The sequence below is a fragment of the Nicotiana tabacum genome, chromosome 11 (assembly GCF_000715075.1).
Source record: "Nicotiana tabacum cultivar K326 chromosome 11, ASM71507v2, whole genome shotgun sequence".
Classification (NCBI taxonomy): Eukaryota; Viridiplantae; Streptophyta; class Magnoliopsida; order Solanales; family Solanaceae; genus Nicotiana; species Nicotiana tabacum.
This window is the reverse complement of record NC_134090.1, coordinates 169,138,404-169,282,582: the sequence shown is the minus strand read 5'-3', so window position 1 is coordinate 169,282,582 and position 144,179 is coordinate 169,138,404. Positions and strand designations below refer to the sequence as shown.

Genomic DNA, 144,179 nt, shown 5'->3' with positions numbered 1-144,179 from the left:
CAGTACAACAACAACTTAGTTTCAACAGGTATGTTTTCCAGATTTATTTTCATTCTTTTTCTTTTTCTTTTTCTTTTTAAACGACCAAAAAGCGCTGAAATGTTGGCGAATTTTTTTCAGAAAAATTCTGCCCAGTTTCTGCCCAATTATTTATTTATTTATTTATTTTTTAAAATTCCGCTTCACTTAAAAAATGCGGGCGCTTCGCTTCTCACTTTTCGTGAAATGGGGGTTGTCGCTTTTCCTCGCTTCACGCTATTTTTAACACTGGGACGATCATATGCAGACCCCAGCTAGGTTGGGATTGAGGCATAGTTGTTTGGTTTTGTCCTTGTATTGGAATTATTTGCCTAAATATAGATGTTTCTTTGTTCAATCGACCAGGTAAAGTGTTTTGGATTGAAATAAATTTGTCTAAATAGAGCGGCCTAAAAGTAAAGGATTCATATAACTGATATGAGGACCCCAACTAGTTCAGGATTGAGATAGTTGATTCGTTTTTGTTTTTATTGGAGTTATTTGCCTAAAATTAGATGTTACTTTGTTCGATCAACTAGGCAAAGTGTTTAGTATTGGAATGAAATGTGTCTAAATAGAGCGGCCTAGAAAGAGGATTCATATGAGGATCCAAACTAGTTTGGGAATGAGGCATAGTTGACTAGTTTATTCTCTCACTGTAGTTGTTTTTTCCTAATTTAGATGTTTCTTTGTTCGATCGACTAGGCAATTTATTTAGTATTGGATGAAATGTTTTTAAATAGAGTGGCCTTAAGGTAGATGATTCATGTGAGGACCCAACTAGTTTAGCATTGAGGCATTGTTGATTGATTTTGTTTTCGGTTGGAGTTATTTCCCTAAATTTAGTTGGTTCTTTGTTCAATCTGACATGTCTTCTTACTGGGACTTTTCTTATTTCATAAGGTTTTAGTTCTAACCTGGAATTATTTTGCATGCTAGCTATCAATGGCATCTCAGGTGATAAAAGAATGGGTCGGAATTCAACAGTTTCCTTCTGCCACTGAATTGAAGTTACTTGAATTGCTAGGAAAAACGAAGCAGGAAGTTCATGTCTCTCTTATTACCTAATATGCTACTTTCAATTTGTTTTTCTGGAGTTACAGTCGAAACGTTTGTTTTATTTTTTTTATGTCTACCCCAAATAAGACTTGTGTGCAATTATTTGGCTGATGTATTGATTATGGTCAACTGCTGTAGAGTGTAAGTACATTGACAGTCCTAGTAATGGGGAAAGGAGGTGTTGGAAAATCTTCAACAGTTAACTCAATTTTAGGGGAAAGAGCAGTTGCTGTCAGTGCATTTCAGGTACATATTGCTCAGAATTTAGTTTTAGAAAAAAAACTTAGATGTTTTTTCTTGTGGTCTAGGACATTGAAATAATGTGTCTTTATTTTCAGTCAGAAACTCCAAGACCAGTGATGGTTTCGTGATCATTGGCAGGATCTACATTTAACATTATCGACACCCCAGGGCTGGTTGAAGGAGGATATGTTAATGACCAGGTTCTTGATCTCATAAAGAGGTAAGTATTTAGTAGTTACATGCTGAAATAAATCGGTACTTCACTTGCTCGGGTAGGGATGCGTAGTCCTTTGTCTGACTAACCAACTTCTCTCACTAATTATCTTTTTTATTTTATTTTTGGGTTAATTGGATCAAACAGGTTCCTCTTGAACAAGACAATTGATGTTTTGCTCTATGTGGATCGTCTGGATACATATAGAGTGGACAATTTGGACAGGCAAATTGTGAAGGCCATAACAGATAGTTTCGGCAAGGAAATATGGAGTAGAGCACTTGTTGTCCTCACACATGCTCAGGTCTCCCCTCCTGATGGATTGAGTTATGATGAGTTTACTTCAAGAAGATCAGAGGCGCTTTTGAAAATTGTTCGCCTGGGAGCTCGAATTAGGAAACAAGAGATTAAGGTGGGGTCACAATCACTACTTTCTTCTATGCTTGAAGTAGATTTTAAGGATTCTTACAATTTTGTTACACTTCCCAGAGCAAATTTTCTTTGGCACAATTTGAATTTTGTAGCTACCTTTCATTTTGTGCTCTATTGAGTAGAGGGAGAGAATGTGGAGTTGCCTATTGATTTCTTAATCTGAACTATCATAAATCAGTTGTGGACTTATTAAGCTGATTAAGGTGTACCTATGAGTAAATGGTTCTGCCGGTTAAGCAACTATGCAGATCATCTAACTCTTACACCATTTTTTCTTCGTGTTTCATCCAATTTTTCTACATGAGATCTTCTGATCTTATTCGCGTCTCCACCTTCGCACACTGTGTTCCTAAGATATGTGTGACATCCTCCTTCCTTTGATCCTAAAAGTAGTTTAAGCACCTACGGTGCACCCCTTTTTTTGTACGTGTCTGCGAGTTTTTTCTTGGGGGGGATACTATTAAGTTTCTTTTTTTTCCGCCAACAATGCACTTTGGTCTCTATTCTGGGATTGTTAGAAACTGCATGGAGGGAGGGCTATAAGTATTGTTTGCCCTCAGCAGTAGCTCATGAGATCTTCTGATCTTATTCGCGTCTCCACCTTCGCACACTGTGTTCCTAAGATATGTGTGACATCCTCCTTCCTTTGATCCTAAAAGTAGTTTAAGCACCTACGGTGCACCCCTTTTTTTGTACGTGTCTGCGAGTTTTTTCTTGGGGGGGATACTATTAAGTTTCTTTTTTTTCCGCCAACAATGCACTTTGGTCTCTATACTGGGATTGTTAGAAACTGCGGAAAGGTGTACTGCATGGAAGGGGGGGGGGGGGATACTATTATTGTTTTCCCCTTAGCAGTAGCTCTGTCATCTCTATACTGGGATTGTTAGACACTCTTGACAAGTGTACCATGCAGATCCTAGTTTAAATCTTGCTGTCGGTGTTGTTAGATATATATTGTGCATTTGCGAAGATAACTTGAACTTCAGTTTCAGAAGCCATGAGAGGAAACATGGTATTGGTGAAAAGCTATCTTTCCCCTTATTTAGTTGCATCTGTATGAGTGAGCGAGATGATGTAGTAAAGCAGTCAGCTGGCAAACATGCCATCTTGTTTAGCACGCTACTTGGAACAGGGATTATAAGTTTGTTTGCTTTTATGGCGCTTTTTATAGAAGTATAATCCTTTCATAGAAGTTCGTTTTTACTTATCTTACTGTCCTTGGTGTTAGGCTTCTTCAATTCCTGTTGTTTTGGTTGAGAACAGTGGGAGATGTAACAAGAACGAAATTGACGAAAAGGTTAGACATACGTGGCATTGTCTTGTTAAGTATTGTAATATATTACGTTTGTTAACGTCTGTATGTTTCAACAGATTCTTCCAAATGGAACTGCTTGGATACCCAATTTAGTCCAAACTATGATCGACGTTGTCTCAACTGATAGCAAGGGTATCTTGGTTGACCAAAAATTGATCGAAGGACCAAATCCTAACAATAAGGGCAAAGTTCTTATACCTTTTATCTTAGCATTCCAGGTGAGCTTTCAGTCTGAAGTCGTCTCTGTTGCACTGTTAAATGTGGGATACGTGTATTGACCATAGCTAACATTCCTCCCCTCCCCCGACTTTGTCTCTCTGGCAGTATTTCTTTGTTGTGAAAAGGATCCAGAAGTGGATCAAGAATGATATTGCCACAGAGAGCAGACCTTCATGGGCATAAACAACCATCGGCATAGGCCTCGTTTATCCAATTAACTTAATTTCCCCTCCGGTTCTTCTTAGTGCTTTGAGTTTTCCCATAGCAGTTCTAGTCAGCTATACCAGTTGTATGCGGAAAATGAATTTCAATTTCTTTTGCTGAGTCTGGCTTTATCTCTTTCAATTCACGTTCGTTTAAAAGTTACTGCATAGCCGAGGGTCTCGTGAAAACAGTATCTTTGCCCTTTCAGGGTAGGGGTAAGGCTGCGTACATCCTACCTTCCTTAGATCCCACTTGTGGGATTACATTGGATTACATTGGATGGTGGTTGTTAAAAGTTACTGCAATTTCCAGCTTTGTCTTTGTCGTTCGTTTGGCATTGACTGTTGCATTTTACCATTTTCCAGTGAAATGCCAGAAGATCACAAGAACAGGGTTGTCCTTTATTGTCCAAGATAACTCAATACATAAAATCTACAAAGATTATTTAATACGTATTAGTGTTGTTTTATATAAGTGCACTAATAAAAGTAAATGTGTATTCTAGTGCAACATTGAAATGATAGCACACCAATATCTCTTTAATAAGAAATGTTGATGACTTTCAATTAAATTGGAGGTCATTGAAATTGTAATAATTAAATTTGGCAAAATGAAAAAAATATTCCTTAAGAATTAAATAGGGTTCTTCGTTTGTTAGGTAAGATTAAGCCTATATCGAGCTTCATTACAGAACCATGAAACATCAAACTAAGAACTAAAAGTAGCAAAAAAGAAAAAGAGGACATAAATAATTATAAATGGAAACGGATCGTGTATTCACTATCAAGCTCATCGAAGAGGACATATTTAAAAAATTCTAAGAGATTTATTTAGCCTTTTCTTATGTACTAAAAAATAGGTTCTTTGTAAAATAAGTTTCTTAAATCACAAAAGAAAAACAAATTTATATTGAGGTTGTTATGAATAGTTTGTAGATATGGATGCCCATGTATGTGAATAGCTTATGGATGGATTCTCCTACTTTATGTCATCCCACGTAGTAAGTTTTCACATTTTATGCCTATAAAAGGTTGTGTAAATTGCAATGGAAAACACACAGAAGAAGAAAAAAGCTTCTTCTTTCTATTTCTCTTTCTTATTTCTATTTTACTAAATTACTTTTATTTTATAATACGTTATCAGCACGACGCTCTACCTTCATTTTTATAATTACCTCCTAGTTATGTTTGATTCTCCTCTTCAGGTACATCACTATGTCCATTTGGTTTATGGTAATAATATGCACAAATATGCTTGTTATTAACATATCCATATACGGTTAAGTATTCTTTTTAATTGACCATAGTACTAAAGTTCTCATGTCATGCTTACTGTTATATAACATATATAGCAGGAGAACAATTATGATAATTCATGCATCTATTATTGAGCAATTTCTCATGTTAAACATTTTGCTTGAAGCCATATTTCATACCATAAAGAAGTAGGAAAACTGGACAACAATCACTAAGATTAACAACTACATGATTCATCTCATAAGATAAATTATTAATTCAAGTTAGGTGCATGAATTGTATATAGTCAATTGTCTAGTATATATTTATTTGTTTGTCATTTTCTCTTTCTGCTTGGCCCGTTATCCATTGTTGATTTATTTTAAAAGTATTTGCAGTTGTTAAGTTTTCTGGACAATATAAAAAGTTGCAGTAGACATGATAATCAACTGCTTTACTAATTAAGCTAATTGATTACACAAAAATACACAATTGGATTTAATATATTTTAAGTAAAGAAGATCATGCACTAGTACATTGTGATACATAATGAAATATAGTACATGTAAAGTTTTTATTTTGACATAAGATATTAGCTTACGAGTATGTACTGCATCATAACTATAAAGTCTTTTGTTAATAATAGTTTCTATAATTTCTAACTTTAGTTATTTTCTTTGATAGATTTTACTATGACGAATTTATCAAAGCTTGAATTTATGGCACTTGATATTTCTGGAAAGAACTATTTATCATGGGTTCTCGACGCTGAATTCACTTAGACGCTAAAGGTCTTCGTGACACCATTACTCATAGTAATGAGGCATCGAGTCAGGACAAAGCGAAGGCTATGGTTTTTCTTCGTCATCATCTGGATGAAGGATTGAAAGCTGAATATCTGACAATGAAAGATCCACTTGAATTGTGGACGGGTTTGAAGGAAAGGTATGACCTCCTTAAGGCAACGGTATTGCCAAGGGCTCGCTATGAGTGGATACACTTACGGTTGCAATATTTTAAGACCGTGCGAGTATAACTCTGTTGTATTTAGAATAACTTCCCAATTAATATTACAGTTGCAATATGTGGAGAAGTTATAAATGATGAGAACTTGTTGGAAAAGATTCTTACGACTTTTCATGCCTCAAATATGACGTTACAACAACAATACCGTGAAAGGGGTTTTAGAAAATATTCTGAGTTGATTTCATGCCTTCTAGTGGTTGAGCAACATAAAACCATTCTGATGAAAAATCATGAGGCCCACCCTGCTGGATCCGCTCCATTTGCGGAAGGAATGTGCTAGCAGCATGTGATAAGTTTGAAAGAAAACAAAACAATTATCGGGGTCATATGAATGTACATGGGCGTGACAAGGGACGATATAATAATCGTCATCGTGGTGGTCATTATAAACGGGAGAACAATATGGGTTCTCAAAATAATTCTTCAAGAGGCAAAGGCAATAATTGTAATCGATGTGGTATGAAAGGCCACTGGAAACTTGAATATCGTGCGCCTGAATATTTTGTTAGGCTTTATCAAAACTCCACCAAAAGAAAGACTAATAATGTTAGAGCCTCTTCTGCTAGTGTCTCGGTAGAGTCGCACTTGACCTTTAGAAATGATTCCAAGGCAGGGCCTTCAAAGAAATATGATGATAATGCCGAGGCAAATTATGATTTTAAAGGTGATGATTTTAAAGACCTCGATGATATTACTTACTTGAAAGTTGGAGACTTATTTGAGGATCAAAACTGAAGTTTGTTCATTTAATGGGGAATACAATTATGTTGTTGCTTTTATTTCTGTATTTTAAATTATCTTGTTCTTTCTTAAGTTATTTTAATTTTCAAGTACCTTATGTTATCTTACAGTGTTGTTTGTTTTTTGTATTTTTTATGATTTACTTTTGTTTTATGAAAAATAAATTCCCCAGTCTTCAGTTGAATTCAAGATGAGTAATGAAGATATATGCCTTGTGGATAGTACTACAACTCACATTATACCGAGAGAAGAATAATTTCTCTTATTTGGTTATGAAAAAGGCCTATGTGTATACAATATCAGGTAGGGATGTACATATGCCGGGTTGGTTCGGATTTTACAATTACCAAATCAAACTAATTGTGTCGGATCATTAAATCTAAAGACCAAACCAATAAAACTTGGGTTGTTCACTCTCGGGTTTTCTCGGGTTTTCGTGTTATTCGGGTTTTTTTCCGGTAAAATCTTCATAGAATAAAACATATAAATTGTGCTCAAAATATTTCTTTAATCCTAGTAAGATATAACTATATAAAGTATTTTTCAAGAAAATAATACAAAATATGAGATGTGTCATGACATTATCCTAAAATATTCAACAATAACGACAATAAAATTATGTAATATAAATATTGCTAATTAAAAAGCCATAATAAAAATAAACATAATCTAAAAGTACTAGATCATGCTAAAATAAGTAGACTAGTAAGAGAGTATTAATTACATGACTAAACGCTAAAGAAAAAATAAAAATAGGTTATGCATTTTTATCTAAATTATTGCAAAACAAAAATAGATATTCAATACATTCCCGTTCGTAGTATTGAATTGAATGTCTTTTGTTAGCATTATTATTGATTTGATTTTTATTTGGGCTTTTGTTAGCATTATTTAATTTACTAATGTTAATGGCTATAAAGCTTATTGGAACATTCAAAAGTTATAAGTCCAACCTTGAAATAATACCTTAAAAGACAAACTTATGAAATTTTTTAAGAAATACTTATAAATTACATCACAATAGGTATATTTATATATTAAATATATCTAAAATTTCTGTATATTTAATGTCGGGTTAGTTTGGTTTCGGTTTGACTTTCTTTAGTTAAAACCAAACCAAATCAATTATGGTCGGGTTTTTTTTTCCAACACCAAACCAAATCAAACCAAACCATAGTCGGATTTTTTTCTCGGTTTGACTCGGATTATCGGGTTGGTGCGGTTTGTCGGTTTTCTTTGTACACCCCTAATATCAGGTAGTAAAAAATTAATTGAGGGCTCTGAAAGTGCGGCTTTATTACTACTTGGTGGAACAATATTGGCTATAAATAATACGTTGTATTGTAGTAAATCTCAAAGAAACTTGTTGAGTTTCAAAGCTATTCGCCAAAATAGCTACCATGTAGAGACTACCAATGAAGAAAATGTTGAATACCTTTATATTACTATATTAAAAGCGAAAAAAAGATGTGCACATGAAAAGTTACCTTCATTTTCCTGTGGTTTGTACCACACAAGTATTAGTGTGGTTGAATCACATGCTATAGTAAATAAGAAGTTTAACGGTTCTTATAATTTTATTATTTGGCATGACCGGTTGGGCCATCCCGGTTCTAATACGATGCGCAAAATAATTGAGAATTCACATAGGCACACATTGAAGAATCAGAAGATTCTTCAATCTAAAGAATTCTCTTGTGCTGCTTGTTCTCAAGGAAAATTGGTTATTAGACCATCAACAACTAAGGTTGGGATTGAATCCTCTACATTTCTGAAACGTATACAAGGTGATATATGTGGGCCCATACACCCTCCATGTGGACCACTCAAGTATTATATGATTTTGATAGATGTATCTACAAGATGGTCACATGTGTATTTGTTATCAACTTACAATATGACATTTGCAAGATTGTTGGCTCAAATAATAAGTTTAAGATCACAATTTTCAGATTATGCAATTAAGACAATTCGTCTTGATAATGCTAGTGAGTTTACATCCCAGGACTTTAATGACTATTGTATATCAACTGGGATAATAATTGAGCATCTAGTTGCTCATGTTCATACTCAAAATAGTCTAGCAGAATCATTAATTAAACGTTTCCAATTGATTGCTAGACCAATGCTTATGAGAACGAAATTTTCCGTTTCAGTATGTGGTCATGCTATTTTACATGTAGCAGCACTTGTGCGAATAAGGTCCACAAGTTATCATAAAGTCTCCTCATTACAATTGGTTTTTGGTTAGGAGCCAAATATTTCCCATCTTAGAATTTTTGGTTATGCGGTTTATGTTCCAATTAATCCACTACAACGCACAAAGATGGGCCCAAAGAAGGTTGGAGATATATGATGAGTATGAATCTCCTTCTATTATAAAATATGTGGAACCTATGACTGAAGATTTATTTACGGTAAGATTTGTTGATTGCCATTTTGATGAATCAGTATATCCAACATCAGGGGGAGAAAATAAGCAACTAAAAAAGTAGATAGACTGGAATGTATTATCACTATCTCATTTGGATCCTCGAACAAATCAATGTGAACAAGAGGTTCAAAAAATAATTTATTTACAAAATATTGCAAATCAACTGCCAGATGCATTCACTAATCTACCAAGGATGACTAAGTCACATATCCCAGCTGCTAATACTCCAATTCGAGTTGATGTCCCGATAGGACAATCAATTAATGCAAATAAGTCTAAGCCACACTTTAAACGTGGTAGACCAATCAGTTCTAAATATAAAAATCCTCGAAGGAGGAAAAGAGTAAATGATCAAGGTGATCATAATATAAAGGTAGTAGCTCAAGAGGAGCCCCGAGACATAACAAATGATAAGACCTCAGGGAAGGTCCAGGTACCTGAAAATAATAAGAATGAAAAGATCTCAATAAGTTATATCTCTACGGGAAAAAGGTGCAACCGAAATGATATTGTTGTTGATAATGTTTTTGCATAGAATGTTGCTATTGAAATAATGCAACAAGATGAGGATCTTGAACCAAAATATGTCGATGAATGTAGACAAAGAAATGATTGGCCAAAATAGAAAGAAGGTATCCAAGCAGAATTAATTTCACTTGAAAAACGTGAAGTCTTCAGACCCATAGTTCGAACACCTGAAGGTATAAAGCAGTAGGGTACAAATGGGTTTTTGTACAAAAACAAAATGATAAAAATGAAGTCGTTAGATATAAAGTGCGACTTGTGGCACAAGGATTTTCGCAAAGGCCTAGCACTGATTATATGGATATATATTCTCCTGTAGTGGATGCTATCACCTTCAGGTATCTCATAAATATGGTAGTGCATGAAAAACTTGATATGAATCTAATGGATATTGTCACAACCTATTTGTATGGATCATTAGACAATGAAATTTTTATGAAAATACCTGAGGGATTTAAAGTGCCTGAAGCATATAAAAGTTTTCGTGAAACTTGTTCAGTAAAGCTTCAGAAATCCTTATACGGATTGAAACAATCAGGTCGTATGTGGTACAATCGCCTGAGTGAATATCTGTTGAAAGAAGGGTACAAGAATGATCCAATTTGTCCTCGTGTCTTTATAAAAAGGTCTAGATCTGAATTTGTTATAATCGTTGTTTATGTTGATGATTTAAATATCATTGGAACTCCTGTGGAGCTTCCAAAAGCAGTAGACTGTTCGAAGAAAGAATTTGAAATGAACGATCTTGGAACGACAAGATTTTGTCTTGGTCTACAAATTGAGTATATGAAAGATGAAATACTTGTCCATCAATCAACATACACCGAAAAGATTTTAAAGCGATTCTATATGGATAAAGCACATCCATTGAGTACCCCAATGGTTGTGAGATCACTTGATATAAAGAAAGATCCATTCCAACCTCATGAAAATGATGAAAAGTTTCTTGATGTCGAAGTACCATGTCTTAGTGCAATTGGGGCATTAATGAATCTTGCCAATAATTCCCGACCAGATATAGCTTTCTCTGTAAGCTTATTGGCAAGATTTAGTTCTTCCTCAACACAAAGATATTGGAATGGTATTAAGCATATATTCAGATACTTCCAAGGGATCATTGATATGAGTTTATTTTATTCAAATGGATCCAAGTAATCATTGATTGGTTATGCAGATGCATGATATTTTTCTGATCCACATAAAAGTCGATCTCATATAGGCTATTTATTTACAAGTGGAGGTACAACCATATCATGGTGTTCAACCAAACAAACTATGGTTGCTACTTCTTCAAATATGCAGAGATAATAGCCATTCACGAAGCAAGCCGAGAATGCGTTTGGTTGAGATCGATAACTCAACACATTCAGAAAACATTTGGTCTCTCTTCGAAAGGCAATATTCCAACAATATTATATGAAGACAATGCTGCATGCATAACTCAACTAAAAGGAAGATACATCAAAGGAGATAGAACAATACGCATTTCACCGAAATTCTTTTTCACTCATGATCTTCAAAAGAATGGTGAAATAGACGTTCAGCAAGTTCGTTCAAGTGATAATTTGGCGGATCTGTTCACTAAGGCGTTACTAACCTCAACATTGGAGAAGCTGATGTACAAGATTGGAATGCGTCGTCTTCGAGACATTAAGTGACGTTTTCATCAAGGGGAGTAATTACGCGTTTTACTCTTTTTTTCTTAACCAAGGTTTTGTCCCATTGGATTTTCCTAGTAAGGTTTTTAACGAGGCAACAAGCAATGCATATTATAAATAACTATGTACGTCCTAATGGGTGTTTCCTAGTAAGTTCTTAATGAGGCATATTATTTTACATGACATCAAGGGGGAGTATTATGGATAGTTTGTAGATATGGATGCCCATGTATGTGAATAGTTTATGGATGAATTCTCCTACTTTATGTCTATCTCATGCACTATTTTACAATTTACGTCTTCACATTTTATGCCTATAAAAAGCCGTGTAAATTGCAAGGGGAAACACACCAGAATAAGGAAAAAGCTTCTTCTTTTTATATTTTTTGCTTATTTCTATTTTACTAAATTACTTTTATTTTATGACGGAGGTCATATAAACAACTAACAATATTATTCTTTCTCTTTTGATTTATATGACAGTTTCTCTCATTTTGTAATATTAACTCAATTATAGTTTTATACCACTTTATAACTTTCAAGAAATTAAATTCATTAATCTATTCAACTTTTAAATTTTGACATAATATTTTCTCTATTAAGTGAAAGTTTCACTACATTACTCTAATTTTTTTTCATTATTACTAAACATTTATATTTAAGTGCAATTAACATTTTAAACACCATATCAATTTTTTATTTTACTAGAAAATTCCTTTACATTTGGGCCTTGGATAGGATCCAGCAAGTCAGTCATTCCACCAAACCCTCGTTGCATTTCCAAAGCTCCGATCACATTCTGCAAAATCGCCGCCGATCTCCGCCCCGTTATCGCCGTAACAATGTTCCGACACGGTTCTCGATTCCTGACCAGAGTCACCACCACGATGAAGTGGCGCCGCCCATTTTCAACCGATCTACCGGCGGAGTCTGTTGCAGATTCCAACTTCATTGAAGCTTGGAGGAAAGTAGTTCCAAATGTGGAACCACCGAAAACTCCATCCGCATTCATGGCTGCTAGGCCCGCTACACCGTCGTCAATTCCGTCTAAGCTCACTGTCAACTTTGTCCTTCCTTACTCTTCTGAACTCTCTGGTAAAGAGGTAATAATATGGATACTTAGATCTTCCTTTTTGAATTTCCTCATTTATGATATGTTGAATTTCGATTTTTTTCGGGGTTGTACGATACTAGTAATCCCTAACGATTGATGATACAGCATCTAATTTTCGATTGGAATTCAGATTTTGATTGATAGAATTTACTGATTTGAAAGTTATTTCATGGTGATATTTCTGATTGCGTAGTGGTAAATGAAGTAGGAGGAGAACGATGAGGTTTCAGGTTCAAATCTCAATGGAGGCAAAAGAATACTAGGTGATTTCTTTCCCATTTGCCTAAGACATGGTGGGCAGAGTTACCTAATACCTGTGCGTAGCTGGTGGAAGGTAGCAGGTAGTCAAAGAACAAAAAATGTTCGGCTTTCCAACAGTGATAGTGTAGTATAAAATAGAAGAGAGGGAGTATTAGACACCTTATCAAAAAAAAAAAAGAAGAAGAAGAAGAAGATAGGGAGTATTAGACTCCATCTGAATTCAAATGATTTGATGTTCATGAAGTTACACACGAGAGTGTTATTTTGCATGCTTAAATTTACATGAGTTTCAACTTCCATTGTTGATGTTAAAGCAAGAGAGGTTCCGAAAGAGGTTCAGTGCCACCTTCATAGCCTTAATCAAGGGCAGATGCATTGTTAATGTTATAGTTTCATCCTAACGCAGTAGCTGTGGCTCTGACGATGTATATGTGTAAATAAATTGGCTAAATAAGTACAAATAATAGATTCCCGAACCCAGTGAATCTAATGGGCAGGGGTAGAATTCCGAATTCGAACCCATAAAGTTTAAATCTTGGATCCGTTTCTGGTCTTAATTCCCAAAAAGATTGAAGCTGTGGAGTTTAAAGATATTTTAGGCGTTAAATTTGATTGGAAGCATCTACAAGATTATCTCAAAGATACTGTCAGAGACTCAAAAAGGTGGTGCATAAGCTGGTTGATGATGCACATATGGCTTTTATATGGGAAAGGAACATCCTGGATGTTGCACTAATAACCAATGAGTGCCTAAACACAAGGCAAGAAGGGAACTTATTGGGAGTCCAGTGTAAGTTAGACATTGAGAAGGTCTCAGATCACATTAATTCGAGTTTCCTCACCAATATGCTTAAGGAGGGATTTGATAGCAAATAGATTAGCTGGATAAATTTTTTTGTGATCACTGTTAAGTGCTCTGTGATCCTAAATGGAGTTCTCTTACCAATATGCTAAAGGAAATGGGATTTGATGGTAAATAGATTAGCTGGATAAATTTTGTGTGAGCACTGTTAAGTGCTCCGTAATGATAAATGGAGTTCCTGAAGGATTCTTTTCGATTTTAAGATGCTTGAGACAGGAAGATCCCACCTCCTCCTCCCTTTTCGTTTTAGTAATTGAAATTTCAGCAGTATGTTGAAAGTGGCCAACATAAATGGATGGTTACAGGGATTTAGTGTAACTAAACAGCAATCAATGTAATATGGAAGTCTCTCACTTGTTGTATGAAATGATATCCTCATCCTTTGTTATGATCTAGAAGTCAATTAAGACATTTGAAGTTCATTCTAGTGGTATTTGAAGCAAACTCTGGTCTTCATATTAATTGGAGGGAAAACTTGTTCCCTTCCAATGAGGTGGCAAACAGTGTTAGTGCTAGTTTGGGTAGAATTCTGGGCTGTCCGACAGGGACTTTGCCTACTATTGCGTTTTCCTTTTGGTGCTAGACACAAAGCTGAAGAGATATTGCAGGGAGTGTTAGAAAGGTGTGAAAAGAGGGTTGCAAGCTGTAACAGTCTGTGCAATTCCTTTGGGGCAGATTTGTGATTAAGCGTGTGCTGGATTCTCTACCAATTTATGTGAATTCTTGTTTCCTTTGTCAGCCTAGATTGAGAAAATAATTGATGAAGTGAGAAGAGATTTTTTGTGGCAAGGTAATAACGGAAGGAAGTCCTTTCACCTGTTCAAATGGAGCAAACTATCCAAGAGTAAGAAAGATGGAGGATTGGAAATCAAAGATCTAAGGGTTTATTAATGAAGTGGTATTGAGATTGAGTTGTGAAAAAGAGGCCTGAAAGAGAAATGTCATCAAGAACAAATATGGATACATAGTTAAGTTTTTAGGTGAGGTGGTCACATATCAAACTCATGAAATGACGTAGATCTCTAATAAGTGTGAATTTTTAAATGAGGTGGTCACATACCTCAATATCACGTTAGAGGTTCTGGGTTCAAGTGTCGTTGCCGTAAAAGAATATGATCATGTGCTTGGTTCATGAAAAAGAATCAGACCTGCACGTGAAAGTGTGTTGAAGATAAAATTAAGTAAATAAAAGTGCTCCAACAGTTTAAGCTTTTAAGTGTGACAGTCACACACGTAGACATTCTACAATGTAAAGCAGGTCACGTGGGGACAACAGGTGTAGCTAGTGGATAAATTGTTCTTTAAGGGATCAATTGGATCAGAGGAAGTCTTTTATGGTAGTAAAGTGGATCCAATTTTAGCTTCATGAATGTTACTAAAGTGAACCTTTTTATCTTATTCTTGCTTAATAGTAATTTCATCCGAAAAATCCTTGTGAAATCTCCGTTTGAGGAATGAATTAGTTAGCATTTTTTGGAAAAAGCAACTAATAGTTTGTTCGTCATTTTGTATAATTTAAATTTTGTTTTACTAAGAAGTTAATACTTTTCTCGCAAGGGTGGCCTTCCTAAGGAACATTTATTTGTCTGTTTTAATTGATTAGTTTATGCTACAAGGGAATAATGCAACAAAATAATTAATCTACTGGTGGTACAATTATTTGAAACTTGAAGTGAAGAGATATCAGTGAATCTTCTGGATGACAACACACAACAGCAATATAACTGTTCAGTTGTATTAAATTCCACAAGAATCTGATCAGCATGGAGTCTCGCTGCCTTTGCCAGACGTCATCCTTGTTAAAATTTGGGCTAACTTTCAAGGGTGCTCCACAAATTGTTGATATATTCCAGGTTCTGACTGTAGTTGCATTAAGTTTAGCATTGTATACTGAACATTAATAAAACAGAGAAACATTTTGTTTCTCATTCAATGTTTCAACAGTTGTCAAATGATGCACAAAGACTTGTGTGAGGTGTAATAGTATGCTCTCGAGGAATATGCATGATTGGCTCTGGAAAATCTGATGCAAACTTTGATCATCCTCCCTTTTGCATTATATGCAGGTTGACATGGTTATAATCCCTGCAACTACAGGACAGATGGGTGTTTTACCTGGACATGTAGCGACTATTGCTGAGCTGAAGCCTGGTGTCTTATCAGTTCATGAAGGCAACGATGTGACCAAGTACTTTGTCAGCGGTGGGTTTGCATTTGTTCATGCAAATTCTTTTGCAGATATAATTGCTGTTGAAGCTGTGCCACTTGACCGCATAGATGCCAATTTGGTTCAAAAAGGCCTCACTGAGTTTACACAGAAACTAGGCACTGCCTCAACTGACGTAGAAAAAGCTGAAGCCCAGATTGGAGTTGATGTACACAGTGCCCTTAATGCTGCTCTCACTGGTTAAACAAGCAGTGATTCAATCTTTGTCCTAGTTCAACTTTCTTTTTTCCTTTGTGTCTGCTTAACTGACTTCTTCAGCCTTTTGCATGAGCTGATTTCCGACATATATTATCTTGTTCAAGTATCCTATTTTAAGTCGTTACTTTGAATAAATGTTGCGTTAAGCTTTCTTTACATATCTTGTTTGCTGCAATGTCAGCTGTATGCTAAACTGCAGTAATGAGAAATAGATTGTTCAAAAGGAATTGTGCTGTAGTATCGTGCTACCTCATTTTCAGCTTGGGGTGTATTCTTTGTGTTGGTCATTTCTCACTGTCTGTTGCTGTTACAGGGCTTTACGTAACCCTTTGCTATCTGTTTTAGATCCTATCATTACTTGAATCATTGTCTTGAACAAACTTCTTTAACAGTATACCGTTGATGCGGCTTGGAAAATGAAACACATTTTAGCTTGGCTTGATGTAATGTCAAGCAAATTTTGTTTGAAAAACAAGACACATGGATTACATCGAAAAGTAGTAGTACGATGCCGATGTCCAATGTGAACTTGAAGGTAAAGAGGCTGTTATTTACCAATTTTCCTTTTCTTGCTCTATTATATCTATCACCAAATTTAGTCAGTCTCCTGTTGCTGAGAAGTAAAGCATCAAAATTATGCAGTTCATAAACGTCAACTTGATTTTGCTATTACATTATCTCTGCGATTTCCAGCTGCTAAAGAAACAGAAACAGTGTTGTCCTCTAACTTTACAGAATCATTTTCCTTTTACGAAAGAAAAAGGAAGGTAAGAAGGTAAGGAAATTTAGCAATACAGAGGTTAAAAAAACTGAAAAAGCAAAGAGATGGAGTACTAATTTATACTCCAGTCAGAATCTGTGCACCCAAAGTACATGAAAACCAGAGGTGCGAATGTTACGTGAGCTGTTATAACAAGAAAGGCTTGGTGTACACGTCAAATGGCTCAGTAGCAGTCAACTGAGGCTCCTGCAACCAACAGGTAAAAGTATTTATTTTCGGGAGAAATTCAAAAATAACCAGATTTACAAGTGCTCATTCAAAAATAGACACAATTTCAAAAGTAATCGAAATTTAGTCATTTTTCATTTAAAGATAAATCTGAACGAAAATATTGTTCAAAATCCGGAAAATACTCCAGCATAATATACTGGAACTCCAGTTCCAGCATAATATATCGGTCTAGCATAATATGCTGGAAGTTCATACACATGTGCTCCAATCTCCAATATATTATGCTGGAACTTTTCGCGTGTTGGAGATCTAACATAATATGCTGAAAATTCATACACAGGTGCACCAATCTCCAGTATATTATGCTGGAACTTTGTGTTGCAGCAAAATAGTGACTATTTTCCAATGACTTTGCAAACGCTGACTATTTTTCAATGACCAGTCCGAAAACTGGCTAGGCCGTGCTATTTTTACTTTATTTTCTGGTAATTGATCAATTTAATCTTCATCCCTTTACATTTGAAGGACAATTCAGTTCCAACAAAATGCATTACAATAAGCTAAATTAAAGTTACCTGTCTCATCCCAATGCCGACGCTTCCTCCATTAATTAGCATTGTGAGAAGAGATGAGACAATTTTGCCTCCTAAATCACTAGTAGAATTGTGAATGGAAGATCTAATTGCATTCAGAATACTCCCATATGTTGTTCCTTGTCCACTTTCAATTGCTTGAATGAAAGAAAAAGTCATTGCACCAGTTGAAGTAACCTTGGACAAACTCTGTCATCAATTAATAAGTCATTCTATTAGCTTGCTTAGGTTGATTCAAACTATTGAATTCAAACAAAATCAAAAGTTAAGGATGTTAAAAAGATTTTACATCTGTATCTGAAGAATTTTGATGATCATCGCAACCACTGAAAGATATGACTTCTCCTCCATTTGTTCCTTTCCATACTCCTGAAGGAGGACGATGATCTTCCCACACATATCGTCCAGTACTGTATCCATAAAACTATCTTATTTCAGTTAACTGAAGGGAGAGTGAAATATGTTGGGACTGAAATAATCAGGTGTCATGCGGAAGGTAACAAAGCATATCTTGAACGACAATAAATCAAACAACAAAAGAGAAATATACCAAAAGAGATACAACCATTTAACTAGGAGAGTGAAATCCTTTACATTGTAGCCTTAGCAGGCGTAGTTCGCGTATGGTCATCTAATTTTCAATTTATTGTACTAACGTCATAGAACTAACTTTTGAACTAGAAATCACAGAAAATAAAAAAAATCTCAAAAATGCTAAATCCGGTCTAGGAAAAAGCAAGTAGGCTGTCACATATATAAAATTGTCATGTTAGTATAACTACGTAGGTAACTTACCTTACATAGTATTCACGTGACACCACTTAAAAAATAGAAAGTCTCATTTTCTAGCCTAAACCTAATACATGATCTCTTTCACATGTGGCCCTTCATGTTTTGTTTCTTAAGTGGGTCGAAAATGAATTTTGTAATATTTTAAGCGGTGTCACGTGGATATTGTAACATGAATTACTGAAGTGGTAACCTACTTGTGTTTATGCGACTGAATTTAACATTTTCTAGCATTATCTATTTATGTGATTTATAGGCATATTTAAGTTGCTTTTTGTTACTACAAAAATTAGTTTTATGACATCGGTACAACAAATTAAAAGTTGAAAGATCGTCCGTGTATTTGATGGGATAAAATCAGAAATAGCCATGACTCGTAATTGAAAAATAGTCAGAATTTCAAAAATAATCATAATTTAATCATTTTTCATGTAAAGATAAAATCTGAATAAAAACACTCCTAAAAATCCGGAATTACATATGAGCTTCCAATATAATATGCTAAAATTTTATAATGTGTTGGAATTTTATCATAATATGATGGAAGTTTATATGGAGGAGCTCTATAATCCCACATATTATGCTGTAACTTTTCGTGTGCTGGAGTTCCTACATAATATGCTGAAAGTTTATATGTAGGAGCTCCATAATCTAGCATATTATGCAGGAACTTTCCGAGTTTCAGCTAAACAGTGGCTATTTTTCAATGACTTCGTAAACGTGGGCTATTTTTCAATTACTAATCCGAAAGCTGGCTAGCCCGTGCTATTTTAACGTGAATTTAACTCTTCTCTATTCTATTATTAGCTACTATCCTACTAAACAAAAGTAAAACGGTAGCCCGGTGCACTAAGCTCCCGCTATGCGCGGTGTCCGACTAAGGGCCGGACTACTAGGGTCTACTGTACGCAGTCTTACCCTGCGTTTTTGCAAGAGGCTATTTCTACTGCTTGAACCCGTGACCTCCTAGTCACATGACAACCATTTTAACAGTTACACCAAGGCTCCCCTACTAAACAAAAGTATTAGGAGTAGCAAGAAACAAAAATGTAGTGTTGCAGACCTGTCCATCCTACAAAGGAACGGCAAATCAAGCATAGTACCACTGTGGCAAGCATCTATTATGGCATGAAGCTTTGCTCCAGGAGGAAGAGGCTTGACGAGTGTTGCATTTAGTTCGTCATCAATAATAGTTCCCTGTGTTTTAAAATCCAAAGGGCAAAGTGTTTCGTCATAACCATCAACTTCGTCGCCATTGTAATTCCTTTGCTGTAAACCATGACCAGAAAAATGGAACACCAGAGAATCTCCTGCTTGAACTCCTTGCATAAGCCAGTACATTGCTGTTCTTATATTATGTTTAGTTGGAATCTTGTAGGGATCTCTTTCTTCTTCTGTAAAATGGAAATTTGAAATTAGACCTCCATATAGGGCAAAAAGGGCAGCATGGTGCACTAAGCTTCCGCTATGCGCGGGGTCCGAGTAAGTGCCAGACCACAATAATCTATTGTATGCAATCTTACCCTGTATTTCTGCAAGAGGTTGTTTTCACGGCTCGAACCCGTGACTTACTGGTCACATGACAGCAACTTTACTAGTTACACTAAGGCTCCCCTTCTAGACCTCCAAATAGAAAATGTAATAAAATTCGACGAACTAACAATGAAAAAAATGGTTTGCACTAACAAGAGTTTAAACTCTATGCACTAATAGTATAAATTTTTTATACATAATCAGGTCACTTAAAACGTAATTATAAGTAATTTTATTTTATAAATATTTCTCTATATTAAATGATAAATAATCTGCAATAACAGTATTAAATTACATTAAGGATATAAAAGTTCTTTATACTGTCGTGCATATTACTTAATCCTACTAATTCACATAAAGGCTTTGATGAAGAACAAAGTAATGAAATTCTAAAGTAGCTTTGCACATTTTGAAGTGGTTTACTTTCTTTATGAAAGTTGTGATTGAAGAAAGCTACAAAGGCATCTTAAATTGACTTTTAGGGAAAAGTATTTTGGAGAGTGGTAATGGTACAAATGTAATGAAATTAAATAGAATACACAGATCATACACTCTTTGAATCAGATGCCTAGTTCAAGTGGAATTGTGCACTGTTCCTTCGGGACATTCGATAAAATTGGAACGATACAGAGAAGATTAGTATGTTCACTGCGTAAGGATGACACGCACAAATCTAGAAATGGTCCAAATTTTTAAAAAAAATTAAAAAAAAAGTCAATTGTGCGCCAAAGAATCCATTAAGTGTAAGTAAAGCTAAAGCGCTAAAAGACATTTAGAATACAACAATAAAAATAAATTCTGTATAATCCTACAAATGGGATTTGGGAAAGGTAAGTTATATATACTCACCGCTTAAAACTTGATTGTGCAAATATTTTTATGTAGTCTAACACATAGAACTTAAAACTCTTTATTTGCTATCAGCAAGCATGAAATAAGATATGATATTAATCACTTCAAAACATCATATCTCAGACTAATAATACTAACTTCCGTTGAATTTGCTCTTAATTTTTCTCAAGATCAAACTTCTCATTCAAGGAGATAGATCTCTTTGTTTTGAAACTAGGTGAGGAAAGATTTTAACTTATACTCAGGAACATATTCCAGCAGAAAACAACCCGACCATACAGAAAAAGTAAGGATTTAACTTATATATACTGACCAGTACAAATAATTTTAATACTATCAATGTATATTTTAATCTGTGTTATACTCCGGTAACTTGTCTTATTCTTGAGGTTAGTAATCCTACTTAGTATGGACGTCATATAAAAATTCTTTTATATTGTTCGAGAAGTAACACTAGTTTGGAGACTTAAGGTATTTCTCCTTTGCGAAAGCTGATATAACCACAACTCGAGTCACTGGTCGTTGAAAATAAACCCTAGTCGTTCTCTCTCAGAAACTTTTTTTCCCCAAAACCCATAGTGGTGTTTATACAGACTACGATAGGTTTTAGAGTTATACCTAACGCACCAGCTAGGCCTGAAAGACTACTTTTTTCTAACAGTTTATGCATAAAAGTTAAACTCGATAACGACAAAGTAATAAGGAGAGAAAGAATGTTTGACCAGTGAGCATGAGAACAGAATCTTGAGGAAACTTGAACCGATTGACAAGCAAATACTTCATACATTTAGCATCATTGAGACAGCCCTTGAGCTCATTCTTGGTTTTCTTATACGTAATACCAATAATCAAAGCTCTCTTTCGACCAAAAGGCGAAGGTAGTTGATTACTAGAAGGTGTACGGCGGCCATAGGAAGAAAAGGTCTGAGCAATGTGGTGATTTTTGTAGGCAAGTAGCTGTAGCCGGCCGCCGATGCGAGTGACTGCACGGCGGGCGGCACAGCGCATGCATTGAGCACCATGTGGGAGTTGTAATAACGATGTATGGCAGTTCGGACAGTCCATTTTTTAACGAAGAAAACAAAACGAAATGAAGTCTGATAGTTTAATGGAGTAGTATAGTCCTATTGTTTGCAGACTATTGTAAGAAGTAAAATGGAATTGTTTCTGGTAAAGCTGACGTTGGGATGTAGGAATGATTGTGCATAATTAAACTATTTATATAGGAGTGAGTATTAGTAGGAAAGAGAGGAGGGGATGAGCCAAAGTGTTTGACAGAGCACGAAACATAAGAAAGAAAAAAAGAAAAACTTTTAAAACTTGGAATTTAAAATATACATAATATTTTGTGGTTATAAAATTATGCATTACAGATAAATTGAAAAGTTTAAAATTGAATTTACCACATAAAACGGAACCAAGGGATTATATTCTAAAACAAATGCAATAAAGATAAAGTGCATGCAACTCCTACATTATGTTTGAGTTGACAACTGCGTTCAAAAGCGATGATTCACTTGTCCCCTCGAAAGTTACATAATATAACAAGACAGTGTTGAAAGCTCGCAAAGTAGACAACAAGTGGCATACAACAATTAATTTCTCATTAGTAAATCGGAGTTGACAAAAGTACAGTTAATAGGCACATTTTACGTACGCTATAAACTTGAACAGCAATCTGGAAAAAAGAAGAAAATCTAGACATGTTTTTTCGAGCGCTTCTCTAATTTCAAGAATAAAAGCCTTTTCATCCCAATTATAAAATTGTCATAGTTTAATTTTATCAGTAAAACCACATGATCTATTTTATTAATGAGATATAGTCAAAATATAATGTAATTATGGTCAATATTTTGGCTAATGGATTCCATCTTACATAAGCATGCTTGCAAAGTAGACTTTGTTGGCAATATTCTTTGGGACCCAAAAATATTGCATTATGTGGTGGACATCATTTGTACAAATTGTATCTCTTCTTTTACACCTAAGAGGCCAAGACTTTTTCCCTATAAAAGGGAAGACTATTCGTTCATTTCAGACACACCAACAAGACTTGAGTATTCATTTCTTGTTTCTTCCTTTTTTCCTTTTATTAAGAGTGTTTTGTATGAGAGTTAAGTGTTGGGAAGCACTTGTGTGAACCCTTTCTTTGGAGTGATCTTGTGAGGTTATTCTTGGGGTATTTGAAATTAATTAGAGGGTTTACTCTAATTTTGTACTCTCTTTTGTACTCTTGTTGGTATAGTGAAATTACTCCTCTCCGCTTGTGGCCGTAGGTCACTTTGACTGAATCATGTTAAATTTGTGTCTTTTTTATATGCTTTAATTGCCGCTGTTATCAATTTCCATTGTCTTTGTTATTGTCACTACACCATTGTTTGGCTAAATTCCGCACTACCCGAGTTCCCGATCCTAACAAATTGGTATCAGAGCCGGATCTAACCGGGTTAGTATAAATAGCCAAAATGACTCTAACAAAGACTTATGTTGAGAAATTTGACCGAAGTGCAAACTTCGAAATGTGGCAATTAAAGATGGAAGCTATCCTAATTCAGGATGGCTTAAATTTGGCACTACAAGGAAATGAGAAGAAGCCGGAAAAAATGACGGACGAGGAGTTTGCCGTCATAGACAAAAAGACAAAAACAGGTATTATTTTAAATCTCTCAAATGAGGTTTTGCGTGAAGTTGCAGCAGAAAGCTCAGCCAAAGGCATATGGGAAAAACAAAAAACCCTGTATATGAAAATGACGGTAGAAAACAGGCTTTACCTAAAGCAAAAACTCTACACTTTTCGTATGGCTGAAGGTACCTCTATACTTACACATCTTGATACTTTTGATTCTCTTCTTATGGATTTAAGTAAAATAGATGCTGAAATTAAAGATGAGGATCAAGCCGTATTATTGCTTGTTTCCTTACCCCAGTCATTTAAGCATATAAGAGATACTATGCTTTATGGAAAGGATAATATCTCTTATAAAGATATCAAATCTATTTTGACATCAAAAGAACAAATAGATAGAGATATTACTGGGGAAACTAGTGGGAACCAAGGGGAAAACTTGTTTGTAAGAGGTAGATCCAATAAAAAAGATTCAAGTAGTGAAAGACCTAAATCAAGGTCAAAATTCAGATACAGAAATGTCATATGCAAATACTGCCATAAGAAAGGTCACATTATTTCCAAATACTTTAAATTTAAAAACAAAGAAAAACATATAGAAAAGAAAAATGAGCATAAGAATACTGACACTGCCGAAGCAAGTGTAGTTGCTCATGAGACTGATGGAACTATTTTTTTAGCAACTAATAATAGTTTTAAATCTAACAATGAGTGGATTTTAGATTTGAGTTGTTCTTATCATATGTGTCCCAATCGGGTTTTGTTTACCACATATGAATCTATTAAAGGTGAAGTTGTCTTGATGGGCAACTATGCTGCCGGCAATGTTATTGGTAAAGGTACAGTCCGAATCAAAATGCATGATGGTGTGGTGAGAACTCTGACCGACGTTAGACATGTTCCCGACTTGAAGAAAAATCTTATCTCTTTGGGCACTCTAGAATCTCTTGGGTGCTAGTACACAGGTGAAAGTGGAGTTTTAAAAGTTTGTCATAGTGCTCTTGTGAACATAAAAGCACGCAGATCTGGTACGTTGTATACTCTATTGGGATCTACTGTTACAGGTGCTGCTGCAGTTTCAACATCAGATAAATCAGATTCTGACATCACCAAATTGTGGCATATGCTAGTAGGGCATATGAGTGAAAATGGTCTTTCCATCCTCAGCAAAAGAGGTCTATTGTGTGGCCAAAGTACCGGAAATATGGAGTTCTGTAAACATTGTGTGTTCGGGAAGCAGAAAAGAGTCACCTTCACTTCTCCAGCAATTCATAAAACAAAAGGTACTTTAGATTACATTCATTCAGATCTTTGGGGTCCTTCACGTACCCCGTCAAAAGGTGGTGCAGGTATATGTTAACTTTCATTGATGATTATTCAAGGAAAGTTTGGGTTTATTTCCTGAAAAATAAAAGTGATGTTTTCTTAACTTTCAAACAATGGAAAGTTTTGATTGAGAAGCAAATAGGAAAATAGGTTAAGCGGCTTAGAATAGATAATGGATTGGAATTTTGTAATGATGAATTCAACGAATTCTACAAGAATGAAGGAATTGCTCGACACCGTACTGTGAGAATGACACCTCAGCAAAATGGTGTGGCAGAAAGGATGAATAGAACTCTTTTGGAAAGGGCTCGTTGCATGATTTCAAATGCTGGGTTGACAAATGCCTTTTGGGTAGAAGCTATCTCTACAGCTTGTTATATTGTCAACCGTGCTCCTTCTACACCCTTGAACTTTAAGACTCCAGAGGAAATGTGGTTAGGTACTCCTGTTAATTATTCTGATTTAAAGATATTTGGTTGCCCTGCATACATGCATGTAAATGATGAAAAATTAGAGCCAAGGGCTAAAAAGTGCATTTTCTTTGGGTATGCATCTGGGGTGAAAGGATACCGACTATGGTATCCTGATCCCATAGCACTAAAATTCATAATTAGCAGAGATGTAACCTTTGATGAATCCTTTATGTTACATTCTAGAAAAGAGTCTTCTAGTTCTTGTAATACAGATAAAGGGAAGAGTACAGAAAAGCAGGTGGAAGTTGAGATTGGCAATCCTTCTGAGCCAAGTTCATCAACTTTGGAACAAAATACAGTTGAAACTCCTGAAGTTGAGCCAGAAGCTGAAATTTCTGAAGTTGAACCGGAAGAAGAGGAGTATTCTATAGCCAAACATAAACCAAGATGAGAAAATAAACAACCATTAAGGTTTGGAGATTATGGTGCATTTGCTTTTTCAGTTGCACAGGAAACTGAAGAAATTGGAGGACCATCAAAATATTCAGAAGCAGTTTCTGGTGCTGATTCAACCAAGTGGCTGATAGCAATAAATGAAGAAATTGAGTCTCTCCACAAGAATGATACTTGGTCTCTTGTGAAGCCGCCATCAGAAAAAGAATTGTTGGTTGCAAATGGGTTTTCAAGAAAAAAGAAGGCATTCCAGGGGTTGAAAATGCGAGGTATAAGGCACGATTAGTTGCAAAGGGCTATAGTTAGGTACAAAGAGTTGATTTTAATAATATTTTCTCACATGTTAAACATAGCTCTATTCGTGTTTTGCTTGCCTTAGTTGCCATGCATGATTTGGAATTAGAACAGCTTGATATTAACACAGCTTTCTTACATGGCGAACTTGAGGAACAAATATACATGCATCAACCCGAAGGATTTGAAACTGAAGGAAAAGAAGATCACATTTGCTTGTTAAAGAAATCCTTGTACGGATTAAAGCAGTCTCCAAGACAATGGTATAAAAGGTTTGATTCCTTTATCTTGGGTCATGGTTATTCAAGCAGCATGTATGATAGCTGTGTTTACTTTCGGAAGTTAAATGATGGTTCATCTGTGTACCTATTATTATATGTTGATGATATGCTCATTGCTGCTAAGGATTTGACAGAAATTCACAATTTGAAAAGACAGTTGAAAAGTGAATTTGAGATGAAAGATTTGGGAGCAGCTAAGAAAATCCTTGGCATGGAGATCAAAAAAGATCGAGGAGCCAACAGGCTATTCCTGACTTAGAAGAAGTACTTGGAGAAAGTCTTGGAGAGGTTTGGCATGAAAGATATTAAACCAGTAAGTACCCCTCTTGCTGCTTATTTTAAGTTATCAGTTGCTCAGTTACCGCAGTCAGATGAAGAATAGAGGTATATGGAACAAGTACTTTATTCTAGTACAGTCGACAATATTATGTATGCAATGGTTTATACACGTCCGGAAATTTCACAAGCAGTGAGCGTGGTAAGCCGATATATGGCTTGCCCTGGTAAGCACATTGACAAGCTGTGAAATGGATTCTCAGATACTTGCGAGATACTTCAAACACATGTTTGGAGTTTGGGAGAAGTACTAATACTTTGGTTGGCTTTGTAGACTCAGATTATGCAGGTGATCTTGACAAAAAAAGATCACTAACAGGCTACGTATTTTGCATTAGTGGTTGCTCTATCAGTTAGAAAGCTACATTACAACATGTAGTAGCTTTATCTACTACCGAAGCAGAACATATGGTAGTGACTGAGGCTATCAAATAAGCCTTATGGTTCTTTGCTGAACTCAGTTTATACCAAGGTGGTATTATCATTTTTTGTGATAGTCAAAGTGCCATTCACTTGACTAAAGACCAAATATATAATGAGAGGACGAAGCATATTGATATCAAGTACCATTTTATCTGGGAAACTATTGCTGATGGAAAAATCTCTGTTCAGAAGATCAACACTAGAGACAATCCTGCTGACAATGTTCACGAAACCTCTTCCAGTGTCCAAGTTCAAGCTTTGCGTGAACTTGATTGACATTTATGAAGAACGATTTTGCCCATTGGGACTTTTGCGGAGAAGGTGGAGCAAATTTACTATATTAGCCAAAACTAGGCCAAGGTGGAGATTTGTAATTATGGCCAATATTTTGGCTAATGGATTCCATCTCACATAAGCATGCTTACAAAGTAGACTTTGTTGGCAATATTCTTTGGGACCCAAAAATATTGCATTATGTGGTGGACATCATTTGTGCAAGTTCTATCTCTTCTTTTACACCTAAGAGGCCAAAACTTTTTTGCCTATAAAAGGGAAGACTATTAGTTCATTTCAAACACACCAACAAGACTTGAGTATTCATTTCTTGCTTCTTCCTTTCTTCCTTTTATTAAAAGTGTTTTGTATGAGAGTTAAGTGTTGGGAAACACTTGTATGAACCCTTTCTTTGGAGTGATCTTGTGAGGTTATTCTCTTGGGGTATTTGGAATTAATTAGAGGGTTTACTCTCTAATATAATATGAAGAATCAATATTGATACTAGCTATGAAGAATCTTAGCTAGTATCAATATGAAAAATATAATATGTAAATGATTAGAGATGGCACAAGGTAAAAGGAAGTGTCTTTGGACCTTTTTTGATTTGTTGAAATCTGGAAAAGGGATACCATAAAGCTCACAGATAAAGGGCAGCCGGTGCACTAAGCTCGTGTTATGCGCGGGGTCCGGGAAAGGGCCGGACCACAAAAGGTTTATTGTACGCAATCTTATCCTACATTTCTGTAAGGGGCTATTTCTACGGCTCAAACACGTGACATGGTCACATGACAACAACTTTATCAGTTACGCAAAGGCTCCTCTTCATAAAACTCATAGATAACCCTCACTATAATTAAAAAAAAGAAAGAATGGTGACGGAATATTTATTATGGGCAGATCTGTCACAAATTTGTAATAAATTTGCCATTAAATTCATCGATTTATAACAATTTTATTCTTGTATCGCCAATTTTTAATGACACTCAAATTCATGAAATTATGAGGAATTATCCCTCACAAATTTTTTCTTGTTCTGTCTCAAATTTCAATGATTTATCCCCTAAGCGCTTGGCGTCTTTATATTAAGAAGATAAAAGAACATAGAAAGATAGGAAAAATAAACATGTGTATGATAAAAGTTTCAAAGACTTGACAACTATAATGCTAAAGTTTTCAACAATGTTTTCATACAGTCTAAAATAAAAATATTCTTGAAAATACCGAAAATCATCTATATACTATATTCCCTTAGCGAAATATCGTTCGTCTTTTTTACCCTTTCAAAATATATTATATATTGGATAAAATAATAATTTAAGTTATTTGCCTTCAGTTTAGGGCTTCAAATTAATTATATTTTGTATATTAAATACTTCCTTGTTTAAAATAGGTATGAATCCTAATTTATAGGACTTACTTTTATCACGTTTGGTTTTCCATTTCTTTTATTAATAAGAGATAATGTGCTTATTATATTTTCAATTCTAGATTATTTAATAAAATACCTACAATAAAAAAATTAAAACTAACGTTTTTTTTTTCATTTTAAACTTGATTTTTATAAGCAAAAAAGAAAATCCGAAGTCCCTCCAAATTAATGTTAACTATTATATAAAAAATACTTTATTTAGTTATATTTATAATTTTTAGATGTTTAAAATTAATAAAACTTTTTTTTTATTATGGACTAAAATTTCTAATACTTAGAACTTTAAAATATTAAAATTTTATTTATATAAATCATTCACTTAAATTATGCGAGATGCCTTATGCACCGGACTACCTTTTTTTTTACTTCTAATCTAAGTTATTCTCTAGAGTTAATATGTCATGGAAAAGTCTTCTTTCAATTATAAATTCTCTCACAAGCTTGCTTTAGTATCCCTTTAAATGTATTTTTTTCATTGCTATTTAATTTGATTTTGTGATTATATGAAAGTTGTAGATTATTAGTTGCCTGATTATATATATTGGTACTAACTGATTATATATTTTAAGTTATTATTCAATACTATTTAGGCTTTTAAGGATTTGTTCTAGCTGAAACTGAAAAAGGAAGCATGATAAATTGTGAAATTAAAGTTATAAGGTTTTTAAGGACTTGTTCTTACTGAAACTGAAAAAGGAAGCATGATAACTTGTGAAATTAAAGTTATAATATTATTAAACTGAAATAAATTTTAAATTGAATAATTGACTTATGATTGAGGATTTTTACGAGAGCTTCTTTATTTATTTAGTTATTATGCACATTTAACATATATAATTATCTTTAGGAACTTATACTTTTATTTTATTGTTTAAATACAAATTTTAAATAAATTAGCACTCATTGAGATAGAATACACGCGCGTACCTTGAGACTAGTATAGCTAAAAATCAGCTAATTATCTGATTGTTTAGATAATAATTTGTCATTGATTAATGAAGAAACATGTGGTAGAAAAGATATTATGCTCATGTTAAAAAAGGTCTATTCCTTGCAATTTTTATATGAATCAGCAGGAAGAATAAGAATTGTCTTTTCTCTTCTTGCTTTGTTAAAGCAAGACTATCCTATTCAATAGCTATAATTCTGGAACTTTATTCTCTAAGTCCCTGAACATTACACCTGCCATCTCATGGGTGGAGCTAGAGTTTCGGACGCGGGTTCGGTCAAATCTAATGCTTTGGTCAAAACTCTATATTTGTCTTTAAAAATTCATTGAATATGAATAAATTATTAATTTAGAACCTAATAATTTAGAAGGAATAGAATTTCGAACCCATTAAATTCAAATCCTGACTCTGCCTCTAATCTCACTACCAGTTTTCTTTTGATTATTATATAATGAATATTTAGCCATTTAACACGAGACAAACATTAAAATGCAACTTGGTAGAAGCTTCTATCTCAGAGCTGTGACTTTGTATGATGGTAAATCAATAAACAAATTGCCATTGCTACAACTTTTTGCAAACAATGGGTGGTTTGGTTTTGATGAAAGTTATGCGAGGATTAATAATGTAGGGATTGTAATACATAGATTAGATTAGTAATGCTGGGATTGTAATGTGAGTATTTGCAATATATAAATTTGTATAGAAAAATAAAACTGCAATCACAAACAATTATAGAGAAAAAAGGATTTTATCGATAAACAATTGTGGATATAATTCTATTTGGTCCCTTTATCTTCTATCTGAATTGTTCTTCGTTATTTGAGGGGTTAAGCAGTTTATTTCTCAAACATAGGATGATACGGACTTCCTTGAGATGTACTTGATCTCCATGAAAAGGAAGAACATCTTTTGATCACTTCGGCGACTTTGAGAAAAATAATAATTGAGGTCTTTGATCTCTTTATGAATATTCCATGAATTTATGGAATATAGAGATGATCTCAGTTTTCGAGATATTTTTTTAAGGGAATATGTATTTATAGGAGTGACCTAGGGTTTGGGTATAGTAGCCTCCAAGTTATTTTAGTAGAGTAGCCTCCAAACAGCCCTAATAGACTCCTAGAATTTCAAGAGTCGTCTTGTACTATCTTGAATTTAGGATTTAGCTTGATCCGCTAAAATTTTGAATTATACAGTAAGATTAGGAAATAATCATTATAATATAATGGGGTGAAATAAGATCATTCCATTAATAATTAGAGCTCTTGAGTTCGAGTCCGGGAATAGAGGAATTCTTGATAGGGAGTTTTTCTCCCTTAAATAGGCCCTATCTGAATTAGTTGAGAAAGTGGGTACTAGATATTAGATGTTTAAACCAAAAAAAGAAAAAGAAACATTTATGTCCCTCTTCCGTAATTAAAAATTACTCCTTTATTTTTATAAAATAGACAACACCTTATGCCCACAAGTTGACGGAGTAGGCAAATCTCACCCTTAAGTATTGCTGACGTTACTCTTAAGCCACTATACTTATTACTTACTGTTAAAAAAGAGTCTTCTATTAATAGTAATATTTGTAGTTACTCTTATGCCTATACATTGTCACCCGCAAAGTGTACGTATGCAATTGAAAATTCGAGATAAACTAAACTGAAATTTATGCATTAACCCATTAGTAATGTGCCAATTCAGAATGTAGACTATTCGTTTGTAATTAACTCAGTCTCCCCAAAATTTAATTTAACAATAAGTCATATGTAATGGAGTAGATGTTAGAGGGGCATTTGCATCTATACATGTTTTTTGTGTCATGTTTTAACTTGTGCCCGCTTTGCTAAAAAAATTGCAAGCGTACCCGTTTTTTCGCATAACTTCTGCATACGGGGCTGAAGTAGCAAAGACAATCACGCAAAACATCAGTATACTAGTAGCCGAGCCAGAAGTTCAGCTCTAGAGCTGAAATTTTTGTTTTGTAACTGTCAAACTTCAGCTCTAGAGCTGAAGTTTTTGTTTGTAAGCTTCAACTCTAGAGCTGAAGTTTTTGTTTTGTAACTGTTGAACTTCAGCTCTAGAGCTGAAGTTTTTGTTTTTGTAACTGGCGAACTTCAGCTCTAGAGCTGAAGTTTTTGTTTTGTAACTGTCGAACTTCAGCTCTAGAGCTGAAGTTATTTGGAAGCTAGCTTTAGAATAGGATCTGCTCAAATAAGCTGGGGATCCATCCATCAAACAACTTGCTAGTTTGTTAAAATCTTTGGGGTAAAATCTCAACACTAGGCTCAAGAATTTTTATGTGCTAACATACTCAATTTAGCTTTACAAGAAACAACTTTTACCTTAATAATATTTATCAAAACAACCCAAAAAAAAGAAGTAAATAAATGCAAATTAATCATCCCTGATTGCGAGAACAAATAATGAGCTCCGTAATACGATTAAAATGCAAAGACGTCGTCACTTAACAATGGTATCTTGATAGTTTCCACTCACAAAAGGAACTATGGAAAACAATTTCTTTTTTAATCATATAAAGGTACAAAAGCAAGTTTTAACTTCTATGCACCAACAGTTTAAAAGAAATTTTACCTAAAAAATAATCTGCACCAACAGCAGAAGAATAAAGAAGAAGAAAACGAAGGAGGAGAAGGAGGAGGTGAAAGGGGCTGAAGTTATTTAAAAAGTGGGTACAAGTTAAAAGTTCTAAAAAAAATGGGTATAGGTTAAATGAGGGCGACCAAATAGAGCGCCCCGTGCAATTTTTACGATGTAAGACGCTTAGGGTCATTTGTATGCGGATTATATTACCTCAGGATTATATTCCGTGGATAATTTTATTCACCTGGGAGGTGAGATAAAATAATCTCAAGTTTGATAGGATAAATGAGATATCCAAGATTAAATCTGGGATTAAATTTATACATTGTTTGGTTGGCAGCCAATCAAAACGGTATAAATTTAAGAAGAATTAACCCTAATAGCCATCCACCCAATCACTATCTCTATAATTAATATATAATCCATATTTATGGCTTAAAAAATAAACAAATAAATATGGCCGGCTACTTGTGTAAAGATCCCTAAATTTAATCCCACTTTTTATCCTACCTTATCCCGCGTACTAAACGATCCCTTATAATTTTATATGATTGAATTAACAGAATTATTATTGGCCTAAATCAAAGTTATGAATCAATAGAGTTGGCTTAATAATCCTCAAGTCAAATTACGTGGATTTAAATGAAAATTGACTTTTCTTTAGTTAAAATATCTAATTGGCAAATGACTCAACTTCATATTCAATCCTGAAAGATGGTCTTGTTTGACCAAAAAGTGTTAAACTAACTGTTAAACTAATTAATGATGAGATATAGAGTGAATTTTAGTTAAATATAATAAAATCTAGATAAAGAACTTGGACAGATCGTGGAGCGCGGCCACGTTTAAGAGTAACGAAGATTAGGCACGTGTGCAATAATTATCAATGAATATTGTAATAAGAGCATGCAATAAATGTGACAATGACAGTCAATATAATAAAGATGAATTTATCACCTAAAAGTTAGATGGTTTGGGTTATTCTCCTTCCTGACCGCAACGTGAGACAAAAGTAAATGAAGATGGATAAGGAATCTTTGGATCTTGTTCCCAAAGAATGAGTAACGTGTGTGGAACTGTAAAATCAATGAACAAGACAATATTTGTATATTCTTCTCGGTCAACTCTTTACAAAGTGCTTTTATCAAGAAGTGAAGATCCCTCTTTTTCTCTATCTCTTCATATTTATAAGGGATATCCCCAAGAAACATTAAAAAGTACAAAATACGGAATATCCAAAGGAATATTCCTTGTGTCCATTTCTAAACCTATCCTACCATTATTTCTTTCCTCTAGCTACTCGTCCTTGACAATAGTCTTTCTGAGGACAACGTCCTGCTATTGCGCCATGGTCAACCCTGTCCTCGAACCTGGTTATCTACCGTTATCAAGTTGCCAAATTTAAACCAATACAGTTAGTTCCTCCGCTTGTTGAGGTCGTGGTCTTGCACGACCTCAATAAGCGGACCCGGTCTACGTTCGTTTAGAAGAAATTTGGTCGTGTTGATTAAGTCGAATCAATCGAGTTCGAGAAAACGGCGTAGCCAACGAGGCTGCGGTTGATGTGGTTATCGTGAGGTGATATCATAGCCACGCGCGTCATCATTACACGTCTTCCCGATACAATGCCTGTGCGTCTGTCGCTTCGATTTTGGTGCCATTAATGGTCCTTTGCTCCGATTCTTGTGCCACCCAACCCTATAAATAGGTGGGGGGTTTCGTTTTTCGGAAGTTTTCTCCATTTCTCACTTTGCGTGAGTACTAATCTTCGCTGATCTTCTTCTACAATTTCTGTTTTCGATTTCTCGCAGCCTCTTCAGATCCAGTCCCTTCTTTCTTACCCAGTTGTTATTTCCTTCTGCAGTCATTGTTGTATACGTTTCACTACTGAGATATGTCAAACTCCCCCCATATTCACTACTGAGACTTTGGGTGGCTCACATGTTACCCTACATCGTGGGAATTCATGATTGGGCGTCCTTTCAAAAGTGTTTTGGGCCCAAGATCCCATCTAGTAAGTGTCGTTTCTACTTTAGCTTATTGTGGTTTACCATTGTTCTTTGATGCGACCTTCCTTTGGTGCTAGGTCGGCCAGTTTCCAAGAAAAAAGCTCCAGTGCCCGCATTTTGCCAAGCTATCGCGTCGGCTGGAATGGAATTTGCCTTGGCTGAGTTCGCTCGAGGAAGTCGAACTCAAGTTCTGCCGACGAGGGACTCCGCCCCTCAAACTGTTGCTGTGTGGGATGAGATCTCATCCTAGACCGTCTATCATCTTATAGATGAGCCATCTGACGGCGTGGAGTCACCATCGAGGGACTCCGCCCCTTAAACTATTGCCGTGTGGGATGAGATCTCATCCTAGATCGTCTATCATCTTGTAGATGAGCTATCTGACGGCGTGGAGTCTCCATCAAGGAAAATGCGAAGAGTGGAAATCGAGAAGGCCGTTTATGCTGACGTCGAATCAGAAAAATTCATCTCTTTGGAAGTGGAATCTACACTTACACCGAAGGTAGAAACCGTTTTCGTGGCAGGTGCCATGATGGAGAGGAGGCCCTCTGGGGTTGAGGGGGTTTGTGGTGGCGGGGAGCTTACACGGGCTGCAGAAGGTGGCACATCATCGGCGGCCGGGGGAAGCAGGGCGGTTCTTACGAGAGATGACGACTCTGGCTCGGATATCGACCCCTGAGGAGGTACGGGCCTTCCTGGAGAGGGACACTCGTATGGATATTAGGACGGAGGGTCCTAACTGGCACATAGTCATTCCTGTTAACTACGACCTTTTGCCAACTCAGAACGGGAGGTGCCTGCCTTTACTCCCCTATGCGCAGCTTCTGAGAACACGACGCTACAGGAGACGAACGATGCAGATCTGTCGTTGGGCATATCCGGCATGGCTCTGCGAGAAAGTGATCTCCTTTCTTATGTTAGGATTTGTTTTGGATGTGTAATTCGTTCACATTGACTCCTCTTTTTTTCTTGTCAAGACTCTTATCATAGGGATCGAACGCGACCGATGGGAGGAGCGGAGGACGACCATTTTCAAGAAGATGACCTCCAAGTACAAGGAGTACTGTACTAAGCACCGAACGATGGCCGACTTCCTTAACCAGGATGGCGAATTCAGTCGCTTCGTGATGGGCTTAAACAGAAAGATGATGAACTGACGAAGAAAGATGAAGAGCTAAAGGAGAGGGACGGTGAGCTTATAGGGTCCATAGGTAGGTGCAACGAGCTTGAATCAACTCTAAAGGCCAAAGAGGACGAACTCGAGGTGAGAAAAGGGGTGATGGCTAAGAATGCTTACCTTCAAATGCAGTTGGCATACTTAAGGGCTGAACTCGAGCAAAATGAGGCAAGTGCCGTCGATCTAAAGGGTGAGCTGAGTGCCAAGGCCGAAGAATTGAGTTGTGCCGAGAAAGGCAGAATGTCCGCTGTGGCTAAAGCGACAACCTTGGAAGATGCCCTCCGCGTTTGCAGGTCCGAGCAGGCTAATGAGGTGGAGACATCGACGCTTAAAGTGGCAATGTTATAAGAACAGATCCAGGGTTTGGAGGCAGAGTTGTCTGGGTTAAACGAGTATATCGTTATCTTGAGGGCCGAGGAGGAACAATGGCAGTCACAACTGTCCACTTCTCATACTTCTGCTGATCCCGGTGTGCCACGGGAGTTGTATGAGATGTGGGTTCATGCCGAGGCTCAACTTGAAGTGTATAAATCTTTGAAGGTTGTCGGGAAAGTTTCCAAAGTAGAGCTTGAGGGCGTTCGTGTTAAGGCACGTGCAACCCGTGAAGCTTGTGGTTACGACCCTGGTACGCCTGGCGGAGATGAGGATGATGATGCTACGGATAAGCTTGCCTATGATCCTTGGTACGATGATAAGTATGTCCATGGGCATGATATGGCGTGAAGCTGCTGCACTTAGTTTTTGTCTTGCTTTGCTATTTTTGTGAGGGCGTTCTCGAAACCCTTTGTAAAAAGTTCTAATTTGACAGTCGGAATGGAATGATTTCCTTTTTGCTATGTATATTTTTTTGCTATGCGGTGAAGTCCCTAACTTTTTGGCTGCTTGCGTGTAGTGTTTTGGCATAGTCATACTTAGGATAATTCGAGCGGAGTCGAATGTAAAGGAATTCGAGCAAGGTCGAATGTAAAATGTAAAGCGATTCGAGCGATGTCAAATGCAAAGTAATTCAAGTGAAGTCAAATTTAAAGTAATTCGAGCAAGGTCGAATGTAAAATGTAAAGTGATTCGAGCGAGGTCAAATGCAAAGTAATTCGAGCGAGGTCAAATGTAAAGTAACTCGAGCGAGGTCTAATGTAAAGTAATCGAGTGAGGTCGAATGTAAAGTAATTCGAGCGAGGTCGAATGTAAAGTAATTCAAGCGAGGTCGAATGTAAAATAGTTCGAGCGAGGTTAAATGTAAAGTAATTCGAGCGAGGTCGAACGTAGAATGTAAAGTGACTTGGTGGAGTGCAAAGATGCTGCTTTATTTAATTCATTGGAGAGTATTACATGTTTCTATTTGTTCCATACACATATTGAAGTTCCAGTGTACCTAGTCCATTCATCATTCGGCCTGGAGAAGAAGTCGGCAGACAGGGCGATGAATCATACTTGAACTTCGAGACGTCTCATTCGTCGCCTCATTAAAAACCTCCCCAAGAAAATCCAATTGGGACAAAACCCAGGCGAGGGAAAAAGGGTACGACTTGGAGGGCGTCAGTTTTCAGAAGTTGAAGTATTTGAGATGGTTGACGTCTTTCATGGGCCTTTCCCCAAGGTCTTTTTCTCCTAAGGGTTGAGAATGATCAGAGAAATTCGCTTGAGAGGAGGCAAACCTCTCAGAATGATCGGACCCTAGGTCTATTTGTTCAGGGGGCTGAGAAGGGGTTTTGCCCTGGAGCGGGTGCTCTTTCTAGTGGAGGCAGAGGGATTTTTGGATTGTTTAGCCATTGAAGAAGGTTGGTGGTTGAGCAGGTTTTCAGAGAAGGGTTTTTAGGATATAGAGATGATGGAGACTGAAAAGAGAGTTCAGCATAAAAAGAGGCTTTCTGACGGCTGAGTACAGAAAAGGAAAAGGCGTCAGTTGATCAGACGCGATGATTGATTTTTCTTCCTTGAACTTTGCAACTGATGTGAAAAGAGAGGAAAAAGGAGGGAAAACGGAGGCATAATTAATGAGTAAAAAAAAAGATATGGAATATTTTACATACAAAATTAAATAATGGCACATAGGTCCTAATTTTAACTATTAAAGCAAATAATGCCAAGTAATTTTCTTAGTGAACAAAATCTCTCTTCTAACAAAGACTTGGTAAAAATATCTGTTAATTGATTAGTTGTTCCAACAAAAGATATTTCTATATTTCCCTTAAGAACATGATCTCTAATGAAGTGATGCTTGATGTCTATATGCTTTGCCCTAGAGTGATGAATATGATTTTTAGAGAGACATATAGCACTAGATTTATCACAGAAAATTGGTATAAGTTTAAAAGAAAGTTCATAGTCACCAAGTTGATGGGACATCCACAATAATTATGCACAACATTGTCCAATAGCGATGTATTCAACTTCAGTAGTAGATAATGCAACTGATGTTTGTTTTTTACTATTCTAGGATATCAATGCTTTACCAAGTAATTGACATGTTCTGCTTGTGCTTTTTCTATCTTCCTTATCACCTGCAAGGTCAGCATCTGAAAAACCTTCTAATTTAAATGAGTTAGAGCGAGGATACCATAGTCAATGAGAGACAGTTCTAATAAGATATCTAATAATTTTTTTTACTGCAGTCAGATGTGATTCCTTAGGAGCTGACTGAAACCTGGCACATTTATAGACACTAAACATAATATCCGGTCGATTGGCAGTCAGACAAAGAAGTGATCCAATAATTCCACGATACTTAGTTTTATCAACATGGATTCCCTATTCGTCTTTGTCGAGACTCGTTGAAGGACTCATTGGTGTGCCAATGGCTTTAGCATTGTTCATGCCAAATTTTTGAATCAATTCTTTTGTGTATTTGGTCTGACATATAAACATTCCTTCTTCAGATTGTTGGATTTGAAGTCTAAGAAAGAATATTAGCTCTCCCATCATGCTCATTTCGAATTCACTTTGCATAAGATTTGAAAATTCCTTGCACATAAGAGGTTAGCGCAACCAAATATAATATCATCAACATAAATCTGAATAATGAGATTACATTCTGATGATCTTTTAATAAATAGAGTAGTGTCTACTTTATCTCTTGTAAAACCATGATCAATAAGAAATGAACTGAGTCTATCATACCATGCTTGTGGAGCTTGCTTTAGTCCATACAATGCTTTGGTTAGCTTATATACATGGTAGGAAAATTTTGAATCTACAAACCCAGGAGGTTGCTTCTCGTACACTTCTTCTTCTTCAGTAAATCCATTCAAGAAGGTACTTTTGACGTCCATTTGAAATAGCATGAATCCCTTAAACGATGCATATGCCAGAAGGATTCATATAGACTCCAGTCGAGCTACTGGAGTGAAAGTTTCGTCATAGTCGACTCCTTCCTGTTGTGAATATCCTTGAGAAACTAATCTGGCTTTGTTCCTTACAACCTTTCTATCCTCATTCAATTTATTTCTGAAAATCCACTTTGTTCCAATTACATAAACATTTTCAGGTTTGGGTATTAATTTCCATACTTGATTTTTGCCAAATTGATCTAACTCTTCCTGCATCGCTTGTATCCAACTTGAGTCTTTTAGAGCTTCCTTTATCTTCTTTGGCTCAACCTGAGAGATTAATGTTATGTTTGCTTTCTTTTTGAGAGCTCCCCTGATTTTCATTCCTTCATTTGGGTCCCCTATGATGAATTTTTGAGGATATTCAGGTTCACTTCTCCATTCATTTGGATGAACTGTATGAGTAGTTGACTCATTCGGATGTTCTGGTATGCTGTTGCTAATTTCATTAGTTGACTCTATCGCAACATCAGATTCATCAGTCGATTTTTGAGATTTGCTTGTCTCTTGAATTTCTTGAGCTCGATCTTCATCACCTGCAGTAAATCCTTTCTCGGCCGATTGGTTATTTTTATCAAATATAACATGTATAGATTCTTCCACACATAATGTGTGTTTATTATAGACTCTAAAGGAGATACTATTTAATGAGTAGCCCAGAAAAATACCTTCATCACTTCTTGGATCGAATTTTCCAAGATTGTCCTTACCATTATTGTGAATAAAATACTTACTTCCAAAGGGATAAAAGTAACTGATATTAGGACGTTTACCTTTCCATAGTTCATAAGGAGTCTTCTTCAGAATGGGCCTTATGAGACATCAGTTGAGAATATGACATGTTATATGTAGACATGTGATTTTTGACCCTCCCCAAGATTTTTTATATTTTAGCACGTAAATATTTAATTTAGGCCTAATATAGCTATTTAAACTCATTTTTACTCTTTTACTTTATTTTATTACAAGAAAACGAAAATTACAAAAAATAGGTTCATTAATATTTTGCAGTCATTTTTTTAGTCTTGAAAAATACCAAAAATAGTTTTGTTTTAATGGCCAGTCTTATTTTAATGGTTATTTTACTTAAGTATGATTAATTAATAAATGAGATCGTATTTTTAGGCTCTCTCACGGAGAAAGAATAAAATTTGGGCTCAAACGACCATTTTTAAGCCTAATTATCGGACCTAGCCCATAATTCCCAAAGCCCATAACTCCTAGGCCCATACCCCTTAACCTAAAAAACCCTATAAAACTAATCTAAACCTATACACAAGAGGGGGGATCAGCTAAAAATACAAAGAAAAGACCTAGGGATCTAAATGAGACCTAGAGAAAAGAAGATCGATCAGCATCCTAACACGCCTAAATCTCCAGCCATTTCCATCGCTTTTGAACAAAAAAGAACACCCCTTGAGCAAGAAGTAGAAGGGCCATCTCCTCCATCCCAAGAACCTTCAGCCATTAGAGTCCAAAAAGCTGTCCAAAATTATCCCAAGTATCATCTTCTTCCCTCTGGCTTTCAGCCATATAAGAGCTCCAAAACACCACCTCAAATCACCCCTAAATCAGCTCTGTTTTCTGCTCAAAATAACTCCATCAAACCAACAAAAAAGAGCTCCAATACCTAGATAAAACTTCCCTTAAAACAATCCACTCTTTCATATAACACAACAACAGTTTCGAGCTTGAGTTCCGTCGAAGTCGCCAGTATAATTTCGCGGTCGATAGGTGGTCCGTTCATTGGTTCTGTTCCTAGTTTAAAGTTGCTGTTCATTAGAGCAGCTGAGCAAGAGCTTTTGAGCTCAAAGAACGGACTAACACATTTACTCCACTGAAATCTATGTTAAGCTTCAAGTGATCAGTGACAATCTCCAAACTGTATGGGGTAAACTAATGAGAGTATTATTTTTTTCATAATTTCAGCTTTAACATCGTCAGTTCTTGCTTATACTTACTCAGATTTATGAATGACTGATTTTACTTTGTCAAATTTCATGTTTTTCTTTAGTCATTTGTTTAAGTGGTAGTTTAATATATTGCCCCATTTTAATTTACATATTTCGTTCTTGTTGTGTTTGAGACTTTAGATATACAAAAATGTATCTTATCAATTGGATCAAATCTCGTATCGAGATATCACTTTTCTGATATTTCAGTATGGGATTAATATAAAAGTTTCCTTGATATTACCACCAGGATGGTTAATATGGGAGTAATCTAACTGTAGTTAGACATGAATATATAAGATACATTTTTGTATAAGTGCTGATTATAAATAATTTTAATCGTACATCTAAATGATATCAACTTTGTATAATGAAAAACATTTAAGGTAAAATTGTGATCCAATTGGCTAACTGCCAAAATTTATACCGAAAAATGACATGTATCTAATTGTACCTGAAAGTTTGCTATATTTAATTGGAATTACCTAAACTAATAAGTGTTATAGTGAGCTCATAAAAGTGAGAAAAAATGATGGGTTGGTTGTCTAATTTGCTCTGTATTTCGTTTTTTGATTAGTAGTTTTAATTAGTTTTTATTGTGATGTATGCAGTCTTGGTTCTTGAATAAATGCTTTTAATTGGGTAGATGAAAACTGGAGTTGTTTCTTTCTTGGCAAGGAATGAGAATGAGCTATAGTGTGGGTCTTGAACTATAAGGAATTTAGGCCAAGTAATAGATCATGTTAGCTAGCCTATTTGCTCCCCAGTAATATCTTGTCCATAAATTTGGCATCACAACAATCTCAAAAGATCAGAAAAATAATCCAAATGTGCTAGTTTGCTTTAGGCGCATTAATTAATTTGTCATAGCTACGGGTACGATTTCCGTGACGTAGTTGTGACGCTTAATTTCCAAAACTCGGGTGCGCATTTATATGACCCAAATCCAAATCTCAACAATGTTGGATAAAATGTGTCGGGAACCGCGAGTGCATTTATGTGACGTAGTTCAAGACGTATTTTAAATGACGTTGCAATCTTCCTTAAAAATGATTAAAAATGGTTAATTAGTTAAAATTGTATCATAGGCTAAACATGTACTAAAATCAGATAATAGGCCAATTAGAACAATGGAGCGACCGTGCTAGAACCACAAAATTTGAGAATGCCTAACACCTTCTCCCCGGTTAATAGAATTCCTTACCCGGATTTCTGTGTTCGCGGACTGTAATACAGAGTCAATCTTTTCCTCGATTCGGGATTTAAAACCGGTGACTTGGGTCACCATAAATTATCCCAAGTGGCGACTCTGAATTTAATAAATAAATAATCTCGTTTTGACTGTCACTTTAATTGAAAAAAACTCCCTTATATGCCCCTTTTGGGGTGTAGGAAAAAGGAGGTGTGACACAGTACTTACACATCTGCCCAAAAATGATTTGGTAGTAAATGATCTAGTAACATGGTTCTTGCCATATCTTGGAGGGTTCTATTTTTCCTTTCTACAACTCCATTTTGTTGGGGTGATCGTGGTGCAGAGAAGTTATGAGTATATCCCTGATTATTACAGAAGTCTTCAAATGCTCTGCTTTCAAATTCTCCTCCATGATCACTTTGGATTGTTGCAATAAGATACCCCTTTTCTCTTTCAACCTTCTTACAGAAGATCTCAAAATTTTTCAGTGCTTCATCTTTATGAGATAAGAAAATCACCCAAGTGAAACGTGAGTAATCATCAAAAATAACAAAAACATATCTTTTTCCTCCTATACTGGCAGTTTTAGTAGGCCCAAATAAGTCCATGTGAAGCAATTGCAAAGGTTTAGAAGTAGATACAATATCTTTGTTTTTGAAAGAGTTTCTAGTTTATTTTCCTATTTGATAGACATCACAAATATGAGTTCTAGAAAAATTCAGTTTGGGTAGACCAATAACCAACTCATGCTTGGATAATTTTTCTATCAAATGCATGCTTGCATGACCAAGTTTCCTATGCCATAACCAAGGATCATCAGATATAGATGTTAAACAGATATGACCATCTATATTTTCAAAACCGTCAAGAATATAAACATTTCCATATCTTTTACCTGGGGGGATTATTTTACCTGTCTCATCTTCAATACCACAACTTGTTTTCTTAAAATTTACCTGATACTTTGAGTCGCATAGCTGACTTATACTCAGGAGATTGTAGTTAAGTCCATCGACAAGATAAACTTTAGTAATATCGCAGTTGTTATTGAAAGGAATTGTTCCAGTACCGATTATCTTTCCTTTTGAGTCATCTCCAAACTTAACGCTTCCTCCATATGTTTTTGTAACTTCCTTGAACAGGTTTTTATCATCTGTCATGTGACTGGAATACGCACTATCTAAATACCATTTTCCTTTGCGGCTTCTCCTGTGGTGTTCCTGCAAAATATAGTGATTACTTTCTTATAGGTACCCAAGTTTGCTTGGGTCCTGGTGGGTTAGTGTTACTAGGTTTAGAATTATTTTTGGATTTCCAAATCCATCCTGAAATATTTGACTTACGAAAACAACAAAAAGAATATTTATGTCCACTTTTATCGCAGTAGTGACACGTAACTCCTGACCCATTTTTAGGTCTTTCATTAGTGTTAGTACTAGTGGACTCTGTTCTGACTGGTCCTTCTCCAGTTGACTTGTAAGTCGCATGGTTTGACCTGATAGAACTATGAATTGTGGATTTGTATGCCATTGAGTTGCAATTGCAATTCCTCAAACTCTTCTTGAAGTACTTCCTTTTCAATTTCACATACTTTATGTTTGAGCGTCCAGTCTTTTACTTCTTTATTGAGTCTCTTAAGCTCATTCATCATTTTTAAGACTCTTTCAAATTTAGATCAAGAATATCCTACAATTCATTATATCTTTCACAGTTATAAGATCTTACCTCGCTTGTTTCACCTTGTGCCATGAAACAGTTCTCATTGTTAGCTTTGCATTCATCATCTGAAGTCTCCTCGTCTGTCCAGCATCCTGAAGATTTGTTCATCTCATTTTCCAGAATCGTCATGAAGCAAAGATTTGCTATCTCTTCGTGTTCTGAACTATCTTCATCACTCCAACTTCCAAATGATTTGTTCTTGTTAAAGCCTCTGGAAATTTTCCTTTTTAGATCTGGGCATTCAGCTTGAATGTGTCCAAATCTTCCGCACTCATAGCATTTTCCATCATTCTTATCCTGTTCGTTATATTACTTGGATCGCCTAGGTGGAATCCTTCCTCTCCTCATATTCCTAAATCTTCTCATTAAACCATCCATGTTTCTTGACATCATAGCAATTTCTTCTTGAAGGGCTTCAGGATCATCATCGATATCATTTTTAGCTATTTCAGTTGTGGCCTTGAATGCAACTGTTTTTTTCTTCTTGATTGGTTTTCTTAAGATGTGTCTTTTCAAAGGCTATGAGTTCTCCCCGTAGTTCATCATAAGTTAAATTATTTAGATCCTGAGATTCAAGTGTGACTACTTTGGTCTGCCAAGTAGTTGGTAGGCTTCTGAGAATCTTTCTAACAACCACTTGAATATGGTTTGCCGAAGGCTTTTAGATCACTAATTATTTTGCTAAATCTGACAAACATCTCTTCAATAGACTCTCCTTCTTTCATCTGGAAGAGTTCGTAATCATGAAACAACATGTTGATATGTGTTTCCTTTACCTTGCTAGTTCTTTCGTATGTAACCTCAAGCTTGTCCTACATCTCTTTAGCTGTGTCACAGTTGGAGATTTTCTCATACTCTTCACCACTTATAGCATTATAAAGCAAGTTTCTCGCCTTATTGTTGACTTGTACCACTGCCATTTGCTCGTTTGTATATGAATCTATATCTTCAGGATCAACAAGTGGTTAAGTGGCAACTGGCATAGGATAATTCCCCTTTTTGATGACTCTCCAAACTTTAACGTCATATGCCTTTGCATATATCTCCATACGCACTTTCCAGTGGGAGAAATGTTGTCCATTGAAGTATGGTGACCTTACTTGCGAAGTTCCTTCCTGAAAGAGTGCTCCTAGGATAACTTGATTTGCCATGATCTTTTCTTACGAGTTGTTAAGCAAAAGAAAAATATGAGCCTCACTCTAATACCAATTGAAAGTACAAGAGGGGGGAGGGGGTGAATTGTATATTTTTAAACTTAATTGCTATTAGTTGACTAGTTTTTCAATTAGTCGACTAGATGTAATAAGTTGACAACAGTAACAACAGAATTTAAGATGTTGAAATTAAATGCAGAAATTAAAGACACCAAATTTTTATACTGGTTCGGATTTAATGCAAATCCTAGTCTAGTCTCCTTGGGTTGCAAGGGAGTTCTTTTCTGTGAATGAGTTTCTTCGAGTACAAAGAGAATGGTGTGATCAACATTGATAGCTCAGTTCCTATATCTCTCGTCTCTTTTGATACAACGCCTCACCAGTATTGTTCTCTCTTCCTTCTCTAACTTGTTACACAGTAGGTCTTAGTAGAGCTACAATGTTTGTTTGCAATAGAACAAAGAGAGGGTGTTTGGTTCGATCAAAGTATGTGTGCTAAGGTGTGATTACAAGTTTAAATACTTTGAGAGAGGCTTGAATTCTGGAAAGATTTGCCAACCCAAGAGATTTGATCCTTGGAAAGAGATTGATTCTTTCCAAGAATAAGGCTATTACACAACGGCTCTTTCGGATGAGAGGCTGTAAAGATTTTCCCTTGTGTGTGAGCCCAAAATCTTGATCCTCCCATATTTAGATGCTTGATTGAATATTCGGCAGAATCTTCAATATACTTGGTTTATTTGATTCCGTTAGTTTAGCCTTGATTGATTCCGTCAGTATTAATTTCTTACTTTAATCCCGTCTCTGTTTCTTGATATCCTATGATTGATTCCATCAATCTTGTATACCAATCCATACGTTCCTTGATTATTGCTGATTGATTTCTTTAATCTTGAATGTTATCCAAGAGTTCCTAGATAAAAAGCAAATATATTATTTTCATCATTAAAATTAGATCTAACACATAGTCTCTGACTTTTAATGGTCGTACTTTGGCTTTTTTTGTAGTACCATTCTGCTTGTTGCTTTTGGGATATCATTCTTATGTAAGCCATGTCTCTTTACTCCTCTGCTTCGTCAAAGTCTTGCTTCCTGTTCTCGTCGTTGCTTGGTCCTCTTAGTCCCGTAGACTTGTGAATATGGCGTTTCTCCTGTGCTTGTTTTTGGCATGGTGCGATATGCCCACGGTACTTCTGGTAAAAATTTCGGCTATAGTCCCTTGGCGTCCTCAAGCTTTTTCTTCAAGATATTTAGTATTGTTTTGTTAGAGGATTCGGCGTAGCCGTTGCCGGCAGAGTGATATGGCGTGGAGAGTATTTTCTTGATGTGCCCTTTCTCGAAGAATTCAGCGATCCTTTTCCGGTGAATTGGGGTCCGTTATCACAGTTGACTTCTTTGGAGATGCCGAAGCGGCATATGATGTTTCTCCATATGAATGTGATAACTTCCTGTTCGCGTATTTGGGTGAACACACCTGTTTCTACCTACTTGGAAAAATAGTCAGTTAAAACCAAAAGAAATCGTATATTACCTTGCCCTGCTGGAAGGGGCCCGACAATGTTCATTCCTCATTTGATGAACAACCATGGCGATGTAACCAAGTGGAGGTGCTCGCCTGCTTGGTTTATCATAAGAGCATATTTATGGCACTGCTCGCACTTTTTGACGTAGTCAGCGGCTTCCTTCTTCATTGTGGGCCAATAATAACCCGCTCGAATGAGGCATCTAACTAGGGCTCGATTGCCGATATGGGCACCGCAGTGGCCTTCGTGTACCTCCTCAAGGACGCGTCTTGTTTGGTTCGGCCCCAGATATTTTTCCAAGGGACCTCCAAACGTTCTTTTGTATAGGTCGTGGTTTATGATGCTGTACCTAGCTGCCTACATTCGAAGTTTTTTGCTTCCTTTTTATCTGATGAGAGTAATCCCTCCTACAAATATGTTATAATACGGTTGCGCCAATCCTAAGTCAAATTTACAGAGTGTACCTTAAGTTGGTCTATTTATGAGTGGAGGAGGGTGACCACATTTTCTTTTGTAATGTTTTTGGTGGCCGCTGCTAACTTGGCGAGTCCATCTTCCTCGATGTTTTGTGCTCGAGGTATCTGGTCGAGTTGACAGTCGTCGAATTTTGGTAGCAGTTTATGAATTTCTGCCTGGTAATTTTGTAGCCGTTGTTCTTTGATTTGGAAAGTTCCTGTGACTTTGTTGACGACGAGTTGTGAGTCGCATCTTAGGATGACTCGTCATGTTTCGTATTTGAGAGCTAGCTTTAGTCCTGCAATTACGGCCTCATACTCGGCCTCATTGTTAGTCATATCGGGGCACCATATGGATTGATGGATGACTTCGCTTGTTGGGACCTCGAGTATGAGTCCCAGTCCAAACAATGACACGTTGGATATGCCAGCGGTGTATAAGACCCATAGGTTGGATAGCCCGGGAGATGTACGAGTAGTTTCTTGTTCGACCTCGTGCATTATTTGGCACTGAAGTCAGCGACAAAGTGGGCGAGTACTTGCGATTTTATCGCTATTCGCGACTGATATGTTATATTATGATCGCTCAATTGTATGGCCCACTTGGCCAATATCCCTATCAGTTCGAGCTTATGTAGGATGCTCCTAGGGGGAAAGTCATTTCCACCAATATGTGGTGGCATTAAAAGTAGGGTCTAAGCTTTCGTGAAGCTACGACCAATGCCAAGGCTAATATTTTGAGGTGGGGGTACCTTATTTAGGCGTCGACCAGAGTTTTGCTGACGTAATAGATTGGAGATTGCGTACCTTTGTTTCACGGACCAGTACTGCACTTACTGCAACCTCCGACACAGCCAAGTATATCAGGAGATGCTCGCCCGTTTCTGCTTTGGCTAGTAGCGAGGGAGAAGACAAGTATGCCTTTAGTTCTTTTAAGGCCTCGATACATTCTGAATTCCATTGGAGCCCGTTGTCCTTCTTCAGCACGTTGAAGAATTTGTGGCACCTATCGGAGGATCATGAGATGAACCTCGATAGGGCGTCTATATGGCCTATCAGATTTTGCACCTGTTTCTTGCTGGTTAATACTTCAGGTATTCCCTCAATGGCTTTTATTTGGTCGGGGTTGACCTCGATGCCCCTTTATGATACCAGGAAGCCGAGGAACTTTCCCGAAGTTACGCCGAAGGCACAATTTTTGGGGTTCAGCTTCATGCCATATTGTCTTAGTATACCGAAGGCCTCTTTCAGGTGGTCGATATGGTCCTCCTTCCTTTTCGATTTTACCAACATATTGTCTACATAAACTTCTATTGTTTTGCCGAGTTGGTCCTTGAACATCTTGGTGACTAACCTTTAATAGGTCGCCCCTGCGTTTTTCAACTCGAATGGCATGACTCTGTAACAGTATGTTCCCTGATAGGTGATGAAAGTAGTCTTTTCCCGGTCTTCCTATTCCATGAGGATTTGGTTGTAGCCTAAGTAGGCTTCCAAGAAGCTTAGCAACTCGTGCCCTGCTGTTGCATCGATGAGCTGGTCGACATGAGCCAACGGAAAGAAGTCTTTCGGGCAGGCCGTGTTTAGGTCCGTGAAATACACGCACATCCGCCACTTCCTGTTTTTCTTTTTCACCATGACTATATTGGCGATCCATTGAGGGTATTTTGATTCTCACATGGAGCCGTTAGCGAGTAGCTTATACACCTCATCACTGACGACCTCGTTGATTGTGGAATTGAATTTTCTTCTTACTTGCCACACTGGGGGTAGAGTGGATCGACGTTCAACTTGTGTGTGGCAACGTTCTTCGGGATACCTAGCATATATGCATGGGAGAAAACGAACAAATCGGTGTTGCCAATTAAAATTTTATGAAATTTACCTGGTTTTGAGAGTTTATGGCTGATGTAAGCCTTTTGGCTGTCATCGCTGTTGTCAAGTTGGACGAGATTAAGGTCTTCTACAGGTTGACCCTGCGGCTTCCATGATGTCGGGGTCCCTGATGACGTTTTTTTGTGCGTCGAGTTCAGGCCCCAACTTTGGTAATTACTATGCTTCTTAGTATGTTCCCTATAACTGTTGAGTGTATGTACAATCTTGAGCGATGCGATAACATTCTTGGGCTGTGTGTTATTTGCCTCGGATGCTGAATATCCCCCATGAAGTAGGGAACTTGATTATTTGATACAGGCTGGACGGGATGGCCCTCATGGCATGTATCCATGGTTTCCCTATGATGGCGTTGTAAGCTATATCTTGGTTCATGAAGTGGAACGTCGTTTCTAGGGTGACGCCCCCAGCCAAAACAGGTAGCGTTATCTCCGCTGAAGTTCGCTCAACTGCATTGTTAAAACCTGTTAGTATTATGCAACGTGGTACGATCTTGTCCTCGAGTCTCATTTGCATGAGAACTTGAGAGTGGATAATACACGCGCTGTTTCCATCGTCTACCATTATTATTTTTATATCAGTATCTGAAATACGTAAATTAATGACAAGAGCATCAAAGTGAGGGAAAGTCAAACCGTGGGTATCTGACTTATCGAAGATAATACTGTCATTGAGGTCATCATACTGTTCGTGGGTGATCGACCATTTTAGTTTATGTGTGGTGGTAAATTTCACGGGGTTGATTGCTACTTCATCGCCGCCGTTGATGATCATTTGGAAGGTGTGGGCGAGGAAGGGTGGCTTTGGAGGGCCTTGGTGTTGTTCTCGTCCGCGGCTTTGGCTCGTCCCCGATCGCTCATTAGCTCCCTCAGGTGCCCTTGGTTCAGCATGTTCACTACTTCTTGCTATAGGGCTATGCAATCCTTGGTTTTGTGACCCCGCTCCTGGTGAAATTCACAGAGGACAATCAACTTTCGGGTACTTGGATCGGACTTCATTTTTTGTAACCACTTCACCTTTGTGCCAAGCGTCTCTAGTGCGTACACTATTTCTGAAGGGGAAACACAAAAAATGTGAGCAGATAAGAGTTGAGGCATACCTCTTTCGTTCGTTGAGTCCCTATATGCGTCCTGGACGACCCTTCCACATGTCGAGGAGATGATGGGATGGCCATTTTGACATAGGGTTGATGCCTGTCTCGGTTGAGGCATGGTCCTGACTGATCTCTCCAACCATCATTACAACGGTCTTTCCTCGACTCCGTTTGGACTGACGTTAACCGTTGAGTTGGACCGTTATGGTCATCCTTGTCTGCTCTCACCTCGGTGCAGTAGGCATTGTGAATTTCTTCCCAAGTGGTGGGAGGGTATTTCATGAGCCTGCTTAATAACTTTTTGGTCACTCTCGACCCATTCCTGTTCAACCCTTTTTGGAAAGCTACCACCGCTATCCCTTCTGATACGTTTGGTAAGATCAGCCTTACCTATTAAACCGAGCGAGGAAGTCCCTGAGTCCCTCGCCAAGCAATTGCCTAAAGGCGAATATATCATTAACCCTGGACTCTGCCTTCTTAGCCCCAGCGTGGGCGGTGACTAACTTGTCGGCCATTTATTCGAACATTGTTATTGAACGTGCCAGTAATTGTGAGTACCAAGTTAAGGCTCCCCCGTTAGGGTCTCGCCAAACTGCTTCAGTAACACTAATGGTACCTGCTCCTTCGAAAGGTCGTTGCCTTTTACCGTTGTGATGTAATGGATGATATGATCTTCGAGGTTTGTGGTGCCGTCATATATCTTCAAATACAGTGGCATTTTGAAGATATTGGGTATGTCATGTGGGGCCACCTCCTCGCTATACGGTTATTCGACGAATCGACCGACATCCCATTTTGGTAGCAGTTTTGGGGCGCCCAGTATCTTGTCAACCCTTTCTTGATGTTCCCTCATCTGACAGCGGAGTGCTTTGTTCTTGTTTTCCATTTCTTCTATTTTCTTTAGAATGGCTGCAAGTGCGTTATTACCTGCATCAACAGAAACGTGAGTGTTACCTGTTGGGGGAGCGGGTTGTTCGCCGGTGGTCGCTGTGGTATCTTCTTGTGCGACATTTCTGTTCGCCCTTTGAATGGGTTTGTCCAGTATGTTATTTAGGATACTTGTCAGCCACTCCTCAAGTAATATTTTCACCACTGGTGGTGCTTCCTCAGTTGTGGACGTGGAAGCTCCCTTTTCGCGTGAAATGGTTACACTTCCGTGAGAGGGAGGTGAATCACTCCGTCTGGGTGTAGCACTTGGTTTCATATTCTTATCATCTTCTCTGCCATCCTCGTTGATAGTGTTTAAGATGTTGGTAGTGACACTCATTACTGCTTTCTGTCTTTCATCTCCTTTTCCTGCCATTGTTAGTTTGTGCAAACGAGAAAAAGATGGATGTCCTTCTTTATGATCTAGAAGAAACTAAAATTTTAACTAGAACCTCCCCACAGAAGGCGCTAAATTGTTTGACCAAAAAGTATTAAACTAATTGTTAAACTATATAGGGTGAATCTTAGTTAAATATAATAAAATCTAGATAAAGAACTTGGACAGATCCGTGGAATGCGGTCACGTTTAAGAGTAACGAATATTAGACATGTGTATAATAATTATCAATGAATGTTGTAATAAGAGCATGCAATAAATGTAGACAATGATAATAAATGTAATAAAGAGGAATTTATCACCTAAATGTTAGATGGTTTGGATTCTCCTTCCTGACAGCAACATGAGACAAAAATAAATGAAGATGGATAAGGAATCTTTGGATCTTATTCCCAAAGAATGAGTAATGTGTGTGGAGCTGTAGAATCAATGAACAAGACAATATTTGTATATTCTTCTCGGTTAACTCTTTACAAAGTGCTCTTATCAAGAAGTGAAGATCCCCCTTTTTCTCTATCTCTTCCTATTTATAAGGAATATCCCCAAGAAACCCTAAAAAGTACAAAATAAGGAATATCCAAAGGAATTTTCCTTGTGTCTATTTCTAAATCTATCCTACCGTTATTTCTTTCTTGAAGCTGCTCGTCCTTGACAATAGTCTTTCTAAGGACAATGTCCCGCTATTGATCCATAATCAACCCCGTCCTCGAACATGTTTTTCTACCGTGATCAAGTTGCCAAATTTAGACCAATACAGGTCTGATTTTGGCAGCAAAAATAATGACAGATGATTAATGGTTAGTGTATTACACTTTCTCTCTCTAAAACATTTCCTCTCGCTTCTCACTAAAACAAACAAAATCTTCATTATCCTTACTATAGCAAAAGCCAACTGAAATGGAAACAGTCAACTAAACTTTTTATATCCCCCCAAACCACTAGATATAGAAACTAAAATCCTGAGTAAAAACAGCAATAAATAAGTTCTGAGCTTTAAAGACAAATTAATTGAAGGAATACAATACTCCTTAATAATTGCTGACACCCCTTCATACGTTGGTATTGCTACAAAGCCCCAAGAACCAAATCTGTTATCCATTGACTTAAATTCGATTAAAGATCATAGAATTCACTTGATGGAGGAATATCAAGAACGTATATACCAACCATGGAAATATTCACTTATCATCAACTCCATGGCAAAAAAATCCAACATCATATTCTCAAAAGAAAAATTCAAAAAGTTTGAAAATTCATGGAATTTTTTTCTCTAATCGACCTAGGAGCAGACTATTACATAACAAAATTCAAATGCGAGGAACATATGGCCAGGGTTCTAAACAATGGCCCATGGTTCATATTTGGTCATTTTCTCTCAATCTAAAGATGGAAGCCAAACTTTGTGGCAATAGAAGTAAAAAAACTCTCTTACAGCCATATGGGTTCGTCTACCCCAGTTATCAACCGAGTTTTATGATGGTATTATTCTAGCAAGAATTGGAAATACCATTAGTAAATTATTAAAAGTGGATGCTTGCACATCCTCTACGCTAAGGGGTCGTTATGCCAGATTATGTATTGAGCTTCCACTTGAGGTTCCTGTCATCTCCTTCATCCACATTGGTCATCACGAGCAATTCATCTAATATGAAGGAGAGAACACCCTATGCAAACAATGGTGGAAGTGCTGTGCTGAATACCCTTCCAAGCAAATCAAATCCTCGCCTAAATGGAGCAACTAATATCCATGAAACATATGGTGAAGTGTGGCAGACGGTTAAGTTCCCCAGGAAAAAAAGAACCAATGGAAGGGGTATTGAAACTACTTAAAAACCAGGTATTTACTCAAATCCTCCACATCCAATACCAGGTAAGTCTCCTACTCAATTCCCTAATACTAGATTTAACCTTTCTGATACTCAAAGCACGAGTAATACTAAAGGAATTAGTAATCATTCCACTTTTTCTCTAAGAAATCACGTTAGCTGTAGCAATAAATTTTTCACCTTGGAGAATCCGCTGATAAAAACTGTGGCTAATGATTTTCATAATACAAAAAATAATTTGCTTTTAGGAAATAAGGACGTGTCATTAATCAATTCTCCTAATAGCAACGTGTCTTGTATGGAGGAGAGTGAATTAACCAACATGCAGATGTTAAATTCCCTCACTTATGATAATAAATATGATAACCATTCAAAAACCTCCATTATTAATTATGAGAAAGAAACTAACTTAACTGAAAATCATCTCCCTAATTCCTCTAAACAAATTGATAATGAACCAAATTACTGCATGGAAAAAGACCATGCCCCACAACACCTGTTCCACATGCCCTCCCTAATGAACAATTGGCCAATAAGAGCCAACACGTGCCTACCCTACTACTATACCAAATCCGCTTAAAATCTCATCTCAAACAAGCAACCAAGGCATGCAAATAGACAAAATCATTAGCAACCTAAAAAATCCCTCTACCCAAACCCTTTCCCCTTCCACCGATCAAAACAACACTGATATTATAGACCACCTCTTTGATAACCAAAATGCCAAGAATACCTATCTTCCAAAGGAGGAGATACAGACTTGTACAAATCCTAAGGCATCAAAAAGCTCACACAATGGCCAACCCTCCACCAAACTTGAACAACCAACAAGGAAACCAAACAATCTTTTTCATTCAACCACCTCTTCCCCAAGACCATCAACCGCTTTCATAGATAGAACAAGCATTGATGGGTCATGCAATCTCCTTCAACATGATCCTGGATGGTCAGGAGACAGTGATCATTCTCCAAAACTCTCACTTCCTAGCTCAACTTGTTTCCGAAGGAATGCACATGTCCATGAGCAACTATCTCAACCATGTTTGGCTAAACAACATACTCCACCCACTAGCTCCTACAATGAATGCACACCAAACCCATACAATAAGAAATCAGTGGAACCTCCCACCTTACTTCAATCCCCTCCAGCCACAGAATATGTCACCAGATCCCCCTTTCTTCCCTCCGGGGGAGATCCAAAACCTAAATCCAATTTTCATGTCTTGGGCATCAGCCCCACACTTCTTTCAGAACCAACCTCAAGCAGATCCTCTAGTAAGCAATCCACCACCACAACCAGTCAATCCCAATGTGCAAGAACAAGAAGAGCCTCAAGTAGGGAATGTAGAAGAAATGAATTTTCTAGGATCAGAAGAGATAATAGAATTCTCATTTCTAAATGAAGTAAAAGTCTATCTCTTCAGGGAGATGCAAGAGAAGAGGTATGTTCTAAGCTACCCCCAACCTTGTACAAGTGCTCAATGGACATCACGCCACCACAAGACCCAATGGTGGGGAGCCATGCAATGATACTTGTTCTATCATGACCCAAAATCTAATCATGGTCGTGATGGAACCTATCGTATTACAAGGCAAGCCTACTTCCCAAATTATTATTGCTAAACTGATTATAAGAAATTAATAAAATATTTTAATATTTAAATTTTTCATAAACTAAATTAACTCTAAATATAATATAAAAAAATATGGAAACATGCCCCAAACTTCGGGGTGTTACTCACTCATGAGCGTCTAAATCTACGAACTAAGATATATGAACTGTATAACTATCAATACAATCCAAAAGAATAAACAGAGGATAAAATGAGTAACAAGGTCCTACGGATGCTAGCAGCTATCTTGCAGTCTCCAAAGACAGCCGGCCTGAACTCAACGATCGCCGCGCTCTAACTCACCTGAATCTGCATATAAAGTGCAGGGTGTAGTATGAGTACAACCGACTTAGTAGTAACATAAATAACTAAGGAACTGAGCAGTAGTGAAGAGCTAAGTAAAACAGTCCAATTATTTTTTTCACAATTTATAAAAATAAACAGAAATAAACAGGTAAATTCCATAACTCAGAAAATGCCACAAAGAAATTTAACAGATAAATGCTGCAACAACAAAAGTAAATGCAACCTCACAACAATGTCACTCCATCACTCATCACTATCTCTCAGCACTCAACACTCAACACTCAATACACTCAACACTCTGCGCTCACTGGAGGTGTCTACAGACTCCGGAGGGGCTCCCAAAGCCCAAGCGCTAAGCACGGAACACTCATGTGCTACCATATCAATACCTGGATCCATACGGTCAACTCACGCGCTATGACATCAATACTTAGACCCGCATGGTCAATGCACGTGCTACGCGAACAATTCACGCGCTATGATATTAATATCCTCACCACCAGGCCCTCGGCCTTACTCAATCATTTACCTCACTAGCCTCACCATCATCAACAAATAAGGGAACACAACCTACATCAAGTATCACAACATATTAGCAAATAATAGAGACTGAGGCAAACATGTACAATAATTTCTATGATTGAGTACAAATAATATGAGCATGAATAAAGCCTAAGCATGATCCCTAACATGAAGACAGACAAGTTCGACAACAAGTAACTACGTAAATACAGATGATGGCCATGAGGCCTCACGGGACGGACTAAGTCTCAGTCCCTCGAGGTATACACCCACACGCCCATTACCTTTCATGGGTATCACCTCCAAAGTCATACGATATCAAATTCTCCTGGTTTATACCCTCAAAGCCAGAGTTAAAATTGCTACTTACCTTAACAACGTAAAATCCTACTCTGGGATGCCCTCGTCTCTGGACTCGGTCTCCAAAAGCTCCTAATCTAACCAAAATTATAATACTACTATCAACATAGTTTAAAGATACGCATTCCACAATAAAACTACATAAATATGCCAAAAATCCGAAATCGACCAAAACCCGGCCCCCGGGCCCACGTCTCGAAACCAGTCAAAAATGGTAGAATAATAATCCACGTCCTCTCCCGAGTCTAACCACATAAAATTTATCAAAATCGAACTCCATTTGGTCCCTCAAACTCAAGCCCTAACTCTCTCAATTCCCACTTTGAAATCATCAATCAAATCCCAAAAACAAAGATGGATTCATAAAATATAACCAAAACCGAGTAGAGAACCTTACCTCAATCCATATGGTGAAAAGATCCTTCAAAATCACCCAAATCCGAGCTCCCCAACTCAAAATATGACCGAATGAACAAACCCTTATTTTATATATTTTTCTGTCAGTTAGTCTGCCTTGTTTCTCGTGCCAAACAATCCCGAACCTAACTTTTATGCCTCCAATGGATTCCTTGTGAAATTCTAGTCAAGTTAGGCTTTTGAATCACTCAATTTGACCTTATAATGAATGAAAATATGTTGGTTTCAATATTTGCAAATAGTGCAGATTTTAATTACGCTGTCAATGACAATTCCGTAATTAATCTGAAAAATCTGGCAACCTAATTCTTAGTAAAATGACCATAGAATCCTCATACGATGTCCAAATTCGATGATTATTTTTGCTACCGGTCCATAATTACGATAAAGATCTAATATTTCAATCAAAAAAGAAATCGAAGCTCATTTGTTCAATATGATATCATTTATGCTTGAAGAAACGACAACGAAACATAAGAAAAACGGGCGCAACACAACCTAAACCTCTCCGAAACTCACCCGAGGACCTCGGGACCTCAACCAATAATTCCAACAAGTCATATATCACTACCCGAACTTAGTCGAATTTCGGAACACCCAAAATAATACCAAAACACCAAATCAACCTCAAATTCAAGCCTAAGAACTTCTAAACTTCCAAAACTCGCCAACGATGTCGAAACCTATTAAACCACATCCGAATGACCTCAAATTTTGCACACACGTCAAAAATGACACTATGAACCTACTCCAACTTTCAGAATTCCATTCTGACCCCGATACCTAATATTTTCACTGTCGACCAAAATTGCCAAATTTCTAACTTTCGCCAATTCAAGCCTAATTCTACCACAGACCTCTAAGTTACATTCCGGACACACTCCTAAGTCTAAAATCACTCAACGAAGTTAACCGAATCATAAAAATTCAAATCCAAATTCATTTACTCATAAGTCATGTTCCGGTTGACTTTCCTAACTTAGCTATCTAACTAAGAGACTAAGTGATCATTTCACTCCAAAACTACTCCGAACCCAAACCTACCAACTCGATACAACTCAACGCAACTGAACAACATATAAATAAGTATAGATGGGGAAAATTAGGCTATAACTCTCAGAACGACAGGCCGGATCACTATATGTTCCCTCTCTGAGGAGGAACCCAACGCTCCATGCAAGAATAGGAATGGCTCAAACAACAACCATGCACCAACGATGTATAGACCAACTAACATAATCATTTGGAACATTCTAAAAGTACAAGGGGGGAGGAGGTGAATTGTTTATTTTTAAATTTAATCTCTGTTAGTTGACTGGTTTTTCAATTAGTTGACTAGATGTACTTAACTAACAGTTGTAATAACAGAATATAAGATGCTGAAATTAAATGCAGGAATTAAAGACACCAAAATTTTTATACTGGTTCAAATTCAATGTGAATCCTAGTCCAGTCCCCTTGGGTTGCAAGGGAGTTCTCTTTAGTGAATGAGTTTCTTCGAGTACAATGGAAATGACGTGATAGCTCAGTTCCTATATCACTCGTCTCTTTTGATACAATGCCTCACCAGTGTTGTTTCTCTTTCTTCTCTAACTTGTTACACAATAGGTTTTAGAGAGCTACAATGTTTGCTTGCAGTAGAACAAAGAAAGGGTGTTTGGTTCGATCAAAGTATATCTAGCTAAGGTGTGATTACAGGTTTAAATACTTTGAGAGAGGCTTGAATTATAGAAAGATTTGCTAACCCAAGAGATTTGATCCTTGGAAAAAGATTGATTCTTTCCAAGAATAAAGTTGTTCTGCCACGACTCTTTTGAACCCGAAATCTTGATCCTCCATATTTAGATACTTGATTGAATATTCAGTGAGATCTTGATTTATTTGATTCTTTGAGTTTAGCTATGATTGTTCCCATCAGTATCTTCTGATTGATTTCTTCTTCCTTTAACCGCGCCTATATTCTATCAATCAATCCATACGTTCCTTAATCATTGCTAATTGATTTCGCCAAGCCAATAGTTCCTATACAAAGAGCAAATATATTATTTTTATCATTAAAGTTAGATCTAACAATCTTTCTCTTTTTGATGATGACAAAATAATATATGTATAAACACTAGTTGACTTCCCAGTAGTTTGCTCCCCCTCAATAGGATATAAGTAATTTGAGGTGCATGTAGTCGACTTCAGCAAGTGACTTCCCTGTAGTTTGCTCCCCCTCAATAGGAGCAGTGAGTAGCTTGAGGCGCATGTAGTCGACTTCCTCAGGATCTATGACTCCCCCTCAAGGAGTGCCATAGTTGACTTGTTATGTACCTGCACAAAAGAGGGAATAACACGACGACATGCATAAACAGAATCCATAGCAGAATGTACTGGTAGAGTTAGAACATAGAAAAAGAAGAAGGAAAAATATCCACTGACTAATATCTCAGTCCAAAAACAACACATCAAAAAAAATATTGTCTTAAACTTCCACACTAACGATGCAGAAAATAGGTAAGAGTGTTGCAGATGGCCTCTTTTAGTCGATCAAAGTTGGCGTTGGCTGAGAAACTCATTCCATCAAGCCTGTCATGAACCTCCTTGAAAGCCTTGACAGCGCTTTCCCTTACTCTGAGAACTGCAACCCGTATTTTGGAGACATCAGACCCTGTTTCCTTGGAGATAGCATGAATGGTACCAACAATGGACTGGGTGGCAAGGAGAAGATCCTTGATTCTAGAGAGCTCATTCCCAATGGTGCTAATTTTCTCAGACAGGTCAGATCCACTAAGGCTAGGATGGGATGTAGAAGGTTTGGGATTGGAGTCTGTATGGGCAGTCTTGACATCACTCTCTTGTTTCTTGACCCATGAACCCTTCACGCACACATACCCCATACTTGCAAAGGCTCTGGAGTTGTATGATTTTGAAACAGTGGTAAAAGAGTATGTAGAGAGGGAAATATTGTGGGCTTCTAGAATGTGGGTGATGGCTATTCCATAGGATTGACTAGTGGGATCTTCGACACTTTCAATCATGAAATTGATAACCTAGGAGGACAACTTGATTTTGAGTTTGGTCACAAGACAGTAGACCAGAAAAATGTCTCGTAGAGAGAAGGTTGAGAAAGAGTCGGTACGGGGAAGCAGAGTAGTTGCCACAATGTGGGCTAGAACACGAGTTTCAAAACTAACATCACTAGAACCTAGTTGTTTGGGAAGGGATTCAGATAGACACTTAGCAATACATCTTTTGGATTTATCAAAAGAAATTTCAAAATCATCGGTCTAGGAATTTTTAAATTGCATAAGGAAACTAGAACACTTGCACTGAAAGATCGAATCAATCATGGAATAGTCAAGAACAATATACTTTCCTAGTACTAAAGATTCCAACTTATCAGACCTACTGGAACGAAGATTCGCATAGAACATTCTCACTAGAGGTTCATAGACTTTAGGAGGAGGAACAGAAAAGAACTTTGACCACCCTTGATAAACAAAAAGGTCTTTTACCTTACAATTTAGGGCTTCTATGTCATCAAGGTTGACCACCCTCCCATGAGCAATAGGCTTGTCTATTAGGGCAAGAAAGAGGTCCATGTTAGGAGAATCCTAGAAATTTAGTTCTGACTCAAGAGAACTGGAAATGTCAACTTTTGATTTCTTTTGAGTGGAGGAGACAGAGGGTTCTTTTATGGGTCTTTTACCCAGGTCTTTTTCTTCTAAGGGTTGAGAATGATCAGAGAAATCTTCCTGAGAAGAGGCAAACCCCTCAGAGTGATCATACCCTACGTCGACCTGTTCAGGGGGTTGAGAAGGGGGTTTTCCCTTGGAGCGGGTGCTCTTTCTAGTGGAGGCAGAATGAGTATTGGATTGTTTGGACATTGTAGGAGGTTGGTAGTGGAGCAAGATTTTGGAGAAGGGGCATAAGGCGATAGAGACAATGGAGATTGATATGAGAAGACAATATAAAAAGGGGTTTTCTGACGGTTGAGTACAGAAAAGGAAAAGGTGTCAGTCGATCAGACGCGATGATTGGTTTTCCTTTTTTAAGTTCTGTGACTGATGTGAAAAGACAATAAAAAGGAGGGAAAACGAAGGCATAATTAATGATTAAAAAAATGTGAACTATTCGATATATAAGATTAAATAATGACACATAGGTCCTACTATTGGCTATTAATGCAAATAATGCCAAGAAGTTTTCTAAGTGAACAAAATCTTTCTTCTAACAAAGGTTTAATAAAGATATCCGCTAGTTGATCAGCTGTTCCTACAAAGTATATTTCTATATTTCCCTTAAAAACATGATCTCTAATGAAGTGATGCTTGATATCTATGTGATTTGCCCTAGAATGATAAACAGAATTTTTAGAAAGACAATAACACTTGAATTATCATTGAAAATTTGTATAGCTTTAAAGGAAAGTTCATAGTCACCCAATTGATGGGACATCCATAGTAATTGTGCACATCATTGTCCAATAGCAATGTATTCAGCTTCAGTGGTAGATAATGCAACTGATGCTTGTTTTTTTACTGTTCCAAGATATCAATGCCTTCCCAAGTAATTGACATGTACCACTTGTGCTTTTTCTATCTTCCTTATCACCTGCAAGGTCAGCATATGAAAAACCTTCTAATTTAAAAGAGTTAGAGCGAGGATACCATAGTCCATGGGAGATAGTTCCAATGAGATATCAAATGATTCTCTTTACTGCAGTCAGATGAGATTCCTTAGGAGCTGACTGAAACCTGACATATTTACACACACTAAACATAATATCCACTCGACTTGCAGTCAGATAAAGCAATGAGCCAATCATTCTATGATACTTAGTTTCCTCAACAGGGATTCCCTATTCATCTTTGTCTAGACTTGTTGAAGGACTCATTGGTGTGCCTATGGATTTAGCATTGCTCATGCCAAATTTTTAAATCAGTTCCTTTGTGTATTTGGTCTGACATATAAAGGTTCCTTCTTCAGATTGTTGAATTTGAAGTCCAATAAAGAATGTTAGCTCTCCCATCATGCTCATTTCGAATTCACTTTGCATAAAATTTGAAAATTCCTTGCACATAAGAGGGTTAGCACTACCAAATATAATATCATCAACATAAATCTAAATAGAGATTACCTTTTGATGATCTTTTAATAAACAAGGCAGTGACTACTTTACCTCTTGTAAAGCTATGATCAATAAGAAATGAACTAAGTCTGTCATACCATGCTCGTGGAGCTTGCTTTAGTCCATATAGTGCTTTGGTGAGCTTATATACTTCCTCAATAAATCCATTCAAGAAAGAACTTTTGACGTCCATTTGCAACCTGAATCCCTTAAACGATGCATATGCCAGAAGGATTTGTATAGACTCCAAACGAGCTACTGGAGCAAAAATTTCATCCTAGTCGACTCCTTCCTATTGTTAATATCCCTGAGCAACTAATCTGGCTTTGTTCCTTACGACCTTTTCATCCTCATTTAATTTATTTCTGAAGACCCACTTTGTTCTAATTGCAGAAACATTTTCAGGTTTGGGTATCAGTTTCCACACTTGATTTTTGCCAAACTGATCTAACTCTTCCTGCATTACTTGTACCCAACTTGAGTCTTTTAGAGCTTACTCTATCTTCTTTGGTTCAACCTGAGAGATTAAAGCTATGTTTGCTTTCTTTTTGAGAGCTCCCCTGGTTATCATTCCTTCATTTGGATCCCCTATGATGAATTGTTGAGGATATTCATATTCGCTTCTCCATTCATTTGGACGCACTACATTAGTAGTCGACTCGTTCGGATGATCTGGTACACTGCTGATGATTTCATTAGTTGACTCTATCGTATTATCCGATTTATCAGTTGACTCTTGAGATTTGCTTGTCTCTTGAATTTCTGAGCTTGATCTTCATCACTTACAATAATTCCTTTCTTGACCAAGGAGTTATTTTCATCGAATATAACATGTACAGATTCTTCCCCACATAATGTGGGTTTATTATAGACTTTAAAAGATCTACTATTTAATGAGTAGCCTAGAAAATACCTTCATCACTTCTTGGATCGAATTTTTCAAGGTTGTCCTTACCGTTATTGTGAATAAAATACTTACTTCTGAAGGGATGAAAGTAACTGATATTAGGACGTTTACCTTTCCATAGTTCATAAGGAGTCTTCTTCAGAATGGGCCTTATGAGACATCGGTTGAGAATGTGACAAGCTGTACTTACACCTTCTGCCCAGAAGTGATTTGGCAGTAAATGATCTAGTAACATGGTTCTTGCCATGCCTTGGAGGGTTATATTTTTCCTCTCAACAACCCCATTTTGTTGTGGTGATCGTGATGCAGAGAAATTATGAGTGTATTCCTGATCATTACATAAGTCTTCAAATGCTCTACTTTCAAATTCTCCTCCATGATCACTCTGGATTGTTGAAATCAGATATCCTTTTTCTCTATCAACCTTTTTGCAGAAAATCTCAAAATTTCTCAATGCTTCATCTTTATGAGATAAGAAAATTACCCAAGTGAAACGTGAGTAATCATCAACAATAACAAAAGCATATCTTTTTCCTCCTATACTAGCAGTTCTAGTAGGCCCAAATAAGTCCATATGAAGTAATTGCAAAAGTTTAGAAGTAGATACAATATCTTTATTTTTGAAAGAGTTTCTGGTTTGCTTACCTATTTTACATGCATCACAAATATGAGTTCTAGAAAACTTAGTTTGGGTAGACCAATAACTAACTCATGCTTGGATAATTTTTCTATCAAATGCATGCTTGCATGACCAAGTTTCTTATGCCATAACCATGGATCATCAGACATGGATGTTAAGCAAATATGACCATCTATCTTTTCAAAACAATAAAGAATATAGATATTTCCATACCTTTTACCCTGGAGGACTATTTTACCTGTCTCATCTTCAATAACACAACCTGTTTTCTTAAAATTTACCTCATATCATGAGTCACATAGTTGATTTATGCTCAGGAGATTGTAGTTGAGTCCATCAACGAGATAAACTTCAGTGATATCACAATTGTTATTGAAGGAAATTGTACCAGTACCAATTATCTTTCCTTTTGAGTCATCTCCAAACTTAACGCTTCCTCCATCAATTTTTGTAACTTATTTGAATAGGTTTTTATCACCTGTCATATGACTGGAACATGCACTGTCTAAGTACCATTTTCCTTTGCGGCTTATTCCGTGGTGTTCCTGCAAAACATAGTGATTACTTTATTTTAGGTACCCAAGCTTGCTTGGGTCCTGGAGGGTTAGTATTACTAGATTCAGATTTTTTTTGGTTTCCAAACCCATCCTAAAATATTTGGTTTACGAAAACGACAAAAGAGTATTTATGTTCACTTTTGTTACAGTAGTGACACGTAAATCCTGACCAGTTTTAGGTCTTTCATTAGTGTTAGTACTAATGGACTTTGTTCTAGCTGGTCCTTTTCCAGTTGACTTGTAAGTCGCTTGGTTTGACCTGACAGAACTATGACTGGTGGATTTACGCATGCCATTGAGTTGCATTTGCAATTCCTCAAACTCTTCTTGAAGTACTTCTTTTTCAATTTCACATACTTCATGTTTGAGCTTCTAGTCTTTAACTTCTTTATTAAGTCTCTTAAGCCCATTCATCATTTTTTGAGGCTCTTTCAAAAGTAAGTCAAGAATATCCTGCAATTCATTGCATCTTTCATAGTTATAAGATCTTACCTCACTTGTTTCACCTCGTGCCATGAAACAGTTCTCATTGTCATCTTTGCATTCGTCATCTGAAGTGTCCTCATCTGTCCAGCATCCTAAGGATTTGTTCATCTCATTTTCCAGAATCATCATGAATCAAAGATTTGCTATCTCTTCGTGTTTTGAACTGTCTTCATCGCTCCAACTTCCAAAAGATTTTGTTCTTGTTAAAGCCTATGGAAATTTTTCTTTTTAGATCTGGGCACTTAGCTTGAATGTGTCCAAATCTTCCACAATCATAGCACTTTCCATCATTCTTGTCCTGTTCGTTATATTGCCTGGATCGCCTAGGTAGAATTCTTCCTTTCCTCGTATTCCTGAATCTTCTCATTAAACCATCCATATTTCTTTACAGCATAGCAATCTCTTCTTGGAGAGCTTTAGGATCATCATCGATTTCATTTTCAGCTATTTCAGTTGAGGCCTTGAAGTCGACTGTTTTCCTTTTTTCTTCTTGACTAGTTTTCTTGAGATGTGTCTTTTCAAAGGCTATGAGTTCTCCTTGTAGTTCATCATAGGATAACTTATTTAGATCCTGAGATTCAAGTGTGACCACTTTGGTCTGCCAAGTAGTTGGTAGGTTTCTAAGAATTTTTCTGACTTGATCACCACTCGTACATGGTTTGCTGAAGGCTTTTAGATCGCTAATTATTTTGCTGAATCTGGAAAATATCTCTTCAATAGACTCTCCTTATTTTATTGAAAAGAGTTCGTAATCATGAACCAACATGTTGATGTGTTTCCTTTACCTTGCTGGTTCCTTCGTATGTAACCTCAAGCTTGTCCCACATCTCTTTGGCTATGTCACAACTAGAGATTTTCTCATACTCTTCACCACTTATGACATTATAAAGCAGGTTTCTCGCTTTATTGTTAACTTGTACCACTATCATTTGCTCATTTGTATATGAATTTATATCTTCAGGATTAGCCAGTGGTTGAGCGGCAACTGGTAGGGGTTAATCCCCCTTTTTGATGACTCTCCAAACTTTAACATCATATGCCTTGGCATAGATCTCCATACGCACTTTCCAGTGAAAGAAATGTTGTCCATTGAAGTATGGTGACCTAACTTGTGAAGTTTCTTCCTGGAAGAAAGATCCTATGATAACTTGATTTGCCATGATCTTTTCTCACGAGCTGTTAAGCAAAAGAAAAATGTGAGCCTTGCTATGATACCAATTGAAAGTACAAGGGGGGGGGGAGGTGAATTGTTTATTTTTAAACTTAATCTCTGTTAGTTGACTGGTTTTTCAATTAGTCGACAAGATGTACTGAACTAACAATTGTAATAATAGAATATAAGATGCTAAAATTAAATGCAAGAATTAAAGACACCATAATTTTTATACTGGTTCGGATTCAATATGAATCCTAGTCCAGTCCCCTTGGGTTGCAAGGAAGTTCTCTTTAGTGAATGAGTTTCTTCGAGTACAATGGAAATGACGTGATAGCTCAGTTCCTATATCACTCGTCTCTTTTGATACAATGCCTCAACAGTGTTGTTCTCTCTTTCTTCTCTAACTTGTTACACAGCAGGTCTTAGAGAGCTACAATGTTTGTTTGCAGTAGAACAAAGAGAGGGTGTTTGATTCGCGCAAAATATATCTAGCTAAGCTGTGATTACAGGTTTAAATACTTTGAGAAAGTCTTGAATTCTAGAAAGATTTGCCAACCCAAGAGATTTGATCCTTGGAAAGAGATTGATACTTTCCAAAAATAAAGTTGTTCTGCAACGGCTCTTTTGGACCCGGAATCTTGATCCTTCATATTTAGATACTTATTGAATATTCAGTGAGATCTTGATTTATTTGATTCCTTGAGTTTAGCTATGATTGATCCCATCAATATCTTTTGATTGATTTCTTCTTCCTTTAACCGCGCCTATATTCCGTCAATCAATCCATACATTCCTTGACCATTGCTAATTGATTTTGCCAATCCAAGAGTTCTTATAAAAGAGCAAATATATTATTTTTATCATTAAAATTAGATGTAACACATTCGTAGTGGTAACAACGATAACTTTCGTATCAACTTTAGGGAAATGGTCGATACTCATAAACCTTGCATGGTTACTCTGTTAGAAACTCGTATGGAAAATTATATCACCCTTTTGAATGACTTCCCATTTACGGAAATGATTGAGGTTCCATCGGAGGGTCAAGCTGGGGAAATGGTGATTATGTGGGATGCTAGCATTGTGAAAGTTCATGACTTTGTCAGAAGAAACCAAGAGATCCATGCCACTGTTGGTAACCCCTTTTCAAACTTGTTGGTTATTTTCCACAATATATGCTAGCACCAACTTAGATAAAAGACGTACCCTATGTGACAATATTGAAAATATCCATAATAATAATACGAGGTCTTGGCTTCTAGGAGGGGACTTTAACGATATCTTAAGTGCAAATGAAAAATTTGATGGTAACTTTATCAACCGTAGGCAGAGTAACACCTTATGGGATAGCATTAACAAGTGTAATCTAATGGACCTTGGATATAAAAGGTGTAAATATACTAGGTCCAACAATAGGAAAAAATCTAGAGGGTTAATTATGGAAAGATTAGATAGAATTTTTGTCAATAATAGTTGGCTATCCCTTTTTCCCAAGGCTATGGTCATTCACCTACCCAGAACTCACTCTGACCATAACCCCCTTTTAGTTCAACTAACTTCTAAAAATGTCAATTTTATTAATAAACCTTCTAGATTAGAAACTATTTGGTACAGACATCCAGACTTCATTAATATTGTTAAACAATGTTGGTCTAACGATGACTTAACTGATGCTCAAATTACTCTCAAGGACACTGTAATTAATTGAAAAAAATGATACCTTTTGGGACATTTTCAAAAAGAAAAAAAGACTCCTAGCTAGGTTTAATGGGATTCAATCTTCTCCCTCATACCAAAGAAGCTATTTCTTACGAGATTTAGAATCTCAACTTTAGCTAGAGTAAAGCAATATTCTTAAAATGGAACAAGACTTTTGAAAATTACGCTCTATAATTTCTTGGCCAAATGATGGGGATGCCAATACTAGATTCTATCACTTAATGGTCTCAAATCGTAAGCGTCGTAATGCTATTATGTACTTCACTAACAACAATGGTGAATGGATCACTGACCCTAAATTAATATTAGATCACACCCTTAAATTCTTTGAAAACAATTCACCACCTCTAAATCCATCACTCATAGAAAGGCTATCCTCAATGATCCTACTTGTTACAATAATATTGATTTAAGCAGTCTTGATACTCCCTTATCAAATGTGGAAATTACCAAGATAATTTTTTCTTTTAATCATTTCAAAGTTCCTGGGCCGGATGGAATTCACCATTTTTTCTATCAAAAATACTGGCACATCATCAAAAATTCAGTTAATAACTACTGCCATAAGGTCTTTGAAACACAAACACTGCCTATTGGTATAAATGAAACCTTTATATGCCTTATCCCAAAATTTGCTAATGCAAACAATCTCAAAATTTTTAGATCTATTGGTCTCTGTAATACCTCTTAAAAAATAATCACTAAAATAATTGCCAATAGGATCAAACCTATCCTATCCTACCTTATTAGTCCTCTTCAATCCAGCTTCATTAAAAATAGAAGAGCTAGTGACAACGCTATTATCATCCAAGAATTAATGAATAACCGTCGTAAAACTAGAAATTCAAACCTTGACATGCTGATTAAAATTGACCTAGAAAAAGCGTTTGATAGACTTGAATGGTCCTTTGTCTATAGAACTCTTAAATTTTTCAAATTCCCCCCAAAAATCTCTAATTTAATTATGCATTGTATTAGTACCAGCTCAGTGGGAGTTCTTGTTAATGGTTTACTGATTTTTTTAGTCCTAGTAGGGATATCCGCCAAGGGGACCCCCTATCCCCTTATATCTTAATTATTTGCCTAGAATTACTCTAAAGACTTGTTAATTACCAAATAGATATTTTAAATTAGGACCCGATTAAAATCTCTCATAAAGGTCCTCCTTCTCCCATATTCTATTTGCGGATGATATCATTCTAATGGGCAAGGCCAACAAAAAAACTAGCCAATGCATCAAATCATGCATGGATTTTTTCTGCCTAGAATCGGGCCTATCCATCAATTTTCTCAAATAAAAAATCATCCTATCAAAAAAATGTCCAGTGGACATCTCCAACTACTTCTCAAACCTTTTTGGCATGAAAGTTAGTCATGAATTTGAGAAATACTTGGGTTTTCCTATCTTAAATCACAGTCCTAAGCCTAGAGACTTTCAATTTTTAGTGGACAAATTGCATAACAAAATGTCTCATTGAAAATGTTCCTTCATTAATATGGCTGGTAGAACAACCCTTGACACCATCACCCTTAATGCTATTCCCATACATTCCATGCAATATACTTATCTCCCAGTAAAATCCTCAACCAAATTGATAAAATTCAAAGGAATTTCATTTGGGGTAGCACCAAGACTTCTATGAAACTTCACTTAGTCAATTGAAAAATCGTTACTAGTAGTAAAACTTAGGGTGGACTTGGGATACGCAAGGCAGCATCCAAGAACAGTAGGACTAACATGGAGCTTCTGCAAAACCCTAGTATCCCGTGGGCACAACTCATCTCACACAAATATGTCAAACAACACTTCTTTCATTTGAAAATCTATTCTAAAAGGTTGGAAAATTTGCAATGAGGGCATCTTATGGCACCCCTACCTTTATTCAAAAAACAACATATGGACCTTCAAATGGATCCACAACTCCAACACTTTAAGAAATTCCATATACAGACCCCTTAGTAAAGAAGATCTTAATATTACAATAAAAGATATTATTAAGGAAGACAAATGAGACCATTCAAGTATTTCATTTGATTTACCTTGCCACAACACCTATTCCTAATAAGGTCTTCAAAAAAAATATTATGAGCTGGGGTGCCAATTCTAATGGACTCTTTTCCACTAAATCTTGTCATAATCTTAAAAATACAACTAACACTTCAAACTTCACCTTTGACTGGATTTGGGACTTACACTGTCCAAACAAAATTAAAATTTTCCTTTGGCAATGCATGCATAACCACATACCTTACAGAGCTTTTTTATTCCACATTAGCATCAATATAGATAACATGTGCACAGTATATAGAGAAAACTGAGAAGATGCACAACATATTTTTCTCCACTGCCCCGACACTAGGCCTTTTTGGAAGAATATGGGCATCCCCATTCATCCTTTAGATGGCGCCCCTCATTGGATGATTCCCCTAAAAGAAAAATTTGTTCACAATAAAAAGCATGCTACTAGCTGGAAAACAACTTTCATTTCTCTATTTGGAATATCTGGAAAAACAGAAACAACAACAACATTAACAATCTAAACTATGATGTTCAACCCACTAATGTCTTACAACAAGCTTGGGAGTACAATTTCTTCACCGAAAAAAACCATTCAAGGAAAACATGTCTTTAATTGAGATCAAATGGAATAAACTCCCAAGGGGTACTATTAAGCTAAATATTGATAGTGCCTTTTCCAAATCCACGCTAGAAGCTAGTCTAGGTGGTGTCTTTAAAAACAACAATAGAGATTGGATCGTTGGCTTCTGCAGATCAACATATGCAACATCAGTCATGCAAAGTGAACTAATGGCTTTTCATGAAGGCTTTAAAATTGCTCGGAAAATGAAGTTCCCCAAGATAGAGATAGAGACAGACTCAACGGAAATCATAAACATCCTCTATGAGAACAACCAAAACCTTTCTAACCTAATTTTTGAATGCAGGTGGTTAATGCACCAGTTGAAACTCCCAACCCTGATGCATAACTTCAGCGAAGGAAATGAAGTGACCCATCTCTTGACGAAGGGAGCAGTGAAAAATTTCAAATCTTTTAGATGTTTTTACTATGCCCATCCACCTTGTTTTGTTGAATCTCAATTGTTAAAGAACAAGCATAGATCTAGTAATAGCTTTAAGTATGTTGTCTCTAGTGTTTGTAACAAGCTTGCCAAGTTTGGCAATGCTAATGTCCTCAGGGACTATGTAATGACGATGTAATTTTATTTTATCAATATCATTCTTTATTTAAAAAAAAAATGGTTAGTGTATTACCCCTCTATCCCAATTTAAGTGTTGTATGGACACGAAGTTTAGTTAAGAAGATAGGTAAATTACTGAAACTTATGGTTTAAACAAGCTATCGAAATTTGTGTGACTAAAAATGAGCTTATAAAGAATAAAATTGGGTTAAAATGTTTCAGTTAACCAAATATATATAGTGCACAAGTATTGATGTCGATTAGTTTCTTTTCTCTTCCATTAGTTTTCTCCTCTACGATTTTTTGGTGTCTTTAGGTTTATTTTTTGGTGTTTTAGAGTTATGCAATACGAATTTGTAATTGTATTCACTTTTTCGTGTGTATTAATATATGTTGATTTTTTAGATTTTTTTTTTGTTGAGGAAATCAAATTGGCCTGAATTTTTGTAGGTCCATCAGAAGCGACCTATAACCAATATGCAGTGCTCCGTCATGACTTTTTGGATCATTTTATGGCATTTCATGTTCATGCAACATGATTTGTGATTATATTCACTCTTTTTTTTTTTTTGTGTTTATCTGTTTTGTAGAATTTTTTTGACGGACTTTGATTGATTTAAAAGTTCGTAGGTCTATAGGAAACGACCTAGTGACAAATACTCATTGCTTCACCATGACTTTCTAGTCACTTTTTAGTGTTTTAGGGTTATGCAATACGAATTTGTAATTATATCCATTTTTAGTGTATATTAGTACATGTTGATTTTGTAGAACTTTTTTGATGGATTCCAATAATTTAAAATTTCGTTGGTTATAGAAAACGACCTAGTGAGCAATACTTATTGATTCACCATCACTTTCGGGTTCATTTTACTTTCAATATACACTGTATTCCTGCAGTTGATACTTCTGTTTGATTCAAGAGTCCATTAAATTGAGAAGAGTCAATACTGTAGCTTTGTCTTCACACAAATATTTCTTGTATTAAAATTTTCCACTTACAGGAAACAAAGACTATTCTTCAGATGTTAAAGCTGAAAATACAGAGAGATACTCTTTATTTATACTCCAATCAATATCTATGCACCCAAACTATATGAAAATCAGAGTTGCTCAAGATATTATTACAACGAAAACGGCTTGGTGTACACATCAAATGGCTCATTAGCAGTCAACTGGGGATCCTGCAACCAAAAGGTAAAAATATTTATTCATCCCTTTACACTTGTAGAACAATACAATTTCTATAAAATATTACTCCATCTGTCCCAATTAATGTGGCATGGTTCGGATTTCGAGAATCAATTAAAATTTTACCGTGAATTCGAACATAAGATTGTTAATGATTTTGAAATAAAATGTGTACATATTTGGAAACTACGTCCTAAAAAGTAATACAAGTCACAATAATTACAACAACAATAACATATCCAGTATAATCCCACAACTGGGGTCTGGGAAGGGTAATGTGTACGCAAATCTTACCCCTAACTTGTGAAGGTAGAGAATCCAGGGGCGGATGTAGAGTATGGCCTCCAGGTTCATCTTAACCCAGTACTTTTGCCGCGAAGCATAAATTTATGTGTAAAAATTTATTAAAATTTCAACAAATGGTAGGTCTGAATTCATAACTCTAAAAATACAATTAGTTCAATACTAAAAACCTTAGAAGTTGATCCCACAGAATCTAAATGCTGAATCCGCCTCTTAGAGAGGCTGTTTCCGAAGACCCTCGGCAAATCATAGTAATTAACAATCCAAAATTTCTAAAAGGCATATGAAAAAATCTGGCCAAAGAAAAATTTGTTTGACTCTCGAAATTCGAACACCGCCATATAAATTGTCTAGGAAGGAATACTTTTAAGCTAAAGCTACCTGTCTTTTCCCACTGCCAAGGCTTCCTCCATTTATTAACATTGTGAGAAGAGTTGAGACTTTGCCTCCTAAATCACTATTAGATCTGCGGATTGAAGTTCTCATTGCATTTAGAATACTCCCATATGTTGTTCCTTGTCCACTTTCAATTGCTTGTATGAAAGAAAAAGTCATTGCACCAGTTGAAGTGACCTTGGATAAATTCTGTTTATCAATTTTAAGTCATTCAATTAGCTTTGCTTAGGTTGATTAACTCTATTTATTTGAAAGAAAGATCAAAATATAAGATGGAAAAAAAAAGAATTTTACTTCTGTTTCTTGAGAGTTTTGATGATCGTCGCAACCACTGAAGGATATAACCTCTCCTCCATTTGTTCCTTTCCATACACCTGAAGGAGGACGATGATCTTCCCATACATATCGTCCATTTCTGTATCCATAAAACTCTATTATATCAACTAACCGAAGGGAGAGTGAAATATATTAGGATCAAAATAATCAGGTGTCATGCGGAAGGTAGCAAAGCATACCTTGAACGACGATAAATTAGATAAAAAAAGAGAAATATATCAAAAGAGACACAAACAGGTCGCTTGGCGTAACTGATAAAGTTGCTGTCATGTGATCAGGAGGTCACGGCTTCGAGCCGTGGAAACAGTCTCAAGCAGAAATGTAGAGTAAGGTTGCGTACGATAGACCTTTGTGGTCCAGCCCTTCCTGGAGCCCGCACATAACGGGAGCTTAGTGCACTGGGCTGCCCTTTAGACATAAACATGTCAATTGACCTACGTCTACAGGCGGAGATGAGCTATCTACTGTATAAAAGAGAGTACAAAATATCGAGAGAATATCTCAGAAAAAGGTAAACACAAGTGACAGCATAACACCTATCTCAGAATATCTCCTCCGAAACAAGACTCTTAAAACCTTAAAGACTACATTATGGATGATATTAAATGAAAAGGAATAATCCTTAATTTATAGAAGTCTAAACCTTTTCCTCCAAGAAAAAGGACTAGCCAAATATGAGAAATTTATAATTTACTTCTGGGAAAAGAAAAACTCAATTATACTAAACATGTTGCTCTTTCCTTCAAGTGATAGGAAAATCAAATATGATAAAAAAATCAGGACAGATAAACATTTGAGCATTAAGTGGAATAAAAATTCGTAGTTTTACAAACCTGCCCGTCCTACAAAGGAACGGCAAATCAAGCATAGTGCCACTGTGACAAGCATCTATTATGGCATGAAGCTTCACACCAGGAGGAAGAGGGTTGACGAGTATTGCATTTAGTTCATCATCAACAATCTCTCCTTGTGTTTCATAATCCAAAGGGCAAAGTGTTTCGTCGTAACCATCAATCTCATCTCCAGTGTCATTCTCTTGCTGTGAACCATGACCAGAAAAATGAAATACCAGAGAATCTCCAGCTCTAACACCTTGCATAAGCCAGGATATTGCCTTCGTTATATTATGTTTTGTTGGTATCCTCTTTTTATCTCTTTCTTCTTCTGTAAGTATATTCCAAGAAATGAAGATTTGAAGTTAGGATAGAAAATTATGTTACAAAAATTATTTGACTCTCGAAATCTGAACTGCATCTAACAGATTGGGACGAAGAGAGTACTTAATAAGGAGAGAGAAAGAATATTTTACCGGTGAGCATAAGGATGGAGTCTTGAGGGAACTTGAATCGATTGACAAGCAAGTATTTCATACATTTTGCATCATTGATACATCCCTCGAGCTCATCGTCAGTATTTTTATAAGCAATCCAATAACCACAGCTCTCTTTCGGCCAAAAGGCGAAGGGAGCTGAGGATAATGGTACTTGTTGGCTAGTAGCTGTAGCCGACTGCCAATGCGACAGACTGCATGGCAGACGGCACAGCGAATGGACTGAGCACCATTTGGGATTTGTAAGGATGTATGGCAGTTAGTACAGTCCATTTTTAAGGAAAAGAAGAATGAAATTTGATAAATATAGCTTAAAATATAGTCCTATAAGAAGGACTAAGGAGAGCAGAGGATGATTGACTACTCTGTTCTCTGGTTTAGCCTATTGGGAAATAGCTTCTATTTATAGTAATTTCTAAAACAAGCACCTCAAAGACAAGTGAATGCAACATTGCAACTTTTACATTACTTTTTTTAATTCAAGCCGAACACTCGGCTATACTGACCTGTGGTAATGTGGGGTTTGACGAGACCTTATATGATTATAAAAAAACCTAAAAGAATATACAGAGGAGGACATAAACCTTAGCCTCGAGAATTACACGTAAAATGAATGAATTCACTCTAGTATAAGCTTGAAGAAAAGTAAAGTCTAAAGTAGGAGAGGACTCCTCTCTTACATTATATATTGATGGGAAGATAAGAAGATGTAAAAAAGATCTGAAACAAATCTTAACCACTATCATGGACACCGTTTGTCCATATAAAATTTTTCAATTTTTTAAATTTTTCTTGAAGGTGATTTACCAAGTTTTTTTCATGTAAAATTTTATTTCCTCTCACAAAATTATAATATGTTTCAAGTAAAATACACGTCCAAACATAATTTCAAACGCCTACTATAAATGAAATTACCCTTTTTATAGCCCGTAATCACTTTTTTTTCCAAAAAGAAAGTGCTTTTTATTTAAAGTTCAAGTGTTTGACCAATCTTTTAGAAGAAAAAAGATACTTTTGAGTAGAAACAGAAAAAAAATAATTTATCTCAAAAAATACTTTTGAGAAATACTTTGTAAAAGCTTGACCAAACACTAATTGCTACTTAGAAGTGATTTTCAAATTAATTAGTCAAACACAAACTGCTTCTCACAAAAAGTACTTTTAAAAAAAAATACTTCTAAAAATAAGCTGATTTTTAAAGTCTGGCCAAACACGCTATTAGTCTTGATTCTGGACAGAACATTTCCCCCTCGGTCATTCTTTGGTAAAGCTATAGTTTGTGTGAAAAATCTCTCTAGTTTAATTTAGTCACAATTCCAATGTTAGCAAGTGTGTCAGCAGTAAAGGGGACTTCCCTGTAACAGTTAAAAAATTAAAGACAACAAATTAAATGGAAAAGATTCTCCACAACGTTTTATTAGGATAAGTGATAAAATATAAATCCAAGGGAAAGCTTAATTATACAATGAGTATAAGTCATTGTCCAACCAGAATCAAGTAAAGTTTCCTTGCTTTTCCTAATAAGCACACATAATATATTTTAAAGTTACTCTTTGTAACAAAATTCTTGATTAGAAAAGAATAGAAGAAACTTGTTCTATAGTGAGTTTTTTTTTAGTTTCTTTTTTATGATGGTAACTATTATAGTTTTTGCCGTAAATGCCCCCTAGAACCCACTATAATATATAAGCTTTTAATAACTATCAAGAACAGGATTCTATTTTAGGCACGACCACAAATATGCCCCCTAGCTAAGGCTAATTAATTATAAATGATTAGAGTTGGGGCACAAAGTAAAAGGAAGTATCTTGGACCTTTCTTTTAGTAAAAAATTATTCGCACCGGCATAAATGTATCCCACAAATTAATAGTTGCATGACATACGATATAAACTTTTTCACCAAACCATAATTATATATTATGTATTTTTATCTCAATATGTCATTTAATCATGATAAGTTAGCATGGTTTAGTCCTAATGGGGATAATTTTTTACCCTTTTTGATATGAACATCGGTGGTAGATGCGTTTAAATTTCTTCTGTCACCCAATATTTATGTGAGTTAAAAGAATGTGATATTTGTTCTACGGTCTAAATATCATTGAAATTAAATCTGAAAAGAGAGACTATAGAGCACAAAGACAATCCTCGCTATAGTAAAAAATACCTCTATTTGTGACAGAATATTAATGATAGACATGTCTGTCACAATATTTTGATAGATTTGTGACGATTTTATGATGTTGTTCGTCAATTTGTTGCGATTTTATGATGGTGACAATCCTCGCTGTAGTAAAATAAAGTTCATATTTGTGACAACTATTTATGATAGACATGTATGCCACAAAATTCTGATAGATTTGTGACGTTTTTATGATTGTATTCGTCAATCTGTGACGATTATATGATAGTTTTAATTTTCTGTTATAAAATTTTCGCGACCCTCAAATTTGAGATGAAATTAGAACGAATTATCCATCACAAATATTGTTTGTTAATTTTTCTTGCTCAAATTTAAATAATCATTGATTCCCCTAAGCGCTTGCTTTAGAAGTACAAAGCAACAAAGAAAGATAGGAATAATATACATGTGTATATACATGCAATCATATTCTTGAGAATTCCGAGAATATATTGCATATCTAAAAATAGCCAATTATTTGATTGTTAGATAATAAATATATTAAACATGTGGTCAAAAAAATATTATGCTCATGTTAAAAAAGGTTTATTCCTTGCAATTTTTATATGAATCAGCATTAAGAATAAGAATTTTCTTTTCTCTTCTTGTTTCGTTGAGGGTAAGACTGTCCTATTCAAAAGCCAAAATTCTGGAAACTTTATTCTATAAATCCCTGAAATGACACTTGCCTTCCCACTACAAGCTTTCATTTGATTCTTGATATATTGAATTAGCTATTTTAACACGAGAGAAGCATTATAATGCAACTTGGAATATGCTTCTATTTGAGAGGTTTGACTTTGTTCGGTGGGATTTTTTTTTAAAATAAAAAAATAAATAGACAGATTGCTATTACTATAACTTTGCACCCAAATATTATCTAAATATCTAGGATAAGTTATTAAAAAATTACTCCTCCTTTTATCAATAATATCACACAATGATACCAGACTAATACAACATGTATCGTTTCGTAATGTATCGTATAGTATAACATTCGTTTTGATGCATACAATGTTTGTATAGATTGTATTGTTTGCCGTTGTTTCATACTGTCATGCACCAGCAATATGAAGAATAAACTTCCAATAGATAAAGTTCTAAAATTTAAATTTAAATTAAATCTATATATATATATATATATTAAAGCAAGAAAGTTACCATATATAATTGACATTATGGTTAAGCCAAGTGGCAAACTAATAAATATCAATAGTATATGATAACTTTATTATATATTTGACTATTTTAGTTAAATACAAATATATATATATATATATATATATATATATTTTAGTTAAATACAAATATTATATATATATATATACAAAATTTGAATTAAAAGATAATTTTGAATTTATAGATAAAGTTCTAAAATTCGAATTTAAATTAAAAATAAAATTTATCTTTTTTTATCATGTTATCATACTTAATTCGGTTAATGATCATATGCAATCATGTTAGGAACTTTTGTTATTTTTTATAATTATTTAAATACTACTTTGCCTCTAGCAAAAAAAAAAACTACTCCATATAACTATAAAACTCTTTCACATTTAAAATTTTATAAGTGTAATTCTTTGAAATACTATAGCTAGATTTGAATAAAACGAAATTCTTTTAAAATAAATATAATATATAAGGTACACGTCTATGTTTATCTAAATAACAAAAAAGAGTTTACAAAACCAAATAAAAGTTTACTTACATGTATAATAAAGTAAACATACATGCTGGAGAAAGAAACATCACAAAATCAATCAATATTAAAAAAATAAAGTTGTTTCTTTTTTCTTCTTGAAGAATATTTGTTTGAAGAGTCAATTTGCATAAATGGACATCAAACAAATAACAAAACTTTGGCTATACAATTGCTATCATTAATTTTAATTTAGCACATTCAAGGAATTGAAGGGTATAAGCTGAAACCCCTTCATTTAGCTGTAGTCAAGCCAATATTGCAAGGGTATACTATTTTTTTCATTGAAGAATATTAGTTTTGAATCATTAGATTATGTGAAAGGTTTTTTTTTTTCAAACTCAACAAGAGATAAATTGGTTTCTAATTGATAGTTGCTATAGCGACTTTTAAGTGTAACAAAGAGTATATATAAAGAAAAAATTGGTATAACGTGATATATATTTTTTTTAAATGTAAATAAATTATTTCAATTTCTTTTTGCTTTTTTTTTTAATTTAAATATAATAAAAATACAAGATATTTTTGAACATTAGTAGGGAGTTTTAAAATTATTATAATAGAAGTTATATCATGGATAAACTCAAAAAACCGAAATCTTATGGAATATTTACATAATATCCGGTCATATTTATTGTTTACTTTTATAACTAATATAAATAGATGATATACCGACAACACACGGTTATACACATATTATATATGGATTATATATAAATAACACATCATTCAATTTTTTTAATTTAAGTGGTCGGGGTATGTACCTATTTAGCTGATTAGATAAAGCCAAAAGAAAAATATGAAATCATTTCAACCAAAGACTAAAAATATAATTAAAGTTCATATGTAGACAATTTTTTATTAAAACTCATCCTTTTATAGTGAGATAAATTAACTTTTTGTAACAATAGAAATAATGACATAAAAAATAAGATAATACAAAATAAATATTGAAAAAGTTATTAGAAAAATCTAAAAACGAGAAATAAAAGATGACAACAAATTTCTTCTTATGTTTCATCTTTGTTGAGTATAAAAAATTTGAAAGTTAATCTCAGTGATTTCAAATATTTTTTTTTCAACTCAAATACATAGATTATAAGATAAGGATATCTTTGAATTTTTTTTTTAATTTACATTATGTGTCGTTTTTAAGAAATCACTATTACTAACAAATATGAGTTATTATTTTGCTTCCTGACTATTTTTAGGACCCAATGACACCGGCAAGAATGGTAAATTTTTTCATGTAGTTAATATCCAATAATTATCTATATTTACTGAGAAAGTGTAACTTTTAAGATTATTTATATACAATCAAAATAACTTAAATATTTGACATGATTAGTGTCCGCGCATCCGTGCGGGTACTAATACTAGTTATAAAGAAAGAGTAAAGTACGAAGTAAAATTATTATATAAAGCAGTAGGGTAAAAGATAAAATAAAATTATTTAATAATAAGGATGGACAAGATGAGAGAAAAAATAAATAACAACGCGACCACACCAAATCGGTCGTTATATAAAGTGGCACATTTCGTCGTTATGTAACGACGTATTTAACGATACGATACAATAAAATTTAAGTAACAATCAAAACAAACATTATATTTAAAATAACAATATTACAAACATATAACAACTATCCAAACAAAGCTAATCGTGAAACATCTACACTCATCTTTATTTCTAAACCCAGACTGTCCAAGTGGGTAACACCAACTAAATTTCAATCTCAAATTAGTTGAAATCGACTATACAAAATTGAAAACAGCAACAGGGTCAAAATTCCTACTTGCTAGGACCATTATCTGTCCCTTTTTTCCTATTATCTACAGTGTCACAGGAGGAAGTAGCCATTTGGACCCTTCAATATAGCCAAGTGTGATAAGAGGCTTTGCCTCTGCATCAGTTAATTTCTTCGCATATCCAACCCTACCATCCATGGTTGCACCTGCTCCTTTGCAGTTGTATTCTCCATAAAAGACTGACCTGAAAAAACGAGAAGCGAGATGAGCGTGCTATTTTCAAATCGATTGATAGATAGCCTGATATGTTATAATAGATCAAAAGAGATAAAGAGGGAATGGTAAATCTCATAGTGTTAATACATAATAATGAAAATGCAAGAAACAAAGAAATAGTAGAGTAAGATGGAAAATGAAAACATATGGATTCACCTGAACTAATAACTTTTGCTCAAATCAAGTATATATATATTAAGAAAACCCGTTAGATATTTATATATATTTGACTTAAAGTCGTTATAGAACTCAATTATTATTGTATATAACTTAAGGTCTGATATATGAACCTATAAACTTCAAATCTTGAATACGCCAATTATTTTATATTGCCAATCAGAAGGCAAAAATCTTGCCTTGTATATATATATATATATATATATATATATATATATATATATATATATATAAATATTAGACATCCTATTGTTTCGTATATTAAATTAAAATCATTGTAGGAACCTATAAACTTTAAATCCTGTATCCGCATCCGCTGATCATTCATGGGCCATAAAGTTCTTGTATGGAACCGATCACATGATAAAAAAGAGTGATATTTATACTCTTTTCTTGTATGAGACCAATCACATGATAAAAGAGCAACTTATATTTATGATCATTTTTTAAAATTTTCTTATTTATGACCATTGAACTTACTATATATATTTAGTAACATTGTTTTTTGTTCATGATATTTTAAGGAATGCAAGCAAAATCAACGATCGAAAAGAGTTTGACTGACGACTAACCTGTCGTAATCGCTTTTGCATTATCAGACCAACCTTCAGGGTGAACAACGTCACTCATATCAGTGTAAGAGTAAACAACCTTAGCAAAAGGTTTCCATGCCCTTCCTAGAAGTGCAGTTTTTCCTGTTCCAGTAATCATACAATGAACAAATGAATATCCACTGTCAACATTGCCTGCACCCCTTGCATGTGCTGTGATCATTGCCATTGGATCCCCTGGAATTACATGCATCTCTGTGTTCTATTTTCCAAAAAAAAAAAAGAAGAAAAAAAAAAATCATTAGCATCCTGAGTGAGCAGAGGCAGAGCAAGATTTGAAGTTCATTGGATTCTGAACTTATCATCGAACTCATATCTCGTTTTAGTTACTGCATTCACAATTAAATATTTATATTTTAAATAGTCCAGGGGCGGATTTAGGTTGTTTTTATGTTGTACGTGAACCCATGGTCTTTTCGCCAAATTAGGTATTTTATGTATAAACAACAATAACAACGACGACTCAGTAAAATCTCACAAGTGAGGTCTGAGGAGGGTAGTGTGTACGCAGACCTTACCTCTACCCTAAGGGGATATAGAGGTTGTTTCCGATAGACTAGGCTCAAGAAGACAAAGGTATTTTTTATGTATATATATTGAAAAATTAATCTAATATGATATGCTGGCCCATAAGCTGAATGGTGCACTAGGTTGAATGTCTAATTATTATCCAAAGGAACATGAATCGATTCTTACTTAGTGCTTCTTTTTTCTTGCTTTTCAGTAGTCCACTTATATTCTAGAAATCCTAGATCCGCTTCTGATAGAGTCTAAGCAAATACTAACGACTTTATCCGAACCCCGTAGCTAATATTGTGACTTCACCCTAAGAGTGAGACGAGAAGAATATGAATAAAATTTTTGAAAGAAATGAAATGATTTACCAGATATAAGGATTTTCCATTGCCAAAGATGAAATCAACAGTGCCTTCAATGTAGCAATCTTTAAAGAAATGCTTGCCACTGTCATCACAAAAGGTGTCTTGAAATCCATACATTTTACAGTTATATAATGAAGCTTTATCTCCTCCTGTCCTTAATGCTGCTGCTTGAGCTAATTCTCTTTTCCCATCTGGTCTTGGTGCAGAATTCTAATCACCATTGTCAAAACAACAAAATATATTACACATTAATATTATATGAAAAGAAAGAAAGAAAAAAAAGAAAGAAAGAAACAACAATAACGATAACAAACTCAGTGAAATTTTACAAGTGGGTCTGAGGAGAGTACTATGTATGCAAACCTCACCCCCAGCTCGTGAAGGTCTGAGGAGGGTCTGGGGAGGGTAGTGTGTATGCAAACCTCACTCCCAGCTCGTGAAGATAGAGAAGTTGTTTCTGATAGACCATCGGCTCAAAAGAAAGAAAGAACAATAACAATAACAAACCTAGTAACATCCCACAAGTGGGGTCTGATGAGGGTAGTGTGTACGTAAACCTCAACCCTAGTTCGTGAAGGTAGAGATACTGTTTCTGATAGATCATCGAAAGAAAGAAAAAAAGAAAGAAAAAAAGAAAGAACGAACAATAACAATAACAAACCCAATGAAATCCGACAAGTGGGGACTAATGAGGGTAGTGTGGATGCAAACCTCACCCCAGCTCGTAAAAGTAGAGATGCTATTTCTGATAGACCATTAGCTAAAAAAAAAAAAAGAAAGAGAGAAAGAAAGAACCACACACGTAACTTTGCGGTAATTATAGTCAATGGCGAATATAGGACAAGTTTGATGGGTTCAACCGAACTATTATTTTTTGTTCGAATTATACATACATACAAAAATAAAGTTAAAATGTATAAGATCATACACATTCTGAATTATAATACGTACCACAAAGTTGATATTAACAGCGCTGAAGTATTCAGATTCGACGACAACGGTTGCACTATCAACTGTACCATAATCTTTTGCTGTTCCATTAAAGATTATATTTGGTACATTCTTAGGGTCTCCATATAATGTAATGAAAGGTTTATACCTATCAATCTTAACTTTCTCTGTGTAATTTCCACCTCCAATTGAAATAATAACTCGTCTTTTATTCCCTTGAGGAATGCTGTTTATGGCATCCGTCAAAGTCTTGAATTCACCACTTCCATCTGCCCTTACCTTCAGTTACATATCCAGAATTTAGAGTCAGTGAATTCTGAAATTCAGCTAAACTCGAAAATAATGTATATATAATATCAAACCAAAAAAAACATTACAAACGTAGATTTTCATCAGATATAAAGATGCACGAATAAAGTACTACCTCTGTATGTAGTGGTGTTCGGATTTCGAGAGTTAACTGAACTTTTCTTTGCCTATGATTTTTCATACAACTTTTAAATATTTAAAAATATTTAAAATGCATTGTGACTTATAGTACTTTTACGTTGTTTTCCAAATATGTAAATTTTATTTTAGAAAACTTAAAGATTTTTTGTCAGAGTTCATAGTCAAAATTAAGAAGTTTGACTCTCAGATGTCACATAAATTGGGACCGAGGCAGTATCAAATATGTTCATGAATTTAAGAGGAAAATTAAAGAAATAATCATATGTAAAGAGTCACCTTAATGATAGTTTTATTAGCCTCAGCAGCTACAAGGGCAGGGTCCAAAGTGTCTTTTCTTGCATCTAAAGGCTTAACATTGGTTTCAAACCAACTTTTTATTTGTGATTTATCAGCTGGTATTGGAACAGAATCATCTGAAAAAACTCTAGGAATGAAAAGAAGAATGGTTATAACAATAGCTTCCACAGCAAATATGGTGTTTTTTCCGGCCATTTTTTTGTTTTTGTTTTTGTTTTTGTTTTTTGTTTTTTGTTTTTAATTTCTTGAATGGAAATGGATTTTTGGTTTTGGTTTTCTATACAAACTTAGTAAGTGTAGGTATTTATAGAAAGAATAGAAAGAGCAGAGTTTAACAAGACAAACTAGAGGTAGAGATTTTTTGCATGGTTTGTTATGTTAGTAGGTAAGCATTGTAGGGCAGTACGAGTACTCCGTTTAACAAATGGTTTTTATTGAGGTTGTTAATTAATAATAATTTGGTAACTCATATAATTTTGAGTAAGCTAGTGTTTCTACGGTTAGTGAATTTCTCTATAGCTAATAGCCAGGAATTAGAAAGAAAATGGGAGAAATTAAAAAATAGCCTGATTTACAATTCAGAAATAGCCACAGTTTTAAAAGTAATCGAAATTTAGCCACTTTTTATGTAAAGATAAATCTGAATGAAAACACTGTTCAAAATTCAGAAAAATACTCCAGTATATACCGGTCCAGCATAAAATATACCGGTCCAGCATAAAATATACCGGTCCAATCTCCAGTATATTATACTGGAACTTTCCGCGTGTTGGAGTTCCAGCATAATATACTGGAAGTTCATACACATGTGCACCCATCTCCAGTATATTATGCTGGAATTTTCTGTGTTGCAGCAAAATAGTGGCTGTTTTTGAATGACCTTGCAAACGCTGACTATTTTTGAATGACTAGTCCGAAAACTGGCTACCCCGTGCTATTTTTACAAAAAAATTGTACGTAAAATTTGGATTATATTCTAAATCCAAAAAACACATCGACTTGAATCAAGATTCTTTAAGTCCAATTAAATGGATGTACGTGAAATATATACTTGTTACGTCATTTCAAAGCCTTAACACATGCAATTTGAAAATTGATTTGTCGTATGCATCATTATCAATGTGAATTAATTTCTCTATTTCATGTCTAATAAGGTTTTAGTGTCAAAATCGGATGAAAATAGGTCTAGTGATTTCTGATCCAGGTGAGCTGATTATCTCTTTTAAGTCATGTTTAATTAAGTCTTAGCTTTTAAAATCCAATGAAAATAGGTATTTGAATCAAAGTGAAGTAATTTCTTTAATTCATGTCCAGCTTCTTAAAATTGACTGCCATGACTCATGAGGAGATATCCCATAATTATTATAAGTAACTGATACAGAATATCTATATATATATATATATATATTAAAGCAAGAAAGTTATCATATATAATTGACATTATGGTTAAGCCAAGTGACAAGCTAATAAATGTCAATAGTATATGGTAACTTTATTCTATATTTGACTATTTTAGTTAAATACAAATATATATATATATATATACGAAATTTGAACTAAAAGATATTATATATATATATATGGAATTTGAATTAAAAGATAATTTTGAATTTATAGATAAAGTTCTAAAATTCAAATTTAAATTAAAAATAAAATTTATCTTTTTTTAATCATGTTATCATACTTAATTCGGTTAATGATCATATGCATTATGTTAGAAACTTTTGTTATTTTTTATAATTATTTAAATACTACTTCGCCTCTAGCAAAAAAAAAAAATACTCCATATAATTATAAAACTCTTTTACATTTAAAATCCTATAAGTATAATTCTTTGAAACACTGTAGCTAGATTTGAATAAAATGAAATTCTTTTGAAATAAATGTAATATATATGGTACACGTCTATGTTTATCTAAATAACAAAAAAGAGTTTACAAAACCAAATAAAAGTTTACTTACATATATAATATAGTAAACATACATGCTGGAGAAAGAAACATCACAAAATCAGTCAATATTAAAAAAAAATTGTTTCTTTTTTCTTCTTGAAGAATATTTGTTTGAAGAGTCAATTTGCATAAATGGACATCAAATAAATAACAAAACTTTAGCTATATAATTGCTATCATTAATTTCAATTTAGCACATTCAAGGAATTGAAGGGTATAAGCTGAAACCCCTTTATTTAGCTGTAGTCAAGCCAAGGGTATAATATTTTTTTCGTTGAAGAATATTAGTTTTGAATCATTAGATTATGTGAAAGGTTTTTTTTTTTCAAACTCAACAAGAGATAAATTGATTTCTAGTTGATAGTTTCTATAGCGACTTTTAAGTGTAACAAAGAGTATATATATAGAAAAAAATGGTATGGCGTGAAATATTTTTTTTAAAATGTAAACAAATTGTTTCGAAAAAACTCTTTACTTTTTTTAATTCAAAGATAATAAAAAGATAAGATATTTTTGAACATTAGTAGAGAGTTTTAAAATTATTATAATAGAAGTTATATTATGGATAAACTCAAAAAATCGAAATCTTATGGAATATTTACATAATATCCGGCCATATTTATTGTTTACTTTTTATAGCTAATATAGATAGATAATATACCGACAACACACGATTATACACATATTATATATGAATTATATATAAATTTCACATCATTCAATTTTTTAATTTAAGTGGTCGAGTGAGTACCTATTTAGGCTGATTAGATAAAGCCAAAAGAAAAATATGAAATAATTTCAACCAAAGGCTAAAAATATAATTAAAGTTCATATGTAGACAATTTTTATTAAAACTCATCCTTTTATAGTGAAATAAATTAATTTTTTTGTAACAAAAGAAATAATGACATAAAAAATAAGATAAAAGATAATAAATATTGAAAAAAATGTTAGAAAAATCTAAAAACGAGAAATAAAAGATGACAACAAATTTCTTCTTATGTTTCGTCTTTGTTGAGTATTAAAAATTTGAAAGTTAATCTCATCGATTTCAAATATATTTTTTTCTACTCAAATACATAGATTATAAGATAAGGATATCTTAGAATATTTTTTTTAATTTACATTATGTGTCATTTTTAAAAAATCACTATTACTAACAAACTGATATGATATTTGAATTTGAATCGGAATGCAATTTGAGCAGTTTGCATTGAGGTTAAACCAAGTATGGTGTCAAAAATAAACTACTTGACAATTTTAAGACAATATATGCAATGTTTTATAATAATAATAATCAACTAATTTAACATTTAATGATTCAAAGAATAATTTTTTTTGTATATAGAGTATTAAAAATTTAAATTACGGGGCTAGAGATATTGATAAACTTAAAGTGGAGTCATACTGAAATAAATCCGGCCAAAAAATTATTTAAATTTTTAGATAGCCGATCAAAGTGAATTGTAAATTAAGGATAATATCTTCACTTGCATCATTATAAAGATAATCATTATTATAGTATATATAAAGTTTTAGAAATTGAAATTTCAAAATAGAAATATTTTTTGAAAGATAAAATCATACCAAATAAGAGTTCAAGTCGTAGTATAAGAGTCACGTCGTAACCAAAGAATCGTTTATATCGTGTCAACCTTTGTGCTTTGCCATAAATATGAGTTATTATTTCACTTTGTAGTTATTTTTAGGTTCCAATGACACCTATGAGAATAGTGCAAAAATAAAATTATCACTATGAGAATTGAGAAAATATTAGTCTTTTTTCATGTAGTATTTTTTAATTAATATCTGACGATTATCTATATTTATTTAGAAGGTTTAAATGTTAAGGTTATTTACATATAATTCAAATAACTCAGATATTTAACATGGTTAATATCAAATATCAAAATGGAGTAAAAACAATTCACTAGCTAAAGAGTTTTTTATATTTTTAGATAGCCAACTAAAATGAGTTTTGAATTAAGAATAATATTTTTAATTACATTATTATAAAAATAATTATTATTAAAAATAATATTTTAGAAACTGAAATTTTAAGAAAGAAATATTTTTTAAGGGATATCCACACACCAAATAAGAGTTCAAGTAGTAGTAAAAGAGTTAAGTCTTATCCAAAGAGTCTTTCATTGTCTCAACATTTGATTGTTTTGCCATAAATATGAGTTATTATTTTGCTTCCTGACTATTTTTAGGATCCAATGATACCGGCAAGAATGATATCAAAAAAGAAAAATAGAAGAAATGGTTAATTTTTTTCATGTAGTTAATATTCAATGATTATCTATATTTATTGAGAAAGTGTAAATGTTAAAAATATTTACATACAATCCAAATAACTTAAATATTTGACATGACTAGTGTCCGCGCATCCGCGCGAGTACTAATACTAGTAAACATGAATGCTACTACTCTATCCTTCATAAAACTATAAGATTATGAGATATGAGAGAATGACAGCAAACCTCGTACATTCTTTCTTTCTTTTTTTTTTTTGTTTTTTGTTTTTTTTTTGTTTTGTAATTTGCGCCTTAAGGAGACGCTGCCTTTTATTTCATAACAAAACAGAGGCTACAACAAAACAGATGTTACCACTAACCCCTGCGATTTTTCAAAGCTAGCATATACAGGGAGAAAAAAATTTATAGTTCAAAAACTCTCAAAAGATTATTAGACAAGCATATTCCTTCTTTGTTTGTGCCTTATGGAGGTTGTATCTTGTATCTCTAGAAAATATGCACCAACAGCCTGCTTAGGAAGATCCTTAACATCATAAAATTGCCTATCATGTTCTTCCATGCTCCATTTTGCCAACGCTTCAGCAACCTCATGATTCGCCTCCCTGTAACAATGTTGAACTATAACCTTGTACCTCATTCTCTGTATAGTATGCTATATTTGTTACATATAACCATTGACTAATCTCACTTAAAAATAATTTTTCTTCCGTAGTATTATTTTCTTCTACTCAAATTATAACGAGTTATATAATATCATTTTATCTTGACATTTGTATGTCTATAAACATTTAATGTTGGAGTTATTACGATTAATTTTTTATATTATTTATAAAAGGCTTTCTCGTTTAATATAAAAGATAATAACTCTCAATGTTTGTTGAGCACTCAAAAAAGGGAAAAGAAAAGAAGAGGCCATGCAACCCAGTCAAGGTTGGATTTAGTACCTTAGGCGTGGGTTCACTAAAATTATCGAAAATATTGAATTATGAACCATAACTCACAGATTTTTTTTTTTTTTTTTGGTTATATTAGCTTCGGCTCCTTTTCTTTTTGAGATATATTATCCTTAGCTATAACAAGAATATTAAACACAGTTATGAGTTGTCAATGAATTAGGAGTAATCTTGATTTGATTTCTAATTTAGATAGGCTACTAGATGGGGCTTAGCTCTGAAGTGAACATTGTAAATATATCGGGCTACAGTTTACATTCATGGGAAATATACTGAAAAATAATATTGTATAGCCGCTGTAAAAATAATAGTCGAAAATATGAATAACATTTGTATATTTTTTGTATATATATATATTGTGTATATATATATATACAAAAATTATATAAATTTTATGCACTTTTTCGGCTACTAGATGTAAATAGTTTCTGGCACGTGCTAAAAGTAATAGTACCCCGAAATTTGGGGCATTTGCATCTATACCCGCTTTTCAGGTCACGTTTTAACTTGTGCTCGCTTTGCAAAAAAAATTGCAAGCGTACCCACTTTTTCGCGTAACTTCAGCATACGGGGCTGAAGTAACAAAGGCAATCACACAAAACTTCAGCATTCTAGTAGACGGGACTGAAGTAGCAAGTGTGCTGAACCAAGCGTGCTGAAGTTTTTTTTTTTTTGTAATTGCTGAACTTAAGCATAGTAGCTGAAGTTTTGTTCTCTATTTGCTGAAGTTTTTGTTTGTAATTACTGAAGTTTTTGTTTTTGTAACTGGCGAAGAGCTGAAGTTTTTGTTTTGTAACTGGTAACTGACGAACTTCAGCTCTAGAGTTGAAGTTTTTGTTTTTGTAACTGACGAACTTAAACTCTAGAGCTGAAGTTTTTGTTTTGTAACTGGCGAACTTCAACTCTAGAGCTGAAGTTTTTGTTTGTAATTGGCGAACTGTAGCTCTAGAGTTGAACTAAAAGGTTTCCAAAATTTGGTATTTTGTCAAATTTCCAAGAAATCTGCCTTATTTTTGGTTCTTTGATCCTGCTCAGCATCGGCAAACAAATCTCTCACATTCTTTTCAGTTTCACCAATAAATTTACTCATGTTAGTTGACGATCTAGAATTTGAATATCAGACATTGTTTGAAATTAAATATCGTCTATGACTCAACATGTCGTTTCTTCTCTTTCTGATAAAAGCTAGTGTGACTCCGAGGAAATACCAAATTGATGAACTAAAAGGTTTCTATCTCCACAGCCCATGCCAATTACTGGAACATTTTCACAACCAGCGACTTTAAAAAGGAGTGGCCTATCGGATTGAGGGCGGATATAACTTTGAGGAGGAGAAGGGAGGAGGAGAAAGGGGGCTAAAGTTGTTTAAAAAGTGGACACAAGTTAAAACTTTTTTAAAAAATGGGTATACATTAAATGGGGCGACCAAATAGGGTGCCTCGTACAATTTTTACCCGAAATTTACATAACTATACTGTCCAGTACAATCTATTGCACCCACATAACCATATTTTTCAGTTTACGCCCGTATAGTTAATGTTTTCTTTACTACAACATTTATACACTCTTATTCATTATTATACAGTTTAGCACACAATTAAAAAAAAATATTTATGCTATTAGATTTTTATAAGATAATATAATCCCTACGATAAGTATTCATTCTTTAATTCATCATGTATATATAAATGACTACTAACTTGCTTAGAGGCGGATGTATTACCCAACTTACAGGTTCATCCAAATCAAGCAATTGATTTTGGCTGTATTTTGTACATGTGTTAAAAATTTGCTAAATATGTAGAGATTTCGAACTCAGTAAATCAAATAAGTTGTAGTAGAATTTTGAACTTGCAACCTTTTTATCTCAGGGTTGCAGTTTGGTTTCTATTATAAAACTAAGTTTGTTATTTAGATTAAAATAAAATAGACAAAAGGAAATTAGCTAGTTAAATAGTAAAAAAGTAGAATGGGGAAAAGGTATCCACTTTCTTTTGGCAAGGGATTTTCTCTTGTTGAACCAATAATAATCGAATTCTGACTCTACTTTGGACTTGCTAACCCAAGTTAAACTACACCATTAATGAAAAATGCATCTGCATATAACAAGAATGTTAACAAATTAATATTGACTTATAGACACTTTTTTTTTTTTTTGTATTTCAGTTAAACACTTCAATTTTGTAGGTAGTAATTGTATATGGGTTAAAAATTATCCTAATTATGTGTGGGCCAAGTCAACATTAAGAGAACCTTTGAAGGCTGCATGCGTCATCGACGTATTTCAACAAAGGACGAAGGTGGGGTCGAAGTGATCTGATGAAGGACGAAAATGAGGTCGAGCTGACTTAGCAGAGGAATGAGGACGAGCACTCCCTTTAGTAGGACAGTAACGACTAGTTTTAGGAATAAGACATTATATTTAGTGAACGTTGGGAGTTGCTTGTGTTGCGGAAGCCAAATGTATATAGTGTGAATAAGTCACAACTACTATACCAAAAATTATGACAGCCACCAAATAATAAATAAGACAATAAAACAACAATAAAGGGAACACCAGAATTTACGAGGTTCGGCTAATTTTGCCTACTCCTCGGACACAACCAATATTTTATTTCACTCCAAAAATACAAGTGAAATAATACTAAAAAGAGAAGATACAAATGCCTTAAACAGATGAGAAGGCAAATGAGAGGTGTGTTTCAATCCTAAACATTAGGCCTTCTTTTATAGGGGAAAAATCCCCCCAAACTTAACTCCCAACCAATGTGGGACTTTGGCATTTTGCCAAACTTCAACAAATCTCCACCTTGGCAAAATTCCACATTTTCAATTCTCTCTCAATAACAAATTTTGGTTGTGTCTTCATCTTCAATCTTCAGTGTTCAACAATGTTGATCAAATCCAAACAATGTTGAAACTTGACCGCAGTCACCACCTTTGTCAGCATATCAGCAGGATTCTCTGTAGTATGAATTTTCTTCACCGTGACTCCACCTTCTTCTATGATTTCTCGTACGAAATGATACCGAACATCAATGTGCTTCGTCCTTGCATGATAAACTTGGTTATTCGCTAATTGAATAGCACTTTGACTATCACAAAAAATTGTGATACCTTTTTGTTCAACACCAAGCTCCTTTAGCAATCCTTGAAGCCAAATTGCCTCTTTCACAGCATCTGTAATAGCCATGTACTCTGCCTCTGTTGTAGACAAAGCAACTGTTGACTGCAAAGTAGACTTCCAACTAACTGGTGCCTTTGCAAAAGTAAACACATAACCAGTAGTTGATCTTCGTTTGTCCATATCACCCGCAAAATCTGAGTCACAATATCCAACTACAAACTGATTGTCTTCCTGCTCAAAAACTAACCCGACATCTACAGTATTATGAATATACCGTAGAATCCACTTCACAGCTTGCCAATGCTCCTTCCCTGGATTGTGCATATATCTGCTAATAACTCCAACAGCTTGTGAAATGTCAGGCCTTGTGCAAACCATTGCATACATCAAGCTACCAACAGCATTTGCGTATGGTACCTTTGACATATACTCTCGTTCAGCTTCATCCATTGGCGACATAGTAGTACTTAGCTTAAAATGGGAAGCAAGTGGAGTACTAACTGGCTTAGTCTTGTCATCTATGCCAAAACGTTGAAGTACTCTCTTCAAATATTCCTTTTGAGATAAACAGAGTTTCTTTGAACGTCTATCTCTAATTATCTCCATGCCAAGAATTTTCTTTGCCTCACCCAAATCCTTCATCTCGAACTCTTTCTTCAGTTGAATCTTCAACTTATCAATTTCTTCCGAATTCTTGGAAGCTATCAACATATCATCAACATATAGGAGAAGATATACAAAGGAACCATCTTTAAGCTTGTGCAAATACACACAATGATCGTATTTGCTTCTCTTGTACCCTTGCCGCAACATAAACTCGTCAAATCGCTTGTACCATTGTCTAGAAGATTGTTTCAATCCGTACAACGATTTTTCAAGTTTGCACACCATATTTTCTTTTCCAGCAACTTTGAATCCTTCTGGCTGAGTCATGTAGATTTCCTCCTCCAAGTTTCCATGTAAAAACGCAGTTTTTACATCCATCTGAACTAGTTCCAAATCCAATTGTGCTACCAAAGCCAACATAATTCTAATGGAGGAATGTTTTACAACTGGAGAAAACACTTCATTGTAATCAATTCCCTCCTTTTGAGCATATCCTTTGGCCACCAATCTTGCTTTGTAGCGAACATCTACTTGGTTAGGAAATCCTTCCTTCTTTGCAAATACCCATTTGCACCCAATTGCTTTCTTTCCCTTCGGGAGATTGGCCAATCTCCATGTATGATTCTGATGAAGGGACTGTATTTCATCATTCATGGCAATCCTCCACTTATCTTCTTCTGAACTTTGGACAGCGTCTTTATAAGTAGTAGGAACATCATCAGCTACAATTGAGGTTGCACAAGCAACCGTCTCTATGAGACGAACAGGTTTCGTTATTGTTCTTTTTGGCCTGCTGGTTGCTATTGATTCAAGTTGTTGTTGAGATTCCTGAGTTGGAATCTCCTCTACTGGCTCTCCTTCCAGAGGGTAATCTTCATTTGTTTCCTCCTCTGCTTCTTGTGTAGGAAAAATAAATTTTCCCTCAAACTCCACCTGCTTAGAAGCACCTTCATTTTGTTTGGTATCTTCTGTTACCTTATTTACCATAGCAAATTCATCAAAGGTAACATCTCTGCTGAATATTACTTTCTTTGTCATAGGGCACCATAAGCGATATCCTTTGACTCCAGAAGTAATTCCCATAAAAATAGCCTTCTTTGCCCTTGGATCCAATTTTGACTCCGTCACATGATAATATGCAGTTGAGCCAAACACGTGCAAAGAGTTATAATCTACAGCAGGTTTTCCGTACCATTTTTCAAATGGTGTTTTGCCATCAATAGCAGCAGATGGTAGACGATTAATGAGGTGACATGCATATGTAATTGCCTCAGCCCAAAATTTTTTGCCCAAGCCAGCATTGGACAACATACACCGTACCTTCTCCAGCAAGGTCCGGTTCATACGTTCTGCCACTCCATTCTGTTGTGGTGTATGTCTAACAGTGAAGTGTCGGACGATGCCATCATTTTCACAGACCTTATTGAAATGATCATTTTTGTATTCACCTCCATTGTCTGTGCGAATACACTTGATCCTCCTGCCTGTTTGATTCTCCACCATCGTCTTCCATTTGAGAAAAATTCTCAGCACTTCATCTTTGTTTTTCATTGTATACACCCACACTCTTCGAGAAAAATCATCAACAAAGGTTACAAAATAGTGCTTCCCACCCAATAAAGGTGTTTTGGAAGGACCCCAAACATCAGAGTGTACATAATCCAAAATGCCTTTAGTATTATGGATCGCTGTACCAAATTTAACCCTTGTCTGTTTCCCTTTGACACAATGCTCACAAAACTCCAAGTTGCAAGCCTTTACTCCTTTTAACAATCCTTGATCTGATAGAGTTTTCAAGGATTTTCCTCCAGCATGTCCCAAGCGCATGTGCCATAGCTTGGTTGCTTCTGCCTCTTTGTCGTCACTGGATGTTACTGTCGCTGTCCCAATAACTGTACTGCCACGATAGCGGTACATATTATTATTCTTCCGATTAGCCTTCATTACCACTAGTGCACCGGAGCATACTCTCATCACTCCATTTTCTGCAATGATTTTGAACCCTTTTGATTCTAGGGCTCCCACAGAGATGAGATTCTTCTTCAAATCCGGTACATATCGAACATCTATCAATGTTCTGATCATTCCATCATGGTTCCTTAATCGTATTGAACCAATGCCATATGAGGTAAGAGGGCTGTTATCCGCTGTGTGGATGACTCCATATTCTCCTTCTTGAAATTCCATGAACCAGTCCCTGTTGGGACACATATGATAGCTACAAGCCGAGTCCATCAACCATATGTCTGATGATGTTGATGACTCTGTTGTAACTAATGAGAAGTCTGAATCATCACAATCAGCTACATTTGAATCCATAATGGCCTTTCCATTGTTATGTTTGGCCTTATTCTTCAACTTCGGACAGTCTTTCTTCCAGTGCCCTTTTTCTCGACAAAAGGCACATTCATCTTTGCTGGGTCTGGATCTTGACTTGGATCTTCCCTTCTTTGTCCTCGTTTGATTTTGAGGACGACCCCTCACAAATAGTGCTTCTCCTTCTCCGCCCTTCTGTTTTTCTCGCTTTCTTTGTTCATAGCTGTACAAAGCCGAGCAAACTTCTCTGAGAGAAACTTCGTCATTTCCATGGAGTAGAGTAGTTTCAAGGTGCTCGTACTCATCAGGAAGTGACGCCAACAACATCAAGGCCAAGTCACCATCATCATAAGTTGTATCCATATTTTGCAAATCTGTAACCAACTTATTGAAACTGGTGATATGTTCATTCATCGTGGTACCAGGAACATAGGTGAAGTGAAACAGTCTCTTCTTCATGTACAATTTATTTTGACTGTTTTTCTTCAAAAATTTATCCTCCAGTGCTTTCCATAATTTACTTGCAGAAGTTTCCTTTGTGTATGGATATTTCTGCTCTCTAGCAAGGTAGGATCGAATGGTACCGCAAGCAACACGGTTGATAATTCTCCAATCTTCTTCTCCAATAACATCTGGTTTCTTTTCTTCAATGGCCAGATCTAGCCCTTGTTGAAAAAGGACATCTAGAACCTCGCCTTGCCACATCCCAAAATGTCCGGACCCGTCAAATATTTCGACCGCAAATTTCGCATTTGACACAATTCTTGTCATAAGCGAAGATGCCAATGATGACGTATTGTTGACACTTGATGTAGATTCTTCTTGTTTATTGTCTCCCATCTTTGACACAAATATTATTTAATAGCTGACGACACAAATCAAGATTATTTCCTTTCTGGTGTGGAAGATCAGACTAAGCTGCAACCACAGAGCATACTCAGACAGAACCTTGACTCAGTTACCAAGATAAATCTTTTCTGATGTGGAAGATCAGACTATGCTGCAACCACAGAGCATACTTAGACAGTACCTTGGCTCTGATACCAATTGTTGCGGAAGCCAAATGTATATAGTGTGAATAAGTCACAACTACTATACCAAAAATTATGACAGCCACCAAATAATAAATAAGACAATAAAACAACAATAAAGGGAACACCAGAATTTACGAGGTTCGGCTAATTTTGCCTACTCCTCGGACACAACCAATATTTTATTTCACTCCAAAAATACAAGTGAAATAATACTAAAAAGAGAAGATACAAATGCCTTAAACAGATGAGAAGGCAAATGAGAGGTGTGTTTCAATCCTAAACATTAGGCCTTCTTTTATAGGGGAAAAATCCCCCCCAAACTTAACTCCCAACCAATGTGGGACTTTGGCATTTTGCCAAACTTCAACAACTTGTTCATCCTGTACATTCGAGTTTTTTCCTCTAATATTTGTCAGTAAATAAGAAAATGACAACAAGGTGGAACAAGTCTTGGATATGTGTTTTCCATCTCTCACCAGTTGATTTGCTTTCTCTGGTTCAGTTCATACATTTTTAAAGTCACTATTGCTATTTTCAGTTTATGAATGTTGTGAAGGATGAATGGAAGACTTTGATTTCTTCTGCCAACCTACTCACCCGAATTTTATTGCCTATACCCTGATGTTAATTTCATATCTTTGAGAACATTTAAGATTTCATAGTTGCAATTAATGTTGTATTAGGGTACTGTAGCAAGATAAATTCTTCTATGGGGTTAAGATTTGTTCTATTTTGATTATTCACGTGAAGGTTGATGAAAGATTTGTCCTGAAAATACAAATAGAAGGGTGGAAAAACACAGAGTAAGAGACATATCTTTGTCTCTTAATTTGCCAAGTACGTGCAGTGTGTCGTTTTGGTATGAGGTATAAAAAGGTATAGTGCTGGTATAAAGATTTTGTTGGAATATACTATTAATCATGCGGTTTAGATATAGTATTTTGTTTTATTTTTTATGAAATAATTATTTATTTAATTTATTCAATTTAATAAAGTACTATTTTAAATAGATCATTTGTTACATGTTTGTCCTTTTAGTTATGTAGTAAACAATTTAGTGTATGGAGTCTTAACTCATGCACAAAAGATTAAATTGTTGGTTCTTATAATTAATAAACTATGTTCACAATCAAAGATATTATTGGACAAAATATCTTGATGATTGTAGCACAAGATTATAGTATAAATAAGTGTTATTGAATTTTCGAAATTCATATTGAGGAGTTTAATTGCAATTTTTTAGTGGAATAAATTGCAATTAATTATAGTAAGAATTAATTCATGCTAATTTCGAATTAATACTATAATTGGTAGTCTCTTATTATTTTTGTGGTCCCTGCTATACCTATTAAAAATATGGATAAGACTTGGGTAAAAAGTGACTTGGGAGAAAAGTCATCGGTAGAGCTGGAGTAGGATTCTACTTTTAAAAGCAGAATCCTACACGTTCTTGGAGCAAAATTTCGTCCAAAAATAAGTCTATTAAAGGAAGACTAGTTTCACCCAATAACTCACCTTTTAGAGTTGTATTGTTCTTGCCCACCCAAAAGAAAAATCGTCCAAGGTTTTACTAGGCATTTAGTAGAAAACTGCAGCCCTGGATTCTTGCTGTTTGGAAGATTTGTGCAATGATTTCAAGAGGTTAGTGCTTCTAATCTTGTGATTATAGCATTGTCTAGTTTACATGTATTTGATGCCTGATTGTATGCTTGCTTCCACTGCGCATGTTCTAACAATTGGTATCAGACAGCGTCTTACATCTAACTAGATAATGTAATACAACATGAATAGAGTAATACTAAAACGTGTTGTTTAATTATACATGTTTGGTATGATTATTCTATGTCAAAAACATGATTGTATTTATTAGTATCTTAATTCTGAAATTATGAATTAATATACACATGCATAAACAGTGGTGTTATATTTAATGACAGTATGTTTAATTACGTTTTTTGATGAATAATAATTTTTTTAAATAAAAACGTGACTGTTTTTTGAATGCTATTAATTCTGTAATTATGGGTTAATATACATATGCATAAACGTTGAATTAATATTATTAATCTATTTTAGTTGCATTTTGTCCATAATCACACTTTTATATTAATAAAAACTTGACTGTTTTGTATGATATTAGTTCTGTAATTTTGGATTAATATACAGAATTATGAATAGTGGCATTTTTTGAACAGTTAAAAACATACTATTTTTTTACAATTCTGTCGGAACACATTTTTATTAAATAATAATAAAAATATTATTTTGGGTTCTGAAATCATTTTTTAACATAAATCAGTATATTATGTGATTTGAACTAAGTCAAAATAATAAAAATCCTTAAAAACGCCAAAAACAGAATTCTACAAATAGGTCATGATTTTAGAATTCTGAAATTCTGTCGAACTCCTATTGACCTCAAATTTGGTAGGTTCATCGGAAACGGCCAGTGAGCAATACTCATCAGCTTTGCTCATGATGTATGTCGTTTTTTGGGCATTCAGGGTTGCTTAAATGGGTTTTTGGCCATTTTTCTATTTTCTGAAAAAATATTTTAATAAAAGAATTTGTTTAAAAGAAATCTGTGATGGTAGGGTTCAATTCCCATTGTTTCCAATCATGTTTTACAGTAATATAATGAATTTATATGTTGACATAGGTCTTCTTCCACATCGGATAAATTCATTATAGATGATTACTGTAGTTTCGCCTCTAGTCATTTGATTACTTGTATTAATTCTCCAACTGAGTTACATGTTGATTTAATGAAAATAGAGTTTATAAAAGTGATATTTACCTATCTTAAATTAACAGTTTACTCTCCATATGAGTTGGTTCTGTTTGAATTTATAGGGTTAATATCTTACATCACTCATATATTTTGCATGAATAGTTAAGTTTCCCTAATGAATCTAACTGTTCAATGAGCATGGTTATATGTGTAATGTGTTGTTTTGAATTTAATTATTCTAAATACATAACTAATGATCTATTTAACGTGAATATCTCTCAGATAAACCATGTCTTCATTCAACCCACTTACCTCAATTTTGAACCAAAACAAGTTAGAAGGACCGAATTATGTTGATTGGAAAAGGAACCTTGATATTTTCCTAACTGCTGAAGGTTACAAATTTGTAATCACTGAGGAGTGCCCAGAAAACTTGAAAATGCTACTGATGATCAGTTTAAGGCCTATGACAAATGAGTTAAGGCTGATGAGATGGCGCGATATTACATTCTTGCCTCTATGGCGAATGTTTTGCAACATCAGCATCAGTCTATGTGGTCTGCTTATGATATGCTCGAAAGTCTCAAAGAGATGTTCGGTGGGCAAAATTGTGCAACTAAGCAGACAGCCATGAAAGTTCTTTTGAACACCAAGATGGCTGAAGGATCATCAGTCAAGGACCATGTTCTGAAGATGATGAATTTTCTGAATGAACTGGAGGTCCTTGGAGCTGTGATTGATAAGGAGTCTCAAGTTGAAATGGTCCTACAAACTCTGCCTGGCAGTTTTCAACAATTTAGCTTGAACTATAATATGAACAAAATGGATTTGTCACTAGCGAAATTGTTGAATGAGTTGCAAGCGGCAGAATCTATTATCAAACAACAAGCTCCAGTTGAGGCACTCAATGTTGAGAAAGCTTCGGTTTCTAAGTCGAAAGGCAGTAAGAAAAAGAAGAAGGCTCAAAAGATTTTGGCACCTGGTGGTGCGGCTGGTGTGAAAAAGCCCAAAGGCAAGTGCTATCATTGCAAGCAACCTGTGCATCACAAGAAGCAATGCCCTGCCTATTTGGCAAAGTTGAATAAGCAAGGTAATTCAAATTTAAATGTCGTGGAAACTTATTTAGCAGCTGTTTTTACCATGTTTTGATGTGTAGATTCGGGAGCCACAAATCATATATGCACTACTTTGCAGGGGTTTCAGGAAACGCGGCGGCTAAGTGAGAATGAAGTTTGCGTTTTTCAAGCCAATGGCGAGCCAGCACCAGCTTTAGCTTTAGGAGATATTAGAGTTTCGTTTAGTAGTGATAGAGTTTTAGTTTTAAAAGATGTTCTCTATGTACCTTCTATTATAAGGAATTTGATTTCGGTTTCGAAAATAATGGATGCTGGTTATAATGTTTATTTTGCTAATAACTCTGCTGTTATTAAGTTTAATAAATATTTTATCTACACTGCTGCTAGAGTACATGACCTTTTTATTCTTGATATATCTCCTCATATGCTACAACAACCAAAAGAATTAAATAACATTAATCTGCCACATAAAAGGAAACGTATTTCTGAATTGAGTCAAACTTATTTGTGGCAATGACGTCTAAGTCATATGAATCTAAATAGGATTTCGAGATTGGTCTCTGATGGACCTTTGAATTCATTGAAAGTGGAGTCACTACCAACATGCGAATCATGTTTAAAAAGTAAAATGACCAAGACACATTTTCCCTCAAAAGGAAATAGAGCCAGCCATAAGCTAGAATTAATTCACTCTAATTTGTGTGGCCCTATGAATATACAAGCAAGAGGGGTTTTTGAGTATTTTGTGAATTTCACAGATGATTACTCAAAATATCAAAATGTTGTGATCTGATCGTGGTGATGAATACCTTTCTGCGGAATTAATAAAATAATTATCAGATAGTGGAATTACATCACAATTATATGCCCCAGGAATACCACAACAAAATGGTGTGGCAGAAATGTCACACCCCGAACCTGGGCCTGGACGTAACACGGCACTCGGTGCCTGACTACATGTGACCGAGCGAACCAACTGGCTGGCTAAATCAACATGTGATATCATAACATACTAAATGCAGAAGATAAACTAACATATGCTGATATATTGAAAGTCTGGATGATATAAATCAAAGTACGGAAATACTAATACAATTCTGAAATATATTTGTAGCCAACATAGCTTAATATGAAAAGTCTGAGACTCTGTCTAACTGTTACTCTAGTCTATGAAGCCTCTATTGAAGTACTGAAAACACTGACTATTTGTAAATACTAAAAGGCTGTAAAGTAATGATAATGCCCCAAAAGAACTGGGGATCACCAAATAGCTGGTACGAGAATCCTAGCGCTCTGCGTCGTCGACCTATAAATCATTACCTGCATTGTGAGATGCAGGCCTCGGGCAAAAAGGGACGTCAGTACATTTGAATTGTACTGGTATGTAAGGCAACTGAAAGAAAGAATTATAAATGCTGAAACTGAAACTGAAATGATAACTGAGAACTGATAACTGATAAATGAAATGATAACTAATAAATGATAACTGGTAACTGATATGATAACTGATAACTGAATGGTAACTAATAATTGAACTGAAAGGAAGTAAGGATATGAATACTCTCTCTTCTGAATGATGAACAACCTGTTTATCTGAATATTAAACTGTGGCCTCAGGCCCAATATATATATGTGCACAAACTGCGGCCTCGGGCCCAAGTATACGTATACATAACTGCGACCTTAGGTCCAAAATGCATAAATCATAAATTGCGGCCTCAGGCCAAAAAATGCATAAAGCATAAACTGCGGCCTCAGGCCAAATACAAGTGTTCAACATTCAGGGATTTAAAATCAGGAACTGAGAATCATACTGCAATATATGATAGTGAAATACTGAATCACATTGAGTTACATAATACTGGAATACTGGATCACACTGAGTTACATAATACTGGAATACTGAATAGGACTAGACTGAGACATGTATTCTTGAACTGATTATGAACACTGAAACTTCAACTGTTTATGGCATACTGAGTAATCTATACTAAGACTCGGGGGCATCAAACCCAAGTCTATATTGAATACGCACTGAGCTCACAACGTTCAGAATGAAAGTCATGAACGAGTTATGAAGCTAGAGAATAGAAGCTCTACAACTATTCAAGGAACTAGGCTTAACTATATTTTTTTGAGGCAATTAAGAGCAGGTGGTTCAGGGACTGCAGATATCGGAGGCACCACTAGCCCAACCGGTTGCAACTGCTCAGGATTATGTAGTTCCAATTATGCCTGATGATGAGCAGCGTTAATTAGAGAGGTTTGGTAGGCTTCAGCCTCTGACTTTTGGTGGTGCAGAGGGAGAGGATGACTAAGGTTTCTTGGACAAATGTCAGAGGATGTTATGTACATCGGGTATTTTGGAGACCAGTAGGGTCTCATTTACTACTTTTCAGTTTTCTGGAGCTGCCTTCACTTGGTGGGAGGCTTATGAGAGGCATAGGCCTATTTGTGCAGCGCCCCTTACTTGGCAGTAGTTCTCCATTCTCTTCTTGGAGAATTATGTGTCGCAGTCCCGCGGAGAGGAGCTGCGCAGGCAGTTTGAGCAGTTGCGACAGGATGATATGACTGTGATGCAGTACAAGATGAGGTTCTTTTAGTTAGCCTGTCATGTTATTTGGTTGGTTCCTACAGATAGGGAGAGGATTAGGAGATTCATGGATGGCCTCGCTTCTCAGTTACGGTTTCTTATGACTAAAGAGAGGGTAAATGGTGCTTCTTTTGAGGAGGTGATTGAAATTGCTCGAGAGATAGAGTCGGTTCACCGCTAGGAGAGAGTTGATAGGGAGGCCAAAAGGCCTCGGGGATCTGGTAGTTTTGGTGGTGTTCCTTCGGGAGGTCAGTTTCAGCACGATAGAGGTCGTCCATTCAATCATGCTCAGCCAGCCCGTTTGGGCCACCGTGGTGGATCATATGGCTATGGTTCTCATAGTTCATATCAGGGTCACTCGTCTCTCAGTGACCTTCCAGCTCAGAGTTCGACTTAGGCACCATCAGTTCAAGGCTCATCTATGCCTGGTTCTTCTAGTGGTCATCCCGGTGCGCGGGGCTCCCTTCAATCCCCACCGCCATTTGCTGGGAGAGGTTGCTTCGAGTGTGGAGATTTGGGTCATATTAAGAGGTTTTGTCCCCGTCTTACGGGTGGTTCGTCTCAGCAGAGGAGTTAGCTTTCGACTTTAGCACCAGTTACTTACACACCCGCTCAGTCAGCTCGGGGTGGAGGTCAATCAGCTAGGGGTCGCCCTAGAGGGGGAGGTCGATAAGGTGGTGGTCAGGCCTGTTTCTATGCCCTCCCAGCTATCACACCTCCTTTTTTTTACTTTACACCCCAGAAAAGGGTATAAGGGGAGTTTTTCCAATTAAAGGACAATCGAAATGTGATTTATTTATCAAAAGATTCAGAGTCGCCACTTGGGATATTTATGGTGTTCCAAGTCACCGGTTCAAATCCCGAATCGAGGAAAAGGTTGACTCTGTTTAACAGTCTGTGAGCCAGAAATCCGGGTAAGGAATTCTGTTAACCCGGGAGAAGGTGTTAGGCATTCTCGAGTTCCGTGGTTCTAGCACGGTCGCTTAACTGTTATAATTGGCCTATTTACTTGATTTTAATACATCTTTTAAACCTAAGTGCTTTTTTCTAACTTTTGGAAAACCACTTTTACTTATTTAAAGAAGTAATTCAAGGTCATTTAAAACATATCGCAAGCCACACCACATGAAATGTACCCGTGGTTCACGACACGCTCTATTTAACCTTGTTGGAAATTAGAACCGGATCACATGAAATGCACCCCCGGGTTTTAACATGTTTACTTCTACTATCATTATTCAAAATTATGGTAGGGTCACATGAAATGCACACCCGAGCCCTTTTATCTAATTTAACGTAGTTCAGTTGATGAATAGCAACCCAATTTCTATACTGTGACAAAATCATGTTCAGCTATAACCAATTCAAGTTAAGCATACGATTCGAACAACTAGAGATTCCAATTCACTGGCAATCAATTCAAGTAGCCATACGAGATGGCACATTCAAAGCCATAAATAACAAGTCACAAAATCGGATCACCAAGCAAATAGTTAACATTAGAACGAGTAAAGGATTGAAGGATTGAACCTTATTGCGCAAAACCTTTCGATAAATTTCACCAGCTATGAATGCGATTCGAAACAACAAATTCAACTCGAATCAAACCAAAGGACCGCACCTCGGACGGTAACTCCAACAATCGAACACCCGTTGCCACTCAACTCCATCTCGGAAACCAACACTTTTCAACCGCAGATTTGGAATCCTCAAAGCGTGATGGTCGAGCAGCATCAACAACAAATGTCACAGCATGTGCCTCTTCATAACAACTCTCCCAGATTGAGTGAAGACCAGACTGACCTCTTAAATCCCAAAATACAAGCTTTGTATTTGAGACTTCAACGTGACCAATATTGATCCTACGGTTGGAACGATACAACTTGGTGGAAAGCTTCAAGTTTAAGTATTGTTGATTGTAATTTCTTTAAGCGTCGTTTTCCAGCCTTGTCAATCCCAAAATAAGGACATGAAACTTTGTCTTGCTAAACATGTATTTATACAATCCATAAAAAGCAAAAACATCTCTATCTTCTTCTGTTTACTTTTAAAACTTTCAATATACATTAACATCTTCCAACCAGTTTACAAAGAAGAAGGCGACGCTCAAACGAGCAAACAATTCCCTTCAAAATCATTACCAAAGTTGAACATCGATGTGCTCTCAAACAGATCCGGAAATGAACAAGGTCCAACGAAAGGACCTCAGATTACCCAGAAGTCTTCGAACCTCAATCGACTCGAACACTGACTTCAAACGAGACAGAAAACCAAACGGATAACTCAGACGACGTATCAACGAACAAATCGACGGACTAGACACCGGCGACCTCAAGCGGGAGCACGACCCAAAGAAACAACAGACTACTGACTGAAAACTGTCGGCATACGTAGATCTCAGGGCTGTTTTGGATGGCAGAAAAATGGAGACGATGAGCTACGTTTTGTTGTAACATTGTTGCGTAGCTTTTTTTTGTGTGTGTATGGTTGTGTGCATCGTGGTGTATGTGTGTGTGTGAAGGTGAAGCTCGCCGAAAATGGCAGCCTCGTGGTGGACGACGGTTAGGCAGTGTTGTCAGCGTGCAGGTCAGCTAACTTTTGGGCGAGTGTAACAGTGGGGATCTGCTCAGGGGTGTTCAAGGTTAGAAGAGGAAGAATCTATGGCTGAAGGAGTTGTCGTTTGAGATGGAGTTGCAACCGACGGGTAAGGCTAGCGGTGTGAGAGGTTTGACGATGAGGGATGTGGACGTCAGGTTGAAAACGATGGGCAGGGGGGGTCTCTTTGCTGCGCAGGGGTCGTCGGAGAAGATGACGCGCAGGGGGAGGGTCTATTTTTTGCGCAGCCTTTTCTTTTAACCTTTTTGTTCGTTCTCCTTTCATTCTTTTCCGTTCCTTTTATTTATATAGTCTAGGTTTTTGGTAGGGGTTTAGGTTAAGGGGTATGGGCCTAAGAATTATGGGCTTGGCAATTGTGGGATAGGTCCAAAATTAGGCCTAAAGATGGGTTGCTCGAGCCCAAGCTCTATTCTTTCGCTGCGAACGAGATTAAAAATACGGGCCCATTTGTTAATTATTCCTACTATTCAAATAATTATTAAAATAAAACTAACCATTAAACAAATCTATTTTGGTATTTTCAAATATCATATTAAAATAAAAATACGATACTATTTTTGTATTTTTTTTAAGATTAAAAATGACTACGAAACATTAATGAACCTATTTTTGTAAATTTTGTTTTCTTGTAATAAAATAGAGTAAAAAAGTCAAAAATTACTTAAAATATCTATATTATGCCTAAATTATATATTCTACGCTAATATATAAAAAATCTTGGAGAGGGTCAAAAATCACATGTCTATACCAGCTAGACAAGATACTATTGCTTCAAATGTTGTGATTACAGGTATTGTCTCAGTCTGCCACAGAGATGCCTCTGTATTATTTGATCCCGGTTCCACATTTTCATATGTGTCATCATATTTTGCTCATTACTTGGATACACCTCGCGAGTCTCTTGTTTCATCTATACATGTATCTACTTCGGTGGGCGATACTATTATTGTGGACCGTGTATATTGATTGTGTGTGGTAACTATTGGGGGTTTGGATACCCGAGTGGATCTCTTACTACTTAGTATGGTTGATTTTGATGTGATATTGGGCATGGATTGGTTATCTCCGTGTCGTGCTATTTTAGATTGTTATGCTAAGATATTGATATTGGCTATGCCGGGGTTGCTACGGATTGAGTGGCGAGGTTCGACGGATTATGTTCCCAATAGAGTGATTTCATTCTTGAAGGCCCAACGGATGGTTGGGAAGGGTTGTCTTTCTTATCTGGCCTTCGTGAGGGATGTTAGTGCAGAGACTCCTACCATTGATTCAATTCTGGTAGTGAGGAAATTTCCGGATATGTTTCCTGCAGACATGTCGGGCATGCCAATGGACAGGGATATCAATTTTGGTATTGATTTGGCGTCGAGCACTCAGCCGATTTATATTCCACCGTATCGTATGGCACCGCCGGAGTTGAAGAAGTTGAATGAGCAGCTTCAGAAACTCCTTGATAAGGGGTTTATTCGACCTCGTGTGTCGCCGTGGGGTGAGCCTGTTCTATTTGTGAAGAAGAAGGATAGCACTATGAGGATGTGCATTGATTATAAATAGTTGAACAAGGTCACAACTAAGAACAAGTATCCTTTGCCTCGTATTGATGATTTATTCGACCAGCTTCAGGGAACGAGGGCATTCTCCAAGATTGATCTCCGTTCAAGGTATCACTAGTTGACGATCGAGGACTCGGACATTCTTAAGACAGCTTTCATGACCCGATATGGTCATTATGAGTTCTTTGTGATGGCTTTTGGGTTGGCCAATGCCCCAGAAGCGTTCATGCATTTGTGAACAGCGTATTCGGCCTTATCTCGACTCGTTTGTCATTGTATTCATTGATGATCTTCTGGTGTACTCGCGTAGTCAAGAGGAGCACACGGAACATTTGAGGGTGGTATCATAGCGGTTGAGGGAGGAGAAGCTTTATGCAAAGTTCTCCAAGTGTGAGTTTTGGCTCAGTTCAGTGGCTTTCTTGGGGCACGTGGTGTCCAGTGAGGGTATTCAGGTTGATCCGAAGAAGATAGAGGCGGTTCAGAGTTGTCCTAGGCCGTCCTCAGCCACAAAGATTCGTAGCTTTCTTGGTTTGGCAGGCTATTACCGTCAGTTCATTCTGGGATTTTCATATATAGCATCACCCTTGACCAAATTGACTCAAAAGGGTGCTCCTTTCATGTGGTCGGATGAGTGTGAGGCGAGCTTTCAGAAGCTCAAGACTGTCTTGACCACAACTCCAGTGTTAGTTTTTCCAATAGCTTCAGGTTCATATACAGTGTATTATGATGCTTCGAGAGTTGGTATTGGGTATGTGTTGATGGAGGAGGGTAGAGTGATAGCTTATGCTTCTCGTCAGTTGAAGCCTCATGAGAAGAACTACCCCGTTCATGATCTAGAGTTGGCTGCCATTGTTCACACATTAAAGATTTGGAGGCATTATCTGTATGGTGTGTCTTGTGAGGTGTTTACTAATCATCGTAGCCTCCATCACTTGTTCAAGCAGAAGGATCTCAATTTGAGGCAGTGGAGATGGTTGGAGCTGCTAAAGGATTATGATATCACTATCTTGTACCATCCGGGAAAGGCCAATATAGTGGTCGATGCCTTGAGTAGGAAAGCAGTGAGTATGGGCAGTTTGACATATATTCCTATTGGGGAGAGACCTCTCATAGTTGATGTTCAGGCCTTGGCCAATCGGTTTGTGAGGTTAGATATTTTGGAGCCCAGTCGGGTCTTAGCTTGTGTGGTTTCTCGGTCTTCCTTGTTTGATCGCATCAGGGAGCGCCAGTATGATGATCCTCATTTGCTTTTCCTTAAGGACAGAGTTCTGCACGACGATGCTAGAGATGTGACTACTGGTGATGATGGAGTATTGAGGATGCAGGGCCGTCTATGTGTGCCCAATGTAGATGGGCTTCGAGAGTTGATTCTGGAGAAGGACCATAGCTCGCGGTATTCCATTTATCGGGTGCCGCGAAGATGTATCAGGATTTGAGACAACATTATTGGTGGAGAAGACTGAAGAAGGATATTGTGGGATTTGTAGCTCGGTGTCTCAATTGTCAGCAGGTGAAATATGAGCATCAAAGACCGAGTGGCTTCAGCAAATAGATATTCCAGAGTAGAAGTGTGAGCGGATCACCATGGACTTCTTAGTTGGACTCCCACGGACTTTGAAGAAGTTCGATGCTATTTGGGTGATTGTGGATCGGCTGACCAAGTCCACGCACTTCATTCCTGTGTGTACTACCTATTCTTCAGAGCAGTTAGCAGAGATTTATATCCAAGAGATTGTTCGCTTTCATGGTGTCCCAGTTTCCATCATTTCAGATAGAGGTACTCAGTTTATTTCATAGTTTTGGAGAGTCGTGCAGCGAGAGTTGGGTACTCAGGTTGAGTTGAGCACAACTTTTCACCCTCAGACGGACGGGCAGTCCGAGCGTACTATTCAGATATTAGAGGACATGTTGCGTGCTTGTGTCATTGATTTGGAGGGTCATGGGATTAGTTTCTACCTCTCGCAGAGTTTGCATATAATAACATTTATCAGTCGAGTATTCAGATGGCTCTATATGAGGCTTTATATTTGAGTCGGTGTAGATCTCCAGTTGGTTGGTTTGAGCCGGGTGAGGTTAGGCTTTTGGGTACAGACTTGGTGCAGGATGCTTTTGACAAGGTGAAGGTGATTCAGGTGCAGCTTCGTATAGCGCAGTCCCGACAAAAGAGTTATGCTGACAGGAAGGTACGTGATGTGTCTTACATGGTTGGGGAGAAGGTTTCACCCATTAAGGGTGTTATGAGATTTGGGAAGAAGGGTAAATTGAGTCCTCGGTTCATTGGGTCTTTTGAGGTGCTTTGGAGGATTAGGGAGGTGGCTTATGAGCTTGCTTTGCCACCTAGATTGTCGAGTGTGCATCCAGTATTTCATGTTTCTATGCTTCGGAAGTATTTTGGCGATCCGTCTCATGTTTTGGATTTCAGCACGGTTCAGTTGGAGGGTGATTTGACTTATAATGTGGAGCTAGTGGCTATTTTGGAGCGTCAGGTTCGAAAGTTGAGATCAAAGGATATAGCTTCAGTGAAAGTGTAGTGGTGAGGTCGGCCCGTGGAGGAGGCTACCTGGGAGATCGAGCGGGAGATGCGAAGCAGATGTCCTTACCTATTTGAGGCTTCAGGTATGTTTCCTGACCCGTTCGAGGACGAACGTTTGTTTAAGAGGGGAGATGTAACGACCCGGCCGGTCGTTTCATAAGTTACCGCTATGTTCTCCTATTTCTGCTTCTTTATGTCTTGTCCAGCTGTATTATGTGGTATTGGGTTGGTTGGTTCGGGTTCGGAGTGGTTTTGTAGAGGAATGAGACACTTAGTCTCTTTTGAGTAAGCTTAAGTTGAAAAGGCCAACCGGATATTGACTTATGGGTAGAAGGTCTCGGATGTGAATTCTAATTGTTCGGATAGCTTTGTTAGGTGATTTGGGACTTAGGAGCATGATCAGAATATATTTTAGAGGTTCATGGTAGATTTAGGCTTGAATTGACAAAATTGAAAATTTGGCATTTTCCGGTCGGTAGCGAAAATTTTGATATCGAAGGAATGGAATTCCAAATATTTGAGTAGGTTTTTTGTATCAATTGTGACGTGTGTGTAAAATTTCAGGTCATTCGGATGAGGTTTGATAGGTTTTTGCATCATTTACGAAATTCGGAAGTTTGAAAATCCTTAGGCTTGAATCCGATGGTGATTTGATGTTTTGATGTTGTTTTGAGTGTTCTGAAGGTTGGAACAAGTTTGAATGATGTTATGGGATGTGTTGGCATGTTTGGTTGAGGTCCTGAGGGCCTCAGGTGAGTTTCGGGTGGTTAACGGATCATTTTTGACTTTGGAGAGATAGCAGATTTACTGGTATTTTTGTTGCAGAGATTTGTTCTTCGCGTTTGCGAGAGACTCTCACGTTCGTGAAGAGATGTTGAGTGAGGCAGACGTGTTGCTCTTTGTGTTCGCGATGTTGGTCCCACATTCGCGAAGGTTAAGTTAGAGTGTGCATCGCGAACGCGTGGCAAAGTTTGCGTTCATGTAGAAGGGTGAAGTAGGCTTGGGCATCAGGCCCTAAAGCCTCGCGTTCGTGGCCAGAAGAACGTGTTCGCGTAGGCCAAGTTGGGCAAGGCATCGCGTTCGCAAAAGAGGAAAAGTTTGAGCTGTGATTTTGTGCTTCGCGAACGTGAGGCTTTGACCGCGTTCGCAAAGAAGGGAGCACCTGGGCAGAATGTATAAAAAACCATCTTCGCGATCTTTAGGCCATTTCTCACCATTTTTGAACAACTTTGAAGCTTTTTGAGAGGGCTTGAAGAGGGATTCGAAGGGAAACACTGGAGGTAAGGTTTGTTTAACTCAATATTCGATTCTATGGTAATTTCTAACTAATTAGACATGAAATTAGTGGGATTTAAAGGCTAAAATTGGGAAATTAGGGCTTGAAATTGGAGAGTTTAAGTTGGGGATTTGAGGTCCGATTTTGATGTTCTTAGTATGTATAGACTCGTGGGAGGATGAGGATTCTTCTGATGTGATTTTTATCGAATTCCGAGACGTGAGCCCGGGGGTCGGGTTTGGCCAATTTTGGGATTTTTGAGTTAATTTGATAATTTTCGTATGGGTTTCATTCTTTTAGCATATATTGATGATAATATACTGGTTTTGGTTAGATTCGGAGCATTTGGAGGCTAAATCGAGAGGAAAGAGCGTCGCGGGCTAGAGTTTGACTTGGCTTGAGGTAAGTAACGCTTCCAAAATTAGTTTTGAGGGTTTAAAACCCCAAACTATGTGTTCTATGATTACTATTGAGGTGACGCAAATGCCAAGTGACAGGAGTGTGGGCGTGCACCGTGAGAATCGCGTCCTAGATCATTCCATGGCACTGCTTAGTGACTCTTTCTTGCTGATATCTGTGTTGTGATTTTGTGATCAAGTTAGTGAGTTGTCAATCATGCTAATTATCATGTTAAGGCTTCACGCAGATACTTTTGAGATCCGAGAGGTCGTTTCTTGCTGTCATGTCATTATCTTCATTTATATTCTGTACTCAATCCCGTTCATGCATTTTATATCATGCCTCAGTCTCGATTATTGTTATTTGGCACATCATATCATTGTTCGGGCTAGTATCATGACATTGTGAGCCCGTGTGTGTGAGACTGGAGAGTGATGACTGAGTGAGGCCGAGAGCCTGATTGTGAGTGACAGTATATGGGATCGGGCTGCACGTCGCACCAGTTATGTTGATGATTATGATAGCACTTGGACTGTAGGAGCCCCTTCGGAGTCTGTAACACACCCCCAGTGAGTGCAGTTGATGATATTGAGGGATGGGTCTTCCCTGGACATGGATCTTGTCCGAAGTATTTATACCTGGAGATGGATCTTCTCCATAGGGCTGGAATAGCCTTCCTCGGTACTGGATGACTGCAGTCAGTGATATATATACTCCGGGATGGATATTCTCTAGGCCGGATGGCCATATACAATACTTAGTGGTTGAGCACTTGTGAGTGGAGGTACACGGAACATTGATCATGCTATCTGTGCATTGGTACATAGAGATTTCCTGAGTTTATTACTTCGTACTATTCAGACTGCATTTATGTACTGTTGAGTTTTTACTTGAACTGCAAGCATGTTTACTTTTCTGTACAGTTCAATGGTATTACCTGTTGAGGTTTGGTTCGCACTACCTATCAATCCATAGTTTGGACTTATTACTTACTGAGTTGGTGTACTCACGTTATCCCATGTACCTTGTGTGCAGATCCAGGTATCTCAGGCTACGGTAGCGGTTGCTGATCATTTCAGTTGTGGACTTTCCTCGGAGATAACGAGGTAGTTGCCTAGCGATCGCTGTCCCGCTTTCTCCTTCCTTATCTTCCTCTTAGTTTATTTGCTGGCTATTCTCAGACTATGTTAGTCTTGTTTATTTCCAACAGTTGTAGTATTTTTCTCATGACTTAGTGACACCCGAGGTCGGGCTTGTATTTTCCGCTTTGCTTTGATTTTTACTTTATATCTTTTATCGGATTTCTATTAAAAACATGATTTTACTTTAGTTTTAAATGAAATATGGAGTATTTGGAAATAAGTTGGTTGGCCTAGTTTCCCGATAGGCGCCATCACGACGGGATCGGTTTTTGGGTCGTGACAACTAGGCATATAGAAGAAGACTGCAGCCCTGGATTCTTGTTGTTTGGAAGATTCATGCAACGATTTTAAGAAGTTAGTGCTTCTAATCTTGTGATTATAGCATTGTCTAATTTACATGTGTTTGGTATGAGGTATAAGTAGATATAGTGCTGGTATAAAAATTTAATACCACCTTAATACTTTATTTGGTTAGCAAACCTGGTATAAGTTATCCCGGGATTAAAATTAGTACCGGGATAACTTATACCTTGTAGAGGGTGGGGTAATTAGTGCCGAGATAACTTATACCTTCTTCTTAGAAATTATGCAATTGTCATTTTTAATACAACATACCAAACAGTGGATAAAAAATAATACCAGAATAACTAATCTCAGCATATCTTATCCTAACATAACTTATCCCGGCATAAGCCTTATTCAAACCAAACAACCCCTAAATGTTTATTGCTTGGGTGTAAACTGAAGCAAAAGAACTGTGAATCCAGTTGTGTTCATATTAGGTCCAAAAACTAGCACAAAAATGTTCTCCAATTGTTATATACACTGATGCAGAATACGGTATGTGATAGTACTACTACGCAGAATTGGAGATCAAGGTACCAAGACCTGTCCATTAATCTTTAGGCTATATTAACATCATTAGATACTATTCCATTCGTTATCAGAACTCTAGAGAACTAGAAGATAGAGCTCTCTTGGATAATTCTTTGCTTTTGCTATTTGTCTGGATTGCTTCACTGATATTGGATGGAGGCTGTAGTCAAGTTTTTGTTTTCTGCCTTAAATTAATACTCTTGACCTAAAAATAACATCTTACCTAGTGAAAGTAATATGTTGCTCAAAACTTAGCCGGAGTTTCTATTTCATGGTATGTATTAGTAGCCGATGTTCCTTAGTTGAAGTTTATGAAGTTAGGTACTGAATTATTCCATTCTATTTCATGGTATGTATTGGGACATCCGCCACCATGTAAAATGAGGACCTTGAGGAGATGCGGCGAACGATTCAACAACTTTCTAGGAACTATGCGGATGAACGAGAAAAAAGAAAGCATGAAGAGAAGATTAGAACTGCACTTAGGAATGACATTGAGTCCCTCAAGGCTCAAGTGAATCACTTAATCAGCTTGTCGCGCTCTCCGCAAAAAAGCCACATTTATGAAGAGGATAAAAGTGATTGAAACAATATAAATATTGAAGAAGATGAGGGGGAATCCGAGGATGAGGAGTGATTTTATGTTTGCTTGGATTGTTGTTTAGTAGGATGTTGACTTTGAATATTACATTTTGAAATTTGGTTGAATAGTTTTGATGTTTGATGGGATAATTTGGATGTTTGGATAGTTTTGATGTTTGATGGAATAATTTGGATGTTTGGATAGTTCATAAAGTTTTATTGCTGTTAATTTGTATTTTATTGTGGTTGCATTTCTGTTTCTATTGTAATATTCTGGCTGGAACCAGGGTCGGGTTTTCAAAGGCCCCCAATGTACCAACAACCAAGCAACCACCTCCTTATCCTTCCCATGGTTCGAGTTCTTCAAAAAATGAGATGGGAATGCCGATTCGGATGGCAAACTTACCTCACGCAATACATCAATCCGCCACCTAGAAGTTCAAATTGGGCAAATCTCTCAAGTTCTAAATTCTCTCCCTAAGGGGCCACTACCAAGTGACACGGTGGTTAACCCAAAGGGTGGTAACAATACGGGTCATGCCATGACGGTTATCACAAAAAGTGGAAGAGGCGGGAATGCACCCACCTCAAGTGGAAGGTAACGTGTTGATGATGATCAAGTGATGCAAGAAGAAGAGATTCTGAATAATGTGGTGCAACCTAATGATGAATTTCGGATTGACATTGATGATGGTGTAAAAGAGACTCAAGAAAACCCCTCTAGGGAACACATTATTGACATACATGAGCCAGTAGTGCAAAAGGCTAAGGCACCACTGCCTAAGCCTTCACCCCCATACCCTCAAAGACTTGCCAAGCAAATGGTGAGAATCAATTCAAGAAGTTCATTCAAATGATGAAGAGTCTTTCAATCAATGTGCCATTAGTTGATTCTTTGGAATAAATGCCCGGTTATGCAAAGTTTATGAAGGATCTTGTGACAAAGAAGTGGTCAATGAATTTAGAGACTGTTAAATTCACTCATCAAGTGAGTGCAATTGTGAATTCAATGGCTCCTAAGTTGGAGGATCCCGGTGCTTTCACGATTCCTTGTACAGTTGGGGTAAGTATCAACTTGATGCCCTATTCAGTTTTCAAGACTTTGGAAATTGGAAAACTAAGACCCACCTCTATGAGATTGCAAATGGTCCATCGTACCATGAAGAGGCCTTTGGGAGTGATTGAAGATGTTTTGGTTCGTGTTGATAAATTCATTCTTCCAACGGATTTTGTCATTCTAGATTGTGAGGTTGATTATGGTGTCGATTATTCTCGGGAGACCTTTCCTTGCTATGGGTAAGGATCTTTGTGATGTTGAAGCTAGAGAACTCACCTTCCGGGTTGGTGATGAAAAAGTGGTTTCCATGTGTGTAAGTCCATGTGGCAATTAAATAGCAATGAGGTATGTTCTTTTGTGGACTTGGTGACCTATATTATTGTTGATGAAACAAGTGCTACAATCAATGTTGGTGATGTGTTGGAGGCTGTCTTGCTTAACTTTGATGATGACGAGATGGATGGCTTCATGGAATATGTGAATTCTTTGCAAGGAATGGGGTCGTACAACTATACACCTCAAAAATTGTCCTTGAATATTGAAAATAGGACTCCTCCTCCTACAAAGCCTTCTATTGAAGAGCCTCCTACCTTGGAGTTAAAGCCAATGCTTCCACATATTCGGTATGAATTTCTTGGTCCTTGTTCTACTTTACCGGTTATTCTTTCCTCTTGTTTGACTAACGTAAAGGTAGATTCCACATTGGTGGTGCTACAAAAGAGGAAGAAAGCTACTGGGTGGACCTTGGTAGATATTAGGGGGATAAGCCTGCCTTTTTCATGCATAAGATCAAGTTGGAGGATGGAGCCAAATCATCTATTGAATAAGTTGTCAAGAAAGAGATTATCAAGTGGTTGGATGTCGGGGTTGTCTACCCTATCTCTGATAGTTTCATGGACTTCTCCAATTTAATATGTCCCAAAGAAGGGGGGCATGACGGTGGTCACCAATGACAAGAAACAGTTGGTTCCTACTAGAATGATGACCGGTTGGAAGCTCAACAAAATTACAAGGAAGGATAACTTTTCACTTCCTTTCTTAGATCAAATACTCGATAAATTGGCCGGTCGTGCCTTCTATTGCTTTCTTGATGGATACTCGGGCTACAACCAAATTCTCATTGCTCCGGAAGATCAAGAGAAAACAACCTTTACATTTCCCTATGGTACTTTTGCTTTCAAGCTGATTCCATTTGGTTTGTGCAATGCACCAGTGACTTTTCAAAGGTGTATGATGGCTATTTTCACGGACATGGGGGAGGATTACCTTGAAGTTTTCATGGATGACTTATCAGTAGTTGGAGATTCTTTTGATGATTGTCTTGCAAATTTGGACAAAGTGTTGGGTAGATGTGAAGAAACAAATTTGGTGCTCAATTGGGAGAAAAATAACACTTCATGGTCGAGGAAGGTATTGTCTTTGGCCACAAAATCTCAAGGAATAGAATTGAAGCTGACAAGGCAAAGATTGAGGTAATTTCTAAGCTTCCACCCCCAATGTCGGTGAAGAGTGTGCGGAGTTTCTTAGGCCACGTGGGTTTTTACCGTCGCTTCATCAAAGACATCTCTAAGGTGGTGAACCCGTTGTGCAAGCTTCTTGAGAAGGATGCTAAGTTTCATTTCAAGGATGATTGCATGAGATCTTTTGAATTGTTGAAGCTCAAGTTGATAACTACTCCCATCATCACCGCTCCAAATTGGAGTGTGCCTTTTGAACTCATGTGTGATGCAAGTGACGTAGCAGTTGGGGCTATTTTGGGACAATGCATCAATAAGATTTTTCATCCAATTTACTGTGCTAGTAAGATCATGAATAGTGCCCAAGTCAACTACTCTTTGCTATTGTGTTTTCAATTGAGAAGTTTTGCCTGTCTTAATAGGTGCAAAAGTCATTGTCCATAAGGATCATGCGAAGATTCGTAATCTTATGAGAAAAAGGGACTCCAAAGCTCGGTTGATGATAGGTTCTCTTGTTACAAGAATTTGATATTGACATCCAAGATAGAAAGATAGTGAAAACCAAGTGGCAGACCACTTGTCTCATTTGGAGGAGGAGGGGAGGCTGCAATATGGCCTTGAAATCAATGACTCCTTCCTCTATGAGCAACTTTGGGAAATTTCAATAAAAGAGGTGACATGGTTCGCGGATTAGCAAATTTTCTTATATGTGGAATCATCCCGAATAAGTTCTTTTCAAGTCAAAGGAAGAAGGTCAAATGAAATTGTCAAGATTATTATTGGGATGAACCATACATTTTTTCAGATTTGTACGGATGGGGTGATTAGAAGATGTGTATCGGAAGAAAAGCAAGGTGAAATTCTTGAGGATTGTCATTCTTCGCCATATGGTGTACATCATGGTGGAGCAAGAATGGTGGCCAAAGTGCTTAGTTGCTGTTTCTATTGGCCTACTCTTTACAAATATGCTAGTGAGTTAGTAAAAAGATGTGATGAATGTCAACGGGATGGTGGAATATCAAAGAAAAGCGAAATGCCTCTCACAGCCATTTTGGAGATTAATATTTTGGATGTTTGGGGTATTGACTTCATGGGCCCTTTTGTGAGTTCTTGTGGAAACACCTACATCTTGGTCACGGTGGATTATGTGTCCAAATGGGTTGAGGCCGCTGCTTTACCCAACAATGAGGCAAGAAGTGTGGTGGATTTCTTGAAGAAGAATATTTTCACAAGGTTCGGTACTCCACGTGAAATTATAAGCGATGGGAGGTTACATTTTTGCAACAAGGCTTTCAACATTTTACTTAGAAAGTATGGTGTTACTCACAAAGTCATGACTCCCTACCACCCACAAGCTAGAGAGAAAGTGGAAGTCTCTAACTGGGAGATAAGAGTATTTTCCAAAACAGTGAATGCTAATCGGACGGACTGGTCCAAAAAGCTTGATGATGCATTATGGGCTTATCAGATGGCTTGCAAAACCTATTGGAATGTCACTATACCGATTGGTGTTTGGGAAAGCTTGTCATCTTCTGGTGGAACTAGAGCACAAGACCATGTGGGCTCTAAAGAAGGTGAATCTTGATTAGGATGTAGCTGCTAACTTGAGGGTTGCACATTTGAATGAATCAGATGAGTTCTGGTACCATGCTTATGCTAGTTCATCCTTGTACAAAGAAAAGATGAAATATCTTCATGACAAATACATTTGGAACAAAGAGTTCAAGGTGGGCGATCTTGTATTGTTGTTTAACTCAAGGTTGAGGATGTTTCCCGGGAAGCTAAAATCCAAGTGGAGTGGTCCTTTTGAAATTATTGGTGTGACACCTTTTGGTGCATTAGACTTGAAGAACAAAAACAATAAAGTATTCCAAGTCAATAGTCACTGGGCGAAGTACTACTTGGTCAAGGTTGGAGATATCCATATTGTGGCGGTCATTCATTTCACTTGAGGGTATTCTGCTTCGTGCCGCAACGTTAAACCAGGCACTTCTTAGGAGGCAACCCATGTTTCTTTTCTTTTTTCTTTTGTACTTAGGTGTTATTTTTGTTCTAAATTGATCTTATGTGTGCTACAGGGGTGAGTGTGACTTACATGAATTGTGAACGAATATATGGCTGAGTGCTCAAGAGAGTGTGGACCGCACTTTCTTTGTGCGGACCTCACATTTTTATGTGTGCCATAGCAGATGAGCATTGTGGCCGCACATTTCTATTGCGGACTGCACCTTTGAAACATCAAAAATACCAACTCTCTGAAGTTTAAGCTTGTCAATGCAGAGGTCAATCTATGACCGCACCTGAAAATATGACCGCAGATTAGGTTCTAAGAATGATCGCCCAGTTTAAAGAGTGCGGACCGCACATGAAAATATGTGGCCACACTTGTCTCTGATCCTTTCTCATTTTGAATGGTATAAATATAATATTAGGGATCATTTTACTCTTTTCCCACTTTGAACAAACATTGTTGCCTGCTAAGTTTTCTTGGAGATTTCAACTATCCCCACACACAGTCACCTAAATTACTCACTCAGTGCATTCACTCTATCTGGTATGCTTCAATTTCATATTAATGTTTAAGTTAGTTTAATTTGTAGATTTTTTAATTCTTTTAGGCCATCTATTATTAGAGTTTCATTGTATGTCCATGTGGGGTAGTTTTGAACTGGGCTAACTTGATACATGCTTTGCGGGGATTAGGTTAGTTAAATTTCATGCTTTTACAATGTTGACATGCCTATTTGTGCAAGAAATTGAAAAATGTAGACTAAAATAGTTGTTTGTTCCTAATGAATTGAATTCTGCGGCCGCACTTGAATTGTGCGATTTGTAGATATGCATTTTTTAGACATTTATGTGAGGCAGGAATCTGCGGCCGCAGGTCAAATGTGCAAACCATAGATTTCCTCTTGTGGACATAGATTAGGCTTTTCTCTATCATCAGAGAATCTTCAATTTTGAGACTCCAATCTCATGTTAAGTCCTGAATGTATTGAACAACGAATTGCAATTAACAATCCTCTTTGCTTTGGTACTGACAATGGTTCGATCGAGAGGCCGAGGCGACACTTCAAAGGGAAGAGGTGAATCTTTTCGGGGTCGAGGTAGAGGTACCTTGCCCCTTGGATAGCCTAAGACTATCAGGAAGAAAATCATAGCTGGCAGAGGGAGAGGTGCAGACCTCTCCGCGTCTAGCTCCTATGTCCCGTCTAGGGAAGTGTCATAGAGCAACTCAGCCTTTGTTCAGGAGGAGCAAACAGCCACACAGTCGAGGCTGTAGGGGAGATACCAGCTCAGGAACGAGTCGTCTTCATCTCACAACACCTCTGAGGGATTAGAGAGTGCTAGTCAGGCGTCTGAGCAATTGGCTACACCAGTCCCTCCAGCACAAGTTACACATGATATCCCCAATGATGATAGAGAAGGAGATGCTACAGCTATAGGGCTTGAAAGATCAAAGAAGAAAGAGGATTGGGAGGATTGCTTTATCAGTCTGGCCGTCTTCACCAGTTTTCGTATATGGTGGCCAGTGAGGTCACTAACTCTTGAGAGACAGTTTCTGTTAAAGGATTTGGAAAAGTACAACCCAACTATATTGAGGCAATTCAGAGAACAAAAGGGTTGGATGTGGTTCACCAAGAGAGTAGAGGATGTCAAATAATACCTCATCCGTGAATTCTATGTCAGTATGGCTCATATAAAGAAAGGGATGAAGGTGACCAAAGAGCGCAACCTCAAGGTGACACGCTAAACGTGTACTTGGGCTTTAAGGATGTTGAGCCGAAGGAGCATTTGGAGAAGTCTGAAATTAAGGAGGAAGTCCGTCCTTGGTTGGCTGAGATTTTAGCACCACCGGGACCACCACCACCATGAATTACCACCGGGGTTCCCATTAAGCGGAATACTTTGAGCTTTGAGGCAAAGGGGTGGCAGACCTTTGTATGTAGCCAATCAGATCCATGCCAGAACGAGACTCACCTTCCTATTCCTCGGGCAGTTCTTGTGACTTCCATTATGTTCGAGTACCCAATCAATGTGGGTGCAGTGATGTCGGCCAACATCTCATTGATAGCACGGCAGGACAACTCGGCCTACCCTTACCCCAACACTATCATAAAGTACCTCACTGATGCAAAGGTAAAGTAGAGAGATTTTGACACCAAGGTGAAGGCGAAGAAGCCCTTCGATTGGTATTCACGGATGGATGCGAGCAACCCAAAAAAGAAAGTCCAGCCTTCTACCACCACAGGCTAGTATGATGAACCAACAGTGGTAGCTTCTGAGGCAACTGATTTCCCATCCATCTCTGCTGAGCCTTCTTCTAGTGTCGCTACTATGGTTCCGCCATCATCCACAGCCCCTGCCATGGCTCCTACCTCAGCTCCTACTACATCTCCGAGGCTAGTGCCCATGCCCACTGCCCCATTATCTGCACTGCGAGTCTCCCAGACATTGGCAAGTCTCAATAACTGGATGCAGATAGCTACTGCAAAGCGGTCTGGCTTGTCTAGTATTATTGTAGTGCAGTCCACTTCACAGGCATAACAGGCTCCTTCTAACATTGAGGAGACACTAAAGAAGATTATAAAGAACCAGAAGACTATCATGGACACCTTGGTACAACACGAGTCAGTTATTCAGGAGCTGGGAAAGGAAGTAAAGAAGACGAGGAAGTCCAAGTCAGCAAGAAATTAGTGAACAAGCTCCGAAAGGAGGTGACTAGATTTTCTACAGCCGGAGACCTTCCCTTTGATATGTTGATTGACCCACACCAGTCTGCCCCAGATCCTTCAGCACCATCTGCACCAATAGCACCAGCTGGCCAGTCTGATGAGCCGGACCTTGTTACCGACACTACTGAGGCAGTGCATGAAATATTTGCCAACCCAGCCACGCCTAGATTTGATGATGATAAGATTCAGTTGGCTTATACTGAGGGAGATGACATTGCTGGGGATATTGAGATGTCCAAGGATCCTTAGGGAGTTTTCTTTACCCTCTCCTCTTTTACTCTTATTTTACTAAGCATTGGGGACAATGCTTACTTTCATTCGGGGGGTTCAGGGGATGGAGTTTATTTGACACATTGGTACACTTTGATACATTTGGTATGTAATAATTTGATGACACTCTTTTTTTATATTTGTATTTATCTATCTTCTCTCTCTCTGTATATATTTATTATATCTTTAGTAGTTTTTGCTCATTAGGTTCTTTATTTTTATTTTTGCTTATTAGCTTCTCTATCTTTTCCATATTAGTTCTTGTTTTGTTAAGTAGCTTCTTTTTATGATTTAGTAGATAATAAGCCTTTGATTTTCTTAACGCCGCGGTTCTTTCCAAAGGTAGTTTTTATGTGAACCGGGTTACTCGTCCCAATGATGGATGGCATGACAACTTTCTTAAGGGAATGAATCCATTTTTTTGTGTTTAGGTAATAATAGTAGTAGTAATGAATAAAAAGACCTAATCAAGTAATTCTCGAAGAGTTAATCATGCTTTACCAACCCACATAACTACGTTCTTATGGTTAGAAACAAGGTTTTTGAAAAAGAAATAGCTCTAGTTAGTGACTTTGTGACTCTTGAGTTGACTTTGGTGATCATCGAGTGATTTATTGGACCATAGTCATCTTTAAACTTGAATGTGGTCATTGTAGGCTCTCGACTCTATCCTCTTTTACAATCTAGTTGCGTGAGGGGTGAGATGAATTGTTGTTAGTCTAAGTGTCTGTGCAAATGGTCTAGAACTTGCCCCGAATATGTTTAAAGGCGAAACCCTAAGTTTTGCTTGGTTTGAGAAGCGATTGTATGCTTTCCTTGGCCCGTTTGAGCTTTCTATTGCCAACCAATATCACTATCCCTAGTCAATCCCCTTTGAGCCTCTATCCTTTTCTCATTTGATAACCATGTTATAAGCCTTTACCCATTTTGTCGTGACCCTCTCTTGGCACCCGAACTTTCTTTAACACTCTTATGAAACAAGTGGCTTAAAACATAAGTTTGGCGGAGAAATGAGAAACTTGGAAAGGTATCAAGGCACAAAAAGAGAAAATAAATGATCTCTATGAAAAGAGAAGGAAAGAAAAGAACAAAAAGAAAAATGCAAAACCTAATAAGTGAAAGGGTTGATGGATTCAAAAAGAGGTAGTGATACCTAGCATGAGAAATCAAAAAGGGAGAAAAATAATGATATGAACAAGAAAGAGTGATGTTAAGTCTCTCTAGTCCCCAATGAAAAGAAAATGCCTCTAAGAATTGGCAATTGTTAGCCAAGAAATGCAAATGTAGAGTGCTTAAGGAAAGGTGTAACCACTTACCCATATGGTATCCTACCCTAATCCAAAAGCCTTCATCACAACCCGAAATAAGTCCTACTTAATTTCAAACAGAGTGAGCTTACATTAGTAGCGATCTACACGAGGGGCAAGCCTATGGTACTTGAAGTCGTACTTGTGATATTCTCTTGTGAGAGACGAGTGAACCTTTCAATGAATCTTAAGAATGAGTGCTAATGTTTTTAAGTGAGCTTGGCAAATGGAAAGTAGAGGAGGAAGAGTTTGGAGTCCACCATGACCTATATGATAGAACAAGAGTCTTTGATGAGTAAAGTCAATTCTTGAAGCTCAAATGTCACATTAGAACTATATTTGCATGAATATTTGATTTGTCACCTTGTTGGTGATGCATGAATAGTGTGGGTAATTATTGGTCCCAACTAATGTTTGAATGGCTCACCTTTGACTCGTTGAAATGGTCCTTAACTCAAGGATGTGGGAACTAATTTATTTACTTGAGGACAAGCAAAGACTTAAATTTGGGGGAGTTGATAAGTGAGGATTTTAACTATTTATTAGCACCTTTTTGCTTTTATTTTAGTCCGAAAGTATTGATTTATGTTCCCGAAACTAATGAAAGTGTGCAAATTGCAGGAATGTTCGACGTTTGGTCTCCCATGATGAAATCCAACTCAAAAAGGAGTGGTCCGAATCACAAGGCAAGAAAGGGCGCAGAACTGAAGAAGTGCGGTTCACAGAAGGATTTTTGCGGTCGCAGAAGAAAGTATGAACCACAGAATTCCATCTGGGGGCGCAGATCAAGTGAAAACGCCCAGCAGAAATTTGGCCAATGTGCGGATCGCACATGAATTGTGCGGCTGCAGAACGAGGCCTGCACTGACAAATGATTCAAAGTTTAGAGAGTGTGCAAAAGACCAAGACCTAAAGCCTTGGTGAAGTGTGGACCACACAAGAATTATGGGGTCGAAGAAGATGCTTCACAGCCGCAATCCAGAATTGTGCAGCTGCAGAATCCAAGATCCTGCCAACTGAAGAAATTTGTGGACCACATATGGAATTGTGCGGTCGCAGAACCTCCCAGGGGAATTTTTGTCAGCGAATTTTGGGCTACTATAAAAGTACGAGTTTCACATTTTTAGGTCAAGTTTCGAAGTTTGAGTTGTTGTAGCAATTACATTTTGCTATTTTAGGAAGTTTGTGACTATTTTAGTGTTTAAACATTATATTTTATCATTTTAATCTTAGATTATGAGTTTAATTAGTATTTCTTCTTTATTTTTTTCAATTCCCACTATGAGTAGCTAGATTCTTACTAGCATTGTGACCCAACCCTAGTGTGTAAACCTTCTGGGTACTTAATTTAATGCTTGTTTATGATTGGGTTGATTATTTAGCTTTATTTATACTTCAATTTTAGAATTAATGGTTGCAAACACTGATTCATGCCTTTTTGACTTAGTCTCTACTTGAGAAAGATGGACCTAGTTTAGGATGACTTGGCTAACATAGAATTGGGCTAATTGAGGGTTTGATTAGCCTAATTAAAGGGTTCAAACTAGAGATAATGAGGACTCGACTTGAGCTCATATCAAGTATTTTGTTTGATACCCATTTGGACTTGAGAAAGCCAAATTGGGGAAACTCACTCTTTGACCGAGAGGTATGGGTAACGTAGAGTTGAGAGCTATAATACACCCCCAATCAACAAAACAAGTATTAACGTATTTAACCCATTATGCGAACACCTAGGTTATGTTCACATCCCTAGGCTTTTTAACTATTTGGAAAAACACCAAAGACAATCATTCACTTCTTGTTTCTTTTCTTAGCTTATAATTGCTAGAGTAAAAATAGAATTAGAAATCAAAACCTTTTGTGGAAGTGCAATTTAGTTATTCCATTCGCTTTCATCAAGTGTATTCTCCTAACACCCCTAGTAACTCCCTGTGGAAATTGACCCCGACTCTTATTGGGTACTATTCTTCCAATGACCGTTTCCACTCACTATTGAGTGCGAATTGGACGCAAATCAATGATCCCCTTCATTCCTTTTTTAACGATGTGGACTCGTCCACTTTAGAAGATATTTCCGGGCTAGGTTACCTGGAAGTTCCGAAGAAGGACACATCCTTAGAGGCTGGCGGTCAGAGTTCAAGCTTGCAATTAATCAATCAATTCCCTGCTTCGAGTATGAACCCCGGTCGCAAGATATCAGTTATTTTTACCATCCCAGAGGATACCCGATTTTGTCTGCTCCCGTGGGTGTAGTAAGCTATCTCCAATACCTGGTAACCGAGAAAGACCAAGAAAAAATGAACGAGGTTAATATGTCGTGCCTTTTCAATGAGGCTCAACAGGCACTGAACCGGGTAAGGCATCATTATGCCTTTTTTTATTTTTACTTAAGTTTCGATGTCCTCGCGTCTTTCATTGTCTCGCATGCCTCAGTTCTTCATCACAGGAGATCCTTCGGTACCGGGCCGAGGTCAATCAACTTGAGCTTGAGGTTAAGGAGCTACCCAAAAAAGGAATATGTACAAGCTCCTCAGCGAGCAACAAAAAGGGGCCATCAATGACCTCCAAGCCGAGCTGGATAGGGCTCAGAAGAAAGCATCGGTCCTAAGACGGGAGCATGCCGACTTGGTTGAAAAGGTAATGGTCTTTGAAATTAGAAACAAGTAACTAGTCATGGTAGCTAATGACAAATCCTCGCAGGTCCAACAGAAGATCGACCAGATCGACCAACTCCGAAAGGAGATGGACGAAATCCAATTCATGCCCGATGGGTGGAAGAGCAAGATGGATCTGCTGGCATCAGAGAAGGAAACTGCTCAAGCAAAGCTGTCTTCGGTGGAGGTTCAGCTTCACGTGGTGAAGGAGAAAGCTTTTAAACGGGCCCAACTAAACGAGGATCTCCAAACACATATGAGCTCGGCTACCGCAGAATAGGATGTTATTGGTAAAGAGCTCGAAGCAACGAGGTCCAAGATGGAGACCACCTCTGTCGATGTCGACGAGATGGTGGCCCAATACAAGGCTGATGCTGAAGTAGACGAGGCCCGCCGGAAGACCCATGCCGAATATGTAAGACGGTTGTCTCGAAGTGAGACCCTCAAAGAGATCCATGCCCGAGGCTTCGACTTGTCGGCCGAAATTGAGGAGGATAAAAAGCTTGAGGCCGAGGCAAAGAGACTTTTTGAGCCCGAGGGTGCAGAGGACTCTGATGTTTCCAAGGGATCTAAAGGTTGTGATGATTCTGGTGCCGAATGGGGTTCCGGCGAAGATCAGGCATGAATGCCTTAATTTTTTTTTTATTTTTGTGCTGTGTATATTTTTTGTTTATTTTGAGGCCATTTTTGTTGGGCCTTTGTAAAGATAACCATTCTTGCATATATTTCTAATGCCTTAGCATAGAATTGAATGTAGTAACAAGAAGTTCGTTTTTCGAAAACCCGAACAGAACCTGACTTCGATGCAAATTTGTTTGCTCGAGGCTTTGAAAACTTGGAGTAGCCGGAAGGTTTCCCAAGATGCTTAAGTATTTTTAGACGATGCTTTGTCGAGGAACCCATAGCAGGTTTTGATTTTTTATTAAGGCCTTGATTTTTTATTACGAACTTCGAACGTCTCTGAACCATTTTTTTAGCATGGTCGTGGCCTTTTAGGTTTAGGCACTACCTAATAGGTTTGGTTCCTCCACGATTTGATAGCCCGAGTTGCCCGAACTTATTTTCGGACGATAGTCCCCGAGTAAGGGTAGCCCTTGGGGTTGATAGTTCCCGAATAGAGATAGCCATTAGGCACATGTAGGGGTAGCCCTTGGCTATACAGTCCTAGAATAAAGATAGCCCTTAGGATCGATGCTTTAAGAGGAAAAAATGTGTAATAGCAAGGTGGAAACTTTCTTTCATTTTTGTGTGTAAAATACATGATCGAAAACATGTAAAAGCTTGTATTATGGCTAAGGTGGCCTATGTGGGCATGATTCACTTGACTATTTGGCCCTTACAATAAATCCTACCCACCGAGCCTAAGCTGTTCAGGTACAAAGTTTCCTTCTTTCCTTGCTAAGAAACTTAACCCGTGGTTGATGGCCCCCAGTATTTCAGGTCGACCTCGGGAGAACTTAGATACTATTGATGCAACCGTTAACTCTTATTTAAAATTGGTCTTCGAATATAAGTTAGCACGATCCATTGTTGCCTCGTTAAAAACCTTGCCGGAAAACCCATTTGGGATAAAACCGGTTCAAGGAAAAAAGAGTGTAATGCGTGCTTTCAGACCTAATAGTAACGTCCCCCTTTGTTGTTGCCTGCAAGTGTTAGCTTGATTCATAATATTATAAAAATGTAAACGAGATCGTACCTTAGCAGTAGTACCGCTTCAAGTGCGTCATGTTCCAGTTGTTCGCTAATTGTGCACTATTTCCTACTTCGAGTTTGTACGAGCCTTTGCCGTTAATCCCGATGACTCAATATGGTCCTTCCCAATTCGGCCCCAACTTCCCCTCGTTCGCGTTCTGGGTGTGCAGTGTTACTTTTCTTAAACCAAGTCCCCGATCTTGAAGTGTTAGAGGTTGGCTCTTATAATAATATCTTTCTATCCGTTGTTTTTGGGCGGTCAACCCTACTAGGGCAGCCTCACATCTTTCATCCAATAGTTCTAGGCTTGTGCTCATGGCCTCACCGTTTGATTCTTTGGTCACATATCAGAACCTGGGGCTCAGTTCTCCCACCTCAATTGGTATTAGTGCTTCAACACCATATATCAATAAAAACGGAGTGGCCCCGGTACTAGATTTCGAGGTTGTACAGTATGCCCACAAGACTTCGGGCAAAATTTCCTTCTACTTCCCTTTGGCATTGGTCAACCTCTTTTTCAAGTTTTGAAGTATGGTCATGTTTGTAGATTCTGCTTGTCCATTTCCACTAGGGTGATAGGGCATGGATAGTATCTTTTTAATCTTATGGTCTTCAAAAAACTTGTTTACCTTGCTGCCGATGAATTGATTCCCGTTATCACATAAGATCTCAGCTGGTATCCCAAACTGACAAACTATGTGGTCCCAGATGAAGTCAATGACTTCTTTTTCCCAGACTTTTTCGAACACTTGAGCTTCAACCCATTTAGAAAAATAATCGATCATAAACAGTATGATTTGAGCCTTACCAGGTGCCCACGGCAGGAGACCGACGATATCCATGTCCCGTTTCATGAATGGCCATGGGGACAAGACCGAAAGGAGTAGCTCTCCGGGTTGATGGATCATCAGTGCATGCCTTTGGCAGCTGTCACATCTTCATACAAAGTCTTTTGCATCTTTGTCCATGTCAATCCAGTAATACATGTCCTTAATTATCTTCCGAACCAAAGACTTTGCCCCCAAATGATTTCCATAGGTGCCTTCATGAACTTCTCTCAAGACATATTTGGTGTCTCCCGACCCAAGAATGTGGCGAGTGGGCTATCGAGTGTTCTTCTGAACAATGTCCCTTCGGAAAAATTGAACCTGGCTACCTTCGTGCATAGAGCTCTCGATTCTTTGGGATCCAAGGGTAACTTCCCAGTCTTCAAATACTCTATGTACTTATTTCTCCAGTCCCAGGTTAAATTTGTTGAGTTTATTTCGGCATGGACTTCTTCCACTACTAGTTTCATGAGCTGTACGACTGCTCCTGAGTTGAACTCGTCATCATCAACTAACAACCCCAAGTTAGCCAGAGCATCAGCCTCGCTATTTTGGTCTCGGGGCAGGTGTTGTAAGGTACATTCCTTGAATCGATGCAGCATTACCTGTAACTTGTCCAAATACCTTCACATCTGTTCCGCTTTGTTGATACCCAATTTTTTCCTATGTATTTCTTTTACATGCAAATACTTTCAAATATCATATACATACATATATAAGTATGCCCAAGTGTTTTAGTATTTTTCCAATTTTTTAAAAAAGATTTTTAAATTGATTTATTGCTCAATAATCATTCCCAAAATTATCACTTTGGTGAATAACTTATTTTATTCTCATATTTATACGAAAATATAGGTAGGTTATTTTTCATATATTTTACAAATTAATTTGATATTTTAAAAGCTAAATTGCATATAATTGCAATTTTAGCATGCTTTAAGATTTAATAGCATTTTATAATTATGAAACTAGTTCCAATATTTTTAAATTAATATTTATATACTATTAACGGATCCAGTGCTTTTAATTTGCTTTCAAAATCATTTTTTACTATTTTTATAAAATAAAAAGGGAAAACTGGCTATTTAAATTTTGGCCTCAGTTCGTTTCAATTGTAGCCCCATTACATTTCGATTTTAGCCTAAATTTGACTCAAATTCGGACTTAAATTCAGACCAGCCCAATTCATTTTGACCCAACCCCTAACCCAACTCAAACGACCCAACCCGGCTCCCCACCTACCTTCTTAAATCTAGGCCGTTGATCATTCGGATCAACGGCCACTATTCGCCCTACCATAATTAAACAGAGGTGACTACCCTAATCCCTCATTCTCACATGGCCTACCGCCTTTGAATCCCAAACCCTCTCAAATCCTCTCAAAAACTCTCCGAAACCCTAGCCTCCTCCTACCCCCTTTTCAACCACTGGTCACCGGAATCCATGGCTTCTCAGGCCATGGATAGTTGGTACTCACCTATCTTTACCAGTAAGCCAGGGTTGTTCGAAGCTTCGAGGCCTGACCTCGACGATTCCCTCTCCGATCTTCTCAGACCTTTGATTTCATGGCTCCTCCGGCCATGCTCCGGCATATTCAAGACTCAGGAGCCTGATTCTTGACCTCTCCGACTCAAGATCGGACCTGTTTCCAAGCCTTTCTCATTTCTAGGGTTTCTCCGAAACCCTAAGCTATTCAAGGTCCTTTCACCGTTATTTGCTTAGATCTATACTGTATCTATGCTTTTCTTGCCATCTAAAGTGTTTTCCCCAAAAGTTTCTTTTCAAAATCGTTTCTCTTCGATTTTAGGGTTTCTGAAAGGATTTTTTGGGAAAAATCTTTCTGATTTTTCTTCTTCTTTACTTTATGTGTGTTTGTCCATACCCTGCTGGTGTGATTACTCTTTATTACGCATGTACTGTCTTCTACCTTTTCTTTTCTGCTATGCATGTTAATCCCTGCTTAGTTTTCTTTACTCTTTTACTATGTGTGTTTACCGTTAAGTTATTTGATCTTGTTTACTAGACTCTGTTCATGTTCTTACATGCTTCATCTACTTGTGTTCACGTTTGTATTATCTCCTTCTTCTGAACTTGTTTAGCTTCCGAGTTTTCTCAAATATGTTCTTCATGATTTTTCTTCCTTTGTCATTCAAAAATGCTATCATATCTGTTTTGTTGAGACTCTAAAACAAATGACTTGCTTTCTCACTTCCATGTCTGATTCAATTTTGAAATTCTAGGATTTGGGGGGTTTCCTTTGACGATTTTGATTTTTGTGTTCGAGTTAAGGCTCCACTTTGAGACCCTGAACTCTCAGACTCACTATGAGTCTGCAAATTGAACCTGTATCTTTTTGCTTATGATTCTGAACTTCTCTTCGATTAAAATCTCTTCTAAATAATTTGACAGCCTCTTCTTGATTCACATATTTGTGTGCTTTATATATGAGAACTCTTCCTTCAAAAGGTTTTGCCAACTACTAATTGATTCCGAATTCCTTTATTGGTGTTTACTTGATTGTTACTGATATTCCCTAATTGAACCTTTCTTTACCCTTTTTCTGACTTGGTTCATTCGAACAAAGCTTGCAGCTTTGATTTCACTGGTTGTTTGATTGATTCCCTTTCCTTATTTTTCACAAACCATGTACCATTGGACTTTTGCCTTAAATAAACCCTGTGTATTTACCCTTATTATGTTACTTTGGAAAAGGTTTTAATCAAATTCTTTCCTTAATTGTCTCATGCCCGTTCGAAACCAGAATCCCTTAACCAAAGGGAGACTTTATGTGATTGATTGCAAACTATTTCCTTACCTTTTCTTACTTGTTTTCTGCACTATAAAAGGGGACTACCCTTCTGCACTTGAACACACTTTGAATTGCATACTCTTACACACACACTCTCAATTACAATACTCTTTCAATTCTCTACTCTCTTCTGAGATCTTTGTACTGCTTGCTTGCAATTTGGCTTAAAAGACTTCTGGTTACACTTATTTGTTTCCCTAAAACTGGTATGTCCTAATTTTGATTCCAGCATCATCCATATGTGTTTACTTTACAGTTGCTACACTCTTGACTACTTTCTTGTTCATGTTCTGTATTGAATATGCTACTCTCTCTTTGCATCTGCTGTTTGTTGTGAATTTCCCATACCCCTACTCCCTTCTATGTGTTTGAGTTAAGGTTTATGGCCTAGCAGTATCCAAATTACTGCTCAGGTCTGAACCTGATCCCCAATGGATCTTAACTCCCAAAATGTGGCCTAGTAGACTGGTTAGGGTGTGCCAGCACTCCTTCATTGTTGGGTATGACCACCAGTTTACGCTGGACTTCCCCTAATTCCCCTCTATTGCACTTGCACTTACTCCTAGCCTCTAAGTTTTTCCCCTCCTATGAGCCTTGCCTTGGGACTTTGAGTTCCCTCTGAGCTTGGACATTTGAGGGCTGGCCCTTCCACACTGCACTATAATCTGATTCTGCAATGATATTTGGGGGTGTAAGCATTGCCTGGAGTTCTTGAAGCTCCTTGGAACTTTGACACATCCCAAATAAGAGAAAGGCTTTGGAAATTTGATCTTTGGAAGTTGGTTTATTTCATATTTCAGACTTGGGGTCTGAATTAGGCTCTCCTTGGTTGGAATCTTTAATTTATGATATATTTCTTATCTTTTTCTTATTCATTCTGGTCTGTAATAATCTTGTAATAAACTACTGGGGTGTTAGTGAAAAAGGGAGGGTCAGTCCTGCATGCAAAGGGGTAGATACCATGTTCATAGGGAATTACCATACTTCTGAAATTCTGCATCTCATGTAGATATCATGTTCATAGGGAATTACTATACTTCTGAAATTCTGCATCTCATGTAGATACCATGTTCATAGAGAATTCCTATACTTCTGAAATTTTGCATTTCATGTAGATACCATGTTCATAGATTTTTCTGCACTTCATATAGATACCATGTCTATAAGTCGTTTTTGAAATTCTGCATATCATATAGGTAATATGCCTATAGGACTTCCTGCATTTTGCATATGCATCTGTCACTAGGCAAACCTGTTTATAACATTTAAATAACTAACTGCATATAGATGACCTGCCTATAGAATTTCTGCATGACAATAACAACGCTTAAAATCAGTAACGCCTAGAAAGCATGCCTATAGGAGCTATCAACCAAACCTGAATCGTCAACTCGCTTATAAGCCTAAAATCAGTAGCAATAATGTTTAACGCCTGCAGATCTTATGTCCCTGTAATTGACAATTCTTTTTTCTGCAATCAGTTTACTTCTTTATTTCTGAAACTAATAGATATCATGCCTATAGGTTCCGTTTAACACCTAGGAAAGCTTTAGGGTAAAAACTATAATTGCATCAGTCTTTGATAATTACAACCAGCAGGCAGGCCTAATTCAGACTTTTTATCTGAAAATATGTGATAAATCAGCCTGCCTTAGTGTTTAAGTTTAATTCAGACCTAATCAGTACGTGTAAGACATGCTAAACTGTATGATTTTCTCTGATTTAAGGAGGTTTATTTGAGCCATATCTGCTTACTTGCTTTCCCAATACTTGCTGTATATGTTTTGAATGTCGCCTTACAATTTTATCCTTTTTAAAAAACTGCAAAAGCCCCAGCTCCCTCCCCTTTAGGATTAGTAGTCCCATATGCCTCTAGGACTGATAGGATTGGGACAGGTAATAGCATGCAATAAGTAACGATACTATTCCGCGCTTTAATACCTTAACGGGGTGGGAAGGGTAGATATGGAGATGATGACCGATGCGCTAATATCACGTGCGACCCCTCTTTTGAGGAGTGATTGCTGGGTATTGCATTGAAGTGATCCATATTAATCTTAAACCTAGGACCCCCTTCCCCTTATTTGCTTTCATCTCTTCTCGTGAAACCATTCAAATCTTTTTTTTTTATAAATTTCTGTTCTCTCTACTTACCTTCAAAAGTTTTCAACCTAATTGCAATGTTGTATGCAAGTCCTTATTTGAGCCTTGATTGTTTACTTGTAAAGTCACAATTGTAACATGGCCGGGACCACACTAGTGGATCTTGAGGGGTGCCTAACACCTTTCCCTCGAGATAATTTCTAGCCCTTACCCGAACTCTGATTTTTTCCAACTTAAACCTTTCTTAAAGTGTCCTAATGCACTATAATCATTAGGTGGCGACTCTTCAAAATTCCAAAACCCAATTCTTGTAAGGGAATAGAGTTGTCCTCCCAATATCGTATACCCGATTTCGACCCATAGAAAAAGGGGGCGTCGACAGCATGGCGACTCTACTGGGGAACTTCTTTAGGTTTTTACCATTGCATGTTGCTTGTGACTTTACTATCTCATTAATTTCTTTATTTACTATCTTTTATTCTTTCACTACGAAACTGACTTGGTTCTTCATATCTTTTCTTTCCTTTAACTGCTTTCCTTTACTGCTTTATTTCAATACTGTTACGATTACTGCAATTATTGTAATCATTTATGAACGTGGAAATACATGTCAATTTGTTTCATTCTTGTAAATTGCATCTTCAACATCATATTCCACTTGTGCCAAATAAATACCATAGCAACGCTTATAATGAGTGGTTGCGCTCTTCTAATATTATCACCCTTTAAATTCGGCAAAGGCATATTTGCGGTAAAACAAGTCGTTCAGCGGTGCAGTAGACGGTTCCGTGCCTTTCCCTCTTGAGTTGTCCGCTCAAGGGTACCTGTCTAATACCCCAATAGAAACCTTACTCTGTTTAATTGTACATGCATCATGGTCAAACCTAGCCGAGTCAGTTATGTTGTCCGCATAATGACTCATTAAGATAACCTTGTACCAAGTCCATCGGGTTTCCCTGAAACCCAAACGGACACCTACATGTTCTGTGCATTTATTTGGAGAACTAAATTCTTGCTATGCTAATTATTGGTTTAAATAGTCGAGTCTGGTGGGGTAAGAGTCTAACACTCTATTTTGCAGAAAATGAGGCACAAAGTCCCCAGATTTGGCATGGTAACCAACATTCATCCAAGGCTGCTAAATTGGTGGAAAGACCTCCACTCTAGTGATCAAACGCTCGTCCGCAAATACTTAGGGAATCTGCCTTCTCTTCTAGAAATCCAGCCTGACAACAAAATCATAGAGGCTGCAACTCTATTCTGGGATAGTGACAGGTCCGTGTTCCACTTCGGGGACCTTGAAATGACTCCTTTGCTCGAAGAAATAGGAGGTTTAGCTGGTATTCCTTGGGAGACTCCGGGTTTGCTTATGCCAGAGAATCGCAAGGGTAGGGGTTTCCTTAAGATGATGAGACTGAAGAAGAATCCAGACTTGACCTGTTTGAAAGACTCCTACATCCCATTCGACTATCTGTACGAGAAGTACGGCCATAGCAAGTCATACCGCACCTACTCAGATGAATTTGCCCTCACCTTACTAGGGCATATTCACAGAAGGGTCTTCGTATTCATGTTTTGTTTCCTGGGGATGATAGTGTTCCCTATGAAGAAGGCTAGGATCCACACCAGACTGGCCATGGTAACCAAAACTCTGATGGAAGGAATTGGCGGACAGCCTTTCAGTATAGTGCTCATGATCGTTGCTGAGATATACCTAGCCCTGGACAACTATTAGCGAAAGGCCAATCATTTTGAGGGATGCAACTTATTACTTCAGCTCTGGCTCATGGAGTACCTCCAGAAAGGAGAATACCGGCAAGAGATCCTACGCAGAGACTGGGATGATCACATTGCCTTCTACCAGCCAAGGAGTATGAATTACATGCCTAACATGTTCGCTCAACCAGAGGACGCTGGAGGATGGGTGGAGCTATTTAAGAATCTGAAGGAAGACCAGGTACAGTGGATGGTCGAGTGGTTCCCTACGGAAGAATTCATTGTTCGATCCCGAGACGCACCATTTCTCATACCCATTGGTCTAAGAGGAACTTATCCCTACGTTCCCCTCCGGGCCATGAGGCAGGCTGGAAGAAAGCAAATCATACCAAGGGTCGACAAAATAAGTCACTCCAGGGCTGATTTCTAGGACGATGATAGCCCTCATAAATGCCAAGCGCAGCACATGTGGCATTGCAAGCTCGTTTTGGTGAAATAATCTATTGAGCCAGACGGGTATCACGCCGGTTGTGTGCCTCACTATTCGGGTTGGTTGGAAGATAATCACAATGGTATGGGTCAGCCCGGGTTCATTCGAGGACACAGAATTATCGACGAGAAAGCTGAAGCGCGGGTTAAGTACAATCAACTGCGCAAGAGAATTCGAGAGTGTGAAAGTGAGCATCGGAAAATACAAGAAGCCCATCAGAAGTTGATCGAGGAATGGAAGGATATGGCTATCAGCGCCAACAAGCGACTAGGTATTTGGAGCAGGGTCTAGTGGAGCTAGAAGGAAAGTTCATCAAGAGGATTGAAGACTGTCAAAACGCTGAAGGGAATGCAGGCGAACATTTGGCTCGAGCTTATCTGCTGCTAGGACTGCGCGAGCTAGTGAAACTGTCCGAGGGAGACAAAGATGCCGAATCTGGGGAAGGTCCTTCTAGGACCAAGTAGTTAGGAGTCTTTCTTTTCGCTTTTAATGTAATAAGGCCAATGGCCATTAGTGACATTTTTACTTTCCGCTATTTTAATGTCGTTTTGGGATTCATCTTATTTTTGTCAATAAAATGAGGCATTTAGCATTATAAGTTCTCCAAATTAATTTGTCTCTAGGCCTACCTTGGGCACAATGAGGCACCCAAATTAGGACACGATTTACATCCTTGCACAATGTGTTTAAATACTGCAACATTTTTCCTCATAATCCGTACTAACTTGTTACCTTTTTTGTTTTTCTTTTCTTTTATTATTCGCCTCCCCAAAGCATTACTATTACTTGCCTTGACGATGAACCAACGATTGTGACTTGCAATGAGACAATGCAACAAAGGATATGGATTCATAAGAGGATGATATACCAGAAGAGGTCGTTAGAGAGGTTGAGAATTTTGAGAATAGGCCTAAGTCTAACTTGGACGAAACTAAGGTCGTTCTAAAATGGCTAAGCCTACATTACATGCAATAGTACCTAGAATTACTACTGGAAAAATATATAAAAGATCATTGGGCCATGCGGGCTCTCCATAATAATTATGACCCATACCTTTAGCCAATTTAGCTCTTAATACAGGATCATTCAAGTCAGGTTTTTTTGTTATTGGGATAGGTGTTAATCTGGGAGATACAGAGAATGTCAAAGAAACACGCATCAGTGTTCACCTGCCACCATCAGAAAAGAAAGAATACACAGAATTTTGAAGGAATATGAGGACATATTCGCCTGGTCATATGATGACATGACTAGTTTGAGTACATCTATTGTGGCGCACAAACTACCAACTGATCCGACATGTCCACCGGTAAAGAAAAAACTCAGAAAGTTCAAGCTTGATATGAGTTTGAAAATCAAAGAAGAAGTCACTAAGCAGGTCAAAGACAAGGTTCTCAGGGTAGTAGAATATCCGACGTGGTTAGCCAACATTGTGTCGGTACCAAAGAAGGATGGGAAGGTCAGAGTCTGTGTCGACTAACGGGATCTCAACCGGGCCAGTCCAGAGGATGACTTCCCCTTGCCGAACATACACATCCTGATCGACAATTGCGCCAAGCATAAGTTGCAATCATTTGTCGATTATTTCACTAGATATCACCAGATCTTGATGGACGAAAAAGATGCTGAGAAAACCGCTTTCATTATGCTGTGGGGAATGTACTGCTACAAGATGATGCCATTCAGGTTAAAGAATGCAGGGACCTGCGGACCGCACATGAATGGTTTTGTCTTAGTAAAGAAGATACTCCGAGCAGGGTATTTTTGGATGACTATGGAAACAGATTGTATCCGGTATGTTCTCAAATGCCATCGTTATCAGATACATGCAGATATGATAAAGGTGCCTCCAAACGAGCTTACTGCAACAAGCTCACCATGGCTATTCGCCGCTTGGGGATTGGATGTTATCGGACCTATCGAGCCTGCCGCATCAAATGTGCATAGGTTCATCTTAGTGGCAATCGATTATTTTACCAAATGGGTCGAAGTAGCATCATACAAGGTGGTCACTAAGAAGGTTGTGGCAGATTTAGTCCACGCCCGCATTTTTTGTCAGTTCAGAATTTCGGAATCAATCATCACCGATAATGGTTCCAATCTCAACAACGACTTGATGAAAGCAATGTGTGAAACATTCAAGATCAAACACAAGAACTCTACAGCCTACAGGCCTTAGATGAATGGAGTTGTAGAGGCAGCCAACAAGAATATCAAGAAGATACTAAGGAAGATGGTAGAAAGGCACAAACAATGGCATGAGAAATTATTGTTCGCCTTATTGGGATACCGCACCACAGTCCGCACATCGACCGGAGCAACTCCCTACATGTTGGTTTATGGTACAGAGGTGGTCATCCCCGCCGAGGTAGAAATTCCCTCCTTAAGGATCATACAAAAAGCAGAGTTGGATGATGCAGAATGGGTAAAAGGTCGCTACGAGCAGTTAGCCCTTATAGATGGGAAAAGGATGAATGCAGTTTGCCACGGTCAGTTGTATCAGAACAGAATGTCCAGAGCCTTCAACAAAAGAGTTAAGCCAAGGAAGTTTACACCGGGGCAGCTGGTGTTGAAGAAAATATTCCTATATCAAGATGAAGCCAAGGGGAAGTTCTCTCCCAATTGGCAGGGTCCGTACATGGTTCACCGGGTTCTAACTGGAGGAGCCCTTATTCTTGCAGAAATGGACGGAGAAGTCTGGCCAAAGCCGATCAATTCAAATGCAGTAAAATAATATTATGTGTAACCATTTATGATTCCCTCTATGATGTAATTTGAACTACGCTTGACCTGATTCCCGTTTAAGAGGGGATACGTAGGCAGCCCTATGGGTTCGGTCATAATTTAATAAAAATTCCATTTTTCCCCGCTATTGAAACTGGGGCAGAATTTTGAGGAGGACCCTCAAAATTCCGAAGTTGATTTTAGTCCATGCATCGCCAGAAGCGCCAGCCCAGTAAACTAGGGCAGAATTTTGAGGAGGACCCTCAAAATTCCGAAGACGATTTTTTTTAGTCATTCAGCACAGCCGTCAGAAATGTCCGCTCAGCAAACTGGGGAAGAATTTTGAGGAGGACCCTCAAAATTCCGGAGCGGAAGAGGTTGCAATGTCTTGAACCACGTCGCAGTCGTTGGTTCATCTAAAGAAAACTATTTTCGATTATATACTTACGTTATATTTACTAAATCATGCATAACTATTATCCGAATTGTTGTTGTTTAGCGACGCTACCCCAATGACACACAACGTCAAGAGCCTAGGGAAGACGAACTAACCTTTTCCCCTTACAGAACTCACGGTTTTTCTTTGGATGCAGGCACTCGACTTGCAGTATCGTTAAGTATATTTATGTACGCATACTTTCCCAAGAATGCAACTTCTCAGAATCATCACTTGCCCGCAATTGCTATCTGTACACAATCTCCCCAGCAGTCATATTGTCGTAATCGGCTATCAGCTAAGAGATCTTACTACTAATCGTCCTTTTACATTCTTGCACTGCATAAGGCTACTTATCTGCCTTTCGAGACTAAGCTCTGTCTCCATCTGCATTTTGCATAAGGCTACTTTTCTGCCTTCCAAGGTTAAGCTCTACCTCCCTCATCATCTGCATAAGGCTACTTATATGCCTTTCGAGACTAAGCTCTGTCTCCATCTGCATTTTGCATAAGGCTACTTTTTTGCCTTCCGAGGTTAAGCTCTACCTCCATCATCATCTGCATAAGGCTACTTATCTGCCTTTCGAGACTAAGCCCTGTCTCCATCTGCATTTTGCATAAGGCTACTTTTCTGCCTTCCGAGGTTAAGCTCTACCTCCCTCATCATCTGCATAAGGCTACTTATCTGCCTTTCGAGACTAAGCCCTATCTCCATCTGCATTTTGCATAAGGCTACTTTTCTGCCTTCCGAGGTTAAGCTCTACCTCCATCATCATCTGCATAAGGCTACTCTTCTGCCTTTCGAGACTAAGCCCTATCTCCATCTGCATTTTGCATAAGGCTACTTTTCTGCCTTCCGAGGTTAAGCTCTACCTCCATCATCATCTGCATAAGGCTACTTATCTGCCTTTCGAGACTAAGCCATGTCTCCATCTGCATAAGGCTACTCTATCTGCCTTTCGAGACTAAGCATTGTCTCCATCCTGCATGGCTGAAATATCGCCTCTTTACTTTTCTCGCACGGCTGCAACATCGCCACCTTCATTTAAATTCTGTACCGGCTAAAAGATTGCCACCTTTTGCATTTCATGGGCTGAAAGATCGCCAACTTATTCAAAGGCATCATAGTTCGGAGGAACCATCTACATGGCCCGAGAACATCATTTCATGGCCTGCGAATTTTTATTTATGCTCTTCATAGCCCGGGACGTCATGGTCCAAGGAAGTCATCCTAACCGTCCAAAGACAGCATTCATGGTCCAATGGGAACTTGCATCACATTTAAATTTATGTACAATCTATGCTGTATTGCCCACTTGCAGGTACACCGGCTAGCAAACGGCCGTCTCAGTAGTAGCGATCCCGCTCCGGTTCTCGCAGCCTACCAGACTTAAACAATCCTTCTCAACTTAGGCATCGCGTCCGTTCCTTTCAATAACTCTATCGGCATATTTCGCCGATGGATCCTGAACTACATATGGCCTGATTCCTGTAAGACCAGAGATATGTAGGCAACTCAAGAGCCAGAGCTCGGTCAGAATTCTTTGCAAATCGTCTCTTTCGGTCAAAATTGGTCATCATATCTTTACCCGACAACTCTTTCATCCTTCCCGGGTAAAGAGGGGCAGCTGTTGATACCCAATTTTTCCCTATGTATTACTTTTACATGAAAATACTTTCAAATATCATATACATATATATATATATATATATATATATATATATGTATTTCTTTTACATGCAAATACTTTCAAATATCATATACATACATATATAAGTATGCCCAAGTGTTTTAGTATTTTTCCAATTTTTTAAAAAAGATTTTTTAAATTGATTTATTGCTCAATAATTATTCCCAAAATTATCACTTTGGTGAATAACTTATTTTATTCTCATATTTATACCAAAATATAGGTAGGTTACTTTTCATATATTTTTACAAATTAATTTGGTATTTTAAAAGCTAAATTGCATATAATTGCAATTTTAGCCTGCTTTAAGATTTAATAGCATTTTATAATTATGAAACTGGTTCCAATATTTTTAAATTAATATCTATATACTATTAACGGATCCAGTGCTTTTAATTTGCTTTCAAAATCATTTTTTACTATTTTTATAAAATAAAAAGGGAAAACTGGCTATTTAAATTTTGGCCTCAGTTTGTTTCAATTGTAGCCCCATTACATTTCGATTTTAGCCTAAAATTGACCCAATTTCAAACTCAAATTCAGACCAGCCCAATTCCTCAACCCGGTTCCCCACCTACCTTCTTAAATCTAGGCCGTTGATCATTCGGATCAACGGCCACTATTCTCCCTACCATAATTAAACACAGGTGACTACCCTAATCCCTCATTCTCACCTGGCCCGACGCCTTTGAATCCCAAACCCTCTCAAATCCTCTCAAAAACTCTCTGAAACCCTAGCCTCCTCCTACCCCCTTTTCAACCACCGGTCACCGGAATCCATGGCTTCTCAGGCCATGGATAGTTGGTACTCACTTATCTTCACCAGTAAGCCAGGGTTGTTCGAAGCTTCGAGGCCTGACCTCGATGATTCCCTCTCCGATCTTCTCAGACCTCTGATTTCATGGCTCCTCCGGCCATGCTCCAGCATATTCAAGACTCAGGAGCCTGATTCTTGACCTCTCCGACTCAAGATCTGACATGTTTCCAAGCCTTTCTCATTTCTAGGGTTTCTCCAAAACCCTAAGCTATTCAAGGTCCTTTCACCATTATTTGCTTAGATCTATACTGTATCTATGCTTTTCTTGCCATCTAAAGTGTTTTCCCCAAAAGTTTCTTTTCAAAATTGTTTCTCTTCGATTTTAGGGTTTCTGAAAGGATTTTTTGGGAAAAATCTTTCTGATTTTTCTTCTTCTTTACTTTATGTGTGTTTGTCCATACCCTGCTGGTGTGATTACTCTTTATTACGCATGTACTGTCTTCTACCTTTTCTTTTCTGCTATGCATGTTAATCCCTGCTTAGTTTTCTTTACTCTTTTACTATATGTGTTTACCGTTAAGTTATTTGATCTTGTTTGCTGGACTCTGTTCATGTTCTTACATGCTTCATCTACTTGTGTTCACGTTTGTATTATCTCCTTCTTCTGAACTTGTTTAGCTTCCGAGTTTTCTCAAATATGTTCTTCATGATTTTTCTTCCTTTGTCATTCAAACATGCTATCATATCTGTTTTGTTGAGACTCTAAAACAAATGACTTGCTTTCTCACTTCCATGTCTGATTCAATTTTGAAACCTTAGGATTTGAGGGGTTTCCTTTGACGATTTTGATTTTTGTGTTCGAGTTAAGGCTCCACTTTGGGACCATGAACTCTCAGACTCACTATGAGTCTGCAAATTGAACCTGTATATTTTTGCTTATGATTCTGAACTTCTCTTCGATTAAAATCTATTCTAAATAATTTGACAGCCTCTTCTTGATTCACATATTTGTGTGCTTTATATATGAGAACTCTTCTTTCAAAAGGTTTTGCCAACTACTAATTGATTCCGAATTCCTTTAATGGTGTTTACTTGATTGTTACTGATATTCCCTAATTGAACCTTTCATTACCCTTTTTCTGACTTGGTTCATTCGAACAAAGCTTGCAGCTTTGATTTTACTGGCTGTTTGATTGATTCCCTTTCCTTAGTTTTCACAAACCATGTACCATTGGACTTTTGACTTAAATAAACCCTGTGTATTTACCCTTATTATGTTACTTTGGAAAAGGTTTTAATCAAATTCTTTCCTTAATTATCTCATGCCCGTCCAAAATCAGAATCCCTTAACCAAATGGAGACTTTATGTGATTGATTGCAAACTATTTCCTTACCTTTTCTTACTTGTTTTCTGCACTATAATAGGGGACTACCCTTCTGCACATGAACACGCTTTGAATTGCATTCTCTTACACACACACTCTCAATTACAATACTCTTTCAATTCTCTACTCTCTTCTGAGATCTTTTATACAGCTTGCTTGCAATTTGGCTTACAAGACTTCTGCTTTCACTTATTTGTTTCCCTAAAACTGGTATGTCCTAATTTTGATTCCAGCATCATCCCTATGTGTTTACTTTACAGTTGCTACACTCTTGGCTACTTTCCTGTTCATGTTTTGTATTGAATATGCTACTCTCTCTTTGCATCTGCTGTTTGTTGTGAATTCCCCTACCCCTACTCCCTTCTATGTGTTTGAGTTAAGGTTTATGGCCTAGCAGTATCCAAATTGCTGCTCAGGTCTGAACTTGATCCTCAATGGATCTTAACTCCTAAAATGTGGCCTAGTAGACTGGTTAGGGTGTGCCAACACTCCTTATTGTTGGGTATGACCACCAGTTTACGCTGGACTTCCCCTAATTCCCCTCTATGGCACTTGCACTTACTCCTAGCCTCTAAGTTCTGCCCCCCTCCTATGAGCCTTGCCTTGGGACTTTGAGTTCCCTCTAAGCTTGGACATTTGAGGGCTGACCCTTTCACACTGCACTATAATCTAATTCTGCAATGATATTTGGGGGTGTAAGCATTGCCTGGAATTCTTGAAGCTCCTTGGAACTTTGACACATCCCAAATAAGAGAAAGGCTTTGGAAATTTGATCTTTGGAAGTTGGTTTATTTCATATTTCAGACTTGGGGTCTGAATTAGGCTCTCCTTGGTTGGAATCTTTAATTTCTGATATATTTCTTATCTTTTTCTTATTCATTCTGGTCTGTAATAATCTTGTAATAAACTGCTGGGGTATTAGTGAAAAAGGGAGGGTCAGTCCTGCATGCAAAGGGGTAGATACCATGTTCATAGGGAATTACTATACTTCTGAAATTCTGCATCTCATGTAGATACCATGTTCATAGGGAATTACTATACTTCTGAAATTCTGCATCTCATGTAGATACCATGTTCATAGGGAATTCCTATACTTCTGAAATTTCTGCATTTCATGTAGATACCATGTTCATAGGTTTTTCTGCACTTCATATAGATACCATGTCTATAAGTCGTTTTTGAAATTCTGCATATCATATAGGTAATATGCCTATAAGACTTCCTGCATTTTGCATATGCATCTGTCACTAGGCAAACCTATTTATAAGATTTAAATAACTAACTGCATATAGATGACCTGCCTATAGGATTTCTGCATGACAATAACAGCGCTTAAAATCAGTAACGCCTAGAAAGCATGCCTATAGGAGCTATCAACTAAACCTGAATCGTCAACTCGCTTATAAGCCTAAAATCAGTAGCAATAATGTTTAACGCCTGCAGATCTTATGTCCCTGTAATTGACAATTCTTTTTCTGCAATCAGTTTACTTCTTTATTTCTGAAACTAATAGATATCATGCCTATAGGTTCTGTTTAACACCTAGGAAAGCTTTAGGGTAAAAACTATAATTGCATCAGTCTTTGATAATTATAACCAACATGCAGGCCTAATTCGGATTTCTTATCTGAAAATATGTGATAAATCAACCTGCCTTAATGTTTAAGTTTAATTCAGACCTAATCAGTACGTGTAAGACATGCTAAACTATATGATTTTCTCTGATTTAAGGAGGTTTATTTGAGTCATATCTGCTTACTTGCTTTCCCAATACTTGCTATATATGTTTTGAATGTCGCCTTAGAATTTTATCCTTTTTAAAAAACTGCAAAAGCCCCAGCTCCCTCCCCTTTAGGATTAGTAGTCCCATATGCCTCCGGGACTGATAGGATTGGGACAGGTAATAGCATGCAATAAGTAACGATACTATTCCGCGCTTTAATACCTTAACGGGGTGGTAAGGGTAGATATGGAGATGATGACTGATGCGCTAATATCACGTGCGACCCCTCTTTTTGAGGAGTGATTGCTGGGTATTGCATTGAAGTGATCCATATTAATCGTAAACCTAGGATCCCCCTCCCCTTATTTGGTTTCATTTCTTCTCGTGAAACCATTCAAATCTTTTTTTTTATAAATTTCTGTTCTCTCTACTTACCTTCAAAAGTTTTCAACCTAATTGCAATGCTGTATGCAAGTCCTTATTTGAGCCTTGATTGTTTACTTGTAAAGTCACAATTGTAACATGGTCGGGACCACACTAATGGATCTTGAGGGGTGCCTAACACCTTCCCCTTGAGATAATTTCTAGCCCTTACCCGAACGCTGGTTTTTTCCAACTCAAACCTTTTTTAAAGTGTCCTAATGCACTATAATCATTAGGTGGCGACTCTTCAAAATTCAAAAACCCAATTCTCGAAAGGGAATAGAGTTGTCCTCCCAATATCGTATACCCGATTTCGACCCATAGGAAAAGGGGGCGTCGACACGCTTTTACTTCAAACGTCCTATTAACTTGGTTTACTATGACAAGAGAGTCACAGTTGGCTTCGACCACCTCAGCCCCAAGGCTTTTAGCCAACTCGAGACCTGCAATCATGGCCTCATACTCAGCCTCATTGTTAGTCAATTTCACAGTTCGAATAGATTGCCTATGTTTCTTGTAGGCGGATTCAACACGATGCTGAGTCCGGACACCTTTGCATTCAAAGCACCATCCATAAAGAGGGTCCAGATTCCCGAGGAAGCCCTGAGGTTAACAACAGTTCCTTTTCGATTTCGGGTACTAAGGCTGGCGTAAAGTCAGCCATAAAGTCTGCCAAAATTTGCAATTTGATGGCGATTGGGGGTCGATATTCGATATCGTACCCGCTAAGTTCTATGGCACTTTTGGCCAACCGACCTGAGAGCTCGGGTTTGTGCATAATATTCCTTAGCGGGTAAGAGGTTACGACAAATATGTGGTAGCATTGAAAGTACGTTTTCAACTTTCTGGAGGCACTTAGCAAAGCAAGCGCCAGTTTTTCCAGGTGAGGATACCTTGTTTCGGCCTCTCCTATAGTTCTACTAACATAATAAATAGGAAATTGTATACCGTCCTCTTCCCAAACTAGGACTCCACTTACCTCCACTTCGGATACCGCTAAGTAAAGGTATAGTTGTTCATCCACCTTCGGAGTATGCAGTATGGGTGGACTTGAGAGGTACTGTGTGAGTCCTTCCAAAGCTCGTTGGCACTCCAGAGTCCAAGAAAAGTTATTCTTCTTCTTTTTCAATAGTGAGAAGAACTGATGGCTCTTATCCGAGGATCTTGATATGAACTGGCCTAGGGCGGTGATGCGCCCGGTTAGTCTCTGGACAGCCTTTACATTGTCCACTGCGGTGATGTCTTCTATAGCTTTGATTTTATCGGTATTGATCTCGATCCCTCAGTGGTGCAGCAAAAAATAAGCATTACCTGTCAAAAATATACCAGATTTACCGAGGGACTTACCGACAGAGTCCGTCAGAAAACTTATTCATTTTCAATCCAGAATTCTTACTTACCGAGGGAGTCCGTCGGTAGACTTAAACCAAAATTTCAAACTTTGTTGAATATACCGACGGATATCCATCGGAAAATGAATTTATTCATATTTTAAATTTTTAAATTACTAAATTAAAATTCTAAATATACCAATAGTATCCGTCGGTAATATTAAATTATTATTTTTAATTTACCGACAGATATCCATCGGTATTGATATTATTGATATTATATTATTTTATAATATACCAACAGATATTCGTTGGTAAGTAAAATTATTTTGAGCAAATATTATCAGAAAAGTACCGATGGATTTCTGATGGGGTCCATCAGCA

General features: G+C 37.0%; 3 protein-coding genes, 1 non-coding gene and 2 pseudogenes across 5 annotated transcripts; 3 read left to right on the top strand and 3 right to left on the bottom strand.

Annotated features, from left to right (window-relative positions):
• The window catches only part of LOC107767599 (translocase of chloroplast 34-like), a 5,676-nt pseudogene extending 1,583 nt beyond the window's left edge, over positions 1–4,093 (top strand).
• Positions 4,094–12,034: 7,941 nt separating this feature from the next.
• LOC107767598 (ATP synthase subunit delta', mitochondrial-like) lies at positions 12,035–16,208 on the top strand. The gene is made up of 2 exons (XM_016586651.2): positions 12,035–12,426; positions 15,627–16,208. Exons 1-2 carry the CDS (start codon positions 12,166–12,168, stop codon positions 15,969–15,971), a joined length of 606 nt encoding a protein of 201 aa, XP_016442137.1. The 5' UTR covers positions 12,035–12,165; the 3' UTR covers positions 15,972–16,208.
• Positions 16,209–16,604: 396 nt separating this feature from the next.
• On the bottom strand, positions 16,605–21,932 carry LOC107767603 (metacaspase-1-like). Its single transcript, XM_075225711.1, has 5 exons — positions 21,427–21,932; positions 19,383–19,713; positions 17,820–17,940; positions 17,513–17,719; positions 16,605–16,952 (listed from the first exon to the last, which is right to left on the bottom strand). The coding sequence occupies exons 1-5, from the start codon at positions 21,767–21,769 to the stop codon at positions 16,893–16,895; spliced, it is 1,062 nt and encodes a 353-aa protein (XP_075081812.1). The 5' UTR covers positions 21,770–21,932; the 3' UTR covers positions 16,605–16,892.
• LOC142166757 (U6 spliceosomal RNA) lies at positions 20,445–20,546 on the top strand. The gene has a single exon (XR_012697134.1). It is a non-coding gene; the product is annotated as a U6 spliceosomal RNA (small nuclear RNA).
• Positions 21,933–70,715: 48,783 nt separating the features above from the next.
• Positions 70,716–73,668, bottom strand: LOC107767604 (metacaspase-1-like; annotated as a pseudogene).
• Positions 73,669–78,775: 5,107 nt separating this feature from the next.
• On the bottom strand, positions 78,776–82,869 carry LOC107824774 (pectinesterase 1-like). 2 transcript variants are annotated; one of them, XM_075225953.1, is made up of 5 exons: positions 82,559–82,869; positions 81,833–82,111; positions 80,885–81,091; positions 79,962–80,202; positions 78,776–79,175 (listed from the first exon to the last, which is right to left on the bottom strand). In XM_075225953.1, the coding sequence occupies exons 1-5, from the start codon at positions 82,772–82,774 to the stop codon at positions 79,021–79,023; spliced, it is 1,098 nt and encodes a 365-aa protein (XP_075082054.1). In that variant the 5' UTR covers positions 82,775–82,869; the 3' UTR covers positions 78,776–79,020. The 2 variants fall into 2 exon arrangements, with proteins under 2 accessions (XP_075082054.1, XP_075082053.1); XM_075225952.1 differs by having other exon boundaries at positions 79,016–79,180; positions 82,559–82,868.
• Positions 82,870–144,179: the final 61,310 nt, after the last annotated feature.

Bases quoted from the DNA above. Each gene is read 5' to 3' on its own strand.
- LOC107767598 (XM_016586651.2), top strand. From the start codon at position 12,166: ATGTTCCGACACGGTTCTCGATTCCTGACCAGAGTCACCACCACGATG. The intron at 12,427-15,626 runs GTAATAATATGG...CATTATATGCAG, and splicing joins CTGAACTCTCTGGTAAAGAG to GTTGACATGGTTATAATCCC.
- LOC107767603 (XM_075225711.1), bottom strand. From the start codon at position 21,769: ATGGACTGTCCGAACTGCCATACATCGTTATTACAACTCCCACATGGT. The intron at 19,714-21,426 runs GTCAAACATTCT...TCCATTTTACAG, and splicing joins TTCTGTTCTCATGCTCACTG to AAGAAGAAAGAGATCCCTAC. The intron at 16,953-17,512 runs GTAACTTTAATT...TGTTGGTTGCAG, and splicing joins TCGGCATTGGGATGAGACAG to GAGCCTCAGTTGACTGCTAC.
- LOC107824774 (XM_075225953.1), bottom strand. From the start codon at position 82,774: ATGGCCGGAAAAAACACCATATTTGCTGTGGAAGCTATTGTTATAACC. The intron at 82,112-82,558 runs GTGACTCTTTAC...ATGTAACTGAAG, and splicing joins CTAATAAAACTATCATTAAG to GTAAGGGCAGATGGAAGTGG. The intron at 81,092-81,832 runs GTACGTATTATA...AATGGTGATTAG, and splicing joins CTGTTAATATCAACTTTGTG to AATTCTGCACCAAGACCAGA.